The sequence below is a fragment of the Ceratotherium simum genome, chromosome 6 (genome assembly GCF_057802395.1).
Source record: "Ceratotherium simum simum isolate JZ-2026a chromosome 6, ASM5780239v1, whole genome shotgun sequence".
Taxonomy (NCBI): Eukaryota; Metazoa; Chordata; class Mammalia; order Perissodactyla; family Rhinocerotidae; genus Ceratotherium; species Ceratotherium simum.
Genome location: NC_141905.1, coordinates 78,822,437 through 78,966,615, shown reverse-complemented (window position 1 = coordinate 78,966,615; position 144,179 = coordinate 78,822,437). Strand labels below are relative to the sequence as shown.

General features: G+C 44.2%; 1 protein-coding gene and 1 non-coding gene across 3 annotated transcripts; both read right to left on the bottom strand.

The window, feature by feature from the left end:
- Nucleotides 1-77,140: 77,140 nt before the first annotated feature.
- WDR11 (WD repeat domain 11) lies at nt 77,141-135,660 on the bottom strand. 2 transcript variants are annotated; one of them, XM_087432713.1, is made up of 29 exons: nt 135,534-135,660; nt 134,536-134,647; nt 129,177-129,330; nt 127,759-127,932; nt 125,380-125,566; nt 122,784-122,949; nt 122,270-122,384; nt 121,235-121,430; nt 120,825-120,928; nt 117,602-117,778; nt 114,765-114,849; nt 109,077-109,183; nt 106,562-106,637; nt 101,566-101,674; nt 99,427-99,551; nt 98,548-98,695; nt 93,851-93,957; nt 93,334-93,448; nt 92,795-92,966; nt 86,878-86,986; nt 85,890-85,952; nt 84,063-84,128; nt 83,101-83,278; nt 82,342-82,437; nt 81,391-81,556; nt 80,778-80,875; nt 80,191-80,336; nt 79,344-79,423; nt 77,141-78,121 (listed from the first exon to the last, which is right to left on the bottom strand). In XM_087432713.1, exons 1-29 carry the CDS (start codon nt 135,617-135,619, stop codon nt 77,964-77,966), a joined length of 3,675 nt encoding a protein of 1,224 aa, XP_087288839.1. In that variant the 5' UTR covers nt 135,620-135,660; the 3' UTR covers nt 77,141-77,963. The 2 variants fall into 2 exon arrangements, 1 of the variants encoding a protein (XP_087288839.1); XR_015552522.1 differs by lacking the exons at nt 77,141-78,121; nt 79,344-79,423; nt 80,191-80,336 and having other exon boundaries at nt 80,782-80,875; nt 81,391-81,552.
- On the bottom strand, nt 88,986-89,092 carry LOC147916912 (U6 spliceosomal RNA). Its single transcript, XR_015552599.1, has one exon. It is a non-coding gene; the product is annotated as a U6 spliceosomal RNA (small nuclear RNA).
- Nucleotides 135,661-144,179: the final 8,519 nt, after the last annotated feature.

Sequence of the window (144,179 nt, the reverse complement as noted above, 5' to 3'; positions counted from 1 at the left end):
TGCACTTCGGGCCCCAGTGGGAGGGGTGACAGGCCAGAGGGTGTGGCCAGCTGGGCGGCAAGTCAGCAGGACTGGGAGAGCCAGCGGCTTGACACTCCACTTGTCAGCTGTGGGAGCCTAGCAAGTGTGTGACCTCTCTGAGCCCCGTTGTCCTCGTCAGTTTACCGGGGATGAGTAGGATTCACCTCACGGGGTTTCAGTGAGGATCCAGGGGGAATGCTTTAAATGTCTTAGCACAGTGCTGGATGCTTAGTAGCTATTACAACTCAGATCTGTCCCCTGCTTCCCTGAGTCACTGAATTAGAAGCTAAAAGCCTCATCTCGGCCACTATGGGCCTGACCCACGTAAGACTTAGCACACTTCTGGCAATTTCTGTAAAGACCTAATTATATAATCTAACATCACAATGGGGAAAGCTTCTGATGTCCAGGGTAATAAAAATGGTGGATAGTGTGCAGCCTCCCTCAGGTTCAGCTCTGCAACAGTGTAATTGAGCCTGGACGGACTGAGTCCTCTCTGGACAGCTCTAGAAACTCCTAAAAGAAGTGAGCTGGGCCTTGAAGCAACCACTGCAGAAGAATGGCCACCTCAGCCTTACCTGATGAAAAGTCTGTAACAAGATGGCGAATGTGGGGGCCCAGGCGTGGGGTCCGGTCACAATCCCAGCACTCCAGACTTCCTGGCCAGCGTCTCCCAGCGTGAGGGACAAAGGCAGCCGTGGAAGGCCTGGTCCAGGGTACTTCAGGTTTGCTCAGGTGCAGCAGCCCTCCTCTCAGGGCCTGATGGGATGGAGCTTCTCCAGAAGGTTTTATTTATATTTCTTTTCTTTTCTTTTTAAATGTTACAAGTGGAGGGGAGGAAAAGCTTACCTTTAAAATGAAAACTCGTTTGTGAATCCATGAAGGGAAAGATGGAAAAGGGATTGAGAATTGTGTGGCAGAGACGTATATCCTTGAGTCAGATAAATGGGTAGAATTCTCCAAATACTGCAGGCTACAGGAAGAAAAAGAAGGGCAAGAGGCAACCCAGCTCTCCAAAAAAAGTATGCACATATGTGTACATCAGTTTATTACCAACTGAACTGATAGAAAGGATTGTAGCACACAATTTACAATTTATAAATAGGAAAATATTCAAAAAGTCTTAATTGTAAATTCCACACACCTATGACTTCAGTGTGACTTCCTATTTCTTGCAAAATCCACTATCTGTTTTTATAATTTGCAACCTAGTAGTGTCACAAAATCAGACTATGAATAAATGCTTGCATACAATTTGAATCAGCAAAGTCAGTCGCCTTATTGACAAATGAGTGCACTTCTAACGAATGTACGACTAACGAGTGTTGGTATTTTCTTAAGACAAAAGTGAAACAATGAAGATGTATGTTGGAACTTCACTCTTTCATCAATGCTGTGAGTGACTTCTGAATCACTATCATCTGAGTCAGATAATAGTTTTCTAATACTGCAAGAATATTTCCTCAATTTGGGGGTACTATATATAATGTAACTGCTATATATAGGACACACTTTATGTTTAACTGTATTATTAACATTTTTATCCATCACTTTCTTAAATTGAGACAATAAACAAAACAAAACAATAACTCACACCGATTCCTGTGGTATAAAAACTCCTATCCTGGCCATTTCAGGCTACCAAGGTGACGTCACTAAACATGGGGTTGGAAGGAGACGCTCAGTACTGCTGTTACGTTGCATTTCCACCACACTGATGCGATAGATGTAAATATCCTGAAGTGCACGAATATTAATTAGTGACATGTAAAATAGCTAGGAAGCAATGAGTTTTCAGTATTCATTACCTTTGACTATAATATAATACAAAGTATTAAATTGTGTGTATAACCTAATTTTTAATATGATTTTCTTTAGCCAGCTCACAAAATCCTTGAAAATTTAGAAACAACTTGCAGGCCAGTATAAGGAGGCTTCAACACATACTGGCTAAAGGGGTGGAGGAAAGGCAGGCAGGAGGACCGAATGAAAGGGCAGGGCTGAGCCATTGCCCCTGGAGGCAAAGTCGAGGGAAAGTTGGGGAGCAGGCGCAGAGAGACCACTAAGCTGGAGTGATGGGCAGTGTCTTATGGAAAGCCATTTTGACTAGGAACAGGAAAACCAAAACAACAAGCACCCATCTGCCCTAGGGTGGTTGTGGCATGAGGGGTTTGCATCCTTTGCATCACGGACTCCTGGTTTGCTCCTTCTCACTTCTAAGGCTCCAGCTTAAAGGCCACGTCTCCAGGGAGGTCTGCTGTGACGACCTGGCTTCGTGCTTCTCCCTTTCCATATCCCTCCTCCCATTTGCAATTACATCTTTAACCTCTAGATTCCCAGTAGATGACAGGCCGTACAAGGGCGGGGACTGTCCGGTTTCCTGCTTCATTCTCAGGGCCTCGTGCAGAGCTTGGCACACAGGAGATGCTCAACAGATATTTGAGACATCAAATTAAGTGGCTAATTTCAGTCTGGTGATGATTCCAAGCATTGCCTTCCTCCGCCTTAGCTCAGCCCCAACTTCCTGTTTGGATTCTGGTTGCAGATAAAAGGTGCAGGTGAGTTGCCTGGCCTTATCAACTGGGCAAACTTAGCCAGGTCACCTTTCAGATTAATGAAACCCTGGGAGGGGAGGTTTGGGCATGAGGTCATAGAGGGAACCTCCTGGGCTGGTTTCCAATCTCAAAGCAGTTTTGTTCTCTCATTTACTCATTCATGCATTCATTCATTCTTTGCTCATTTAACAGGTGTGCTTTGAACGCTGACTCTGTGCCTGGCCCTGCATAAAGGTGTCTGGCAGCTGGTACGTGCTCAGCCATTGGCAGAGCAATATTTGTAAAGAAGTCTTTTGGAATCAGCCAGATATGGCTTCAAATTCTGGGTCCTTCCTGACAGCCTGTGAAATCTTGGGTATGTTTCTTAACCTCCCTGAGCCTCAGTTTCCCTCCTTTGTGAAAATGACTAATCAGGTTTATCTTGCAGGCCTGCTGTGGGGCCCAAAAGTGATAAAATTTAAAACAACCCGCTCCTAGTTGGAGCTCCATATACGTTAGCTCTGACACACCCGCACCCCTGCCCACCTCCACCACATCTGAGTCGTTCGTTCCACCTCCTGTTTCAAATCATTCTCTCTTCTCCAGTGTCAAACCATTTGGAAAGCTTGCACTGGTGTCATTCAGAGCTTCTGGAAGTGCAGTGCCCAGACCACCAGCAGTGGTCACCTGGGGAGCCTTTTAAGATGCAAATTCCTGGGTTCTGATGTAGTTTTATAGAATCAGAACCTCTGGGGGCTCAGCAGATGGCATTGCAAACACGTTCCTGAGGCCAGAACACCTGCACTTGATACTCCCAGTCTCTGAGAAGCCCCTTGGTAGCAACGATTGGTGCCAAAGATCTAGACTCGGTTTGCCGAGAAACCAGAATCGAAAGAGAGTCCAGAAAGTCCTGTGTGCTTAGCAAGGAGCCTGGAGGGGAGGAAGCAGAGATGTGAAATGATGTTGGCATAAATGAGCAGGGTGAGAAGGCGATGAAAGAGATGCCAGATAGCAGTGTCCTGGCCACGCAGAAGCAAAGGGACACCACCCGAGCCTGAGGGTGGAAATCTGCCACTGCCCCTGCCCCCCCCCCCCCGGGGGTGGCAGCATGCCCCAGGGGCTGACTCCTCCAGGAATTACATGGGGGAGGCAGGACCTGCACCAAGCCCTGCAGGTGGTGTTCTGGTTTCAAAGACTTTGTCCCCTTATTAGATTATGTGCCCTAATGACATTAATAGCTGCTACTATTGATGGAGAATTCCCGTGGGGCAGCTCAAATGCTTGGAAAAGAGAAGTGCTAGGGTCAAACTCCCATTATCGTGTGACTTCTTGGAGCCTCTGTTTGCTCATCTGTGAAGTGGGGGTAACACTCTCTCACGACAGTGGTGAGGAATCGTTGAAACAGACAACATGTTAAAAGTTCGCCATGGGCCGGCCCCGTGGCTTAGCGGTTAAGTGCACGCGCTCCGCTACTGGCGGCCCGGGTTCGGATCCCGGGCGCGCACCGACGCATCGCTTCTCTGGCCATGCTGAGGCCGCATCCCACATACAGCAACTAGAAGGATGTGCAACTATGACATACAACTATCTACTGGGGCTTTGGGGAAAAAAAAAAAAAGGAGGAGGATTGGCAATTGATATTAGCTCAGAGCCGGTCTTCCTCAGCAAAAAGAGGAGGATTAGCATGGATGTTAGCTCAGGGCTGATCTTCCTCAAAAAAAAAAAAAAGCTCACCATGAAGCAGGCTCAGAGTAGGTGCTCAACCAATGTTCCTTGCGCCCTACCTGTTGTTCCAGAACAGGAGCCCAGGAGGCAGCCCGCCCCTCACTCAGCAGAAGTCCACAGTCCAGGTCCACTCAGGCAGCTCTGGCAGCCACACAGTCCTGAAGCCACCCACAGAGATGGTTTTTGTCTGCGTGTTACACTTTGACTGACAGGCCTGTGCTAAACACAGAAGGTTTGCGTTTTCAGTGGGACGGGAGGGAGAGTCAGGAGCGGGTGAGGCGCGGGAGCCTGTGATGTAGATCTGGTGGCCAGCAGGCAAGCGCGAGACGTTCAAGCAGAGCTCAAAGTGCCAGTGGCCAGTGAAGGACAGGGAACTTGTTTAAGACCCAGCTCTTCGGCATTTCACTTGGAAAAAGCCAAGATTTTAGTCGTTTCAAGCTCTAAAAATGGCTGTGAAGCACTAAAGATGGGAAGTACCCAGTCAGCTGAGCAAGAATATGTGACTCCCGTGGTTCCAGGCTTAGAGGAGGGGCGGCTGCTGGCAGAGGGAGTCCCAATCCACAAAGGGGCCAGGCGAGGACTGTGGGCTCCTCTCTCAGTGGATTCAGTGGCTCGGGGGCCAATGCCCCCGGCTGTTCCCTCGTCTGTCCTCACTCCCCCTTCTGCTCCTTTCCCTGGATCATTGTCACTCTGGGGACCCTAGCGGGGAGAGCTGGGGCCCACCTTGACATCAGCAGCAGCAGAAAGCAGCGCATGGGGGTGGGAGTGCTCCGCCACGCTGCCGGGCTTTCTAGGAGGTGCTGTTAGAAACTGAGAACGACAGCTCAGCTCTCTGTGGGTCTTGCAGGGACTTGCTGTGGCATCACGGTAGCAGCGACACGTGTGCTCTGCTGGCAGCAAATGCAAAACCACAGAGGGGAGATTAATGGGGAGGCAGTGGTGAGACAGGGTCCTCTCCCACTTCTGCTTTGGGATTTCAGAAAGGCCTGGGAGAAGCCCACGAATTTGGAAGCAAGTTGCAACTCCAGATTCACAGGGTGAAACTCGGTGGTGCAAATCCGTGTCTCTGGTTCTTTTTAGAATTGCACAGCATATAGCACCTGCTGTTCCTTATCCTGACTGCGTCCCCTGTGTGTCAGTCTACCCTCCTGGGTAACGGCACCACCGGGCCAATGAACGGGAACCTGTGCTGTGACTTCCAGCAGCCCCTCCCCATCAACCGACCCCTCATCTCTCCCCCGACACACATAAACACATGCTTCCATGTTGCAATCTGTGATCTAGAAGATTCTCCTGTCTCGTCTCACTGATTGGCCGCGCCCTGCTCTACAAGAATGTCCTAGTTCAGAGGCACAGCTAACCTAAGAGCTTGTCTCCCTGCCTCCAGACCCTCCCCTGCCCTGTGCCAGGTTCAACTTCACAGAACACGACTCTGTCCATGCATCTCCCTGTGTCCTGAATGACAGAACTTTCTTTACCTCCTGTTGTCCTCTGCACCCTCTCGTGGTTCTTCAGGGGATACAACAGAGAGTAACTACCCTTCCCTGCCTTCGCCAGCTTCTGTTCTAGAGAACAAATGATCACGTGAATGTGTCATTACAAATGGTTATTAGTGCCTGGGAAGAAACAGACAGTGCGCGGTGACAGAGAACCTGGGTGGCCAGGAAGGCTTCTCTGAGGAGGAGGCGTTTCAGCAGCGAGTGAGAAGGGCAGTCCAGCATGAGGAGGCAAACACCATCCCGTCTGGAGGCTTCCTAGCTTCATGTGCTTCATCTCTGCCTTCTCTGTCATCAGAACACTTGATTTCTCTCAGAATTGTGTCTGCGGCGGAAGCAAATCGGCAAGGCTCGTGATGTGAGACCTCGGAAGCCCTGGTGGCTGTCACTTCCCCTCCAGCCTGAGTCTAAAGAAGGTTGAGTGGGTGGGCCCCCCGAGGAGTTTGGCCCTAAGACCCTGTGCAGCCCTGAGGACTGAGACTTCCTTTCTTCTGCCTCATGCTGAAGCTACCCTCATTCTTCCCTGGCCTGCAGGATTAAGTCCCGAGAGCCAGGGTCCCTCCCCTCAAACCCCAGGAGAGAGGAAAAGAGCAGCCCCTCGTGGGTGAGCGGTTGTGACTTCTCCTGTGGCTGCACCACCTGACTCCCAGCACAACAGCCCATGGTGCCCCTCCGCCATCTGAGCTTCGTTTCCTGGGGAGGGGAGGGCAGGAGCTCCCCACCCCCCGGGGCTCAGAGGGTGTGGCCCACACTGTCCTCCGGCTCCCACACTGTCCCAGTATTGAAGCACTTGCCCTCGTCTCCCTGCTTAGATGACAAAGGGCCCACCTTTGCCCCGTCTCCTCGATGACAACAGATGCAGGAGCACAGTAGGTCCTTAGAAACGTCCCACTGGATTGCTGCTCGAGCCCACAGGGCATCCAACATGAATCTAAGCTCCCCATGGACCAGCTTTGCCCCACCTTGTCGTTTAGGAACAAAGATGTCTTCTGACCTTGCCCAGCACCCCTCTGCTCTAGACTGTTTCCGGGTTGAACGTCAGGGATCCCCCCAACCGAGGGAGAGCCCAGCCAGGCCCTTTCTCCACGCTGGTGTGTGCGCCTTCTCTCCAGGCCCGCTCACATCTCTTCTGGTCTGCTCCACTTCGCCCGCCTTGCCGGTTCCCCGAGGCAAGGTGAAGGGACAGCCACATGTTCTGATTCAGGAGATGGCCTGTCCTGGCACTTGGATGGTAGCTTTGGTCTAATCACATGGTCCTTTTTAAGAAAACATTCATTGTTCCCTGACATAGGCCAGACACTGGGCCTCAAGTGAGGTCTCACGACTTGGAAGGGCGATGCTGGGATGTGGAGCCAGGCCTGCCTGATTCCAAGAGCATGTACCTGCCACTATGCCACCCTGCCTCCCTGGGTACCACCTGCTGCAGCCTCTCCTGGGGGCTCCTCGCTGTGCAGGTTGGATGAAGCTGCTCAGCAGCAAGGTGGGAGGTAGCCGGGAACTCCCCCCGGAGCAGCGCCGGCCAGCAGCGCGGCCCGGCTCACCCCGCGCCTGCCAGGGGAGAGGCCCAGGGAGGAAACGCAGTGTGTAAACGCGGCAGCCACCTGCCGCCGCGCTGGAGGTGGGCGTGTGGAGGAGGAGGGAGGCTCCTGGCCGGTGAGGAAGCTGCTCCCGGGGGCCCACAGGCCAGCCCCACTCAGCCCAGGGGCCGTGACCCCATAGCAGGGAGCTGACGGGCTCTGAGAGCTGTGCCGGGCGCTGCGGGAGGGGGGCGCTGCGGCAGGGGGCAGCCGTGAGATAGGTCACTGTTCTGGGAAAGCTCCAAGAGCACTGGGGCTGAGCAGCCACTTCACAGAAGACCTGGGTCCTCCCGGCACCAGCCTGAGGTGGCATAGCCGGGGTAGGACTCACCCCCGGGACCTGGCCCTCAAATGGGAGCTTTTCTCACTGTGCCCTGGGGCCTCCAGAATGCCAGCCAGTGCCTTGCCACAGAGGCTCTCGAGACTCTAGAATACCACCAAGATAATAATAGCTACCATTTATTTAGCACTTTCTGTGTGCCAGGCACTTGCTAAACGCTTTGCGTGTATCCCCATTTTGCACAAACTCCCAAGAACCCTGGAGGCTGATGCTGCAATTATCTACATTTACAGTTGAAGAAACACAGCTGGGTGGGGGCAGAGCCTGTGTGGAGCCCAGGCTGAGACAGGCCTGAGGCTTTGAGGGCCGTGCGGCAGACACAGCCATTTATATTTGCTCAACAAGCTTTAATGGAGAGGCACTCTGGGGTGGCACAGAAGATACAGGAGACTGTAGATCTCTCTTATACACATGCGCACACACACACGCACCCAGTCTGGTCATGCCAGATGAATACACTGCTACACAGAGCAGTGGGTAGTAACAGAGGTTTGGGTTGCGCTGGGGGGTAAGAAGATCCAGGGAAGAATGTGACCTCGAGGTGGAGGAGACCATTCCCTCCATCCATCCCCTCTGCCTGCAGTGTCCACAATTCCCTCTGCTTGCCAACCTCCCATTCCGCTCAGAGCTCTCCTCCTTCAGGAAGCCTCCCCTGATTGCCTCCCCCACCAAGCTAGGTTGAGTGCTGCTCTCTCAGAGCACCTGTGCCCTGCCTTCTTGGCCCCTAAGGCATTTTGCTTTATTGGTTTGTGTAAGGCTCTGCCTCCTCCCCTGGACCTCGGGGTCCTGGAGTGCTGACACCACATCTTAGCTCTGGGTCCCCATTGTCCAGGCTGGGACAACAAGACCCGGTGTCTGGGGGAGACTGGTTGAGCTGCATGGAGGGGAAGGGGTGAGAAGAGCTGGGGAGGAGAGAGAAGGCCAGGCTTGTGAGTGGTGACCGTGTCTGGTTTGCTTGGAGCTGAGGCCTCCTACAGGAGGAAGGTGGCAGGTGTCCTGGAGAGCTGGCCTGTCCCCATCCTGGTCCTCGGAGCCATGAATGTTGTGGTTGCAGGAACTTGGGGGAAAGGGCCTGGCTTCTCCCACGCTTCTTCAAATACAATCTGGGCCTAAATGCCGCAGGCGGCTCTTCTCTGCAGAAGCACAGTGTGTTTATTTTGCCACCTCAGGCTGAGCTTGGAATGCAGGCTTGGAATGCAGCCCTGGCAGCCCTGGGCTGTGCAAGGTAAGGGGCGTCTGTGTACAGTCAGGGGACAAGCAATCCGATAGTGTGGTCGGGCTGCGCTGTTGGCTTCAATTCCGCATATCTTACTCCTGAGGCTTTGAAAAATAAAACACGCTCCGAGACCAGACAGAAGCCCCAGTCTCATCCTGAGAAAACAGCCTCTTTAGTTATGATCTTCTGCGTGCTGGCGAATCCTGGAGCTGATGCTGTCTGTGGAGCCTGGGAGGGGCAGAAACCGCGCGGGAATGGAGGAAGGGCTTCCTCTCTGTACTGGCAGGGCCCTGAGCGCCCGTGCTCAGACTGCCGACCACCTGGCCAGGGAGAGGAGATGCTGGTCCGGATGTGTCCACAGAACTTCTCTCCCCTCTTCAGTGAGGGGTGCAGGGAGATGGGTCCCTGCTGGCTGTCCCCAGAGCTCCTCGAAGAAAGTCCCTTCTACATTCCAGGCATCAGAAGGCTAATCCCTGAGAGCAGGGGGCTTATAGCCAGCTGCCAATCTGAGGCGCAGGAAATGTGGCAGGGATAGAGAGGTCTGGAAGAGAGCAGCAGCCCAGGAGAAGGGACTGAGGGAATGTCGAGTTACTTAGGAGGAGGAGGACTTGGGCTGAAGCCTGGAGAAAGGGGACTATCCAGGAAATTCTGCTTCTAATGCTTGGCGAGGACAAAGGGCCCAGCATGGGGGCATCAGCCACACTGGGAGAGGAGTTCCTGCCCGGAGTCGGAGCTCGTGGCTACATGAATGTGGCAGGCAAAATAAAGGTCCCCAAAGATGTTCACATCCTAGTCCCCAGAATCTTTGAATATGTCACCTTGATTGGAAAAAGGATTTTGCAGAGATGTGATTAAATTAAGGACCTTGAGATGGGGAGATTAGCCTGGGTTATCCAGGTGGGCCCAGTCTAATCACATGAGTCATTAAAACATAGAACCTTTGCAGGTGGTGGTCAGAGCACGCTGTGACTACAGAGGGTCAAAAAGATGCTGGCTTTGAAGACGGAGGAAGGGGCCATGGGCCATGAATGTGGGCGACCTCTAGAAGCTGGAAAAAAACAAGGAAATAGATTCTTCCCTAGAGCAGACCTGTGACACCTGATTTTAGCCCAGTAAGACCATGTTGGCCTTCTAACCTACAAAATTATAACATAACAAGTTTGTGTTGTTTTGAAGCCACCACATTTGTGGTCATTAGAAACAACAGCAATAGAAAGCAAATATAATGACACAGGGACCTTTTAAGCTCTAACCTCTTCTCTCCACCCACTCCCACCCTGGCCAACCAGCTCCACCTCCCCAGGGTCTCTGTGCTTCTTTCCTGCTCCATCCCCACTGCCCCCACCAAGACCAGCTCCTCCTTTCCTCTTCTCTGATCCATGGGTATCAGCTCCACCTGGGCCACCTGCCTAAAGTTGCTCCCCTTTTAGTCTATCCTCCTAGATGCTGGAGTTACCGTCCAAAAACTCAACTTAGGTGAGAAACAATCCAATTTAAAAAATGGTTTTGGCTACTTGTTGCCTGAGGAAGTATGTCCAGCTGCCTCAACCTGACATTCAAGGCCACCCACAGCTTCCTTCCTGGTCTTCCTCTCCACCTCTTCCCTTCTTGCCCTGTGCCAGCCAAAGGGTCTCTGTCTAGGTCCCACCCTTCCCCACCTCCCCAACTTTGCCCATGTTGCCTCCACGGCCTTGAATACTCTCCCCAGTCTAGAGATGCTCAAGTAACACCACTTCTTTCAAGTCACCCATGCTTGGGAATAAGGCCTAAAATCACTCTCCTCCAAGATTGATCACTGCCTGACTTGGCTTGTTTGGGGGTGAGAAGACCCTGTTCTATCTTGTCATTTGTATATTGCTCTGCTCATCTTGTCTCCTCTGGTCCATGCTGACTCCTTCAGGACAAGGATGGGTCTCATCCATCTTTACTGAACCTACACTATTTCCTTGAGAAATGCAGGTGGAGAGGATGAACTTGGGTAGCCCGTGGAAAGAGGCAGGAGGAGGAGATATCTGAGACCTTTGGCAAATAATCCCAATGGCTAACTTTCTCCAGCACTTGACCGTCTTCTAATCATGTACAAATCTATGAGCACATTCGTGCCTCCAGAAGCCAATTTTACCAAGAATCTTTAAATCCAACTGCTGACATTTACCAAGCACTTGGACCTTAGTATAAACCCCAGGAGGTAGAGAAAATGCCACGAGCTTCCCTACAGCTCAGCTACAGAGAAGCAAAAATGAATTAGAAAAAAAATAATAGAGGACGTTGTAGTTCTCACACATCTCAGCTGGTGGAACTGCTACACGTGAATCATCCTCCTAACTCCTCTCCCTCAGGCTGTGAGACAGAATTTCCCTTCTGTTACAGACGATGAAAGTGTGGCTTAGCCAAGAGGCGGCCCGTTCAATGTCGTGTGGCCCGGAAACAGCAGAGGTGGGACCAGGGCTGGGGTCTGGTTCTCCAGCCTGTGCTCTTCCTGCGCCTCTAGGGGGAAGATATTCCCAGCATCTTGCCCCAAGGTGATGGATCCCACCCTGAGCCATATGGACTCAAGGAACTTTCTCTACCTTCCCCCATAAAGGCCACATGCTCATTTATGTTCCCATTCTATGTACTTGGGCTGAGATGTATCTACACTGCCTGTTATGGGTTGAATCATGTCCCCCTCAAATTCATATGTTGAAGTCCTAACCCTCAGGATTTTACAAAGTAGCGTATTTGGAGATAAGGTCTTAAAAGAGGCGATTATATTAAAATGAGGTATTTAGGGTGGGCCTTAATCCACTATGATTAGTGTCCTTATAAGAAGAGGAAATGTGGACACATGGAGAGACAGCAGAAATGTGCACAGACAGAGAGACATTTATGTGAAGACACAGCAAGAAGGCAGCCATTTTCAAGGCAAGAAGAGAGGCCTCAGGAGAAACCAACCCTCTTGACACCTTGATTTCAGACCTGCAGCCTCCAGAACTGTGAGGAAATAAATTTCTGTTGTTTAAGGCCCTCAGTCTGTGGTATCTTATTATGGCAGCCCGAGCAAACTAATGCACCACCCCAGTCCTAAGCTACAAGGCCATACACACCTATTAGAGTGGCTATAAAGAAAAAAGAAAAAGAGAGAGGAAGAAAGGAGGGAAGGAGGAAAGGAAGGAAGGGAAGGAGGAAGGAGATAAGATCTTAAAAGAGGGAAGGAAGGAAGGAAGGAAGGAAGGAAGGAGGAAGGAAGGAAGGAAAGAGGAAGGAAGAAAGAAAATTGACAATACCAAGTGTTGGGAAGGATGCAGAGCAGCTGGAACCCTCATGCATTGCTGGGGGAATGCACAATGGTACAGACTCTTTGGAAAACAGTTTGACAGTTTCTTATCAAGTTAAACATACCCGTGTGATGCATCAGTTCTACTCCTAGGTGTTTACCCAAAGTAAATGAAACTTACGCTCCCACAAAACCCTGAACATAAATGTTTACAGCAGCTTTATTCATCATCACCTCAAACTCAAAATACCCTAAATATCCTTCACCTGGTGAGAATCCTGGGTACCAAACTGTGATACAATGGAATGCACCTCAAAAACAAAGAGAAACAGACTGTTGATACCCAACAACTGGGGAGATCTCAGATGCATAATGCTAAGGGAAAGAAGCTCGTCTCAAAAGGCTGCATGTATATGATTCCATTTATATAACCTCCATCTATATCCCATTTATATAACATATAATCATATTATATGATTCCATTCATTTAACATTGAGGAAAAGGCAATATTATAGACTAGGACACAGATCAGCAGTCTCCAGGGATTGGGAGGAGTGGGCAGAGGGGTTGACACAGACAAGTATGAGGAAATATTTTGGGGTGTTGCAACTGTTCTGTATCTTGATCGTGGTGGTTCTTCACGACTGCACACCTAGAAATGTACACCAAAAAGAGTGCATTTAACCGTACGGAAATGCGTATGGTTTTTTCAAGTGAATAAAAATGAGGCTGCAGTTAAAAAAAACAAAAGGAAACCTGCAAGGCCAGTGATGAGCAACTGGAATGTCAGGTCGACACCAGCCCCTCCTCTGTCCAGTGCTTGTCGGCTCACCACAGCCTTTCCTGTGCCTTCTCTTTTTCATCTGTGATCCCATCAGGCAGCGCCCTGAATAGAAGTGCCTCATTTTATAGATGTGGAAACAAAATGGAGCTTCAGTGACCAGCCCCAGGACCAGCAGGTTGGCAGCTCTAACTGCAAACCCAGGCTGCTCTCACTCGGCCCCCTCTGGTACTCAGTCCAGACATGGCAGCCCCCTGGGACCCCAGAGAGACACAGAAGACAGAGAGGGTGAGGCTGCTGCCTGGGGTGGAGTGAAGTGAGGTGGTCCAGTTGGTAGTCCCACGAGGGAGGGACTGTGCCAGGCCTGCGGGCCCTATGGCAGTGCTTGGTGCTCATCGGTGGGTGCAGAGATGAACAGTGGAGGTTGGTTTAGGCCTTTATGGACTTGAGCAGGAAAGCAGCTCACAGCTCCCCTGGAGTGCTTTGTTTTGCATGGAGGGGTACTTCCCAGCAGCCCCCAGCCTCAGCCCAGCCTGGCTCAGCCCAGCATTGTCAGGAGCGTGCTGCTCCAGCTGCCCTGGCCACAGAGTAGGGTCCCTCTAGAACTAGCCTCGTGCTCTCTCCTTGGATGTCATCAGCTGTGATCAACATGACCAGAGCTGCCCTCTGTCCCTTGGACACAAGTGTTCCAAAACCTAGGTTTTATTATTATTCAGGTATGGTGAGCCAACAGATCAGGAGACGACTACCATTGAAAAGATCGTTTGTGATCCCAAGAGAAAGGGGCAGGCCATGCCATGCAGGACCACGTGGAGAAGCACCAGCGTCAGTCAGGAGGCAGAAGGAAGGAGGGGAAGTCTGGGCAAGAGCCTTTATTGTGGTTTCCATGGGAAAGAAAGACAAGGCAGGGTAAGCAGTTTAGAATTGGATAGTCTGAACAATCTCAGGGGCTCTGGGACGTAGGGGCTGTCCCAGTGGTCTGGTACCTGGGCCTGGGTGATGAGGGCAGGAGAAGGTGGCCTGGAGTGTCAGAGCTCATAAAAGAAGTGGTTGGGGTACGGGCTTCGGAGCGGTCTGCATATGAAAGGTGCACTCACAGGCCGGTTATTTGCTTCTTTAGGAATTGTCTAGCCCTGGGAGGGGCAGTCCCTCCAGAGTCAGCAAGGCCCCAGTGTGTCAAAGCATCAAAAATACATGAATAAGAAGACGTGATTAATATCAACAGCCCCCAGATGCTCAGCCAGGTGCTAGCGCTCTCTCAGCCTCTCTTAGGTGACATCTCACAGATCAGTTTTCCCATCGCCCCCTACTTCACACATGGGTTGACCATACAGGAGTTTGAGAAAGCCCCACCTGGAGGGACCAGAATTTCCTCTAAGGAGCTTGTGAGTGTAGACAAGTTGGAAGGTCGTCCCATCCTTGTCGGGTTTTGCTGTAAGAGAGAAACCTCATCAAAATGGCTCATCAAGTTGAAAGTGTTTTCACAGATATCACCTGGAGAGTCTCACAATCGATTTGTGAAGTGATGTTATTATCTCTGTCGTACAGATGAGGAAACCGAGGCTCAGAGAGCTGAAGGGCCTGGCCAAGGGTCATAGCTAACCAAACGCAGAGCCACTCTTGGAGGTGCTGGGGTGTGGACGAGGCAAAGGGGTCAGAGGCAAGAGGCCTCTAGAAGCCGACAGCCTTCTTGGGAAGATCAGTCGCGAGTATTTGAAAAGGAAAAGAAGGCCAAGTTAAATGCAGAGCAAAGAAGGGATGCATGGAAGCTGGGAAATGGAAGGCTCCGGGTGGCTGAAGTGGTCAGGGGGACTGCAGTCAGGCCACTGAAAGGCAGGCGGGTGTTGCAGGTGGGAGGATGCTGGGACAGGAGAAGGGCTAGGACACAGCTTGGTGCAAGTGGACGGGGGTGAAGGTGAACGGAGGGAGAGGGAGATGTTGCACAGCTGAGGACAGCTGAGGTGGGCTTTGGACACGAGAGCTATACTCTGGGGTATTAGGGGGCCACTGGGGATATGTGAGCAGGCTTTCAAGTCCGTTGGACTGAGGTTTTAATGCTCTGCTCTATTGCTTACTAGCTGTTCTACCTTCAGCAAGTTGGTCCTCAGTAGCCTCATCTGCAAAGTAGGGATTAACACGTGGAATTAATATTCCAAGAATTATCATCACAATCAAATGAAATAACCATGTCAGGTTTTCAGGACCATATCCAGCACATAGTACGTCCTCAAAAATAGTAAATGCTAGTCACTCATTGGAAAAGAGACTTAATCTCTTGGAGCTTCAGATGCCTGACCTCTAAAATTGGAGAAATAACGCCGGCTGTCAACTTCTCACAAAGAATATCAGGCAAGTTTATTAGACTCACCACAAAGCGGGAGCACACGCCACCTTGAGAATCCTCACAGTGTCTCAGGGGGGAAGTCGAGAGAGAAGAGTGATAGAGTTTGGTATCCTGAGCTGGGTGATTCTAAAGCAGCTCTGGAGAGACTGGTTGGGACCAGGCAGGATTGATGACATGATACTTTATTTTATTTTTGAGAGGAAGATTAGCCCTGAGCTAACATCTGTTGCCAATCCTCCTCTTTTTTGCTAAGGAAGATTGGCCCTGAACTAACATCCATGCCCCTCTTTCTCTACTTTATGTGGGACACCACCACAGCATGGCCTGATGAGCGGTGTGTAGGTCCATACCTGGGATCCGTACCCGCGAACCCCAGGCCGCTGAAGTGGAACGCGCACAATTAACCACTACACCATCAGGCCAGCCCTGACATGATACTTTCTTTTTTTTTTTTTGTGAGGAAGATCAGCCCTGAGCTAACATCCATGCTAATCCTCCTCTTTTTTTTTTTTGCTGAGGAAGACCAGCTCTGAGCTAACATCTATTGCCAATCCTCCTCCTTTTTTTTCCCCAAAGCCCCAGTAGATAGTTGTATGTCATAGTTGCACATCCTTCTAGTTGCTGTATGTGGGACGCAGCCTCAGCATGGCCGGAGAAGCGGTGCATTGGTGTGCACCCGGGATCCGAACCCGGGCCACCAGTAGCGGAGCGTGCGCACTGAACCGCTAAGCCACGGGGCCGGCCCGACATGATACTTTTTGATTGATGAGCACAGTGAGGCAAGGATCTTGAAGTATCCATGAGCAAGCTTTTGGTCTGGATAAGAAAATAGGTCCGCAGCCTACCGCCAGCAGCAAGTATCCTGGAGCAAGCAGCTAAATTATTTTGTATAGTCACAGTTTTATTTTAGCACAAAAATCAGAAAGCATGCTTTGTCCCAGTATTGTTTAGCACAGGAACAGTAAAGTATGTTGGCTTTAGTAATAATAGTAATACTTACCTCATCGGGTTGTTGGGGAAATTAAGGGAAATCGTGTAGAAAATGTGCTCAGCACAGCTTCTGCTCAATAAACATAGTCATTAATTTGGGTGAGGTGGAAGATAACCAGAGCAGAAGGTGATGAACCAGTTTCAGCAGGGTGATCAATCATCCCCGTTTGTCCGAGACTGAGGGGGTTTCCAGGATAAAGAATTTTAAAACTGAAACAACTTCCCCTGAGTTGTTCCTAAGGAAGCCCCTGGCAGTCATTGTTCTACTTTCTGTCTCTATGAATTTCATTAGTCTTGGTACTCATGTAATTGCAATTATACAATATTTGTCTCTTTGTGACTTAGCATAATGTCCTGAAGTTTCATCCATGTGTCATCTGTGTGTGTCAGAACTTCATTCCTTTTTAAGGCTGAATAATATTCCATTGTATAGATATACCACATGTCGCTTGTCCACTCATCCATAGATGGACACTTGGGTTGCTTCCACCTCTTGGCTCTTATGAATAATGCTGCCATCAACATGGGTGCCTTTTTTTTTTTTGTAATTGTCTAAAGTGTTGAACAATGTTTACAAGTTGTGGAGTCGAATGGGGGCCGTTAACGAGTAGGGAGTCGGGTTTCCTGAGTGGCACAGGCACTATCCATCAGCGAGGCTCTGCGAGGATCCTGCTTCCGGGCCTCTGCTAAGGATGCTGGGATCGCCCTTTGGAAGCAGCCCAGCTCCTCTTGGAGACACTGCATTGGAAACAAGCCACCAGAGGATCAAGCTGGGGGGAGCCTGAGATCCTAACCAACCAGAGGCACCCTTGGTGTGACAGACAGAACTCTGCCTCTTGCTCTCGTCTGTTCAAAGAGAAAACTGAACCTGAATGAAGAAATGCCCAGAATTCGGGTTAAAAACCAAGCAACTGGGTTCAAAGTTAGACTTTTCCCCCCATTCCTCCCCGCCCCGCCCCCCGCCACCTGCCACGGAGACCAACACCGCTTACCAAGCTTAGACGCTAAATGCTTGCCGGGCACTGGCCCATGTAATGCTCCCCACTGCCCTGAGAGGAATGTGTTCCTACCTCCACATTACAGACCAGGAAACGATGGCTGAGAGGGGTTAAAGGGTTTGCAGAAGGGACGGGAGATGGGAATTCAATTTGGGTTTATCAGGAGGGAACAGAGGCCTTTCTTCTCAGCCTCCTAAGTGTGAGCCATCAACTGCTGGGTGATCAGATCTCCAAGATTAATGAGTCAACAGGACTCTCAAAGCCCTATCTGAAAGTAAACAAGTCAGTATCACCTCCTGCTTAGGGGTTGTGAATGACTTTTCCTCTCTTGGGAGAGAAAGGTGGAAATCTACACCTAATTGAGCCCAGGGCAGGGGCTCAGGTTTCTCTGGGGCAGCCTTTGCTTCCAGCCCTTTGGGGATCCTGGCTGGGTGCTATTTCCAGGAGGGTGTCCCCTCAGCAAGGAAGCTGGAGGAGGATGTGCAGAAATTCCAGATGGAGAGAGAACCCAAGGGGGCACCTGGATTAATCGAGACCTGAACTGTTTCCCTCAATCCTGCTCCCAGGCATGAGGCCCCCTGCAAAGCCCTATCTACACTGATCTTATCTCCACCTGGGGAGTTTTCCCACAGAGGGGTGGGAAAGGTCAGGGGTGGGTCCTGGGGGCTTGGGGCAGGCTCACCCCCTTCTGCTGCAGAGGGGCTATGGCAGAGGTCCTAGAGCCCCCATATGTGTGCTCCCTGGGACCCTGTGTCCTTCTAAGACATACTAGGGAGCTCTGAGGGGGTGCGCCACCATGGAGCCTGGCCTGCAAGACAGCTGACAAACAGGTACACTGGGAGATTTTATTAAGTTCCCAATTGACAAGATTTACAAGTGGCCCAACCTGGGCGTGGGCACAGGATCAGAAAGTCCATCACTCTCAATTACTAGGTCTGAAATGCCACATCTTCATGATTCATGCACATCTTTACTATTTTTGCCACATCTCTGTTCCACCGGTGCTATTTAATTTTTTAATTGTCTGTCATTTTATTCTTTAACAATTCTCAAAAGTATTGACAGTGGTAAATGGAAAACCAGTCTCCATGTATTATACATAGAAAGTCACCATAAAATAAATGCAATGAATACCCTTCGGCAATGGGAATGAACAGTCCACAACTACACACACAATGCTGAGCAGGAGAAGCTGGCCCCGGCTGACTCCACCTGTGTGATGATGTGAAAACCAGTCAAATCTGCCCTAAGCTGTGAGCAGTCAGGAGAGTGGTCACCCTTTGGGGAGGGGTATAGTGATGGGAAAGGGACAGGGGGAAGGGGCTTCTGAGAGCCCAGGAAATTCTATTTCTGATTCAGAATTATCAAATTCTGTTTCTTGATCTAAGTGCTGGTTTCACAGGTTGTTCAGTTGGTGATAATTCACCCAGTTTAACACCACTTACGGTACTAAACTTCAATATAAAAAAAAGCTAAAAATGAGTAGAAACACAGTGAACACATGATGATGCTTATGAAATTCTGGGGAGAAACTGCGGTTGGCTAAGGTCTCTGGGCCAGGGGCCTTCTCCGATTGTTAAGAGGAGGCTGTAACAGTGCCCAGGAGGGGTCCAGGCCTGCTCCTCCTCCTCCTCAGGTCTGGAGGAGAACTGGAAAGGAAATGACTTCTCTCTGTGTGATTTCAAGGCTTTGTCCGAGCACTTGGGAACACACTGAAGGAGGCAACTTATTCCCAGCTGCAGGTAAATGATTAAAATGAGATGACTGGAGAGCTGGGGGACACTGAGTGTGTGCGTGGGAGGATGGGGGGATGGGGACCAGCAGGTGCCACAGCTGAACGCCTCGGTGCTGGGATGAGCAGAGTCGGGGCTGGGAAGGGCCTGGGGATGCCCCGGGCACCGCAGAGCTGCTGGCTTTTGGGGCCTCCCTCTGTGCCCTGGACTCGCAGGGCCGCCCGGCAAGGTGTGCCTGGCTTGAGGCTCCTTACTCCCCGGGACCTCGGGTCCGACCTAGATCAGGAGCTAATGCTCCACCTTCCCAGGGCAAGGTGAGTCTGTGGCAAGGACTCAGTTCCCCAGTTCTATGTCACCTGGGTGCCCCTCGTCGTCCCTCGATTCTCAGGCTCTTGGAACTGAAAGACTGCATCAGCGCACTCAGCTTCAGCAGAAAGCCAGGTTTGCAAGGCTGGGCCTAGGGCCCTAGCGCCACAGCCACCCATAGGAGCCCTGACACTGTCAGACCCCCATAGGGCCGCCACCCCCAAGAGCTGAGCCGGAGCTTCCCGGGGCCCTCCGCCCCCACTGAGGCGGCCCTCCTCGGGGCTGCTTTAGTATTAAGCGTTAATGATTAAATCCGGGGTTCTCCATTAACCCCGCCGCCGGCCTTTGTCTCCGGCCGCCTAGGAGCCTCCCCCTTTGAAATGCCACATAAAAATGATCGATGCCCTTTGCCTCCCTCCCGGGGTTGGCGGGTCCTGTTTCCCTTTAAAGTTCCAGTAGGCAACCCAGGGCGCGCCCTGCTTAAACACAGGAGCGCGAGGCCGGCGACGCTGCGCGGGCGGCGGGCCGGGCGGCCGGGAGGTGAGCGCGCGGCGGGCGCGGGACTGGCCCGCGAGGGGCGGACCCGGGGGGACCCGGGCGGCCACCGCGACCCGCGGGACGGCGCCGCGCACCTAGGGCGGGAGAGATTTGGAGACTGGTCTCTTTGCCAAGGATCACCTTGATGGCGATAATAATAACATCAACTACAAGAAGAACGCTTGAACACTTGGCCGAGTGCTGAAATGAGCAAGGATGTGGGCACAGTTGGTAAATTTCGAATTCTGCACCTACGTTACTCAGAGCGGGATCCAGGGACCAGCAGCATCCGCATCCCCGGCTGGTTTGTTAGAAATGCGGCATCTCAGGCGCTGGACCAGAATCTGTACTTTAGTTAGATTCCCAGATGTGTGCGTACATTACAGTTTGAGAAGTCTGGTCTACATAACCAGTGGCTCTGGTAATAATAGTAACAATACTGGCTTACATATACTGAGTGCTTGTCATGAGCCAGCACTGTTATAAGCACCTCACATAATTGTCCTGTTCAATTCTTACAACATGCCAGATGCACCATTTTGCAGATGGGAAGGTTGAGGTCCAGGGAGGTTTGGTGGCTTGCCAGAGGTCACACTTGTATGGATTAAAAGCCCAGGCGGGAACAGGCTCACATACACGCACCCGCACAGAAACCCCTTCTAGGTTAGCTCCTGAGAGCGTGCCACATCAAGTTGGGGACTATCCTTTGGAATAACCAGGGGCCAGCTCCTGGTGGCTCAGTGTGCACCCAGCTGAGACGGATTAGCAGCAAGCACACTTGGCCACAGAAAGATGTGCTCCTCATGCCGCCCACCTCCCTCTGCTGGAGATAGACGTGCTGCAGGTCTCGTCTCCACACTCCAGCTTTTTAGAAGAAACCCCAGCACTGGATGTAAGCAAACCCCACTGCATACGTGCCCCCAGGTCCTCTGTGGCACGGTGAAAGGGTTAAGCTCGGGCTCAGCCACTACATAAATCTGTGTTTATCTGCTGCAAAGTAAGCTATTTAGGTTTCTGATTTACAATCCTCGGTTTTCATAAAAGTCAGTCATTCCCAGTAAAAGAATGTGGGTTAGATTTATAGGATCTGCGTTAGTCTTTAAAGCCCAGAGCTGGTCTATGACTCACCCTCCATGTTTTTGCTCTAGTCCGGAGATATTCATGTGCAAAGAGAAAGAATCAGATCTCCGCCCTGAAAAATAAGACTTTTGGGGGGAACTAATTATAATGGCGTCAATTGTACTATGCTTGTAAACTTGCCGTCAGCGGGCCCCCCTGGAGCCTGTTTTCCTGGGGTTTTATTCCGCAATAAAATGTGCTCTGCTTTGCAGCTTGGCATAGAAGACTTCCATTGGTATGAGCGAATGTTTTTTCCTACCAAATTATTAGAAATAAACAGCCCACCAGTGGAAAGGCAGAAAAATTATAAATGAGGAAAATAAATCTTGGAATGTTTGCGTTTGGTGACTTTAATAAAATCGGTCACTTAGCCCAGCAGCCTAACTGGCTAAATGGAGCCAGCCTGGTATTTTTATTTTAATTTGAGTTCGTGTTTTGCCAGTGTGAAATGGGGTCAAGGCAAGACACTGTGGAAAAAGGCTTTGATGTCTCCTTGAAAAATATTTTGCACTGTGACTTTATGGTATTTCGTATCCTTCTCCCCCACCCTGCCCCAACCCCCAGCTTGACGAACTGCATGTCTAACCCACGACCATCACACATAGTAAAATATAGCCATCATCAACAATCCTCTTTCCAACGCTCTCCCCTCCCCCAACGAAGTCGGAATTCAAGGCAGAATGTCTTAACAATGCAAAATAAAAATGCTGATCAAGATAACCAAATATGATTAAAGGGGGTGGAGGAAAGCAGCCTTTTAAACTTTCTCCAAAGCAAAGCCAAAATGAGGGACCCGAGTGCAAGAGGAGGGGAGAGAAGGAAGGTCGTATGGACTGGGCTGACGGCCAGTTCAAATAGAAGGGGGTTAGGAGGGGAGGATTTGCCAGCAGGTTGAGAAGCAGAGAAGGATGGATTGAAAAGGATGGCAGAGAGCAATGAGCCCAGAATAAAAGCCAGTTCTCCTTCACCAATGGGTGAGAGAGGAAGGTGTGATTATATTTGTAAGCGCTTTAATTCCATCTCAACATGGGCATATTAGAGATTGTGTATGGCGAAGAGAAAGAGTTAGAAGTATTTGCTCTTGGTCAGGTCAGGAAAGGTTTCCCGTGGACCTACGTGGTGTGGGCTGAGGCCCCAGGGACACACGGATGATTTGCCCTTGACTTTTCCCAGACTAGTGCTGGAGCCAATGAGTTGACAGAGGGTTTCAGTACAAGGAAGCAGCGCACACAGAACAGTCCAGATCTACTCCCTGTGGCCCATTTGGGTGTCAGTGCAGCTGGGACAAAAAATCCTGTTGAGCTTCTTCCTTAATTCATCTTCACCTTCACCTCAGTGCAGGGCATTATGGTCGGTAGGTCCTTAGGCTCTCAAAAATGAACAAAATATGGTCCCTGCCCCCTGAGTTGAATGAGACAAAGAAGACATAGACAGACCACTCCAGTGTACCACATACAAAGGGATAAGGGCACTAAAGAGATTATGTGTGAATCCTGAAACCAAGGAAGGCTTCAGGGAGGAGGTGTTTCGATGGCTCTTGAAGGAAGACTCAGTAGTAATTTGACATATAGATGTGAGGAACAAGGATTATCAGGGAGAAAGAAGAATGAAAAAAATGTTTAGAAGTAGGAGGATGTTGGCCTGTTTTGAAAGAGGCAGGAGTCCTTTGTGGGTGCTTTGTGGAACATGTGAGGAGTTGAGAGGCCAGGAAAGGGACAGGAGCCGAGAATGGACAATCTGGTGTCCTTGCTGAGGAATCTAGACGTGTCCCTTCAAGTCCTGGGGGCCTTCCCTGAGCCACTGAGTCTGGAGTTGGTGTCCTACCTGTGGCCCCAGAGTGCACTCTCCCCCACCCCCGTTACAGCACTTTTCACCCTGCGTTCAACTTCATGTGTATCTCCCTAATTGGATCAGGAGCCCCAGGAGACTTGTTCGCTGTATAATCCCAGCCCATGACACAAGGCCCAGCACATAATAGATAGTCGAGAAATACGGGATGCAGAGTGAATGAAATGGAGTTTTCACGATAATAAATTGAAAGCTTATAGCAGGGACGGAGAGCTTGGAGCGGGGCTTCAGAGAATTTGGACTTTGGGTCTGAGAGGAGACTGAAGCAGGGAGAGCCGGGAAGCAGAGATCCGTTGGCGCTGGCAGGCAGCTTGGGGTTGTGGTCCGCTGAGGGTGGGAAAGGGAAAGGGTGGGGAAGTCAGAATGCAGAGAAGTGTGGCGACGACGGTGATGAGACAGAGCACAGTGAACGAATGGATGAGTTCAATTAGGAATATGCCGCATTTGGAGTGTGCTGTGACTCCGAATATAGGCTCTGTAGAGTCAGGTAGAAAATTAGCCCAGAAACGTCTGCACGGTGAGTTCCAAAGGAGACAGTTCAGAGAGAAAGCCAAGATCCGAACCCGGGAGGTTGCCTATTTTTAGGAGATGGGACATCAGACACTAAATCTGAAATTCCCTTTTCTGTGATCTCCATCTTCTCTGCCCGTTTTATTTTTTATTTTTTATTTTTTTTTAATTTTTTGTTTATTGCAGTAACATTGGTTTATAACATTGTAAAAATTTCAGGTGTACATCATTGTACTTCTATTTCTGCATGGACCACATCATGTTCACCACCAAAATACTAATTACAACCCATCACCACACACATGCACCGAATTATCCCTTTCACCCTCCTCCCTCCCCCACTCCCCTCTGGCAACCACCAATCCAATCTCTGTCCCTATGTATCCGTCCATTGTTGTCACTATCTACTACTTAATGAAGGAAATCATACGGTATTTGACCTTCTCCCTCTGACTTATTTCACCTTGCATTATACCCTCAATGTCCATCCATGTTGTCACAAATGGCTGGATTTCGTCGTTTCTTATGGCTGAGTAGTATTCCATTGTGTATATATACCACAGCTTCTTTATCCATTCGTCCCTTGATGGGCACTTAGGTTGCTTCCAAGTCTTGGCTATTGTGAATAACGCTGCAATGAACACAGGGGTGCATGTACCTTTGCAAATTGGTGTTTTCAAGTTCTTTGGATAAATACCCAACAGTGGAATAGCTGGATCATATGGTAGTTCTATCGTTGATTTTTTGAGGAATCTCCATACTGTTTTCCATAGTGGCTGCACCAGTTTGCACTCCCACCAGCAGTGTATGAGAGTTCCCTTCTCTCCACATCCTCTCCAACACATGTTGTTTCCTGTCTTGTTAATTATAGCCATTCTGACGGGCGTGAGGTGATATCTCATTGTAGTTTTGATTTGCATTTCCCTGATAATTAGTGATTTTGAACATCTTTTCATGTGTCTGTTGGCCATCTGTATATCTTCTTTGGGGAAATGTCTGTTCAGGTCTTTTGCCCATTTTTTAATTGGGTTGGTAGTTTTTTTGTTGTTGAGATGCATGAGTTCTTTATATATTTTGCGATGCGAAAATCCTCAACAAAATACTAGCAAATCGCATACAACAATACGTTAAAAAGATTATACACCATGATCAAGTGGGATTTATTCCAGGGATGCAGGGATGGTTTAACATTCGCAAATCAATCAACGTAATACACCACATTAATAAAATGAAGAACAAAAATCACATGATCATCTCAATAGATGCAGAGAAAGCATTTGACAAGATCCAGCATCCATTTATGATAAAAACTCTGAATAAAATGGGTATAGAAGGAAAGTACCTCAACATAATAAAGACCATATATGAGAAACCCACAGCTAATATCATCCTCAATGGTGAAAAACTGAAAGCTATCCCTCTAAGAACAGGAACCAGACAAGGATGCCCACTGTCACCACTCCTATTTAACATAGTATTGGAAGTCCTAGCCAGAGCAATCAGGCAAGAGAGAGAAATAAAAGGGATCCAAATTGGAAAGGAAGAAGTGAAACTGTCACTATTTGCAGATGACATGATTTTATATATAGAAAACCCTAAAGAATCCACCAGAAAACTTTTAGAAGTAATAAACGAATATGGTAAAGTTGCAGGATACAAAATCAACATACAAAAATCAGTTGCATTTCTGTACACTAACAACGAAGTAGCAGAAAGAGAAATTAAGAATACCATCCCATTTACAATTGCAACAAAAAGAATTAAATACCTAGGAATAAACTTAACCAAAGAGGTGAAAGATCTGTACACCGAAAACTATAAAACATTTCTGCCCGTTTTAGTTGAAATCACTTTGTACTCACAGTGGGTCAGCCAATTTTCCTTCTGACCTTGTTTTGATCTTAAAGCCCCATAAATTGGAGGCCTCTCTAGGCATGTGACGTGTACCCCCCTCCAGCACATTAGGAAATAGCCCGGCTGGCAGAAACCTTGAACTTTGTGCCACATTGTGATAAACGGTCCTGGACAATGAACAGCCCTCCCCTCCACTCCGTAGGCTCTGTGCGTCGGCTCTTTGGCAGTACACAGCGTTATCTGCTCTGAGAGCATCTAAAAGCAAGTGTTTTCTGCTCACATGTTGGAGCTGGTTGGGAGGATTCATGGGTAATGAACAGAGGGTTGGCCCTCATAGCCAGGGAGCAAGGAAATAAAATGCACTGACTAAGATGAGGAATGACAGTGAGGGAGAAAAGCAGGGGCCAGGATGGAGGGAAAGGCAGGAGGTGAATGTTATAAACTGGGCAAGACTGACCTAAACTTGAGCCTGGGAGAAGAGAATATTTCTGGAGATTCTGGATGTGGAAATCAGGAAGGAGGGGTGACTGAGAAGGCACTGCCTGGGCACCCATGTTGGGCTGTAGCCAGGGCCTCCACCAGAATAACCAGCCAGGAAGGGCCTGGTGTCCTTGAGGGGTAGAGAGAGAGGGAGGGAAGCTGGGCTGGCTAAGGAGTCCTACATAACTTAGAAGATGAGACGGGTTTCCCTTAAGCGGGACTCTGGGCCAGTGGCTGCCTCCTAACCTCCTGCCCAGCCACATCTCTAGCAGAATTGTCTTTCCTCTGGGCAGATTCTCTGGGGTAGTGTGAGACCACTTGGTTACTTGCCCCCAACCCCAAAGAAAAATACAGAACAGACTGTCCTCAGCTCCCCAGTAGAGGTGTCACAAGTGCCTGGGGTGGCCTCAGGTATGTCCCCAATATTGCCCAAGAAGCTTCTGGAATCTGTGCCTCAAACTACCCCCTCTGGTCTCCATGCCATGCTCTGGTCAGCAGAGGCTGCTGAGATGAACTGACCCTCCTTTGCAGAGGATTTATTTGCATTTCCAGAAGACAACTTGTTTTTATAGGAAGGATCCTCCCAGAAGTAAACAGTAGTTGCTCCCATAGTGGGCAGGATCAGCTGAGGTTTAGGGTCCAGCCATAGAAGTGATGGCGCCCTGGTGGAATCGCCAGTCTGGGGGCTTAGTCCTGGCAGGAGTCATATGGCACATTTAAGTATTTTAGAAAGGAATTTTTGTACACATACCATAAAACTTACCATCTAAACAGTTTTCAAATGTACAATTCAGTGGCATTTAGTACATTCACAGTGTTGTGCAACTGTCACCACTATCTAGTTCCAGAACGTTTCATCACCCCAAAAGGAAAGCATGTACCCATTAAGCAGTCACTGCCTGTTCTCACCTCCCCCGCCCCGGGCAACCACTAATCTGCTTTCTGTCTCTGTGGATTTGCCTATTCTGGACATTTCATTAAGTGGAATCATGCAACATAAGGCCATTTCTGTCTGGCTTCGTTCACTTAGCATAGGTTTTCAAGGTTCATCCATGTTGCAGCGTGTCAGGACTTATTCCTTTTTATCGCCAAGCAATATTCACTGTATGGATAGATCACATTTTGTTTATCCATCGATGTACATTTGAGTTGTTTCCACCTTTTGGCTATTGTGAATAATCTTACTTATGAACATTCACGTACAAGTGTTTATTTGAACACCTATTTTCAATTCTTTTGGTATATACCTAGGAGTAGAATTGCTGGATCATATGGTAATTCTATGTTTAACTTATTGAGAAACTGCTGAACTGTTCTACACAATGGCTATACCACTTTACCTTCCCACCAGCAATGTATGAGGATTGTACTTTCTCTGCATCCTCACCAATACTTGTTATTTTCCTTTTGTTTTGATTATAGCCCTCCTAGTGTGTGTGAAGTGGTATCTCCTTGTGTTTTGATTTACATCTCCCTATTGACTGAGGATGTCGAGCCTTTTTTCCTGGGCTTGTTGGCCATTTGTATATCTTCTTTGGAGAAATGCCTATTCAAGTCCTTTGCCCAGTTTTAAATTGGGTTGTTTTTCTTTTTATTATTGAGTTGTAAGAGTTCTTTACACAACATAGATATTAGACTCTTCTTAGATATGTAATTTGCAAACATTTTCTCCCACTCTGTAGGTTTTTTTCACTTTCTTGCTACTTACTATTCTTTGACAGACAAAAGTTTTTAATTTTGATGAAATCCAATTTATCTGTTTGCTCCTTTGTTGGTTGTGCTTTTCTTTGGTCATGTCTAAGAATCCATTGATACATCCAAGGTCATGGAGACTTACCCATATGTGATGCTCTAAGAGTTTTATAGTTTGGGCAGTTATATTTATGTCAGACAGGAACTTGAATTTCAAGAGGTGTGTGCAGGGTGAAAGGAAACCAACAAAGAATGGTGCGGGAGCTTGGGGCTAGGCAGGCAGAGGCGCTGTTACCATCCCCAAGCCCGAGGACAGAAGAGAGAGTGGAACAAGTGGAGCCGGAGGGAGGGAACCAGGGATCCCCTCTGTTTTCTGATCTTTGCTGGTGCTTCCTATTGGTTGAATCCTACCAAAAGCGAGAGGGCAAGGGAGCCAGGAGACCCATTTTGGACTTATGACCTCCAGAACTGTAAGATAATAAATTTGTTTTGATTTAAGCCAATAAGTTTGTAGTAATGTGTTACAGCAATAATAGGAAACTAACACAGGAGGGGCAGGTGGAGGCTTCCTCTGCCTCCCGCTGCTTCCCTCTGCCTCCCCCTGCTTCCCTCTGCCTGGGGGGACCTGGGGTTGCTGGTCTGGGAAGAAGTCTAGATGACCATGTTTGCTTTCTCTGGGAAGACTACATTTCATGAGTCCCGGCCCCTGGTCTCTCTAAAGGGGGAGGCACCATAACTGCCCTCGGTGATTATATTGCACAGGATTCACTCAGAGAAGTAGAATCACTCTGAGGGATAGAGAATTGGGGGTTTATTATAGGAATTGGGCTTTACACAATACTGGAAGCTGGTCGAAAATTCTATGCAAGGCTGTTGCCTCTGGTGTTGAGTCTGAAGTCAATTAGGTCAGCCAGACCAGCAGTGAGGAAAGAAAGCTGGATGTGAAGTAGAGGAGAGCGAGGATCAGCTGGAATCTGCCAGAGGAACTGGGACTCAAACCTGTCTCCCATGCAACTTTGATGACGTGGGTGACCCGCTGGAGACACTGTGCTCTGTGCCACAGAAGTCACAGGCACCTGCCTCAGGCCGGGGAGAAGTTGAAGGAGATCCAGGGGAGCTGACGGAGCTGCTCGTGTATGTGCTGCCCCATGCCAACAAAGTGGACGAGCATAAAATGGCTACTGTACCACTCCTGCCCTCCAAATTTCCCACAGGTATCTCCTGTGGTCAACCTTAACCCAGAACCATACAGGACAGAGGACTGTGGAAATCACAGTTCCAGCCTAGCTAGGTTAACATGTTTCAAATCAATGGTGTGGAAGGGTAAACCTTTGTTAAGTGCTTGCTATGTATCAGGGACTCCGGCTTCATTACCTCATAATCACCTTCCGATTACCTCCATTTTACAGGCAAGGGAACTGAAGCTCAGGATTACATACCTTTCCACATCATGAAGCTGCTCCAAAGACGGTACACAAATGGCCAGTAAGTGCATGAGAAGATGCTCAGCATCTCATCCATTAGAGAAATGCAAATCAAAACCACAATGAGAGACATCCTCAAGCCCACTGGGATGGTTATAATAAAAGAGATGGACAAAACCAGTGTTGGCAAGCGTGTGGAGAAATTGCAACCTTCGTCCCACTGCTAGTGGGAATGTAAAATGGTGCCACCATGCTGGAAAACAATCTGACAGTTCCTCAAAGTGGTATGCATTGAGTTACCATGTGACCCAGCAATTCCACTCACTCTGAGGTATATATCCAAGAGAAATGTAAGCATGCGTCCATGCAAAAACTTGTAGATAAATGTTCATAGCATCCTCATTCATAATAACTAAGAAATGGAAACAATGCAAACGCCCATCAACTGATGCGTGGATGAATAAAAGACGATATAGAACCATACCATGGAATATTACTCAGCCATAAAAAAGAATAAAGTACTGACATGCTTTGACATGGATGAACCTTGAAAACATTATGCTGAGTGAAAGAACTCAGACACAAACAGTTATCTATTGTGTGATTTCACCAGTATGAGATATCTAGAATAGGCAAATCCATAGAGACAGAAAGCAGATTAGTGGTTGCTTAGGGCTGAGGGTTAAGGGTAAATGGAGAGTGACCGCTGATGGATACAGGGTTTCTTTTTGGGGTAATAAAAATGTTCTAAAATTGATTGTAGTGATGATTGCACCACTCGGTGAATATACTAGAAACCATTGAAATATATGTACACAGTACATGGGCGAATTGCCTGGTACGTATACTGTATCTCAATAAAGCTGTTAAAAAAACCATGCTACTAGTAAAAAGTAAAGCACAGAATCCAGCCAGGGTTTTTCTGACTCCAAAGCCATGTTCCCCTTCAGTAACAGTGGATCCCCCTCTTCACTGGGTGGATCACCTGGTGAGCTCGTTAAACACGCCAATTCCCTGGCCCACTTCCCAGAGTCCAAGTCAGTAGAGGTGGTGAGGTTTGGGGTGTCTTCATGCTTAACAAGATCCACGTGAGTCAAGTGCAGGTGGTCTGAGGCCACCCCTGGGAAACCACTGTCCCCTGCTCTACATAGTAGGACTTCTGCAACTCAGAGCCAAACGTGGGCATTAGTCAATGAGATTAGAGAAAGTGGAGATTTCGGAGGCCAATTTTTCTATAGAGGATGATTTTTTTTCAGAGGATGGCTAGAGGGAAAGGAAGGAGGGAGAAAGAGAGAGACATGGCAGCTCATGGACTGGGATGTATTGGAGGGAGGTACGGTGGAGGGCGGGGTCAGAGACCCATTCCAAGGGAGGGAGCATCAAAGAGAAGAGGAATGTCTAAGGTTTGTGGAAATTACTCCAAAGAGGAGAGAGAGCAAATACACACGAGCTGAGTTTACCACCTGCCTGGGGCTTCCGGGAAGACTTGATTCATGCTCAAGTGTAATCCTTGAGAGAAAAAGAATTCCAGTGAACTCGAGGTAACGCCAGTTCTCTGGGGCTTCTTTTTGAAGAACTAATCTGAACAAGCTTGGAAAGCGCCCAACGGTGGAGGTTAAATTTCAGTCTCTTTGTGCTGTTACGTCTTTGTTCCCTTTACCTTCTCCTTGAAGTGGAAATGATTGATGCTTAAGTAACTTTGGCTATTGAGTAATGTTTATTTAGACTGCAGGGGAACAAGATAGGGCTTAAAAATGAGGTGGACATTTTTCCTTTGAATGGCACAAACTGAGCTTTTGAAAGTCGAGTGTATTTATTCCCAATTGCGCAGTATAATAGAGAGAGAGAGAGGCCAGGGGGCAAAAGGTGGCCGCAAATGATCAGTGTACGGTAGTTAAGTGGAGCTCAAATAGTCTCATGAAACCACCTGAGCTGAAGCCCCAAGTTATAAATATTGACTGGGGCCTGGATGGTGTTGAGGATATCTTAGGTCTTTTGGGGAGCCCTTTCAACCTAGGAACTGGAGGGCTTTGTAAATAAGCTTCTAAAGCCCTGAGGAAAGAGACAAGTCATGTTCCCGTATTCCACACTCTCTCTAGATAATGCCAGCAGCCCCTCAGAGGTAAGCGGTGACTGGCAAGGAAAAGAAACCTCCCCCAAGACCAGTGATGGTGGCGACTGCCCTGGAGGAGCCCACTCTCTCCTGCGTGTGGGCTTCTTGCTGTCCATCGGCTCAGGTTGGCCTGTAGCAGTGGCCAAGCTCAGACCAATCCAAAATGCACCCAGAGATTTGGCTTGGCACGCTGTTATTTGATCTTAAAATCTAAAAATACGCAAGCAAAAGCAGGGAAGAGTAATTACTTATTTGCCTTCACTTTGCTAGGATACTCTAACAATTGAATTGATCACTTTTGAACCTATAGATTGAAGATGGGGCGAGGGACCTACATTCTCCTGGGAAGCGAAAGGAAGTTAGAATTTTCTGGGCCGTGGGTGATAGGTCCATCAACAATGTTTGTGGAGCACTGTGAGGAAACAGCCCTCTCCTTCTGGGGGGTTGGGGTGGAAGGAAGAGCTGAGGGTCTCTATGCATGCTCTCTCCCACCCACTCACCGATGCCTTGGTCCCTGGGTCTGGAGGGGAGGAAGGTAGCATTCTATACTGAGAGGACCAGCAACCCAGTTGCCAGCCCTTCCCATCAGACTGTGACCAGCTAGGGCTCATGCCCAATGTGAAAGGGAAGGGGAGATGGAGGAAATTGTCTAGAGCTTCCAAAGGGGAGTTAGTTTTCCTAGATGGGCTGAGTGGGTGGGAAGGACTCAAGACCCATGAGTTGGCCTGTACTTAGAGTAAGAATCTGAACTCCAGAACACTTCCATCTTTAATTTCTTCATATTTTGAGCATTTGCATTTTATTTCCGACTCCACCCCTTTTAAAATTTTTTTTTTTTTTGCTTGAGGAAGATTAGCCCTGAGCTAACATCTGTGCCAATCTACCTCTATTTTGTATGTGGGTCGCTGCCACAGCATGGCCGATGAGTGGTGTAGGTCTGCACCTGGGATCTGAACCCACGAACCCAAGCCACTGAAGCAGAGTGCACAGAACTTTAACCACTTGGCCATAGCAGTTAAAGGCCCAGCCTCCTAAATTTTTAATAATGTGATCCTTGAAAAATCTCAACCATTTCCTTTGAGCTAGGCAACAAGAGACTTTTGCCTTGCGTGGGCATGTGGCATCAGCAAAAAGAAGAGAGACTTAGGTGACCAAAGCAAGACAGCACTGAGAGGGCTGAGAAGAGGGACAGATGTGGCAATGCTCCTCCACCTGAGCCATCAACTCCTGACTACTCATCCCTTTGCATCCCTCTGGAGGCTCTTTTTAAAAAAAATATTGAGATACAATTCACACACCATATAATCCACTCTTTTAAAGTATGCAGTTCAGTGTTCTTTAGTATGTTTATGACCATCTATCTCACTTCAAAACGTTTTTGTCACTCCAAAAAGAAACCTCGTACCCATTAGCTATCACCACCACCCAACCCCACCCCCCAACCCTCTCCAGCCTCCCAGTAGATTAGACAATCACTAATCTACTTTCTGTCTCTGTGGACTTGCCTATTCCGGGCATTTAATATAAATAGAATCATACAATAGGTGGCCATTTGTGACTGTCTTCTTTCATTTAGCATAACGTTTTCAGGGTTCATCCATGTTGTGGTATGAATCAGTAGTTCATTCCTTCTTATGGCTCAGTAATGCTTCGTTGTATGGATAGGCCACATTTTGTTTATGTGTTCATCAGTTGATGGACACTTGGTCGTTTCCACTTTTGGACTGCTATGGATAATGCTGCTATGAACATCTGCATACACCTCTGCAGGCTTTTATCCAGGGATTTTGTTACCTCCTCCCTGTGGAAGCACCCAGGTTCGGGCCACATGAGATGCAAAGAAGTGCACCTCAAAGGACTCAATCTGATCAAGAAGGTAAGAGAAAGGCAGGACACTTAGATTTATTGAGTACCTTCTGTGACCTAGATGACATACCCCAATGCTGTGTGACACATTTTCCTTTTACAGAGAAGAAAAATTTTACAAATAAGAGAGAGAAAACAATTTGCTCAAGAATACATACCTGTTGGACTCAAAATTTGGGGTGACTTCCCTGGTACATTACTACCATGTGCAAAGATAACTCATAAAGGACAGGGGTCAAGTGTCAAATGATAGGCTAGTTCTTCAGAATTGCTGGTAAAGCTGGGAGAAAGCTTTATCTGTTGACGTAGAAATTTGAGGCCAAGATGTTATGTGATTTTTCTCAAGATCACACAACTTGTAGGTGGCAGAATTGTGGTCTCCATTTGGGAATAATGAAAGCTGGGTGTGCCCTGAGATGTCCAGTAAAGACTTCTGTATTTGTCAGAGTTTGTTCAGTTATGCTGCAGTAACAAAAATCCCCAAATCATATTGGCTTACAGCCACATCGCCTTCAATCTTGCTCGTGTTGAGAGCTGCATGGTGGTCACTGTGGCTCTGCTCCATGCTCCTCCTCCTTCTGGGACATGTGCTGAAGGAGCAGCCCACAGGCAGGATGTTGTGTTCTCTTGGCAAAGGGAAAAGTGCAAGAGGCAGAGCCAAGCCATGTAACTGCTCTTAAAGCTGCTCCGACGTGGCTTCTGACATATCCATTCATATGCTGCCGGCCAAGGAAAGTCATGGCCAAGCCTGGAAGTGGCAGGGAGGGATCCCGTGTCGTCACATGTCGATGAATGGGGATGTGTAGTCTTCCCACACAGAAGGCAGTAGATGGGAACATTAATGTAATCAATCACAACTTCTAGAAGGCAAAGAAGTAGTTACAATCTGTAAGCCTTAGATGGCTGGCAAACATTCCTTCATTTAACAAATTTTTGTTAAACATCCCCCAAATGCCGTACACCCTGCAAGGTGCTGGTGAGCAACAAGAAATATGTTTTCTGTCCTCATGGAGTTTACAGTTGAGAAAGACCGAGATTAATTATAGAAATACACAAACAATGGTGGAATTCTGACAAATGCCACAGGGAGAGGTCTGTGGCATTATCTGTGTGTATGATGACCTAGTGAAGGGGTTCGGAGAAGCCCAGAACCATAGGCACCAACCCAGAGAGAGACTCTGGCTTCCCGTGGCCCCGTTGTGGTGCATGCCTGACCTGGTGGTAGCCATGGGTTTGGCTGTGACACCATTTTGTATCAGTTGCTGAATGCCCATGAAGCTGTCCAACATGAGGGGGTGGGAATAACCAAGCCCACAGGAGGGGAGGGGAGGGGGAAGTGATCTATGGCTGGAGGATCAAGATAGGTGATGAGCCCAAGAGGTGGCTGCCAGATGCAGTGGTGATGAGGCAAGGGGTTACAAGAATGTAGTCTCACCTTTACCATCCAGGAGCTGCCTGTCTCTAGCTAGGTGTCAGTTTTCTTGTCTGCAGAACAGGTATAATAATGCACATCTGGTTCACATGCTGTTTGGCAGGAGGAGGAATAATGCCCTCCCCGCAAAGATGTCCACATCCTAATCCCCAGAACCTAAGAACATGACCTTCCGTAGCAAAAGGGACTCTGCAGATACAACTAAGTTAAGGATCTTCACATGGGAATATTATCCTGGAGGTCCCAATGTAATCACGAGGGTCCTTAGGTGGGGGAGACAGGAGGGTCAGAGTCAGAGAAGGAGAGGTGAGACAAGCAGAGATCAGCGAGTTCAGGAAGGGCCCAGGAGCCAGGAGATGTGGGCGGCCTCCAGAAGCTGGAAAAGGCAGGGAAACAGAGTGCCCCCTGGAGCCTCCAGAAGGAACACAGCCCTGTGACACCTGGGTTTTAGCCCACGAAGACTGTGTTGGACTTCCAACCTGCAGAACTGTAAGATAATAAGTTTGTGTTGCTTCAAGTTGCGACATTTGTGGTAATTTGTTATATCATCAATAGAAAACTAATACACAGGTTAAAATAAGATCGTGGATGTACAAGTTCTTTGAACAGTCTGCATAGATGGAAATCGGAAGTGTTCATACCGCTCAGAGGCAAGGAGTGGTGGTTGAATTGACTGCTGAATTGACATCACATCCCTGCAGATGAATTTGCCAGATTCCCCCTCCCTTTTCACCCTCCCCTCCCAGCAGAGGGGAAGACCCTGGGGCAGAAACAAGGAGCCCCGCCCCTCTCCTCCAGCTCTGGAGTTTTAGGTGGTTCTCAGCCCTGGACTTAAATCACCCAGAGAGCTTTAGAAATCTTTCAGTGAATGGCCCCTCCTTCAGAGATCCAGATTGGCTTGGTCCATAGTGTGGCCCAGGCATCAGCATGTTTTAAACGCTCCCCCAGGAGCGCCCAGTGTGCAGCCAGAGCCGGGAGCCGCTGGCCAAGAGGGGCCAGCGCGCTGGTCTCCAGGAGAGCCGTCCCCCCTCACTTCAGGGACGCTGGTGTCCAATTTCTCCCAGCCTCTGCAGCCTGGCTGGCGTCAGCTTTGCCCACTAAGCCAGCTCCTCCCAGACAGGCAGGCTCAACCATAAATTTTAATTCAAAACTTTTCCTTTTTATTATTTTCAAATGCTCAAGGCCCTAAACGTGATGAGAAGTTTTTCTCACGTTGTGACTTGCAGAAAAGCAGAGAGCTTCTGGCAGGTTCCCCTTCAACAAGGTGCGTCGCATTTTCGGCAGCCCCGCCCCCCTGTAGACACACACATTAAACTAGTTATTCTTTGCATCTGTGGATACTGTTCTATCCAAGTACGAGGCCAGTGGCTCTGCTCTGCTCAACTCTTTGTGTGGCGGCTCCTTCTCTGGGGCCAAATGGAAAGAAAATCCGGATAATCGTGGATAATGTAAGCGCTGACAGGTACGGGCGCATGACTCCACCTGTACAGGCGGCCTCCTCGGGGAGACACATGTAGCTTGTTGCGGCATGAGTTACTGCTGCTCCACGTCGGCCTGAACTCACCTGCATTCCTGGGTTGTTTTGTTTCTTGATTGTGCGCCCGACAACGTGTGCCTGAGAGTGACTGAGCCCCTTCTGCTGGCCTTCTGCCTGGAATATTGAAAAACCTCAGCTAAAGCCTTGCTTAGCACCCAGAGAGAATTCCTGGTTTTGCTCTCGCCCTCCGTGGCCTGAGCCTGGGAGTGGAAATGGCCATCCTTGAGGTGGCGTTGCCCCAGGCAGTGGCCACTCCCGGTCTAGAAACCCTTGGGAAGTCACATTGCTCTGGTGAGCTAGAGAAATCTGATCCAGTGGGTCTGGGGCAGGGCCTGAGTTTCTGCATTTCTAACAAGCTCCCGTCCCTGGACCACACGTTGAGTAGCAAGGCCTAGGGATTTCCGGCTGGCTCTGGGTCTAGGTCCAAACCCAGCTGGAGTGTTAACGGAAAAGATCGCTAGTTTCTAGGCAGAAAAGCTACAAAGGGAGCCACGGGGTGCAGTGGAAGGACAGCACAGTGGTGTGAGCCGTGCGTGGCTGTGGCTGATGAGTAAGGATGATGTTCCTAAAAAGCAGGCAGTTGAAGAGGCCTCCTTTTTCTCTTCCCTCCCTTCCAGCCTCTACTCTGCAGCACAGAAACCAAAAAAAAATGTTCCCTTGTTGGATTCCTTCTGTAGCTCTCCCAGGCTGGGCCATCCCCTCCCAATTGCCCGGGGCGCCAGGCAGGGTCCCCCCCTCAGTCGCAATCCGCCTGGCCAGACTGAGCCCCTTGCCCCACATCCCAGTCCCTGACCCTTAATTCCCACCCTGTCTCAGGCCTGGACCCACGGACACCGCCGTCATCTTCGGAGGCCCGGCCAACAGTCACCTCCTCTGTGTGGTCTCCCACCTTCAGCTGGAATGACTTGTGTTCCCTAGGCCTTGCAACGCTTGTACATCCCCGTCTCTGCAGCCTTCCTTGTGCTATAATTGTCTCCCCTGCCGGGGCCTCTGAGCACCTCAAGTTAGCCCCTGCCAGGCACGTGGGGGGCGCCTGGTCAACACCTGTTTAAAATATAAAGACAGCGAGCGTCTAGTCACTCCGACTTCCTCCTGAGCACAGAAGCGACCTTTCCCTAACAATGTAACAAAAATGCAGCCTGGTTCAGAGGCACCGGAGGAGGCACAAGGGCGGCTCAGTGCAGGAGAGCGGCAGGGCAGAGAACTACAGTGCTGCTCTGAGATAAGAGGAGATAGATAGAAAGTTCTCTCTCACTCACTCCAACGCTCCCCCCTTAGTCTCCTTTCCTGGAGAGGAAAGGCTCCTGTCTGCAGTGCAGGCCTCCCCATGAACCTGGCAGGTGTATGGAAGCTGCAAGGCATGAGCACTGAGCATCCTTTGACAACGAAGTTCATCCCCAGAGGAAGGGTCAGGCCCTGGTCCAGGGCGTCCCTCTAGGGCCTCGGGGCCTGTGGTCCCTGTGAGGCCTCAGCACTTTCGTTGTGAAATAGGTTCATGTTTCTTCTTTCTCTTGGTTTCTTCTGTCTCTTGGTTTCTCTGGGGGGTAAAGCAGGTCTATGTTAAGAGTTTTGTGGGCCCTGGGCACTCCATTTTGGGGAAGCCGTTTTCTATTATATTAAAGATTGAAATACATCCCTGGCTAACATTCAAACACATTTTTATATAAGTGTGGAAGTAGTGATGGTTGACTTTTAGATGTAATATTATTATTATTAAATATTCAATATTTTTATTAAATATTAATACTAACTATTAAATACTATTATTAAATTCAACAAGTATTCATTTCAGTTTTGATTTTTTACTCCCTCTCTTTGAGGGAGGGGATGTGGCTTAAACCCTTCTGTAGGGTCTGGGTCCTAAGTCAGCCCAGAGCCTCTAGAGCCCACGCAGGCCCACCTGGCTGGGGAGTGGGGGGTGTATGGGGGTCAGGAGCAGGGAGGCGTCACTTTTCTCCTCTTCCATTATCCTCTTGGACAGGCATCAGTGCCCAGCTAAAGGCTTCTCTCTTCTGTCTCCAAGCTGGATTCTTCCTCCAAGCTCCCTGGTCTCCAGGAGAGAGGGGAGTGAGTTCCCTTTAGGGTAGAGAAACTTACCTCAAGCCAGGAACTCAGCAACAGCCCAACCCTTAAGCCAGCAGGAAGTCATGAGGACGAAGAAACCTACTTAGGGGTTTGCACTTTTCTTTGAGAGGGGCCCTCCAGGTGTGGTTGCCCAGTTGCTTCTTGTTGATGTTGCACAAGCCCAAAAGCCCTTTCTAGGGGCCCTGGCTTGAGCTAAGAGGGAGTTCTGCTGCCCAGGGTGGCTCATGCCCAGGGGCCATCACAGCCCTTATCTCTGCCCATCTTTCCTCGCCCCCACCTCCTACCCCTAGTGTATGAGCCCCTTTAACCTCAGGTATCTTCAATGCCCCGCCCCTGCCAGACGCCCCCGGAAACACACCTGCAGCCCGCAGCAGCCTCCTGACCTGGGCTGGGCCAGGCAGGTGCACGCTCCTGCAGCCGCCGCCACTCCACATTCCACGCTGCGCCTCACCTCCGGGCTGGCTCAGACAAGCAGCCGCCCCCCCCCCCCACCCCGCCAGCTCCGGATCCACAAACAGAGGCCTTGCCCTCTCCTCGGCTGGGCCTAATTGCAGCCTGGATGTGAGCGTCAGGAGGGACCAGGGAGAGCGCGTTAACAAGCCAGGAGGCTCCGGCTCTGCATTCCTTGGCAGTCAGGACTCCTGCGCCAAGCGTGAGGCCGAGAAACGGAGACAGTGCAGGGACGGGAGCTAATTAAGCTGTAAGCCATCCCCAGAGCCCCAGTTCATTTGTAATTATGCTCTCTGATCTCAGAAGCGCCTTGGGCACTCTGGGAGAGCTGGGAGGAGAAGGGGAGGCAGATGACTGAGAAGTTGATCGGGGCTTTTAGAATGGATTTTCATGAAACTGACATTTACACCATTCTTGGAAAATCCAGCTCCCTGAAAAGAACCATAAACCGTGCCTAATTCTGCCACGTGATCTGAGGAGCTCCAATCGGCTGGCCCCAGGGGGTACTGACGTGTTTTATATAGGTCAAGGGACCCCTGTGTGCTGTGATTTTGGAAGGCCCCCTCCTTGCCCCTACCCACAGAAATACCCCAGCTAAGCTCATTGACGCTGAAAATCGCTCGTGCTTTAATGCTAGCATTTTGGCATGGCAAAAATCCAAACACTGTGCTTGCCTGAGCAAACGCTACACCTCAGTGGGAAGGCTCTATGATGGGACCTAATGGCTATATCCCAACCTATATTCTTTTAAACAGTCAACAAATCAAAACATGACCTAATATTTAGACCTAATTTTTCAAATAGGTAAACTCAGAGCCAGAAAGAGTTAGCGACTTAATTCAAGGTCACGCAGGCAGAATGTGGCAGAGCGGAACTTGCATCCAAGTCCTCTGACCTGAAATCTAGCAGACTCTGTCGTTTATAAGAAGTGGAATAAAAAGAAACGGCTGGAGGGCCGCCCCGTGGCTTAGCGGTTAAGTGCGCGCGCTCCGCTGCTGGCGGTCCGGGTTCGGATCCAGGGCGCGCACCGACGCACCGCTTCTCCGGCCTGAGGCCGCGACCCACATACAGCAACTAGAGGGATCTGCAGCTATGACATACAACTATCGACTGGGGCTTTGGGGGAAAAATAAATGAATAAAATTATTAGAAAAAAAAACGGCTGGAAAGCTGAGGATTGGTCAAGCATTGTACTGCAGAGGCTGGCACTGGGGAAGGGTGGCTTGCAGAAAGGGCTGGAATCTGAACTGGGTTCCCTTTATCACGTTGGGTCATTTTTTGATTTGTTGACTGTTGGAAAAATCCAACAGTCCAGCAGGTTGGGGGTATAGCCGTGCTCCAAAGGAAAAATTACAAGCAGAAGCTCTCACGCTGGTGCGCTTACATCTGTTAAGCTCATCCCGGCGCTGTAATGGGATGCTGACAGTTCACTCCGATCTGGGCCGAGCACACGCTCTCCCAGAAACTTCGTTCCTCACCCAGTCCCGCATAACTAAATACAGCAGCTCATCTTTGCACAGCCTTTGAAGAAAACCAGATAATACTGGGCTCAACCCAATGTAGGCAGTGGCTATTTCTTTTGAAAACAAAGAAGGAGACAGACAAAATTCCTGCCTGAATCCGTTCACTCCGTCCCTGCGGCCAAGCCCCAGGAATTCTGTGCTGGCCGCGAAGACTCAGGCCTCAGCACTTTTCTGAGCAATGGGGACGTGGGCCAGAGTCTCCGCCCCTGATTCTGGTTCCCAGAGTGGCAGCAAGGCGTGTTGGAGGGAGCTGGCCATCGAGAGCCTTCCAAATGTGTGGAACGAAGCTAGGGGATCTTGAGACTTTTTCTATTTTTATTACAAATTATAAAATATAAACAGCTATTGCTTCATAGGATTTTCATACAAATTTAAGAGTTAAGGAACTTAGCCCAGTGCCTGACGTGGAGTAAGCACCCCAAAAATAGTCATTAAAAAAATACATTTCTAAAGTTAGCTTTCTAATTGTAAACAAATTTAGAAAAAACTGAGAAGTACAAAGAAGAAAATTAATCTATAATCCAAACTCCCAGATATGGTACCTTATGGATATATATCCTTCCAGAATTGTTTCTACCCACAAACTCAATACAGTCATGTGTCGCTTAACGATGGGGATATGTTCAGAGAAGTGCATCAAGAGGTGATTTTGTTGTTATACAAACATCATAGAGTGTACTTACAGAAACCTAGATGGTACAGCCTACTACACACGGCTCTATGGTATTAATCTCGTGGGACCACCATCATATACGTGGTCTGTTATTGACTGAAATGTCATTATGCAGCACATGACTGTATATCTGTATCATAAACTGGATATGTCTATATCACATATCATAAATGGAATATATCTATTCATAAAAATGGCCTGTTGTATGTGTGTTGTTTGACTGTATTTTCACTTTATAGCATTTTGTGAACAAATAATAATGAGAAATATTCATCTAATTCATTATTTTTCACAATTGCATAGTATTCCATTATATTATAAACAACTCTTCAGGGCCAGCTCCGTGGCTTAGCGGTTAAGTGCGCGCGCTCTGATGCTGGCGGCCCGGGTTCGGATCCCGGGCGCGCCCCGAGGCACCACTTCTCCGTCCAACGCGAGGCCGAGTCCCATGTACAGCAACTAGAAGGATGTGAACCTATGACATGCAACTATCTACTGGGGCTTTGGGGGGAAAAAAATGAATAAATAAAATCTTAAAAAAAAAAAAATAAATAAACAACTCTTCAAAGAACATCCTTGCACATAAATATTCACTCATTTGCCTGATGATTTTCTCTGGATAATTCTCAGAAGTTGAACTCTCAGAGTTAAATATTTTAGGGACACATGGCCCAACTCCCCTCCAAAATGAGCATACCGGCTTTCATTCATCATGAGTTCTTTTTAGGTACTAACAATACATTGACATGAGTTGATCCTCATTATTTATGGATTCTGTGTTTGGGAATTCACATAAAGCATTTCAAAAAGAACTCCAGAAAGTCTCTATGGAAAACATGATTCAAATTTTTAATCTTTTAACTTTAATGCCCCCATTACATAGTAAGCACTCAATAAATACAGCGTGCATTAAATGAGTGGGAAAATAGTCAGAGGTTGTTAAAAAATTTGGACCCCAGTTCAGCAAAATGAATTTGTCTGTTTCCTCTTTTTTTAACCAGTATCTTTCCCTGCCCTGCCTTTGGCTGGTTCCTTATAGGCACTTCTCTGAGTCACAATCACCCAGCTTCTGTGTCTGCTCACAGAAAAGCAAACTCCAGATGACACCCTTATTTCTTTCACCACCCACTTAATTTGAAGGCCATTGACAGCATTGAGAAGAGTGGTGATGTAGTGTGAATAATCATATTTCCCAAACTAAAAAGTAGGAAACGAGGATGTTGTCTATTTATAAATCTATTTATGTGGAAGAAGAATAATGTTTGCAGATGAATAATATTTTTGATACATGAAGATTATACAAAGTTCAAATTTCAGGGTCCATAAATGATTTTATGGGAACATAGCCATGCCCATTTGTTATCAATTGTCTATGGCTGATTTTGCGATACTACGGATGAGTTGAGTAGTCGCTGCAGAGACCTTACAGCCCACAAAGCCTGAAATATTTACTCTCTGACCTCTTACAGAAAAGTTTGCCAAGTTCTGGCCTGGAGGTAGGAAAGGATATTTGGTCACAGTGTACTTTTAAGTGTACATGTCTGTGCCCACAGACACTAGTGGTGCAAAAATTCTTTGTTGAGAGTAGTGGTTCTCAAACTACTTGGCCTCAGAATCCTTAATCTTGAAAATCACTCAAGACACAAAAGAGCTTTTGTTTCATGTGAGTTACATCTATTGATATTTGCCATATTTGAAATTAAAACTATGAAACATTTAAAATATTTATTTATTAATTCATTTAAAATAACATAATACATGTTAACCTATATAACACATTTTTATTAAAAAAACTATATTTTACAAAACAAAGATTTCAGCTGAGAAGAGTGATATCGTTTTACATTTTTGTGAATCTCTTTAAAATCTGCATTAATAGAAGACAAATAGATTCTCATTATTGCTTCTGTATTTACTCCATTGCAACATTACGCATCACTCAGCCTCTGGAAAATTCCAACATACACTTATGAGGGAATGAGGGTGAAAAGGCAAATAACATCTTAATATTAGTATGAAAACAGTTTTGACCTAGTGGATTCTCTGAAAGTTTCTTAGGGAACCCCAGGGATCCCTGGCCCACACTTTGAGAACTGCTGGTTTAGAAACACAAGGACACAGTACGACAACATTTGCAGGATGAAGCCTCTGTGAGAGAGCTGCCTGAGCTGGAACAAAGAGAACCTCTATTGCCTCCCCTTCCAGCAAGGTAACCAGAGTGTCAGAGATGAAAAAGGTTAGGGCAACACAGGCCATCTCCTCACTTGTCATGCAAACCTGGGCGTGGGGCCAGCCACTCACTTGCAGTCCAGGCAACCAAAGGTTTGGGAGTAACAGGCGTAGCTTCAAGAGCAGCAGTTCTCCCTCCCCAAGTCCCAGCCTTTCCACAAGCCTGTCTGTCTTCCTTCCTATTTCCTCTCCTTCCCCTGCTCTCACCCAGGAGCTGGGGGAAGAGAAGCCAGGTGACACGCCGCCTTGTATGTCCTCAGGAAGGACCAGAGCAGGTCTCATTTGCATTTCACTCCGACTCATCTGTCTGAAATCCTTCCTTTAGCTGGAGGAGCCATTTCCCCTGAGCCTGCACCTCTAACCACTTCCCAGGGGTCCCCTTGTAGGCACGCTGCACCAATGCCTTTGGCATCATTTGGGTGCAACTATTCTCTCTCCCAGGGAACATAAGATTCAGTCCAATCCCACACCTGCTTTTACTCTTTTGATTTTTAAGTTGTTGTTGCTACTCTGTTAAAACAGAAGAACAGTCTGTACATTGAATCTGAGCACAAAAGCAAACTGTTCTGAGAGTGAAGGGGAGGTCTGTGATGTGCTGGAAGCATGGCTAGCTCCATGACTATGGCGGACCTCTGATAAGAGTATCGGTCTACATCTATTGTCTGCTCACTCAGTCCCAGGTACTGCTTCAAGCACTTGAGACACAGACTGCAAACTGTACACCTTGATATCTGCTATTTCCCTTTTCTTTAATTCTAGAAGCCATGGTTTTAAGCTAGGCACATGGCTTCCCAGCATAGAGACAATGTCTTCAGGCCTCCCTTACACCCAGATGTGGCCACAAGACTAAGTTTTGGCCAATGAGATGTACAGAATGAGCCCTTTGCTTCTAGTTTCTTCTTCCTTCCTGCTGGCTGCAGTGAGGATCTGATGGCCGGAGCACCAGCGAACATCTTGGGTCATGGAGTGGAAGCTACTTGTTGAAGAAGAGGGAGCAACAAGTTAGAAGGAGCCTGGGTCCCTGACACTCAGCACTATACCAGCCTGGACTGCCTAGTTCTAGTCTTTTGAAGGAAATGACTATCTTTCTTTTGTTTTAAGCTACTGTTTTCTATTATAAACAGCTAAACATAATCCTAATCCAGAACTTTAAGAGTTATTCCTTATTTTTTTTTTTTTGTGAGGAAGATTGGCCCTGAGCTAATATCTGCCAATCCTCCTCTTTTTTTGCTGAGGAAGACTGGCCCTGGGCTCACATCCATGCCCATCTTCTTCCACTTTATATGGGACGCCGCCACAGCATGGCTTGACAAGTGGTGCGTTGATGCACGCCCGGGATCCGAACCGGTGAACCCAGGCCACCACAGTGGAACGTGCACACTTAACCACTTGTGCCCCTGGGCCGGCCCCAAGAGTTATTTCTCTTAATCCTTAAAAAACAATATGACATCAACACTTTCCAAGTGAGGAAACCGAGGCACTTAGAGATTATATAACCAACCCAAGGCCATATACCTGAAGAGGGATGAAACCAAGGTTCTAGCCCAGCCAGTCAGAGTTCAATTCCTATACTTTTAACAACCATACTTTCTCTGCCTAATGTTTCAATAAATGACTGGCCTTCTTCTTTTTGGGGTTGATTATCTGGCTTCCTTCATTTACTGTTTGATACTGGCTTCTGGAATAGAGCCACTGGGTGGCCAACTACAAAATGGGGCAATAATACCCCTATTTATTGTATCCTCAACTCTTGTGAATTGAGACACACACACGTACATGCACATACACACATGTGTACACACACTGATGGTTATATAACCATCTCAGAGTTAAATGACAGGTGTCCGCCTAGCTTATCAGACATTGGCTTTTAGACTTTCTACACACTAATCATGATCCTGAACCCACAAACAGATCCCACAATAAACAATCATGTCAAACCACTCAACTAGCCTTTGGGGAGAACACGGCCAGCTCACGGGCCTATTCTTTTGTTGTAGACCATTATATTAACTGGGTTATGCTAGGTGATACTATAACAACTAATTAACCTTAAAACTTTAGTGCCTTAACATAACAAAGGTTTATTCCATGCCCAGTGTAAGTTGGCCAGGGACTGAGGGATTATTCAAGGGAGCTAGTACTCCACATAGTCACTTCAAGACCCAGGCTAATGGCAGCCCCTGCATCTTGTAGCTATACCCTTTGGGACATATGGCCTCCATGACAACCATGGAACGGGAAGAGAACACTTGGATATCCCACTCCCACTGTTTTATGCTTCAACCCAGAAGTAACAGGTCACTTCATCTCATAGCCCATTGGTCAGAACTAGTCACATGGCCCCACCTATCTGCCAGGGGGCAGAGAAATATGGCAAGGGGAGCACATGATATATAGTGAGCAGGAAATGCCTCTGCCATCCTGTGTAAGCATCAACATGTCTACAACCATGAGTCCTACTGAAAAATATTCTGAGTTCCTTCCTTAGTCTTTGGTGGGGACAGGTGGAAAATTCTAAGCTCCAATTAATGGGAATGCACAGATGCATAAGTACTTCCTTGGGCATCTATGTCCTAGTGACAGGATAGCTTAAGATCTTGATAAATAATATAAAATAATAAATAATAAAAAAGGAGCAATTAGTCAAGTGGGGCCTGAGAACAAAAGGAGGAGACTTAGTGGCCTGAGGAGAAATAAGCCAATTGGTCCTTCTGGGCCTGCTTTACAGGCCAGCAAAAACCTGGAGCAGTATCTGTGGTGCCCACCTATTCCTCTACCACCTGTGATCCCTGCCAACAAGGATGAGAGGAAATAGATGCACAGATTTATAGACTTTGGAAAGAGACGCACTCAACAGCATGTATCAAGAGAAATGTATATTTTTATTTATCGCCTGAGTTGTCCAGTTTAAACTTAGACCGAAGATTTTATTTAAGAGGCTTTGAAGAGAAAGATCAGCTTCTCTTTTTTATGATTGGCCAGTTCCAAATTTACCAAAAGGCCGAGTTGAACGAGGGGCTGGCTTATTTTTGCTCTGGAGGGTAAATCAATCACTCAGATATTTACTTTGTTCCTATCATGTGCCTGGGACAATGCTAAATACTTTGAAGGTTGCAAAAGAAAAGTGCAATGTGCTACGAGACAGATTTTGTAGTAAAACATACCACTTCTGTAATATTTAGTCCAGAAGAACTCGCCCTTATAAGTAGTCCATTTAGAAGGTTGTATACTGGGCCGGCCCTGTGGCTTGGTGGTTAAGTGCACGCGCTGCGATGCTGGCGGCCCGGGTTCGGATCCCGGGTGCGCATCGAGGCACCACTTCTCTGTCCATCCTGAGGCCGAGTCCCACATACAGCAACTAGAAGGGTGTGCAGCTATGACATACAACTATCTACTGGGGCTTTGGGGGCAAAAAATAAAATAAATAAAATCTTTAAAAAAAAAAAAAAAAAAAAAAAAGAAGGTTGTATACTTATTTCTGAGATGTAGCTGGGAAGGGCTGTGGCATCTTCTTTGGGAAATGTCTTCAAGCCTTGGGTAAGGACTCATAAGCCTGACTCTATTCCATTGTAACACCTCTTTTTCTGGTTATCCAGCAGATTTAGCTGCCTGTTTACTAGAGCTGGCTTTTAATACCTTTTGTGTAGTCTCAGAAATAAAATATATGCTCAACAGAGGAAGAGTAGCCATGCTTGTCGAATATCTACAAAAATGTACAGTAGCCTTTGAAGGTAAATCCTGAAGTATATTTTAAAATGCTATGGCAGATTATATTTTCCAAAAACACTATCTCTCATCATATTGCTCATCCTATATACTTTTCAAGAAACTTGACACTCCCCCACCAAGAGGTGACATCTAATTCCCTTGCCCTTGAAACTAGGTGAGCTTCTGGCTCACTTGTCACCAACAGAATGCATGGAAGTAATGCTGTCTGACTTCAGGGTGAGGTCATAAAAGGCAATTCAGTCCTGCCGTGTGAGTTGAATGCTCTCATCGGAGACCTGAACCACCAGGTGAGCGCTCTGATGGCTCGGAAGCCGCCATGCTGTGAGGAAGCCCCCACTCTCCCACCTGGAGAAAGCACATGACTACGAGGAGTGGGAGAGTCGCAGCCGGCCTCCAGCTGCTGCAGCCCTCTCCTCCCCCAGCTCCAACCATTACCTAACTGCACCTGCCTGAGAGACCCAGAACCGTCCAATCAAGCTCTTCCTCATTTCCTGTCCCACAGAAACTGTGAGAGACAATAAAATGACTGTTGTTCTAAGCACAGCCAATGGTGCGCTGGTAGATTTTTATTTAAGATAAAATAATTCTGGGCTCTCCAGTAGTGTCTGACTCTCTCCATGGTGTACAAACTCCCATGATGGCCAGCCCTAAGCTACCAATGTGGTGAATGTAGAGTTGGGAAGAGACGCGCATGGTGGGCTCTGGCAGCAGCATGAGCCGGCTCCAGAACACCCCGTCTGCAGTGCTGGAGCGGACCCCCATAGAGGACAGCTCTGCAGGGCCACCTGGAGCTTCCGAGAGTGTAGGAAAGTTCCTCCCCAGTTTCTGTGACGGAGCCCAGAGCCAGGGAGCAGTGGGATTTGTGGAGCTTATCTGTGCTTGCCTTTGGCCAAGAGAGAGGAGGCCCTTGTGGCTTCATGGTGGACAGAGAACAGAAACCTCCAACCAACCCTAAAGGACCCCTAATTTGACAGTATCTTCCCACAATACAGGAAGACATAGTGGAGCAAGCCCTTCCCCTTCTAAGGGGTAGATACGCAGGTGGCTGTGGGAAGGTAGGCCCTAGCTCTTTGGGGTTTTGAAGACCTTGCTTCCTTAAGCTGAGAAAACTTGCCCTGAGGGATCTGACAAGTACAGAAAAACACACACAAGAAGCTGTGGGAGTGCTGGGCCTGCCTTGTGAGAACATGGCCCCGTTTCCAGTGAGAGAACGTGCTCACCTCCAACTACCACCTGGGAAAATATTTGCCCCCACCAATCACCACTGGAGTCTGCAGGAAGGGGTCAGACAGAGAAGGTTGTTTCAACAACTTGTTTTCTATCATCAATTAATATATTTTATTGTGGGAAAAAAATAAACACATAAGAGGAAAAAATAAAAATTACATCCAATCCCCACTATCCCCACTTAAAACTGTTGGTATTGTTTTCAGTCTTTTAAAATATGCAATATGTACAGGTTTTACATCCAAAGTCTTTCTCTTAGCATTATGTCATGGTCATTTCCCCACATCCTTAAATCTTAAAAAAAAAAAATAATAATAATGGCTGCATAATATTCTATCATTTGGATGATAGCAACTCTGATTATTGGATATATAGGTTATCTCCCCCAATTTTTTTTCTTTTGAGGAAGATTAGCCCTGAGCTAACATCTGATGCCAATCCTCCTCTTTTTGCTGAGGAAGACTGGCTCTGGGCTAACATCCGTGCCCATCTTCCTCTACTTTATATGGGACGCCACCACAGCATGGCTTGACAAGTGGTGTGTTGGTCTGCGCCCAGGATCCGAACCTGTGAACCCCGGGGCCGCAGAAGCACAGTGTGCAAACTTAACCACTATGCCACCAGGCCAGCCCCATCTCCCAAAATTTTTAAGCGACTCCAAAAATAGAAAACCTTGTAAGTAAGTTTTTGTGTTCTTATCTGACTGTACAGCTTTTGTAGAAATAGGAAAACATAATGAAATGGTATGGCCATTTTTAAGGCTTTTGATTAACATTACTGTTTTACAGAAAGTTTCTGTCAGTGTGAACTCCCACCCAGAATGTGCAAGAGTGCATGTCATACGGCAGCTCACTGGGCAAAACGAATTTTCTCTATTTGTTTAATTTACATTTTTGATGAATAAGTTTGAATATTTTACATGTTTGTTGACTATTTGTATTTTTGTTACCCGTGTTCTTTGTCCATTTTAATACAGTTATGTTAGCACTTTTCTCATTGTTTTGCAATAGGCTTTCACATAAAAATAAGATTAATTCTTGGTGATATTTATCACAAACATCTTCCCATTGTTGCTGATACCGAGAAGTTTTAATGTTTCTGTGGTCAAACCCAATAATCTTTTACTTTCTAACCTATGTCCAAGCTTTTATATCCACAAAGTCCTTCTCTCAAGACCTGAAATTTACCTACGTCTTCCAGTTTTATGTTATTTTTGCATATCACTGTTAAATGCATGTGGAATTTATTTTGGTATATGGGGAGAGCGAGGGATTATCTTTAATTTTTTCCACATGGTTGGTCCTAACATCATTTATTGACTAATCTCCCTTTCTTCATGGATCTTTACCACATACTAATTTTTTATCTATACTATCTCTATTAGGGTCTGTGTTTGAGACATTCTGTTATTCCCATCCATCTGTTGATGGTTTGATTTGGCTACTGAAGTTTTATAATGTCTTTGTTTCTCTTCTTTTCCCTCAAAGATAAAATACTTTTAATATACTTCTTTCTCAAAATATTCTAGGCCAGATCAAGCTACCAGAATTTCCTTAGAAGGACATTCCAGGCTACTACAGGCCTTGTCTGTCTGTAACTCTCCTTGACCTGAGCAGCCACCGTTGTCTTCTCAGGATAATAGTAGGTTTACAACTTTGCCCCAGAAAACTGCTCGCTCTATTTTTTCCTGCTCACCCTGGGCTTTTGCTTTGGAATGAGAAGCAAATGAGGGCAGAATGAAGACAGAGCTTGCCGGGTCACCTTGACAGGAAATTCATTTGTGTGGTCACCTTCTTCTCATTAAGGGTATCATTTGTCTGTTGTTGCTAGAAAGGAACAACTTGCATTTAGCCATGTCTTCATTGCACCCTGGCAGAGACACCCGTAAATGAGACCAGTAGCTGCTCATTAAAGAGCATTCAGCAAGGGGTAGGAGCTATATTTGTAACTTTATCACTAAATTATCCTGGGTATGTTACTGTCACACCCTGGAATTCTGCCACACCATCTGTGAAATGAGGCTTGCAGACTGGACACCCTTCCAGCTCTTACATAGTACAACTGGTTGTGGGCAGTCCCATCCAAATCTTGCAATGAAAACCTCAAACTGCCTTTGCTTTCCTGAAACCAACATTTGCCAGAACTTTTCAAGAGCTCAAAGCTCAGGCATCTTGGCATTTTCCTGAGCCTTCTTGCTTTGTGAACGATCCTTTCAAGATCCCAGGGATAAAAGTGTCCCCAAACGTATGAAGCAGATAAAAAGCAATAGCCGTGCAAAAGAAGAAAAAAGTTGTGTTTTTTTTTCTTCCTCTCATTAGTTTAACTTCTGACTGATTTAAACATTTGTTACACTTTTCCTGGAAACCTAAACGTTTAATTTGGAATACAGTCACGGAGTGAAAATTCTGCTGAGTATATAACGCAAAAATATGGTTGCTAATGAGTGGCACTGATTTAACAGGAAATAAGGAAGAAAAATACAAATTTTGGAAGAAAATAAGCAATTTCACAATGTTTCCATTTGCTCCAAATCCAGCTTCATTGCTGCAAGGGGTAGCTTGGAAATTTTTCTCATGAAGGCACAGTAAATATTCCTGTAGACTGTCTATTTTCTGGCCTGGAAGAAATGCGTAGAAATGACAAATTTCCTAGAACAACTGGGAAATTTGTGTTGATGGTAGCTCTGTTTTTTAAACCCTTCATTCCTTCCTCCAGCAAAAGCATACCAAATCGTGCAACAATGCAGAACAGAGTAGCAAATTCCTGCTTCTTTAATTTCAAAAAATATATCTTTTAAGTCTTTGTGGTGCATGGCATGTGTGTATGTGTATTTCACATTCGTTTTGATATAGTTTAGGGAGATATCACAAAAGAATCTTCTTCCTCCCCATTAGGATTTCTGATTTTACACCGTTAATTGGCATTTTCCAAACACCAAGCGCCCAGTTTGAAGTCTACAAATAAAACACAAGCCCAGATGCTGCGTTTACACTTGCATGCCTTTAACACTTCATAAGCAGTTCATTAAACTGATAACACTGGAAACAGTAACACTGGTTCTTTCAGACTCCCTCAGCCTGTAATTGTCCTGAGGCACCAAATGAATCCTTCCTAGGCTAGGAACCACAGGAATTTACATTCTTGACGTGTGTCTCTTAATTATGGACACCCAGGTCCAAGGCTGACTCCGAGAGGAGTCTGGCTGGGGCCTGCACGCCCCAGTGACCATGCACACAGGGACCAACGGGAGGAGCTGTGCACCCGGGACACCAAGCAGGGACACGCGCCCTAGGACCGATCCAGGACATCAGAGGGAGCAAGACTGAGTCTCACCTTCTTCCTCAAACACCTCCGCTGGGTTTCAGCTCTTGGCTCTCCTCAGCAACGTCTTTCTGATCAGAAACCAGTTTTCCAAGCGTCAATCTCCATGTGCACAAAGGACTCGGGATGAATGTTCACGACTTTCTGCAGTTTCCTTCTAATAGTAGCAATCCCCATGGCCCAAGTTCTCTCTAGAAACCGGGAGAGTTTGGTGCAGTCTGCACCCCATCTCCCAGGCATAAACCTCTAGGACCTGGTGGTGACTTTATTATTAGAGAGGCAGCAGGATGCCGTGATGTCCGCCTACCCGGGCACAGTACGCGCTCAAGAACAGTATAAAGGTTAAGAGTCCTTGGTTATTCTCAATGTGCCAGGCGCGGTGCGAACTCTGCCTACATTTCATTCAAATCGACCACAATCCCATGAAGCAGGTACATGGCGGATATTGTCCCTGTTTTGCGGATGATGACGTCAAGGCTCGCCTGGCCTGAGTCAAAAGGGATGATGATGATCCGTCCTGCAGTGTCCGAGCGCAGGGCGCTGTGCTGTGAGCCTTTCCAGCATCATCTCGTTCAATCCTACCAACTTAATAATGGAACCCGTATTATCCCCATTTTGCAAAAGAGAAAAGGGAAGCAGAAAGGCAGGGACAGAATTAGAATTCAAGTCCATCTGGCTCTCATGACAGGGTGCTTGGCCTCTACGCCATGGCCCCCTCTGAAGACTTGGCATGCCCACAGCGAGTTAGAGGGTCTCAGAGCACGGCTCCTGGGGTCTCACCCCTAGGGCAGCGAGAACCCGGCCCCTCTTGCCCGTTCTGCTGAGCCTGGGAGCAGGAGCCTGGCGTTCCCACGCCTCCCGCCCTGGGGATGATTTCCAGCCCCAAGGAACTGATAGGTAACTGATGGGTAATTGATGCGCAACTGATGGGTAAGTGACTGGCTGCTGATTAACTTCAGCTGGGCTGCGGCGAGGCTGGAGGCGGTCCGCAAGCGCCCTTCCCAGGCCCGGAGCTCCGCGGTCGCTTTAGCTAGGATCCGAACCCCGAATTCCGGGCCTGGAGTCCGGGGGGGAGTCCAGAGTGAGCGCGCGCGGGAGCGGGGCGCGCGGAGGCTCCGCGGTCGGGCGCGCAGTGCCATCGCGTGGCAGGAGCGGGCAGCGCAGGTGGGGTGAGTCCGGGGATTACAAAGGATGGGGAAGGAGCGCTATGGCCTTTTGGGAACATCCTCTGATCTCCAGCTCTGGGCGCCGGCGGCCCGTGTGGCTGCAGCAGCAAAAGGAATGGCCCGGTGGGGTCCTCTTTGGCCGGGACTCTTTGGTCAGCCCTAAACTCTCAGTGGAGGGGTGCAAGGTCCCCAGCCTCTCCTTGGGGCAGCAGGTTTGTCTCCCGAGAAGGGAGCGCAGGGGGCAAAGAGTCCCAGGAACCTTCTGCTGCTTCGGGGATACATCAGTCCCTCAACAGGACAAGGTCATGTTAAGGCACATGCCACCAGGCATTTGTTTTATGGCTCATTCAGTGAGTCGGTCAGCAAAACTGTAATAAGCACCTACTACGTTCCAGGACCAGAAGTGGGTGCTGATATGCAGAAGAGGATCAAAGGGAGCTTAGGACACGGTGGGCCCTTTCCCGGTCAGGTGAAGACCCTGGGTCCCTTTTCAGAATGTTTGAGAACACAAAAAATAAGATACACAGAATTTCAAAGCAACCAATTATACTGAAATACAGTCATCAAAATAGTTAACTGTGAAATAGTCCTGTTTTTTGTTAATATATGATGTAACAAGAGCTACAGACCAGTATGTTAACCACTGTCCTTTCAAATAGTGATGAGCACAGATGACAGTTCCCCATAACTGTACCAACTGTGATGGAAGGTGAAAACAGCCAGGCTTTCTGCTGGTGACAGAGTCACAGTCACTGCTAATGCACGGTGACGTGTTGCCTGTATTCATAACTGAAGAAAACGTTAGATTTCAGGTAGAAGTTAACGGAAATGATGTAAATGCTTCCCCATCCAAGTCACGGAGTGCTGGATTTTATCCACAGACCTCTTGGTTAAGAAGCTGGGAGGTGAGCAGACAATCAATAAGTAAATAGACAGAGTGGGTATGGATGGTGCCAGATGCTTTGCAGGAAATAACCAGGGTGATTCTGACAGTAAATCACAAGGAGGGGCCTGTGTCAGCCGGATGGTCTGGGAAGGCCTGGGTGATATGATGTTGGGTGTTGAGAAGTCTCATACAGAGCTGGGAAATGGCCACCACGGGGCCCAGTTTAGCCCATAAACCTGCACAGCCTGAAAATCTGCATCTAGTCCACAGGACCTGTATTCGCCCTTTGACCTCAGGGCCCACCCCAATTCCTAAGCCTGGTCAGACTCATTTACATCCCTGTCTGGGTCCTGAAGGCGCTTGATTTTGCAAAGTTGCAAGCCAGCTGTGGCACCAGCGCTCTGCCCTGTGGAACTGAACCCCTCAGGGTCTAACCTGAGAGAAAGCTCAACATCTCTGAGTGCTGTTTGGGAACCAGACGCCTTACAGCCAGGAGAGCCCCGGACCCTTCTGTCTCTACCCACCCTTCAGTCAAGCTGGGATTCCCCAGGGCCCCCCAGGCCAGCGGGTATGGGCCGCCTCGGTTCTCATCCACAGGCTCCCCCGTCCAGCAGCAGTACCACAGGCGGCTTCTGGGGGTAGGTGGCGAGCCGGGGGCCGGGCCGGGGCGGCCTTTGGAGTTGGGTCTGAACCAGTGTGTCAAGCTTGTGGGCTGATGTCAGGGCTGGCACCAGCAAAGAACAACTTCGTTGACAAGAAGATTAATTAGACAAATGTAGTACTGTCAGTTATGGCCCCCCTCCCCCCAGGGTCAGCTCCAGTCAAGCTTTTGCTGGAGACTTTTTTCATCTTTTTAAAAGGAAGCTTAATCCCCTAACAAGGCAGCCAGAAAACAATTCACAGCATGCCAGAAGAGCAAGTACCTACAAGCAGGTTCCGAAGGGAGGGTTTCTGCCAACCGCCAGGCCTCGGGCAGCCGGGGAGCCACGGGGCCTCTTCCTTCTACCTGCACAGACCCGGCCCCAGGAAGCGTGTTGAGCCCCGAATCCTTCCTCACGTGGGAGGACGCCCCATTTATGAGCTCTCTTGGTCTCGGTTCCTCTCCGCCTTTCATGGGCGACGTCCCCGGAGAGGGGCTGGCAGCCCGCCACGCTGCTGCGCCTTTGGGGCTCGGAGGCTTCCGCCACCTACACCCTCCCTCATTTCAAATGCCCTCTTTCTCCACCCTGCGCATGCCCCATTGTCCCATAGTGAGAAGTGGCCCCATTCATTATCCAACAAATATTCATTGAGCCTGTTATTTGCCAGCAACACTGGGGATAGAGGGTTGATCTCGATACATCAGGCCCTTGCCTTGGCTGAGGGACCTTATATTCTAGAGGGGGAGACACAGCCATGAGTAAACTAAATACACAGATGAGCTAGTTCGTACCTATGGTAAAGGCCGAAAGGAGCTAAGTGAGGGGATGTGGTGGAGAGGGCCTGGAGGTGGCAACCATTTTGGAAAAGGCGCCCCTGAGGAGGTGAAGTTGCAGTTGAGACCTGAAGAGGGAGGGAGAGAATCTGCCTGGGGAGAGCTGGCTTTTTCTTGCCTGCAGGGGACAGGAGTCCACAGTGTCAAGGGAGGGAACGCACTGAAAATATTTGTTGATTGGGTGAGTCAAAAAATGTTTCCAAGTTGTGCTTCTCACACTTCAGTGTGCTTTAGAATCTTCTGGGGACGTCAAATGTAGATTCCCGGCTCCCCTGATTCAGAAGGGGTGGTGTGGGGCCTAGAAAGCTGCATTTTAGCAGCCCCACCCCAACCCCCACCCCCAGATGGAGATGCTGCTACAGTTGGTCCTGGCCTCCCCCGGAGGCTCTGCCCCCGGCCCAGCGGCAGCCATGGCAGCAGCCCTCACCTTCAGCCTAAGCTGCAGGCCCTTCCGCAGCCCATCTCCCAGCAGCCTGTTCCGTCCTGGATTCTGCCATCTCTGTCCTGGAATCTGCCGTCTCTGTCTGTCAGGGCTCCCTGAGGTTCGAGAAATCCTTGCAGGCAGGCTGTGGTGCCCAAAGCTAGTGTAGCTTCAGCAGGCCCATCCAGGTAGCTTTTTAGGACCCAGGGCCCTCACCTCCCACACTGCCCGCAGCGCCAGGCCTGCAGGGGAGAGGCCCGTGCCCCAGGCTCAGCATGGCCAAGACACCCAAGGCTTTGAGGCCCAGATGTCTCCTTGGAAGTGGCAGGTGGATCTGGCCTTCTTGTTAAGGGGTCTCTGAAAGCCTCCTAGAGCTGGGGGCAGGGATGGATGGCCACTCAATTGCCCTGTCCAGCTGTCGCCTCTCCTAGAGACGCCCTAAAGCCCCACGGGCCCCCTCAGCCTCTGGACCCCACATTTACTTCCTCTAGGAAAGAACTGAGAGTCTCACCTGCAGGAATCAGCTGTAGTTCCGTGTTCTGCTTCCGTCGCAGCTGGGAGCCTGGGGTCTGAGGAGGACACGCCGGCACTGAGGGGCATCCCCGGGGAGCACAGGGGCGCAGCTGGCCCTTTGAGGAGCCGAGCGTGGCGGTGAGCACTGAGCACTGGGTCTTCCGAGGGCAGGAGGAGCCTGCGTTGCTGCCCCCAGGCAGTGCTGGCCCAAACCCAGGCAGGAAGGGGCGGGACTGCTCTGCCTCCTGGGGCTATCTATAGGGCGCGAGGAGTCCCTGGGTCAGGGATGTACCTGCCTGGGTCCTGTATCCTGTCCTCCCAGAGTTTGTCTTGGGTCCCTGGAGCCCTGAGCCAACTCCGGGTCTGTGTGGGCCTCTCTCTGGGTCCATTCTCCTGCGGTGACAGCGCAGCTGGGTGTGTGGGTGGTGGGGATGTGGTTGTGGACGCAACCTGGACACGTGGGGCTGGTGGCTCCCACACGTGTGCACTCAACGCACGTGCAAAAGGCCCCTCGTGGCCCAATAAAGAGCTGGAGGTGGACCTGGAAGGACGTGGGCCACAGCCCTGCTCTCCGTGCTGCCCTGTTCGAGATTTCTAAATTCAAACCTGGCCTTCCAGATGACGAGGAAGACGTGTTTATCAAGGTGGAAAAATGACACCTGTTTTCTCTGACAACTTGTTATTCTGATTAATAAATTTTTAGTAATAGACCCAAAGTATGGAGCCTCCAAAACATTAGGAAGCTCGGAGACAGGGGGAGGAAGTTACCAGAACCAAGGAATCCTCCTCAGGGTGGTGGTGGGGGACGTGATTCTGAGCACTGAGATGGGAACTTCCAGTGTTAGCCATGCCTCTTGTCTTCTCTCCACCCGGACTAAACCTCCACGGAGTAATTTTCCAGGTGTGGTTGGGGGACACCAGCCTGAGTCTCGTGGGAGGGTGTTTAATATGCAGGTCCCAGGGCTGCCCCCCTGGACCTGATGGATGGGGTCCTGGGGGTGGGCCTTGGGAAGCTGGGTCTTTTTCTCCCCCCACCCCATAGATGTTTATGGACCCTGGGGTGAAATATGTGTAGGGCACTCCCTTTGCCAGCTGCACGTGGAGGGGCCTCTAAGCTCCTGGGGCCCAACTCAGAAACCTCTCCTGTCCTTCCCATACCCCTGAGTCCCTGGGCCTCGTCCCAAGCCCCCAGAGCCCCACCCGGCCTGATTCTCCTCTAGGAGGGTATGTAAACTTACAGTGGGATGGGGTGATAGGCCTGTGCGGTATCCTGAGCCTGCCACCAACGTGTGACCGGGGGCCATTTCTTCCCTCTCCAGGCCTCAGTTTCCCCGTGTGCAGAAGGGCCATAAAGGCGATTTAGAAGAAACATCTGACTCTAATAACCTTCCACGTAAGGCATCAGTTCACCTCTCCTAGTGACAAAAGAGAGTGCAAATGGATTAGGAAATTTCTCGTTCTTTTGGCTGATGGTTTTTGGTGCGCCGAGTTGTCAGACAGATGTTGTTCAAACAGAAGACAATTCGGTGAACTTGGAGTTCAGTGGAGTGGTTAAGCGGCTCCACTAAACCCCATTTCCCAATCTCTGCTGCCCTCTGCTGCCCGGCACTGGCTGGGACATGCTGATGCAACGTCTGGTGTTCAGCATCACTGAACCATGTTCTAGGGGTTCTCTTTTTACCTGCAGGGAACCTGAGCTCAGAATGGGCAGTGATTTCCTCGAGGCCACACAGCAAGTCATCAGGGCTACTGCCTCCCCATCAGGCGGGCAGAGTCGTCCAGCTCACCGACCCTCCTGGTGCAGGGACCAGCAGCATCAGCGGCACCTGGGAACTGGCTGGAGAGGCAGCTTCTCGGGCCCCAGCCCAGACCTCCTGCATCAGACACTGTGGGTGGGGCTCAGCGCTCAGCATTTTAGTAACCCCTCCAGTTGACTCTGATGCATACTCCAGGTGAGAGCCTTTGCCGTGTCTTTGGAAATAGAAGTCCGGAGGGGGAGTAGACTTTTTTTTTAATCATATTGTGCATCTTTAAAATTACAATAAGACATGGAAAAAAGCATGTTTTCATTTCGTATTTGAGAAGGTCAGTGCTGTGAGAACGGTGGACTCCCGCAGAGAACAGGACTCCTCAGGGACAGATGGCAAGTTTCTCTGATCTGGGCGAGGCATGTCCCCTCTGGTGAGTGACAGCCTCCACTGTCGAGCAAGATATCTGCATTTCGGCGAGACACATCTGATGGCAGACATCATCAGGGACAGGGACATGAACTTCCTGAGACAGTCCTGATTGGAATTCATTCATTCGTGCATTCATTCATTTAGCAGCTGTTTATCGAGCACCAACTATGGATTCTACAGACTGTGCTAGCTGCTTGGCGTGTGGTTCCCCCCTTGCTGATGCAGTCCACCGGGGAAGACAGATAATAGACCGGAAAGTGCACATAAAATGAATTAGCTAAAATTAGTTAGTCACAACATAATAAACACTATGAAGACAACATTCTGGGTGCTCTGATGGGCAGGAGGGCACGGCTGAGGGAGAGTGAGGATGGTAAACCAGTGTGAAGACACATCCTATGAAGGAGGTGGTCCCAAGCGCTCTGGGAGAGAGGACGCCTCAAACTCCACCTTCCCAGGTGGAGAAAGACGTCACCGAGGTCGGGGATTGGTGGGCTGAGTCCATTTACAATTAAAATTAAACATGGCTTTTGTTATTTTATTATGAGACAATTTTTATTGTTAAAAATTTAGAAAGTATAGATACTACAGATGAGGTGGACATTTTGAACCCCCTGTAATCCCACCATGTAGACATGACCACTGATGAGCATGTGCTGTAGAGCCTTCTGAATTTCCTTATGCCGACATATGTGACAGTATGTTATATAGACTATACTAGCCATCGTACTATATGTTGCTTGGTGATTGAGTTTTTACGTGAACCATGCGGTGCGGGCATTCTTTCTTTCTGCCCTCTCTTCACCTGGGGGTACCACTCTGCCAGTACCTGGTCGTGCCAGGGGCATCCAAGGCTCATTTCATTCCAATACCAGTCAGGTTGTTACCCCACCCCCAAGTGGACCCTGAACTTGTCAGATCACTGGAAGGGACTTTTCTTATTGAAAATACGGTCGCTTTAAGAAGACAGTGGTGGTGTTCTGGGGCTTACTGTGTGGAAAATCATTACATGCTTTCAGGGATAATGATGCCCCAAGGGCCAGGAGAGCATAAAATGGGGATCTGGGAGCTCCAGGCAGGAGGAAGGGAGAGCAGTGGGGACCCTGCGTGGTGGAGACTGGGAGGGGAGGGTCTGGGAGACAGAGGTGTAGAGGGGCTGTCACCTGGGAAAGCCGGAGCTGGCTGGATCCTGGGAGGGGAGCGGAGAGGCGGGGGCTGAGGTGATCACTGGCCACTCACCTCTCTGAGGGCCGTTTGTGGGGCCAACATCAGAAACAAGGACCAAAGTCTCCTTTCCACAGGCTGTGCCACTAAACAGCAGAGCCATGTGCCAGTCCTGTGCCCTGGACCAGACAGGGCCCTGGGACTCAACATCTGGGAGTGATAGAGCCTTCCACCAAGGTTCTGGTGACAAGGCAGGAGCAAGGGAGGGAGGATATTGGGACCCAGTGCAAGGGCCTGCTTGAAGCAGCATGGGGGCGTTTGCTGGGGGAGCAGAGGAAGCGTGAAGAACTAGGACACACAGAGGGAGATCTGGGGACAGGAGGAGATTCAGAAAACCAACATATGGGTGTACACTGCACTTCACAGTTTACTATCTGCTTGCAGAATGTTGCATTTCATCACTATCACATTAAAAGTGGGAAAATTCAGATTGCATAGGAAAGTGCTCTATCCAGCCAGCAAGTGACAGAGGAAGGATGCCACCCTGGGACTTCTCATGCCACATCTCATGCTCTTTCCTTGTCCCTGTGATGGATCTAGAGAGTGGGTCAAGATGTCTGTGAAGAGGCAGACACACCCCTAGGCTGGGAAGACAGTCCTTTGTAAGCCATTGGGGTCTTTGATGAACAGAGCAGCCATCACTGGCACATCAGCTCTTGGTCACCATCACTCTGATAGGATAGGAGAGAGAGAAGAGAAGTGAACCCAGTCCTGACTGCACATTAACATCGCCTGGGGCCCTGTGCAAACCTCAGATGCTCAGGGCTCCACTCTGGAAACTCCAACTGAACAAGGCTGTGTGGTAATATAGTTTTTTAAAATTTGCACATACAATTCAGGTGACCAGGAATGAGGCAGAAACATCCAGGACTCTACTCCAGCAGCCCAGGTGTGTCCAGGAGGGGCCCCAGGTAGTGCAGTGACACCAAGGTGCTCCTAAGTGGTGAACGTCTTTTCGCTTTCTTTGCTTATGAACATAGCGAAGCTAAAAAATGAAGCGAGATGCTGGTACTTTCTTATTTTTATAGTTATGGAAATCACAAACTGTCAGCACAAGAGCTGATTTTGGCCCAGAGATGTGTTTGGTTTGGCTTGTACTGAATTTTTTTTAATCGAGCCAACATTGAAAAATTTGGATATCTCCTGTAGTTATTTGGACTTCCAGCTTCTTTTGAAAGATCAAAAGATCTGACACTCAGGGCTCCAATTTTTCTGTGCCAACAGTCAGCCAGCACTGAGGAGCTGCCGCTGCTTTTCCTTCCTGAGGCCGCAGCCCTGGGACCCCCCACCCAGGGTGGGCTTGAGCACTCACCCTGAATGTCTCACTCACACTGTGACTGCCACCCCTTCCTGGCCCTTGACTTTCTTATTTGTTCTAGAGCCCATGGATCCCAGTCGCCTGTAAAAGAAAAAGCTTTGGTTCATCTGAGCCTAATCTGAATTAAAATCAAGCAAGACAAATCAAGTTGCTTGTGGGTTCTTGGTGCAACACCAGAAATGTGTGTACATTTCATTCTAGCCCTCAAACCAGCCAACTGGTCAAAAATATGGTGAGACTGGATGTTTTCATTTTTTAAATATTGTAACCACAAGCATGTCTCAAAAAAAAATGCTGTGGTCCTCAACATCCTGAGTCAGTTCCAAGTTCCACGTTATACACTCTGTTTGTTCCTCAGCTCACTAGTGGAAGGTAAGCATTACGAAAACCGATGGAAGATTTGACTATGACTTGCTTTCTTTTGCTGAATTGGGAGGAAAGTGCCTTACTTGGCAGTTACATTGGAGCACGTTGCAGCCAACAGACCACACAGGTGAGGCACCAGGGCCACTGGACTCTTACCTCCTTCTTTGAGAAGTGGCCAAAATGTTTTTTCCTGGGTTTAAAAGTGGTGACCGAGAGGCTGAGAACATAAGTGGAGCTTTCAGTATACAAAAGGGGGACACTCTAAAAATAAGGGTAACCCAGACACAGACCAGCCCTCACAAGGGTCAAAGCCCAGTTTTGAATCATCTCAATTCCTAACTGGACTAAGGTAACCTGGGATTGCTAGTGCATCTAGTTTGGCTGCCTGCAGAAAGCAAAGCAGACCTTCTCTGGAAGAAGACAGCCTCATCCAGAGCTTCAAATTATATCAATTTTTTTTAATATAGAATATCTGTCTGACAATCAAAAATTATCAGGCGTATTCAAAGGATTATCAAAAAGACTGACAGCTGACTTCTCCATGGAAATAGTGGAAGCTGGAAGACAATGGAATATCTTCAAAGTGTTGAAAGAAAAAAATTGCCAACTTAGACTATTCAGTGACAATATCCTTAAAACTTGGAAATAAGAGGTGACATTTAAGCTGTGTTATGGGTACGTAGGGGTTTATTACATTATTTTCTCTACTTTTGTATGCTTGAAATTTTCCATAAAAGAAATGAGAGCAAAATAAAGACAGTTAAGACAAGCAAAAGCTGAGAGAATTCACCAGTAGACATGTACTAAAGAAAATACTGGAAAGTGTTCTTCAGTCAGAGGGAAAATGATCCCAGATGGCAGCTTGGAGACGTAGGAAGGACTAAGGAGCAATGGAAATGGATACTAACGTGGGCAAGTCTAAACGGACATTGACTGCATAACATAATAATAGTTATGTCTTGAGGGGGTTTGAGATGTACACAGAATTAAAATACACAATAATAGTAGCACATAAGCCAAGAGAGGGATAAATGGAATTAGAATGTTCTAAGGTCCTTTTCCTCATCTGGAAACAGGGAAAAGTACTAATTTATGTTAGACTTTAATGATAAGCCAAGGATGAATGTTGTAATCCCCTCGATATTAATGAAATGAATAGAAGAGAATATATAGGTAACAAGATAACAGTGGGGAAATGCAAAATTAAAAAATACTAATCCAAAAGAAGAGCAGGGAGGAGGGAAAAAGAACATAAACAGGTGGGAAACATTGAAAGCAAATAATACAATCGTAGATTTAACTGAACCACATAAGGAACGACATTATGTGTAAATTGTCTAAGACGCCAACTGGAAGAGAGAGTGAATAAAGAACAAAACCCAGCGACGTGGTACTCAGAGGGACACCCCTTTATATAAGGACACAGAAGGCTAAACGTCACACAATATGAGCACGAGCGAAGAAAAACAATGTAGTCGTGCGAGGATCAAACACAGCAGACAGTAAGGCAAGCAGCAGAGAGCACAAGAACCAGTGGTGTATGGACCCGATGGCCTTGTCACGGCAGGAACCGCACCCTCTGGTGAAAACGTGGCCGGTGAAGTCCTGGATGCTGGCTCATCAGGAAGAAGCAGGTGCATGGAAACCTGGAGGTGCCCAGCAGTGTAGGAAATGCTGGGGATGCTGCGGTGGGCGAGCCCCGTCCTGCCTTCCCAGGGGTGCGGGGATTCGAGGTGGGGCACCTGATCCAGGTTGGGGGGTAGCGGGAGGCATGAGATGGGGGAGGACACTCAGCCTTAAGGACGTGTAGATGTTCTCCAGGCAGGTGAGATGGGAAAGGTGTTCCAGACCGCAAGGGCAAAGCCATGATGATGTTGCACTGTCAGAAAACACAAGTATGTCGGGCTGATCAATCGAGTCATGGGGTGCAAATAGCAGATGCTAAGTGGGAGAGCTGGCCTGGCCCTGGACTACGGAGGGCCTTTGATGCCATTCAGAGTGAACTTGAGCATGAGGGGATAGAGACCCCGCGAAGAGCTCCGGGCTGGGAAGTGGCATCGTTACACCGATTTATGGGGAAGACTGGAGGGGCAGAGCAGTCTTTTTAAACTTGGAAGAGAAAGTCCTGGCAGGAGAGAAGAAAGGGAGGGACATCTTCATTGCTGAAATTCAAAAAAGAACAATCAGCTAGGAGCAGGCAGAACGCGGAGAGACCCTGTGGCCAAACAGGTTTGGGAATCCCAAATATCATATCCTTTGCTTGGAGGGGCACAACTTGTATCTGGCATATTAAAGGCACTGAGAAGGCCTGTAGTAAAGAAACGTACTTAACTATATTTATTTTGACAGTTCTCAAACTTATTTGACTATGATGTTTTAAAAAATATTTATTAATATTTCACAGGACATTACAGTTCCAAGGAACACAGATTGGGATATATTGGCAAAAGAGATTCTTGGCTCTGGAAGCCTGGAAAGCTAAAAGCACAGAGAATCCTTGCCTCTGGAATCTTCCCCAAGCCACATCATGGGTCTGGAGGGCTTCGACTGCCAAGCCGGACTTTCCCGGGCTACAGATTCCGGAATTGTTGGTGCCCGTGGTTCTCTTTGGTCATCAGCGGGCAGCAGAAGGGAATGCCTGCGAAGCGTCATGTGGGCTGCTGCAAAGAGAAGGCAGAGAGCCTGGTTGTGTAAATCTGGTTAAAAAAGAAATTTCTCGGTCCACAGGTATAACTGAAGACAATTCTTTTCTTTTTAGAAAAGTGGGTCCCTCCCTGAGAAAGCAGACTCCCAGTAAAACACACAAGCTGAAGGCCTCCTGCCAGCTGCCCTCAGCCAGGAGCGGAGGACAGGGGAGGAGAGTCACAATTCTTACTGTTCTGAGTGAAGAAGGGGGCACCAGCCCTACCGCTTGACGTCCCGGAGGAATTCTAGGCCCTCATTTTGGGTCAGTGGAGGTGTATTAGTGTCCTAAGGCTGCTGTAGTAAGTTACCACACACCTGGTGGCTTCAAACAACAGAAATTCATTCTCTCGCAGTTCTGGGGGCCAGAAGTCAAGAATCAAAGCGTTGGCAGGGCCACCCTTTCTGTGACGGTTCTCAGGAAGAATCCTTCCTTGCCTCTTCCTAGCTTCTAGTGGCTTCCCGCATTCCTTGGCTTGCAGCTGCATCTCTCCGATCTCTACACCTGTCTTCACGTGGCCGTCCTCTCTCTTCTTCTAATGGCACCAGTCATTGAATCAATGATTTCATCTCAAGATCTTTACTAATTACATCTGCAAAGACCCTATTTCCAAAGAAGGTCACATTCTGAGGTTCCAGGTGGACATGAATTTGGGGGGACACCATTCAACCCCCTAGAGGAGAGTCAGCGATTCCAGCAGGTTCCAACAGGTGTCCTAGTGTCCTCGCCCTCGACGCAGGCCGACATGCACGTCTGTGGCTCAGGCTGTGGGAGGATGGCTGTGGGGCTCTCCTGGGTTGACTTCAGTGCAATCACAGCCTGTCTGAAGGCCCAGGAGCTTAAGGGCTGGGCTGCCCATGCAGCCCTGAGACGCACTGAGCATCGCGACCACTTCGTGAAAAGCCACTGGCCTTTCACCTCCCAGACACTGCATTTTCATTCACATTCTCACTATTGTGTTAGAATCAAGATGCCTCAGCAGCTTACCGCTTAAGGCCTACACACTCTAAGAGGTCGGTCTGATGATCGAAGGGAGAAAGGGGCATTTGCTTGGACCAGACCCTGGCTCACAAAGGGAGGACTTCCCAGGACTCCCATCCACGCCACTGGTTCTCCGAGGGCAGAAGCGAGCAGCGCCCACACTGGGTCTTCAGATCAGAGCTGGGTCTTTACTGACTCAGATTAGCCTTTGTCCCTTTCTGGGAACCAGGCAGCCAGCTCAGGCCACTCTGTTAGCTGAGACTTGCTTCTCCATTTAATGTTCTAATGGTCTCGAGTGGCTTCCGCAGGGCCCAGTTCACACCTGGGAGGCCAGCTGCCCAGTTGCTGGGGATTGGGGAGGAAAGGGGGCAGGGGGAGAGGAGGAGAGGGGTGGGCCTGGAGGCAAATGCCAGTCAAAGGAGCATCCTCTCTGGAACTTTCTCTGCAGTCTCCCTGCCCTCCCTGTAAGTGCAGGCAGGGTCCCCACTGCCTGTCTGGTTCTAGTCTTTGCTCGTAGTGCCTGGGGCCGCGAGGTTGTTCGCTGAATTTAATTGCGCCAGGCTCCCAAGCAGACCAAAGAGTGGAAACTGGCCCTGAACAGAAGGGTCGCAAGACCAGGATTCCAACGACCAGGGGCCACTGAGGCCCTGTCCAGTGAGGAACGGGCCCGACTGCTGTTGTCGGAACCACGCTGGCCTCTGAGCCACCTCCAACGCAGCAGGAAAAGAAGCCACATCCCAAAGCTCTCGACTGAGGGATGGAGCAGGTGCTGTGGACCGCTGTTGTGATTGACAGGCCCCGTTTCAGTTCCCCTGAGGCAGCTGCTGTTCGTGTGACGGAAGGGAGCGCAGAGGCGTTCTTCAGCAGCTCTCGTATGAAAGAACACCCCAAACCAATATGGTGTAACTCGTTTTGGTTTGGCAAATAAATCTACTTAGAAAGTCCAAACTCCCAAAAAAGTTTAAAAAAATGTTTGGAAAACTGCGTTCTTTCCAACAGAGCGAGGGTAAGAGGACAATCCTTGCATTCTCGCCCCTGCTGATGGGCGGGTCCTCCTCTGTCGAGTGTGGTGACAACCAGCTTCCCCCCAGATGCAGAGAGAGCTCGGGGTCCCGGCGCAGCTGACGGAATCCCTCTGCATTCTCTCTCCTTTAGGGAGCTGGGGAGAGTGGTGGCAGCTGGGACAGAGGGGGCAGGCAGGCCTGCGTCTTGCATCCCAGCTTTGTCACTTAATACTACCGTGACCAGCTGTCCTCGTTTGCCTGGGACTGTCCTGGTTTTAGCATTGAAAGTCTGATGTCCCAGGAAACTCCTCATTTTGGGGCAATCCAGGACAGCGAGTCACCCTAGTTTTTCTCAACATCTCCGAGCCTTAGTTTACTCTTCTGTGAAATGGGCAATAACATCCACCATAAAGTCACCAGGACTGGAAGGTGCAAGGCTCTGCGCATAAATGGAAGCTTCACTCCCCGAGAGGCTGAGATGGGGGGTTCCCGGCAGGACACTCACTCACCAGAGCAGATCCACCAGGGCCTCCCGATGTTTTCCATCTCTGACCCACTTCTACGTGGCCTAATATCCTTTCCATCTGCCTGTCCCTCACCTAGCTGCTCCGGGTGGGGACACGGGCACCTGGGTGCATCCCCAGGAGAGGGAGAGGCAGGGAGCCGCTGAGGCATCTCTGGGGACTGGGAGTGCTTTCAGACGTCTGCAGGCTGTTTCGAGCAAGAGGGACCAAGGGTGCTCTGCCTGGCCCCAGCAGGCCAAAGCATGAATAGCTGAAATCTCGGTGGAAATTGAGTTTGGCTCAAAACTTTGTTGAGGAGTGGACAGGGCCCGGGGCAGATGGGGCTTTGCTGTTGTTTTGTTTGTCTTTTTACTCTTTTAATCTGCTGCCATGTCCTTGAAGTTGTGGCTAGTTCTGCTCCTGGAGGTGGCTGGAGACTCCATAATTCACCTTGGAGATGGACGCTGTTCCTGGACAAAGTGGCTCCAGGGTCCTGGGGAACACTGCTGGGGACATCCTTCACCAGGCCTTGGAAGCAGATGCTGGGTGAAGTTAGGAGATGCTCTCCGTCACAGACAGCTACAAGTTTACATGGAGTCCCCCAGGAGAGGGGAAGGCAGTGAGATCTGTTACCCACGTGGGGTTCGGAGTTACTAGAAGAGCCTTAATGAGAGCAGGAAATGAAGACAGGGCCCCTGACAGGCCACCAGCCAGAAGGGAGGGTTGTTTGGATTGGGGAGCTGGGCTTTGGGCATAAGAACTGACTGTGGGCAGAGCAGTGCCCACAGCCCAGATCTTCCCCTGGCCTGGTCTTCCTGGTGCCATGGCTGTACCTTGGGGAGCAGGCTGTCTGGGTGGGAGTCCGAGCTGGGAGTCTGGGTGCTTGGTGCCCCGGCCGGATTCACAGACCTGGACATGCTGGGTGGAGAATCCCAGGAAAAGACGGGGCTGGTCGGGGGCCCCAGTCCTGGCAATTTAGAGAATAGCATCAAACACTCGTATGGCACCAGGTGCCAAGCGCTGCTGTACGAGCTTTATATCACCTATTTTATCCCCTCAACAGCACTATAGGGTACATGCAATGCGTGACCCCCATTTGGCAGGTGAGTAAACTGAGGCACAGAGAGGCACAGCTTATTGTCCGTAGTACACAGCACGTGAGTGATGGAGCTGGGATTCTAACCCAGGCGGTTTGATTCAGAGTCCAGGTTCTCAACCACCACACTGGACACCTCTGCCGTGGGGGCTCTCCGGAGTCATCTTGCTCTTGCCTAAAGCACGTCCTGGTGGTGGGAGGTCCGAGTGATACACGGAACAGCCTGGGAGGCGGTGAGCACCCCATCACGGGAGGTGTGTGAGCAGAGGCAGGATGGCCACTTGGAAGGGACCGTGGCAAGGCTGCCTTTCCACCCTGGGGAGCCCAGGAAACAAAACAGAAGGAAAGCTCTGGTGGCATGTACTATTCAGAAACCCACGAGGGCTGAGAAATCTCATGAAGTGTGTTCCTCTTCTCAGGGTCACTTTTGTTTTTTGGTTTAAATGTTTTTGTTTTTTTCTTCTCCATGAAGCTTCTAGGCTTGGAAGAAATTTGTCTGATGATCTAAACCTCAGCTTCGTGTATATAAAAGATTTAGTTTCTCTCTGAGAAAAGATATTAAATCCTTTTGCTTCAGCTAAGGTCAGATGGGTTGAGAGAGAACCTGAGGCTGTGTTCTGGAAAGGAGTCATCTCTGTGGCTCAGGTGCTGGCCTCCAGCAAGGCTCAGACCCCTAGGCCACCCCTGGTCCCCTGATACCACATTCCAGAAATTCTGTTGAGTGTAGAGTCATCACTCTGATCCCTGCTTAGAACGACATGACATCGCATACCCAGCATCCCTGTGTGCCTCTCGGATGACTGTGCCCACAACAAGCACTCAGCATGGACTCCCTGGGATGCTCATAAACAGCATGGAAGGGAGGGAGGGAGGGGGAGAGGGAGGAGGGAAGGAGGGGGAAGGAAGGAAGGAAGGGAGGGAGGAAGGACGGAAGGAAGGAAGAGCGAAGAAGGGAGAAGGGCATTCCTCGTTAAATGTGTTTAGCTAGTGTTGGTTGAAACACAGTTAAGCAGGATTCTTCGTTGCAGGACTTCTCAGAGCCTTTAAAGTGTTGATGTGCATGGTGAATCTCCAGTAGGTGGCTGTAGAATGTCATTTTCCCAATTTATTTGATCCCCCCCTTTTTAATAGACTTTATTTTTTAGAATCCTCCCTTTTTTCTGAGGAATATCATATGGGACCAGTGTTCCTTGGCATTTCCTTTGGGAGACAATATTCTAATCTTAAACTGTCACCTCCATATTATGACCTTTCCTCTCCACAACTGTTTATTTTACTTGCACAGTATTTGTGAAGTACCTACAGTAAGTCTGCAAGCACACCAGGCGGAGGCTCTGGGGGAGCTCAGCAAAGGACTGGTCTCCCATCATGTGCTGAGTTTAAGTCAGAAAAGCGCTGGGCTTTTCATGGGTCTGTGCTCAAGGATGGGGCAAGGCAGGGCTCAGGAGCTCCTTCCCTCCTTCGTCAGAGGCAAAATAGGGAGCTCCAGGCCAGATGCAGGGAAGGAGGGCCCTTTCAAGTTCCCCTCTCTCCACTCTCTCCTCCCCTCCTCCCTCCTCTCCTTGTCTCCTCCTTCCCCCCGCTCCCCTCTTCCTGTGTCTCCTCCTTTCCTTCCCCCTCCCTTCCCTCCCCTCCCTTCCTCCCCCTCCCTCCTCTTCCCTTCCATCCTTCCTCCTCCCTCTCTCTCCTCCTCCCCTCTCTCCCTCCTCCCCTCTCTCCCTCCTCCCCTCTCTCCCTCCTCCCCTCTCTCCCTCCTCCCCTCTCTCCCTCCTCCCCTCTCTCCCTCCTCCCCTCTCTCCCTTCTTTCTTGGGCTCCAAGGCTGCCCCCACATCTCCCAGGGGCGGGCCCAGGAGGAGCTGCTTCAGGGCTCGGTGCTGAGGGGCGCTCCGAGCCGATGGAGAGATGGGACTCTCCCAAGGCTGTAGAGGCCCAGTGGCGGCGGCTGCAGGGCGGGGAGGGGGAAGACCCTGAGGGCGGGTCGGCTCCTCCCTTCCGTGCTGTGGGGACCCGAGGCCCGGTCTGAAGGCGGGGAAGATGCGCCCATCACAGGCGGGTCCCGGGGGAGCCCTTGCCCTCCGGCTCCCGTCTCCACAGCGGGGCGGAGTGGAAGGCGCGCTCCCGGTTCCTCTCCCGGCCCCTCCTCACGCCCTGGGAGGCTGGTGAGAACCTGGCTGCTCCTGGGCCGCCCTGGGGGTTACCGCTCGCAGAGGCAGACCATGCACCGTTCTGGCCCGCTCCTCCCTGCGTTCCTGTAGTGGAGGGGTAGGAGGAGGCTCCCCGGGGAACCTGGAGGTCAGTTAATCACAACCTAATCACTCTCTGATCCTCACTCGGCTCTTTGGGTAAGAAGGCAGAGGGGAGGAGGGTGAGCTCTTCTCCAAACCCCGGCTGCGCACACAGCTCCCCTCTGGAGCGGGGAGGCCTCCAGATTCCTGCTGACAACCGTCTCCCCCTAAACAATGCCCACAGTGAGAGCCAACGTTCATCATGCCAGCTCTGTTCCAAGAGCTATACAGAAGCGCTGTCGTTACGCCCATTGTACAGATGAGGAAACTGAGGCACGGGAAGTTAACATCTCAGGGATCACACAAGAGCCAGGATCCAAACCTGGGGCCTGCCCGGGGCCCAGCGCGTCGCTGCCTCCAGGAGGAGCAGCTTGGGCACTTGCAGAGCTGCCAAGAGGGACACGGAGAGGGCACAGCGGGCAGACCAAGGCGGCAGGAGACAGGACCCAGAGTTCACCCCCCACTCACGGTAGGAACTGAAATACTGGCTTTTCAGGGTACAGGTTGCCTCTAGGTATTACAGATTTCGGAAGAGAAAATACAAAGCCATGACACGTGATTTTCCTTTCTCGAAAGTACTTTTTGCTGTGTTCATCAACTACAGTAGAGGACGTTCTTAGACTAACTAAACACTGCAGGTAGTAAGTTTTCAGAGAATTGCATTTAAATAAAATACCATGTGCATTTGCTAAAGGCAGTGAAATATAACAAGAAAGAGGTGTGAGGGGGCTGGTCCTGTCACACGTGACAGGAAACAAATGGAAACTTTTGAATTGTGATGACCCAACACCTGTCGGTAACCTTTCTGGAACACTCTGCGGAGAGTCAGGGGGCCGCCTGTGAGCCTGCCAGGCAGTCAGGTGGGAAGGCCTCTGGTGCCTAAGGATTGAGGCCTCTGGCTGGGGCTGGTCCCAGCCGGCTGCCCTGGGGCTGCCCTGAGCCCTCCTGCGGCCTCACCCCTCAGCAGCCGGGTGGCTGTGCCCTCCTTGGGTCAGACCCTTCCTTGGGGACCAAAATGGCTGGCTGTCCCCCACCACGCGGGCTGAGGCTGTCTCAGGCTTGCACCAGCCTTGACTCAAATCCAGCCCCCTCTCTGGCTTTTCCCCAAAACCCAGTCACAGCAAGCATATGGTGGATTTCATAACTAGATTTGTGGGGTCACGGGAGAGGGCACATCACACAGTCCATGGCACTTCCGAGAAGAACCCCTATCATGCGTGTGTCTTCTCTCAAGGCGGCTCCACGAGAGGTCTGCAAACGGGGTGCACAGGACAAAGGTGGGGCGAGCGGCCCGCCGTCCCCAGCCCGTGCTCCCGAGCCGGGTACTCCACACTCAAGGCCGGGCCAGCTTCCGCCTGCCACCTCTGCCCGCGCCGGGCTCCAGAAGCAGCTCCCCGGAGGAGGCGGGGGTGGTTATGAAGAAGCCCCCAACTCTCTTCCTGCTGCGGCTGCCAAGGCAGAGGCTCCTAGGACCGCCCCCCGGGAGTTCTGACCTTTCTGTCCCCTCGTGTCCCTCTCTGCCTGCCTGCCGTGGCTCTGTCACCTTCTCAGGCTCCTGGGGCCACTCTGGGGAAAACTGAGGCAGCCTTTCCTCTCGGAGATGACGGAGGGCCCCGCACATTTTCATACCGATGAAGGGCTCGTTCACCTGCGAACCGGGTGACTGAAGAACGAGTGAGCGTTGGATAAGGAGCAGGATTCCCCCCCGGGTGGCGGCCAGGCTGCCTTGCTCCTGGGCACAGCCCCTCTGCCTGGTTTTGCCTGAAGCAGGACACGGCAAGCAGGACACGGCAGGCCGTCCTGGCCCTGAGTGCTTCGTGCCCAGGAAGGGGAGTCGGGGCTTCTACTCAGAGACGGCCTTAGGCACCTCGCAGAACTCACGTGGCCCTTCCTGGTCCGAGGCCCTGGGACCTGGGCTTGGGTGCCACTAAGAAGCACAGGCTCCTGGGCAGGGGACACGGCAGGGGGACCCAGGGACCACCCTGGTCAGGAAGGAACCCTCAGGTGATCAGCTTCCGGGGGAGCCTGCTGTGACGATAAGACACTGCCAGCCTAGCTGGGACAACTTCAGCCTCTCCCGTTCCTCTGCCGCCGCCCGCCAGGCCCCTTCACTCTGCATCCATCCATCCAACATTTATTATCGAGGGCTGTCTATGTGCCAGACCCTCTTCTGGGATCTGAGGATTCGGGAAAGAACACCACAGACCCAGCCCTGCCCTGCTGGAGCTGACAATCTAGTGAGCGAGCCAGGCATGAAACACACCAGGCAATGTCAGGGTTCCAGGGAAAAATGAAGTGGGTCAGGGAGTAGAGAGGGATGGGACACTATTTATAAGAGCTGGATGAGGGTTGGCCTGTCTGATGATGAGATGACATTTGAGCAGAGGTCTGAGGAAGGGGGAGAGAGCCACAAGAATGGCTGGGGAAGAGAGCTCCAGGCAAAGGGCACAGTAAGTGCAAAGGCACTGAGGTGGGACCATGATTGGCATGTTCAAGGTGAGACAGAGATAGACCGCCAGGGGCCAGATCGTGCAGGGCCTTCCTTGTAGACAGGCCATGGTAAGGACTGGATTTCACTGCAAGTGTAGTGGAAGCCACTGGACATGTGACAAGGACAGAATACGATGAGCATTACGTGTCTAAAGCATCAGTCTGGCTGCTTTGTGAATGGACAGCAGGGCTGACAGTGGAAGCAGGGAGACAGCTATGGCTGCTGGTTCCCAGCTCCAGACCTGAACCTCCTCCTCAAGTGCAGTCGCTGGGCCGCACCACAGTGGTCTGACAGAGCTGCAGCCTCACTGCAGAGCAGGGGCAGAAGCTCGGCCCTTCCTCCCAGTCTGTCCTTCCCGCCTTGGCCAGCGATGCTGCTCTGGGAACGCAGCTCCCCTGCTACCTGGAGCAGCTGAGGGAAGCCAGTGCCCAGGTCTCTGTGAGCAGACTGCGCAGGACTGGGCCCCAGCTGTGGCCTCCATGGGCGTCCACGCAGCTGGTCCACCCACTCGGCCCACCCAGCGCCAGGGGACGTTTGTTTCAACATTCCTGAAAATAGAGCCGGCTTCTTGTGTTGGTTCTAGGGCCATTTTCACAACCACACCTTTTTGCTGTGCTGTTTTATCTGCTGGACTCCTGGGTTCATCCTGCTGGTCCTAACTCCACCCATCTTTCAGGGCCATGCTAAGATACCTCCTCCCCCAGAGCTTCCAGCGGGTCAACCCACTCCCTCTCCTTTCTGAACGCCACTGCGCCTGCTGTGCAGTATTCCAGGTCTGTCTTCCATTGTTTGCTGAGTGTCCTTTCACAGTCACTCCCAGTGGATTCTGTTCGGTCCTGCCCTGGTGCGGGGAGAGTTTCCCCTTGTGCCCAGGGCTACTCTTCACCTCTCTGGCCCCTCCCAGCCCCAGTCTTACCTAGTTTTAGGGAAGTACCTCCCACCAGCTTGCTGAGTCCCTAGAGGGTGGTGGCTCTATAAATACTTGGAGCCTGGTGGTTCCCTCGGGTGGGGAGGGGGCAGGGGATGGTGAGGCTGCAAAGGGCTGGGACGTAGGAAGGTGATTTGAGTCTCAGGCAAGCGATTCGCTGTGTGTGGGAGACTTTTAGGGAGGAACAGCTGGAAGCAGGCTGAGCAGGTTTCTAGACACCTCTTAAGGAGAGAGGAGGCGATCCACCTGGCTCCAGGTGAAGTTCTTTCTGCTCAAAACAAGTTTTCTACAATGCCAGAGTGGGTGACGTTAGAGACGTTAGGAGTCCTTCTTTCCTTCTTTCTTTTCTCTCTCCCTCCCACTCATGTTCTAACCCCAGCTTCTGTTCGTGCCACGCAAGCCAGACTCCCTGTCGTGAATGAAGGCTGACAGCCTCACCCATCTTCCAATGAGCAGCGAACCTGACAGATTGCACACGTTCCTGAATAACTACTAAGGACTGGAGCATCCTCTAGAATGACAAGCCCTTGCATCTGTCATCTGTCATCTTTCTGTCAACCACCCTGGGAGGCAGGCAATATTATCGCCATTTTACAAATGAGGCTCAGGTGACAACTTGCCCAAGGCCAGACAGCTGGATCGCAGGGACACACCGTCCCCTCCCCTTCCCCTTTGTTCCACGTCTCTGGCACTGGTGTTCGGAACCCCATGGCTGAGCGGATTCCCAGAAGCAAAAAGCAAACCCACAGCGTGGCTGACAGTTCCTCTGTTGGCCAGAGCGTGGCTCCAGCAGGCCCTCTGAGACGTGCAGCGGCATTTGCGAAAGCACAGGCTGAGATCAGCTTCTTCATGTCACTCACATCAGCTCACGCTGGCGTCTCGCTAGAATACCGCCCTCTAGGACTGCTTTCTAGCTACTTACTGGGACCTGGCACACTTTCCTTGGCTTACTCTTAGCAAAGATTAGCAACTTAAGACAAGCAAGGGCCTGTCGTTCAATTAAATTCCCAATTGATAAGCATTCTAGAAGACCACCGGGAAGTAAACTTAATAAGTACAACTAAATTTTGTTGCTGGACAGGCAGTTCTTAAGAAAACGATCTGAGTCATTTCCCCCCAAACTAGCCTTAAGAAAACTTTTGTTTCTTAGGCCTTCCTCCTCCCATCATTCCCTTCCACAATGTATCTGTGCAAACTTACAGTTTGCCAATTTCCTCCTTGAGCTTTTCCATTTGATTATATTGCAGACTCGTCCATTCTTCACTTCTAATTAGGACTCCACTTCCTGCTTCACGCACATGGGAATCTGTGAAGCCCCAGTCATCAGTCACTGTGATTCCCCCGACGCAGGATTCTCCCCAGGTGGGATGTTTGTGAGTATCTGCACCCTGTGAATTCACATCAGCAACAGCAGTGCCTACCGCTGTTGGGACATAACTATTTTTCATCTTTCACCGTGCATAAAGCATTACGGCTTAAAAATGATGGCAAAATGTCAAAAGATTGGAATAAAGTGAGGGTCAATACAGCAGAACATGTTAGGAGGTGTCTGTGGTAGAACTGAGATTTGCTTAACAATGCTGATAATGAAACAGCTCTTGGATTTAAACTTTTCTATCATCTAGTGATGTCTTCTAAGAACTGTCAGGAGTAAGACTAAGGTCAGCCGGGTGATTCATGTTGTACGTAGTTTCCTAGACCCACTGCCACGGGGACTTAAGCCTGTGAAGGAACCGGATGGGATGAAGTCTGTAACATCTTTCTGAAAAGAGATAGGTTCTAGTGCGCCTGGTCGTAGAAAAATCACAAAGGGCCTCATACTGCCCGGTACCAAGTAGGGCAGCTGGACATCTGAAATTTCACAAGGAAGCATTTTGGACCTAGAGTAGGAGCAGGTCAACTTTTTCCTGTAAAGGGCCAGACAGTAAATATTTTAGGCTTTTCAGGCCATATGGTCTCTGTTGCAACTACTCAACTCTGTTGAATGAAAGCAGCCACTGACAGTGAACGATGGGCATGATTGTGTTCCAGTAAAACTTTACAGTCATGAGTCACTTAACAAGGAGAGACATTCTAAAAAATGCCTCATTAGGTGATTTTGTCGTTGTGCAGACAACAGAGTGTACTCGCACACACCTAGATGGTATAGCCCACTACACACCTAGGCTATATGGTACTAATCTTATGGGACCACATAGTATATTCGCGCCATCGTTGACTGAGACATCGTTACGCGGTGCATGACTATTTATAAAACGGGCAGTGAGCGGGGCTAGGTCTGCAGGCTGTAGTGTGCAGACCCTTAACCCAGAACAGTCCCAGCAAAGAGGCCCCTTCTTGTCAGCTCTCCTCCCCCTGCCTCCACATCAGCCTATCTTACTTCACTTTTAAAAATACTGTAACTCCAAGAGAAAAGTGACCGCAGTCACATTTCTAAGGCAGTGACTGAGTAATGTCTTATTATCTGATCTTGAATTCTCAACTACTTGTTCAAGCCCAGTGTTTCTGAGGCAGTACACCACAGGGTCTTGAACAGACTTCTTCCTTACTTGCACTTGGCTCTGTTCAATATAGCTGTGGAAGACAGGAAGGCTAAAAATCGACCCGAATTGCCGATGGAAGCCAGAACGTCTTTCCTTCTCCTGTACTTGGGTCAGTTACTTTTACCATGACTAAGTCGTTTTTCTCAACATCCCTGAAAAAAATAAGGCAGGCTGGTGGTGTTTCTTTGGCTTTTTTAGGCATGAAAGCCAAATGCTGAAGAAAAATGCCTGAAGGGACTCATCTGAGAGCCCCAGAGTTGTTGAAAATCAGAGTGGGAAAGAAGTGGGCCTTTGTTGGTGTCACTTTGAGTGGATCTGAATGGCCGACCAAGCAAACACAGGGAAGGAAAGAGAACGTTCGGGATCCTTTAAGGACAGGAAAGGTATCTGCTTCTCTGAGCAACCTGTGGGCCTGTCGTCTAGTTTGACCCCAGCAGTCCTCAAAACTGCATTCCCAAAGCCCAGCTCCTTGGCTTTTCTTCTTGTAAAACACCAGCACCATAAAGTGTAATCAATTAAAAATGCCTTTACATTCTTTTGAGTCAGTCAAAACAATTAAAAGCAGGCTCTCAGAGGCTGGCCTGGTGGCGTAGTGGTTAAGTTTGGGTTGCTCCGCTTTGGCGGCCCAGGGTTCACAGGTTCGGATCCTGGGTGCGGACCTACACACTGTTCATCAAGCCATGCTGGGGTGGCGTCCCACATAGAAAAGAGAGGAAGACTGGAAACAGATGTTAGCTCAGGGCCAATCTTCCTCACACAAAAAAAACAAAAAACAAAAAAAAGTAACAGCGAGTGACAAAATGGCTCTGTGAGTCCAGTAGGAAGAAGGCTCCAACGTTGGGCCTTCCTCCACAGAAGCCCCCACCCCCAGACGGGTCTTCCACCCTGTACCCAGGCTGTTGTAAAGGGCAGGGCCAGGGCCCTGACAAGCACTCCTGTGGGGCTGGCACAGCCAAGGGCCTGCTGCCCTGAAGCCACTGTCACCCTCCTTCCTGGCTCCAGCTGTTTGTTTCGCCCTGGGAAGCCTCCTCTGCTAATGTATCCACAACACAGTGCTCTGAAAGATCCTTCACCAAAGACAGGCTGAAGTTCAGACAGGCTGGCTGTGAAGGTGATTCAGACTTGGCAGCTCATGATTTCGAATGCTCACCGGCGAGTTAGTTTCAGCTTTGAGCCCACAAGGTCACCAGGGAGAGGGAGATCCTGGGTTCTGTTTGGAACAGGACTGCCACTTGTATCTTGACACAGACCTGGTCTCCATCTTGTTGTGAAGAGTAATGACTGCCATGTCAACCAGCTGGACTGTGACAAAAATCCAGGCTCTCGGCCTCATCTGCTCAGCGGGTTGCTACTGAAGTGCTGTGCCTGGTCCTCTCCTGCATTCCCACATCAGGCAATGCCTCACTACCCATTCGTGGCCTCAATCCAAAGCATATTTAACGTTTAAAATGCTCTCCTCTAGAATAAAACTTCTTTTTCCTCTCTACTTACTAAGGCTGGTGTTCTTTTTTCAACTGGTTGATGGTTGAATAAAAACAGTATCTAGACAATCATTTAAATAATAGACAATACAGAGAGCTGTGTTGGCCTATGGCCTTTAGAAATTCTGATGTAACCTGCCTAGGCAAAGAAAAGGCAAGTAAAATGAGCCAGGTATAGCACCAATGAAAGGATCCTGGACTTCTTCTGGGACGTTTAGCCAAAGCATCAGCCTGGGAACAAGCATTCCTGGGACAGGTCCTTCCTCTTCAGGGATCTCAGTTCCTTGTCCGAGGGGACACAAGCTACGATTCCATCTAAAAGTCAAACCTCCTGGTGGGAGTGAGGATACGTGCACCCGGGACATCCAGGAGGGAAAAGATGGGCATGCCACTTCCTTGCCTCACCTCCAGTTGCATGCTGAGCCCTGATCCCTCGGGAACCCAGAGGCAGACCTGCCCTGGGTGCAAGTGTTCGGTCCTGCTCTATGCTGCACTCCTGGAATCCCCACACCCCAGTCTCTGGATTCAGCGAGGGGCCTGGACTTTGGTAGGTGGGAGTTGGACTGACTCCTGAGGAGCCAGCAGAGCACCTGGCCTCATGCACAGCAACAGACAGAACACAAAGGCCTGGCTGGAATTTCCTTTTTATTTATCATTTCTATAAGTTATAGACATTTAAGTTCTCAGCAATAATTTATAATAGGAACATCTCATATATCTCAATTGTTGGAAGAACACAAAGACAGAAAATTAAAGCACAAAAGAGAGACTTCAAAAAGGAGGTTACTGTAACGCACCACAGGAGTTAAAATTTAAAATATCAAAGACTGCACGTACTGGAACAAAACATAAAACTTACAATTTCCAGATGAGCCTATCAGCCTGAAATTACAAAATTTAGCAACTGCCTAAACGAGGGAACCAACAGTCTGCGTTTTCAAGGTGAGAAAACAGGGAATGCTTTGGTAAGTCATCTTCACTGTTGAAACGTTCCTGCTCTGTTCGTATCTTGAATGACTGTATACGAACAGGCACAGTACATATTTGACAATAGGTCTCATGAACTTCTTTTACTACCGAGTTTTCAAACATCTTTTAATTTAGTCAACGAGAAAAGCAATTCAATCACTTTAAGTTTAAAAAAATTAAAAGTATTTCCAGGGCCTCTTAAAGCTCAATCTCCAAAAGTATAAAAGGTTATACACTTTCAAAATCTGAAGCACTCATTTTTTTCTCTGAGATAAATACAGGACAGAGAACCTGCTCCTAACAATGTAAATGCTGATATACTGTTGTGCATGTGTAGCCTTAGAAACATGTGAAACAGCCCACAGGGATCCTGGAAGGGAGGGCATCCTCATCAGTCTGGACTGTGACCGTGACACAGCCAGGCCCACTCCCCGCCCCGCCCTGCTTTTGAGATCAGATTCCCTGGCACTTATTAACCCGTCACTCTTCAGCCAGTTCTCGCTTGGGGGATTCCAGCTCCTTCAATAAATCTCTGCCAGCTGTTCCAGCTTTTGAAGCAAAAAGAATGGCTGCCTGTTTAAAACCGAGGTTCTTCAAACTTCGGGCATAATCCGCATATATCGCAGAGATGAGTTTCTGTAAACCACAGTTAAGGGAAAGAAGGGCAGAAAGGGCCTTGACTACACCACACAGGCTCCCACAGGCAGGATGCTCAGGAGGACTGTGGAGGCCACGGGAGGGCAGCACTGCAAAGCGCAGGCACGTTTTCTCTGGGGGAGGGCAATTCCTGGCTGGGGGAGGCCCAAAGCTTCTCCTTCTCCTAGAAGACCCAACTAACGTCCTCCCAGGTTCTCCCATGACCTACACACAACTCAAGACTGGAAAAGAGATGACAGAAGAGAAACTTACATGCATACCCTGGTGCCATTTGCAAGTGTGAAGGTTGGCAGTTTGGGGGCAGAGAGAGCTGCAGTGAGGTTCTATTTACAAAGCCTGCTCCGGGCAGCAGCTCCAGATCTCTGGGTGCTGGGTTTTTGGAGGGGCCTGCTCCACTGTGTTCTGATATTCAAAATGGCTCCTTCCATCTATAGTCAACTTCACCAGTGTCTAGATATATGATGTTGAGTAAGTTCAAGTTTAGTTTAATTTTCTGTAAAAAATGTACAGAAAACCGAATATCTGACACACAGAAAAGAGGCCACGACGTAACAATTCAAGAAAAAGTGCAGTGAGAAGAAGTAGGGCTCTGCAAACACAAGGGGCTGGGGGTTATATTCTCAAGCCTGCTCTTTTCGAAGAAAAAAATGTGGATTCAAGTGATGTCTAGAAGACAAAAAAAGTTCCTGCTCACAGGAGGACCATAGTGACTTGCCTGCAAGACACATCTCTTTGAAGTGCTGTGTCTTGGTCCACATTATATTGTCCCCATGGGTAACAGCGAGTCTTTCTTTCTTATTTATTCCAGTATATATTTTTCAGATAAATATAAACAACTTTACTCCACGGAGTACACTGCTCTGAAATAGTAGTATTTTAAAGTAGCAGGTTCCTATACCTTTCTTAGATTATTTCCTTTACCTTCTTTTTAAGTTCAAACAAAACACTACAAAATTTGGGATCCTTCCCCTTTACAGTCCTCCGTGCCTCCCCGTCCAGCTCAGAGCTGATGCCGGCAGTGCAACAACCTTCAATCCGATTCTTCCTTCCCATTTCTCCCTTTTTCCTGGCTTTGGTGAATCAGAATATGGATCTTTCTCCATATAATATAGTTCCTGCCTAGGTAGCACGACAGAGAGGAATTCTAAAACCCACTCATGGCATTGGCTTCCTCTTCAGCATAAACATCCTAGCAAAGGATATCTGTGTCCTCACTGAGGTCAATCGCACCGTACTTGAGACAAGCTTCCACAAATAAGGCAGCTCGATCGAAGTATCTCATGCTGCAAAACAAATAACCAAGAGTTAGGCTTTGTGATTTACAGCATTTGCGGGGGACAACTATCCAAGGGCATATTTCTACATAAAGACTTGTATACATTTTCCCTGGAAACCCAAGCGTTGTGTCAGTTACACTAGCACCTTTCTAAGCCCTGATTTATAGAGGAAAGGAGGGGAGAACACTCATGTCCCCAGTCCTGAGCTCTTTTTAATTAATACTTTAAAAAAACTGTGAAATAGTTGAAATACACAGAAATCTGCAGAGATAGGACAAGTATTCAGGTACCCACTCTCCTGACTTAACAAGTAATCTTTTGCCATATTTGCCTCAACCTCCCTCCCTTAGTTTTAAATAAACAAAATGTCCCATAAGTGATGGGTATTACTCTTCAAGATTTTCAGAGGGGACATCTCCAACTCACCACCTTCTGGCACCTTTTCTACTGTTCTTTGGCCTTCGTCTCAGTTGCTCTACTCAAAGCTGAATTGTCCCCAACTCTTTGAAGACTTCTTTTATATTTTTTTTAAATAAGTACCCGTTAGGTCTGATTAGTATATTGGTAGGAAAATAACATAGCTCCTAGACCAAATGAAGAATGAATAAACACGGACTGTTCCATTCCCTTTAGGTTTTTTAATAAACCTAAAGTATATGCTTCCCCTTTCGCTCCACACATTGAGTACTACCATCCCCCCGGCAGAGCCTCAAGAGAGTGAGAAGTGGTTAGGCACTGCCATCCTGACCAGCCACGGGGCACTCTGCGGGTACCTGTGAAGCGTCTCGGCCACGCTGGAAAAGCAGCCCAGGGAGAGGAGGACCAGGAGGGCCTTCGACTTCTGGTTGACTTGTGGAGAGCAAAGGTGGTCAACCCACCGCTTTAACACATCAGCGCACTCTTCAGAATTTAAACGGACCTGACAGAGATGCGAGGTTAAAAACAAAGACATCCTGCACTATATAAAGAAAAATATAATTCAATCAAAATGGGATCTGTTCCTATGAAACAAATGCTAGGCTTTGCTTTATTAGCACCCTGCCCTGACGCAGCTGCCTACCACGAACAGGAGTGAGAACGGCCGAGCCTGTGAGAGCCAGGGGCCTGGCAACACCTCTGGGCGGTAGTCTGGGCTCACACCCAGCAGGGAGAGGAGCCAGCTGCTTTCATTTCAATGCAATCTCCATTTTTCAATAAGAAGAAATGTAATTTATACTCATAAAGAACAGGAGGATGAGAGTTGTAAGAGAACATTTGCAAAGCAGCTTTATAGCCAAAAGATGCTTCTGAATCATGAGTCAGAAGCTCAGGACTGAACTTTCTGTCCCAAACGCTCACGGCACTGACTGGAATCACCTACTTTTGCAAGCCATGCTGCCCGGTTCCACTCGCCGTACGTCTGCAGGTAGCGGCAGGCATCTGCAGCCTTGTCTATCAGGCAGAGCAACTGAACACCCTCTGGAAGACAGAACAGCAGCCCCAAGTGACACTGCACCTCTCTCTCTGACAAGTCACTAAAAAGGAAAATCACTATTTGACTTCATCTAGTCTCGAGCACTTTATGCCTACTGGAGACATTCCTGACTTGAATTTTAAAACAAAATATTAAAATGCAGTTCTGCAACGTTACTCGTCACGTAACCAGGATAGGAAGCACAAATATAGTCCAGAAAATGAACAGTAAAGCATCTCTCACTTATTGGTTTTCGTTGTTTTAGTTTGCCCGAGTTTGTCCAATTTATGCCTATTGTTTTGGTAATTATTAATAGTGCCCCCTTTCACTCTTATAAAGTGTTCTGGTTTAGGTGATTAAATTATATGGTAATCTTATAATTGGCTAGCAATAATCTATTTTTCTCCAGCATATATATATATATAAAAAAAGAGAAATATCCCTAATAATCAGCCACTTTGCTGGGAACAGGCCTGATTTCCCAGAATACTAACAAATATGCCCACGAAGCGCGCCTCACCTGCCAGCTTGCCATTGGCAATCATATTAGTTGCCACCAGCTTAATGGTGCTCTGGGAGGGGCCCGATGAGGTGACTGTTGTGACCAAACAGGCTTTCAGTGAATCACAGTAATAATGCTGGTTATCTGCACTTGTTTCCAGTAGCAACTGTACAGCTCTGTCTGTCTAACAAGAGAAACAGTTCTTCTAATTATGAGACCATCTTCCTCCAACATAACCTCTTTTAACTCATATTTGGAACACAAGTTTATAGCTGAAAGAAGACTTTCATTTTCAAAAATTGCTTGTGGGGGCTGGCCTGGTGGCGTAGCGGTTAAGTGTGCGCACTCCGCTGCGGGGCCGGGGTTTGCCCATTCGTATCCCGGGCGCGCACCGACGCACTGCTTGGCAGGCCATACTGTGGCGGCGTCCCATATAAAGTAGAGGAAGATGGGCACGGATGTTAGCCCAGGGCCAATCTTCCTCAGCAAAAAAAGAGGAGGATTGGCAGATGTTAGCTCAGGGCTGATCTCCTCACGAATAAAAAAACAAAAAAAACCCCCAAAAAACAAAACAAAAAAAATTGCTTGTGAATGCTTTGTTTACATACACACACACTGAACAGAAGTACCGCACTGCTTCTCGGGACAAACATAAAACCACAGTCTGGTTTATGTCAGTGCTCAAGTGACAGCTTGTTTTAGCTTTGTACCAGTCAGTTCAGAAACACATAAACAAAACAAAACAGACAGGCTTCATTTGACCTCATGGAAGCCAAAACTACAACCTGGTTAACCATGTATTTTTGCTGTCTCACAAGGTTTGTTGGTCTTATTTTGAAAGAAAGCCTAAATTTTCTTATACTTCCACAGACACACTATGATATATATATATTGTCTGTGTGATGCTCTGAAATACGAATCGCCTAGCAACTCCATGAAACATCCAGAGAGTTATAAAAACTGACGTACTTGACCCAGGAGAAGGAGCTGGTCTGTACATTTCCTGGTATGATCATAAGTTGACCGTTTGACTTCCTGTAGATTAACCCTTTCCAGCTGAAATTTCTACAGTAGGAAAAAAGAAAAGGGAAATTGAGCCTGGATTGTAAGACTTGAATTATTTAAATTTTACTGTAGCTAATCAAGTCATTTTAATAAACATTACTTTGACTTCTGAGATATTAGCCAATCAACTTTACAAAAATCCAACTTAATAAGAATTTGAAAAGAAATTTAATAAGAATTTGAAAAGAAAAAATGTTGAAATGTAATCTGTGTGCAGGTCTGCCTGTTTACAGAAACGGTCACTTGAGTAGAAGTGGATGAAAAAAACCCTACATGTATTGAAGTACCCTACTGGAGGTCAAAAACATTAAGAAGCTACCTTTCTATATATAGAATAGCAAATTCAAACCAAATAAAAGAAATATTTATTTGCAGAAAATTAATAAAGAGCTAATATTAAAATGAACCCTCTAAGTTAAAAATGTTAAGACAAAGAAAAAATTAAAAGACTGTTAATAAAATTTTAATGTGTATTAAAAAACTCAGTGAGTGTTTATGAGCTTTTCAAGTCCCGAGTCAGGGCTTTTTTATGTGAAAGTGCCAAGGGACTCATTTCTATTATGCAGAGCTTAACTTAGTTTGAAAGTTTCCCAAGTTTAAGACACAAAGACGTAAGTAATAAAGATGACAGCTTTACAAGTTTTACTCTATGGAATGTACTACCTGAAAGTAGGCATTCTCACAGAGTATATCATAACATATATCTAGCGGGTTGGTCACTTTGTCCCGAGGAGCGGTTTCTGTAGTGGCTGGCACACTCGCGGACTTTTCCTGGGACAAGCTGTGTAGGTAGTGGGCCGCGACGGTCCAGAAGTGCAGCTCCGATTCATCACCATAAAGCCTGAGAAGGGTGAAACCAAAGTTCCCACTCAACTCATACAGCGGACTCAGAACTAGACAGGAGCTTCCCACAGTAGCCTGAAGTGCTGGGAGCACAGTGCTGTTACGTGAGAGACCGTTTGGGACACTGGTGTGTGCCTGGCAGGGTGAAAGAGGCGAAGCAGCAACTTCTGCAGCCTCGTTACTGTGTCTCAAACAATACAGGGACCTGACTGCATAGGGCCGCTTCACACTCAAACCTCTCTCTGTTCTGTGTTAATAGCAACACTGTGGTTCTGAAGCCTGGGCCATTGTTGACCAAGACATCTTTCAAACCGGGCCAGAACTTCATAGTAAGGAAGAAGTTCTTCTTCGTAACTGGTTAAATAAGGTGTGGAAATAATTTGCAATTCATTCTCTGGGGAATGGAGGGAAATGTCTTTTTTGTAAGTGACAACTCTACCGTACAGCGAGGAAGTACAGTTTACTGCTTCTAAATCTAACTTTTCGGTATATTTAAGGACATGCCCTTTGTGGCTGATAGTTTAAAACACAGTTTAAAAAGCTGTCAGTAGGAGGGAGTCTTTTCAATAGAGAAGGCCTAGATCTCACATTTAAAACATAATTTCTTTTCCTATTTCTATTACTACTTTCAAAATTAATTGTAAGTCAGATCTAAAGGATGAACTGATATGTTTTTCTAACATCTAAAAGAGTTGTTTGGTCTTAACTAAAAACTCTTAATAAGAGAAACGAGTTAACCTGAAATTCTCTGTCCCTTACACAGAACACTCACACAGGGTTACCTTGAAACGAGCAGGCATCTCTGCAAGAGCGTGAATTCTGGATCAAGCAAGAGTTTCTTTATGTCACTGCAGACAGGAATCCAGACAAAGGCAAGACAAAATTTTTGAATCAAACAATAAAGCAAGGAAATGAGTCAATATACTCTTGAAATGGTAAATTCCACTCAAAGGGTATGTTTAGAACTTAGGAAAGAAGTTACGTTGCCATGACCTTGAAATTACAAAAGCTTCCTAGGGCTTAGAGGGTACCTAGGCTGGGAAAGTAGAACCATCAACCACCACAGGGGCTGGAGGCTCTGATTCTGGTTTACATTCTTTTTTATCTATCTATCTATCTATCTATCTATCTATCTATCTATCTATCTATCTATCTACCTATCTACCTATCTATCTATCTATCTACCTACCTACCTATCTATCTACTTACCTAGCTACCTATCTATCACCTATCTATCACCTATCTTTCTATCTATCTGTCTATCATCTATCTATCTATCTATCTATCTATCTATCTATCTATCTATCTATCTATCTATCTATCTATCTGTCTGTCTCTCTGTCTGTCTATCTATCTATCTATCTTGTGAGGAAGATCAGCCGTGAGCTAACATCCATGCCAAGCCTCCTCTTTTTGCTGAAGAAGACTGGCCCTGAGCTAACATCTATTACTAATCCTGCTCCTTTTTTTCCCTTTTTCTCCCCAAAGCCCCAGTAGATAGTTGTATGTCACAGCTGCACATCCTTCTAGTTGCTGTATGTGGGATGCCACCTCAGCATGGCCGGACAAGCGGTGCGTCAGTGTGTGCCTGGGATCCGAACCCGGGCCGCCAGTAGCAGAGCGCGCGTACTTAATCACTAAGCCACGGGGCTGGCCCCTGGTTTACATTCTTGCAACAGTTCAACTCATGTTTCTGAAAATATGAACAGCTACCTAACTATAGGAACAAGAATGTCATTGTTGATAAAATGATTTTGCTAATCATCAGGAATAGCATATACTCTAGAGAAGATGCATTTAGAATTTATTTTTGAAACTATTCCAAAAAGAAAATACTTAATGAAGAAAGGCTAGTGTTTTTATAAATTGATATTTCTAAAATAACCAAATATAGAATATTCATAAATTAGGGGAGGGAAGATATTCTTTAAATCTATTCTTTTTCATTTAAACACAAATGTTAACCTTTGGATACAGAAAACAATAAAGTAATTATTTTGAATTTGACATCTATAAAACATTCTATTATGGCTAATTTATTAAATATTATAATTATGTGTGACATTCTAGATTGCAAAAATATATTATGTTTTACCAAGAACTCCTTGTGGACTCATATTTTTCTACTTCCTTTGCAATACTATTCCCAATACATACTTTTAAATGCTCTCAGCTCTAGAGAGCACATTAATTTCTCAGCCAGCATTGTGCACACACAGACACAGAGAACTTATTTCAGAAGAGGGAAGCCGACACACAAGAATCGCCCTGTGCCTGTCCTCTACTCTGAGGCTTCGCAGGGGATCTGTGGTGGAGGCAGGCTGAGTGACAAGGACGCTCACACCATAGCTTCTACTCCTGCCCTGACATGAGCCAGAGCAATCTGATACTTATGAACTTGTGGAAGATAGATGTTCTGTCACCGCAACTATTAAATAACTACTAACAAAGCAAAGATTCTAAAGGGAAATAAACCTTTATGAATAGAATGGTTTCTTCCTGGGCCACTAGTATTTTCTAAAACACAATTTAATTTTAAAAAGCCTAAATTACTATATTTTTCTTTCTCATATTCTTATCTTTTAATAAAACATAGTTGGAGTGCTTACTTAGACAATGAATTCAACTGCTCTTGAAGGAGATTCTTTATTTCTTCATTTTCTGGATAATCACTGTACAGAAAAGATTTTGAATGAGTTATCTCTTCACCTACAACCATTTGTTTCTTCACCAGGAAAAAGCTGTGCTAATCTAGAAATAACCTCTTTGAAGTCCTTGGTTAAAAACCTAGTTATAGACCAAAATAGCAACAGTCTATTCAGGAACCCACCAATCATCTCTAACCTCTGTTTCTGTCTTAGTCAGAACAAAGAAAAGAGTAAAGAGAGTCTCTCTGGCTTTCAAGAAACCAGAAAATTTATCTGTGAGCTCTAAAATCTACCACGTTTAGATTTATGTTAATAAGGAACTTAGCAATGACTAAAGGAATCTGCTAATTCTGCTCTGCAAAATGGACATTCATTTCTCTCATTCATTCATTCCCGGAGAATAGACACCTCATCGCATTACTATTGCTTTGGTTCCCCTAACCCATGTGTACCTGTGCACTCCACGTGGCATAAGTTCAATGACACTTGTGGGTTTAACTAATAACCACTAATAACAGTTTCTGCGAATATTTTTTTGCAGTGAGGCAGGAATTGAGATTTATAAAACCTAAAATACCTCTGAAGTAGGCCCATTCTCGCCGCTTTTAAAAAGGATTTCGAGGCTGGCCCCAAATTCCTCTTGGCCTCAACTGGCCCTCTTCATAGTCACTATGCCACGCACCATCTTCAGACTGGGAGACGACCACACAGTCACTGAGCGCAGCCTGTGTACTCACAGCTGCCACACACTCACACTTCTATGAAGGCCCCAGAGGGGAAACGAGAGGCAGACTGGCGACTCTTTTAGTGTGGCTGCCGTCTCTGCCTCAGCTTGATTTTAAGGTTCCAATCCTTTTAAGCCCTGGAGTACAGGCCACTACTGATTTTCATGGGTGTCCTTCAACTCCAAGGCAATTAAGAAAAGAAAACAAAAATGGAAAAAACTTACACATGAGAAATGTCCAAAGAATACTCTCCATTCCAAGGCTGGTGTAATAAGAAAGCTTTCAAGGCGAGGGAGGCCCTTGGAACAAGGAGATACGGGCACCACACAGGCTCTAGACAAAAAAATATATATATTTTTAAATAAAATTACAGTAAGTCAGTAGAAAACAATGTATAATGGGACGGTGGGGGAGATACTGTGAGATGGAATCTCCTGTTCCCCAACATCCTTTCACTCAGTGATCTGACACCCACTAATGACCCTTGCTTGAATCAAGTACTACAACAGGAGTTGCAAATTGGTGATTTTCTAATTCTATCATTCTGTCTAGATTTATCAATCAACGTACTTCTGTACACATGAGCTTTCCCTTCCTGCCCACATCCCCTTCTCTCTTTCTTTGAATACTACTACGGAATGATGGATCGTTTTTAAAAAATTCAGCACTGGCATCAATACTACCATTATTCCTGTGATGGTCAGACTGCCCCAGATTTGGGGGTGGAAGCCCCTCAAGGCTGGTTTCTGTATCCTTACAACAGGCTGTCACTGGTTTTTCAGTCCTTCCTTAATTTCTGGCACCACAGTCTGTCGCAGGCCCGTCGTGCACCTTCTCTGCCTCTGTCCTGGAACACACTGTCCAAGGAGCCCTGGTTCTTTTTAGGCAGGAAGTGGAATTTATAAACCAAAATCTGCGTACTAGCAGTGCTCATTGCCATTGAAACGTCATTGCTTCCAGGGCTGAAATCAGTGTACTGAGCCAGAAAATACTTTAAAAAAAAAAAAAAAAAAATTCATGAATTTATACTGGTACCTCCAATTCAAACCCAGCCTGGAATGTTCCTCCTCATCACCCCCCACTCCACATTTGTATCTCCCTTTTCCCTCGGTAGGAACCCTAGTTCCCCCAAATTGCAATTTATTTACTAGTTTGTTCCAGCCTGTAACATGCACAAAACAGGGTCAAAATTATTGGAGCCACTGTTAACTACTCAAGTAAAATTAAAATTCCTTTGCAACTCCTTTTGTCCTTAGAATACAAAGCGCTAAGGTGCACAGTGAGAGTTCTGTTTGTGTGGCTATGGAACCAATTGGTTATACAGTAAGGTTCAACTGTTTCTTGTGTTCAGTTTTAGGGTTTGCTTTTTCTTTCATCCTTCTCGTTTTCATTGTTATTTTTTGAACATGTAAAACATTTAAATGATTCAAAAGTTGAAACTATAGAATAAAGGTATATTCGAGAAGTTTCACTCCTATCCCCATTCTCTTCATCTTTCTACCTCCTATCCATGACCATTTTCTTTAGTTTCTGGATTATTATTGGTTTCTTTCTGTAAAATAAGCAAACACCTACACAGACTATCTGCACTCTAACATGCTTGCATTTTTCACTCACACATATCCTAGATATCACTCTGTATCAGTTCACAGAGATAGTCCTGATTCTATTTCACTGCTGCATAGACTGTTCCATTGTGCAGATGTTCCCAAATTTATTCAAACAGTTTCTATGGATAAGTAGTTACTCTTTCCAAAATTTTGCTATGGTCACATATGTGGATGTACATCTGAGGGTACATTCTTAGCAGTGGGACTGCTGAGTAAACAGGTAAATGCACATGTAGCTTTGTCAGATATTGCCGAATTCCTTCCTACAGGACTGCTGCGCAAGCGGAATGTGAGAATGCTCGCTTCCTCACAGCCTTGCAACAGAGTATGTTTTCAAGCTCTTGAATTTTTGTTAATCTAATAGGTGAGAAACAGTTTCTTAGTGTAGTTTTTCCTCACTCAATCATTCAACAACCATTTATTGAGTACCTACTATGTTCCAGGCTCTGAAGATACAGCAGTGAACAAAACAACCCCAAATCTCAGCCCTGTGGAGCTTATATTTCTATTTGGGGAGAAAAACAAGATGGATAAATAAAACGTATAGGATGTCAGACGGTGTGAAGTGCTGTGGAGAAAATGAGGCAGAGAAGGGGGACAGCACACTGCACAAATCTTAAGTGTACTGCTTGGTGAAATTTTAGCAAATCCTTGCAAGCCTCCCACCTGCCCCGGCTTTCCCAGAAGCCTTTTCTGACCTCTTTTGTCTACAATGACTTCTCAAAAATATGGAACACTTCACGAATTTGTGTGTCGTCCTTGCACAGGGGCCATGCTAATCCTCTCTGTATCATTCCAATTTTAGTATATGTGCTGCCGAAGCCAGCATCGTACTGTGGTTTTAATTTGTATTTTTCTTATTATGAATAAAGTTGAGCATCTTCTCATATGTTTAAGGGCCACTTGTGTATCTTTCTTCTTTTTGTGGACAGTCTGTTAATGACTTACAAATACTTTCTCCCAGGTTATCATTTGTGTCTTGCTTTGCTTATAGTTTCTTTTGCTATGAAAGGTTTTTGGTTTTTTTAACTTTTTCCATTTAGTCAAATTTATCTTTTCTTTTATATCCAGGTTATAAAGGAAGGAATGTAGTACCTGTGAAGAATGAGGCTTTTCTACCTACCTACAGAACCATTAAAATCAGCACTGGAAGGGATGAAGGTGGTTAGTTTACTTAAAGTTCTTTCTTTCTCTTCATCCCTAATTGATGGCAAACCATGATTCTCAACTTTTCAAGTCAGCTCCTTGCACTTTCAGACAGTAGTAGCTGATGGCATTAAGCCACAAAATGTTTGGAAATAGTACATGTCAGGGAACAAAAAATTAACAGTACAAGTTAAACTTGCAATGGTTCAAGAAAGTTTCCATGCTATGTGGTAGTTTCTTAATCAATGGACAACGAAAAGACACAAGAGAATCATCTTAGAAAGCAGCATTCCAGAGTTTTTATGCAATGTGAGCAAGACAACAGTTATCAAGTCTGAGCAAACTGAGGGAAATGTCTGATTTTTAAAAACAAATATGTGTTATTTCTCCAAAGCAAAATACTATTGACAGCATCCCAGTGAGCATGAACATACAGAAAGTGGCCTCTACTACATCCTACCCTTCAATGAATTTAAAACTTTCTTCTCAAGGACAAAGATCAGCCATGAAAAAATAACAGGAGAGCTGGAGAAACTCACCAACAAGAGCTCATTCACTCCCGGAAATTACACAATTAGAACGAAAAGGCGGTTGGCATCATTGCTACTTTTTCTTAGACACATTCTGCTTAGTCTGGGTTATTGCCATCTGAGGTGTTAATCAGAAACATGCCCAGGTGTTAGCTGCCTATTTGACAGTCGCAATGCAGAAAATTAGGAACTCAAGAGCCAAGAAGTAAAGCAGTAGAAAAATGACTCCCACACTTGGAGGTGGCAAATGTCAAGGTGAGCAGGCAATCTGGGAGGAGAGGCCTCTGCTTTGGTGATTTTGTTCACTGCGATACAATGAGGGGGGAAGAAGGGAGACAAGGGGCACTACTGACATTTTGGGTGGGACAATTCTTCATTGTCCAGATTGTTCCATGCTCTGCATGTTAGCATCCCTGGACCTCCCCACACCCATAAGTCATGACAACATTTCCAAATGTCCCAAATGAAAACTCTTGGAAATGACCGTGGAAAACTGAGGCAGACAAAGAGGAAAGGTCTTGTACGTATCTGATTTTAGAAAACTTCTTTCCCTATGTGCTCACTTAGGAAAAATGTGTTCAGCAGTGGCCCAAACAGCTGGGGAGGAAGTTAGGTTGAATAGCTCTGACACCCTGTCGATACTATTTCAAGTGTGTGGAAACTGCATCATACTAGACTGTTATTAAACAAGTCTCATACTCTTGGATTCCTTTTAGATACTACTAAAAAAAAAATTAATGTTTTTTTAATGCCGTTTTATGCCCCTGATACATAAGGCAGCAGGCAAGAAGGGTTCTCCAACCCCAAAACAAACATGCCAATCTTCTACATTTGTCTGACCTCCCCTTTTACTGGGGATAGAGGCGGGGGGGTGTGCGTGTGTAATGTAAATAAAGGGGGGTGGAGGAAGAGGACTATCTAAGCTGTTCTAAGAAAACACACTTGAATCAATATTTTATGATATTCTCTACTCGTTATCAAGAAGAACTGAAGAAAATATATTAAATATATCAATGTATATGACCTAAAGTGATTTTATTTTTATCCCATATCACTAAGTGCAAAATATATTTCTAATTCCCCAGAAAAGAAACATATTCTATCAAACATATTTTTCCAAGACCAAATCAGCATGTATCTGGAGGTAAACCCACACACATCTTTTTCCTAATTCCATATTTACACTATCACCAATTTGTATTATTTAACATTTATTGAGTGTTGTCCTGAGTTTAAAGTTCAATTTGTGAAATGTATGCACAATTTTATTGACCTTTCCCCATTACTATTTAAAAATTCTTTCCTTTCTGGCTGAGGCTGCACCACTAGAGACTGGATAGGAATGATTTTTGTTTTTTTTTAATATTAGGGAAGCTTTAAAAGAAAAATGCAATCTAAAATCTGGCTGCAGGTCAGATGTTCAAGTACGGTATTAAACATGGGTTAATGATGAGCTCCAATTCTGCAGTCAGTTTAATTTAAGAACAAGCTACCTTGGCTTTGGAGCATTTTAGATTCAAATTATAAATTAAAGGTAAAGAAAAGCTTTTCAAACATTTAGATTATATTTGCACATCTCTTTACCTAGAACCAGTAACTAAATTAAAAGAAAAATCATCTTTGAAGTTCCCTCAATTTCCTTAATACCTTTAGGTTTAAAATTAATATCAACGTTGTCTTTCTTGGGGAGGATGTCTTGCTACTGCTGCAGAGTTGGCAGATGTCTCAAGGACAGATATGGGAATGCAATGCTCAACTTCTGGCTTCACCAGACGGCAGTTACAGTTACACAGGAAGAGCAAGAAGGGGTAGCACCCAACTACAGCAGCAGGGATGGGGCGGTGACAAAAACAAAAGCACACCTCGCATAAGTTAAAGGTAGCCCAGCCAACATGAGCAGCAACTTGGCTGTGCCCCAAGCATGAATGTAATGTGAAAGGGCAGGTTTTCAAAACGTTACTGTCTCTGAATGTGCCAAAGACCGACTCCACAAAGGTACAGACAATTCCCAGAGCTGACCGTTCTAGCCTGAAATTCAGTAAATGACTAAAACAAGTCTCTTATGAAATTTTTTACAGATCAGACAGCCCGGAGTGTACACCAAAGGCATGCCTGGAGAACACAATGCAGGAAGTTTCCTGCTTTGCTTCAGTTAGGATCAGCATATCTGTCTCTATCCAAAAGTGTCTTCCAAGGATGAACAGTGCATTTCATTAGACAAAAGCTGCCTTTCAAACTGATTGATGGGTGCATTCATAATCTCCTTATTCTTTTTTTAAAGTCACATATGGGGTTATTTTTACTAAAATATTTTTTAGTCTGGTAAAAATCTCAAAACAACCATACAAAAAAGGGTAATATAGCGCAATCATCTAATTTTGTTTTGATTGGCTATTTAACAAGTCATAAGATACACATCAAAATTCATGATATTGGGAACACTTTCCAAGGTGATTTTTCAATGATATACAGTTGCAAAAGATATAAGGTTCATTATTAAAAAGCCAGCAGCACCTTGCCACTAGATTCATATTGTCTGATGAATTCTCCTAACTTCTGAGTAAGCCATTTTTGTAAACGTAAACATCTTTGATCTTTTGACACAGCACTCAGAAAAGGGTCAAAGAGGGGGCACTTGCCAAACCAGAGTGGGGAATGATTGATGCCTGCAGTTACAAGGAGTCTGGTTTCTCAGTGGTAAAAACACTCAAGCTTTAAGTTAATATATTTTCTTAAACTCAGATTCTTAGAAAATAAGATTGAAATGAAACAGAAGCAGCTCTCTCCCCCAGAAGACAGCCGCTTGTGCAAAATAAAGACAGGTTTCAAAGCACGCTTTCATTAGAATTCCATACCGGTTAACTCTTGTTCATCCATTCTGAAACACGTTGACTTCATAGACATCTCCAGGACTCTGATACACCCATCATCTGACGCCAAGATCACTTTATCTGATGTACACCAGTCCACGTCCAATATCCGAAAGGTCACATTTCTTCCACTTCTTAAACTGCTCACCATCTGAACCTTCAAGAGTGAATTTGGTTGTCACTTTCAGAAAGAAAAGGAAGATGTTTATCATTCTGGATTAAATGGTCAAGGAAAGACAGTGCCTAAGGCAAAGGCCCAGCGCAAGTTTACACCTGAACAGTCTTTGGCAATCTACCTTCTACGTGCAGACTGCATTTCAAAGGACCCAAAGACAGCAGTAACATTAAAAAAAATGTGTTGGGCTGTCACCTTTAGAACAGAAATACTGTAAAAGAAAATTGTTTTAAGAAGCTTGACAAACCCATTATATAGTTTTCATTTCTAAATCAGAAGAAGAAAAGACTAGACAGTTTCTGTGACCAGCAGCTTCGTCTGCCACGTACCCTCGTGGGGCTGGGCCTACCTCTTTAGTATCCCACACTTCAGCTCCATCATTGTACATTGCTATCAACTTTTGGTTTCCTTTACCAGGAGCAAAACGAATCTTCCTCACCCAACTTCGGTGCGTAGGTATCCCTCTGAGAACAAACAAACAAAAACCAAGACACCAACATGAAGCAGAGTACCATCTCGTCACCAGAAACCACGTCCAACGTCTCTTTCTGTTTCCATTTTTGACAAGGTCAGGTGATGGGAGAACCACTGTCCTTTCTGGAAAAGGGGCAGACCTGGCAGAAAGGGTCTGCAGCACTTCTGCGTGAGCCACCTGCAGATAAGGTATGCTATGAATGATCCAGGGCTTGGCTCAAGGCCATTCCTCTCAAGTTCAGTGACAAGAGACCCAAAGGTCCAAGCTATACCTGGCCATGTTTAGTGATTCTGCTTATAAATACTAAGTCACATGCCTCCACTGGAATCTCACTCAGAGGTTACTTTTTTTTTTTTTAACCAAATAATAAGATTGCACACTTGACTCATACCTGGATACTCTGCCTTTCAAATCCCAAAAATTTAAATTTCCATCCACATCTCCAAGAACTAACGTATCACCTTTCCAAGCGATGCAGGTAATACTACCCATACTTCCCTAGAAGACAAGAGCAACAAATACACATAAATTTCACTACTTAGAGACTGTCCTAATAGATATTTTTACTTAATAACTGTGATGAAATAATAAAGATATTTTAATAAAATGTAATTATAAATGGTTTGGTTTAGCATAGATGCCATCAAACACTAACAGACAGACATTGCAGACTAAAAGAGCTACCTAGCATAACAATTTCAATCACGAAGAAACAGGAGATTTCAATTTGATATCTATTAAGTTATCTGAACTAGATATATAGAGAAGGGATGTCTTTAAGGAAGAAAAACCTTAAAGAAAAGAAAATTAAAGGAAGAAAAAAGAGAAGGAAAGTAAATCCTTTCCAGAGAGCTTGTCTCCAACTTCTCTCACTGCTAAAGGATAAACAGATCTATTCTGGGGGGGACTCAAAGCCATTTGATAACTAATGGTGCAGTAATTTTTCTATGGACAGAGGATCCATAGCTTCACTGGTACCTTCTGGAATACTGAAGATGAAGAGATATTGTATATTAAAGGCATCTGCACAATTTGAATTCACAGAAAGCTTTGCAAAGAAGTTACATGTGAAAACACAAATATAAGAATGAAACACTACTGTAAAAACTAAGTGGGGAAGAAAGGAGTCTGCAGCTCTAACAAATGCACAGAGGTAGTGTGACAGGGAGCTGAGGAGCCTGGGCTCTGGAGGTGGCTGCCTGGGCTTGAATCTGAGCTTTATCACTTAACTTGTTGTGTGATTTGAGGCACATTTACTTAATCTTTTTGTGTCTTGGATTTATCATCAATAAAGTAGGGTAAGCTCATGAAACTGGAGGAGTTCCTATTAGTGTTAATAAATTCATACAGGTAAAGGCCTTAAAACAATGCCTGCTACACAGTAAATAGTCAATACACGTTAGCTATTAAATATATTATTGCTCAATTACTTCTCTACTTATTAAAATAAATCTTGTTTTTGCATTTACAGAATATAAAACTTCACGTGCTTAGTTCTCATGGTATCCATAGTAGAGAGTAGGAAAGCTCCAAGCGTTTGCCAAACTGACTATTAACAGACCAGCACATACACCAAACACCGTGTAAATTTTAGTGGCAGAAAAAACTGGATTAAAAATGAATATTTTGGGCCATCCCTGGTGGCCTAGTGGTTAAGTTTGGCACACTCCACTTTGACAGCCCAGGTTTGGTTCCCGGGCGTGGACCTACACCACTCATCAGTGGCCATGCTGTGGTGGCGACCACATACAAAATAGAGAAAGACTGCCAACAGATGTTAGCTTAGGGTAATCTTCCTCAGCAAAAGAAAAAAGAATATTTTAATGAATTTGACAATTAAAAACTTAGAAAGTTATGTTAAATAAACAGAATTCTGTAAAATATGAAGCAACACTCCCAATTCTTATTTCTATTCTCCTGACCACATTAACAAAACATTTAATTAAGAATATGCATTTAAATTTACTTTTCAGTGTTTAAAACTTTCACATTCTATAATCTTACTTTCTAACTGCTAAATATTAGAATATTAAAGTTTAAATTAGCCCAGAAATCAGTGTTACCAGCTTAGAATTACATGTGATGCATTAATACCACTGTACAATTAAATAATCCAGACCTTTCTACATAAGACTTTGTTGATGGGATATAAGCCATATGGAGATACCAAGGTGCTTTCAGAGGATGTGGCACAAACTTGCTTTGTGGCTCCAAATAATCCCAAGAGAAATAATGTAAGATTAAAACTTAATCGAGTATTATTAGTAGACACTGGGTGTTGCCTACACGTAAAATATGATGTTCAAACGACCAGAAGTAAGGCTGGCAGCAAAGCAGAGATACTCATTCTGTCCCATTGTTCCAGTCTTCTGAATACAGGCAGTCAAATACAGACACTCCATGCAAACATAATTTAAAATACGCCAAGCTTTTCTCTTCTTTTTATCATTTTTATATACTCTATAGTTCTGGAGCCAAATTCCAGAGGGAAAGTTTCAACTCAAAACAAATGTTTCATACTTTACATTTGGAAAGAGGGTAAAAGAAATACTGGATTAAAATAAGCAAACAAAACCTCTGCCGACATTCTTACATTATAGTACTAGGAAAATATTTTAATTACAGAAAATAAAAATAATGAACCAAAACCAATTCCTTGTGTATTATATAGTAGACGCTCAATTACCTTTCCCTAAGAATAATCTGCTCTAACATATGTAGTAATTTCATTGGAGGCTGGATCCTTATTAGGCTGGTCTTTCCTTGAGGAAGCTGCTTCTAGCTGTGGAGTAAAAGGATCTGGCAGGCAGAATAGAGCCTTGCTATATCCTGACTTCAGGCCCCCATGAGAAAGGATAAAATCTTAAAAGCTGTGTGGTGCAATTATCATCCACTTATGAAAAGGAAAACATGAGTCTAACGTCCAGAAATTTTCAATTTTTTAGGGGGTGGTAGGGAACTGGCATCTCAAAAATTATTGGATTATTTCTACATTCTAATCTCAAATGTGAAGTGATGAGAAAACAAAGAGACTGAGCTCTTCGCGAGTGGCACTAGACGAGCCCCACTGGGCTTCCCTGGGGTTCTGAGGGAGAAATACATGTATTACTAAGAGAGTGAACTGTGATTCTCCAAGGACAGCTACAGTACCCCGCAACTCTTATGTCTGCATTCTCTCACTATAGTTTTTCTCTCTACACACTTAGGTTACTTTTCCTATTGTAACTACCAAATATCAATCTTTCACATTTGCATTATTATTTTCACCCTTCAAACTAGTGAAAATGTTTGGCAATATTAGAGATAGTTCAAAATAAGTCTCAGATATGACTTGTTCTATATGATAATAAAAATGAAATGACAGTGTGAAAAGCACTGTCCTGTTAGTTTCTGTTTTTAGGAGAGAAGGTTGTTTGGATGCCCTCAACTCTTCTAAAGCTGTTAATAAGGAAGATGTGGTACCCGCCTCTAAGAGGCCCCCACTGAATCTGCCTTTTGACATTCATGTCCCTTGGTAGTCACAATGAATAGGGCTAACACGTGAACCAATAACATACTGCGGAAATGACAGAGTGTGACTTCTGAAACCAGGTCCTAAAAGACACTGCAGCTTGCTTTGTGCTCTCTTGGATCACTCGCTCTGGAGCCAGCCAGCTGCCATGTCATGAGGACACTCAGACAGTCCTATGGAGAGGTCCACATGAGGAAGAACTGTGGCCTCTCACCAACAGCCAGCACTCATTTGCAGTGGCCATGTGAGCGAGCCATCGTAGAAGTAGATCCTCCTGCTGCAGCCAACATCCTGACTGCAACCTCATGAGACCCCTGAGCCACGTGTAAAATATGGGGGCTGGCATTCAACTGAAACAGTCCTTTTTTTTTTTCTTTTTGGTGAGAAAGATTGGCCTTGAGCTAAGGTCTATTGCCAATCTTCCTCTTTTTGCTTGAGGAAGATTGGCCCTGAGCCAACATCCATGCCCATCTTCCTCCATTTTGTATGTGGGATGCCACCACAGCATGGCTTGATGAGCGGTGCGATGCACAGGTCCACACCCAGGATCCGAACCCATGAACCCCGGGACGCCAAAGTGGAGCGCATAAACCCAACCACTATGCCAGCGGGCCAGCCCCTGAAACAGTCCATTTTTATTATATTATTTTTTTATTTTTTGCTGAGGAAGATTTGCCTTGAGCTAACATCTGTTGCCAATCCTCCTCTTTTTTTGCTTGTGGAAGATTAGCCCTGAATTAACATAATATCTGTGTCAATCTTCCTCCATTTTGTATATGGGTCACTGCCTCAGCACAGCTGACAAGTGGTATAGGTTGGCGCCCAGAAACCAAACCTGGGCTGCTGAGGCATGCCAAACTTAACCACTATGCCATGGGGCCAGCCCCTACAACAGTCCATTTTTAGATGGCAATTTTAAATAAATACGTATACTTTAAGAAATCATCTCATGCCTCCACTTAATCATTATAGTAGTATTAGTTAACAAAAACATTTTCTTACTCCATCTGTTAAAAACAACCTGTGAGATACATGCTGACACAAATTATTAACCACGAAACCTTAGAGGATTGGACAAGGCCATGAGAAGGATACATATATATAAATTAGTAAATGTTAATAATGCTATTACACTTACAACCTGATTACTATTATCCAAAAATAATACCAGGTTGTAAGTCAAATCCTTCAGGGTAATGCCTGAAATGGAAAGAGACAGTGGAATCAGATAGACAGCCCTGAGTTTAAAACTGCCACTCACTAAGCTGGGTAACTTTGGGAAAGTCACTTATTCTCCCTCACTTTTGTCAGAGATAAAATGGAAATAATTACTCATGGATTATTATGGGCATAAAAATGAGTAGCACATGATAAATATTTAATCAAAGTAGTTATAATACTTCTCCAGCAGTCAGAACAAGTTTAATCAATGATAACATCTCCTTAAAATAGTAAAGTTTATTTACATTAAACTTCTGAAATAGCCTTCCAACTTTACTACAGCTTCACTGGACATGGAACCAACAAAATCTTCAATAAGGACTCTTAATGAAGATTTAATCAAGGGTTGGACTCACATCTGGTGGAATTCGAGCACTATCTTTCACGGAGTTCCCTTCAACAGTGAGATGATAAACTTGGCCGTCATTGTCGGTAAACACAAAATGCTCCCGGGCAGAGATGTTCTGACTGAGTTCAGATTTACTTTCGGCCTCCTGCAACAAGCTTTGGGATAGGGAGAAATAAGATAAACGTATTTCTTTTCTCTAGAGAGACACTCATAATTAACTCTTCCAAAATACACATACATTAACAGGAGATCCAAACCATTAAAAAAAGATGAAAAGCCTGAAACTAATCTTTGCCCCGCTAATAATAGGAAAATACAAATTACTCCCAAATAGTCATAGTATGAGAGAACATGTACCCTGTGCAGAGGAACGCAGAGATTCAGACTTCACACATGAAAAAGAAACCTCTTTGTTGTTTCTGCAGCAGAACACTCCTCAGCAGAAGAGAGGTCTTACCTTGACACATCATTCTCTCTGAGGTTTTTTATTTGTAAAATTGGTGGAGATGGAGACAGTACATAAATTTAGAATTCTCAATATATTTTCTTTGGTGTACATAAATGACAATATGATCTATCTGTATGTTCATGCCATGTTTACTTGAATTTTAGAAGCTGAAGTTTATGGAACAGAAGGGCACTGAGAATGATCATACTCACCAGCAGGTGCCGATGTGTGGATATTACCATATAATTTACTGACTGCACTAAGCAATGCAATGATAAAACTAACTTGTCAGTAAGCTGGGTATGTACTGAAACACCAAAGTATGTTCAAAAGCAAAGTGTAACTTGCTACTAGAGATGCCTTTGGATCACACTTGTCACATTCCCAACCATGACAAGGATATTACAAATGACAGCGGCAGGAAACAGCACACTGCACCTAATCACAGATGACTCGACGATGCTCAGCTCTGTGTCTGAGACCACGGTCTGGCGGGCCATGGCCTCACGGGTGGCCAGCTGCTTCTTTCTCAGGCTCTTCAAGTTGTGAGATGGTGACCACTCCTGTGAAGCAAAGACATACACACTAAAAGTGCTCAGTTTCCTTCTGTCAAAGAATCCTTTCAGAACAGCTGGGCATATTCATCATTGCCAAGTACCACTTATTATTACTACACAGAAATTCACAACTTGTTCTTAGGTTTTACCTATTTCTAGAAAAGCTGAACGAATGCATTTTAATTAAAGCTTAAGGTAGCGGATTTTAATAATCTACCTCTACCTCCCCTACCTCTGATCTTTAATTAGAGCTTAAGGTAGAAGAGTTTAATGGCAAACTTCCAAAAGGTCTAACCTTTTGATGCCTTCTTTTTCCATAAAATGAAAATAATAAATTCAATTATGGTATCTCCTATTCCCTACCTCCACCCACTCTGCCTTAGGTGCACAGGGTAAGATAACCATATTCCTCTAATCATGACCCATTATCACCCATAGGTCCACCTCAAACCTCTTGTTTTATTTCCTTATGATTTTGTATTTTCACCTATTCTAATGCACTTAATGTAATATCCTCTTGTATGTATAAACTCTTAACGTAGTTATTTTACATGCATGTATCTGTAATTTACATAAATTGTAATGTACCGTGTTATATATCTCATTCTGTTTTTAACTCTATTCACTCAGCACAATGTATTTAAGTCCCATCTCTGTTGTTTCTGCACACTATATAATACTCCAAGGGTGCATCCACCAACTTTTAGTCTGTCTGGTCTCTCAGCAAAGGACCCCCAGATTGCCTCCAAACTCTCATCCTGACAAATTTAACACCGCAGTCACTATCCTCAGAAAAGTTCCTTTATGACCAGGAGTTGAACAGCTGGAGCACAGAGGATGTCTGTGTTTACCTAAGTGCCGTCAGCTTGCTCTACAGAATGGCTCCACTGGTCCACATTCCTACCACCTGCGCATAAGGATTCCTACAGCCCATATTACACCCACATCTGACGTCATCTGGCTTTCCACTTTTCCTTAGTCTAAAAGGTGTACCACAGCTATTTTACTTTGCACATCTCTAAAAACTGAGTTTTCCTTCATATGCTTGCTGGACTTTCAGGTTGCTCTGCCATTCATCAACAGCTCACAGGCTTTGTCCCTCTTTCCATTGCGGTTCCTGTTCTTTTCATTGTTTATGTGCAGGAGGTCCCACAATACTAATTCCCTAGAGGGATCAGTTAGTCCCCTGTCAGTTTTAGACATTGGAAAGTTTCCTTTTCCAACTTGTCTTCTATATTTAACGTTGACATTGTTGTCCTTCATCGAACAGAAAGCATCAATCGATGTAATTAAATGCATTATTTTTTTGCCTTTTGGTGTCAGCTTCTAATGTTCTCTCCTGCCCCAGAACACAAAAATATTCTTTTATATTAGATTATATTAATTTTATAGCTTTACTTTTTTACATGTAGGTCTTTAATCCTATGGAGCCCACCTCTGAAGATGGTATTACGACAAGAATCAGTATTTTTCTCCATCAAGTGAGACAGCTTTCCTAATACTGTCTACTGAACAGTCCATCCTTCCTTTGGGTTTGTGTGCTCCTTTCCTGTATAGTAAGTTCCCAAATATTCAGGGGTCTGTTAATGAGCTCTTATGACGCGGGTCCATTTCCTGTTCTTGGGCCAATACGACATTGCTTTTATTTCTCTGGCTTTGTAATAGGAACTACATCAGGGAGGACGGCCCCAGTCCTACCCCCACCCCCCATATTACTCCTCCTTTTTCAAGGCTGACTTAGCTATTATGACCTGTATTCTTTCATAAACTTTTAAGAATATGTTTATCATGTTCCTCAAAATATCTAAATGAAATTTTAATTGGAATTGTACTAAGGTAATATTAGCTTAACCTATCCAAAAAAAAGAGTTATTGCCATTTATTTAGATCATCTTCTCTGAACACACACTTTTCACAAGAAAATACACGGCAGTAATGATTTCAACTCAAGCTATAGAAAAATATTCACCACATATATACATGCCTAAATAAATTGTTTAGTTCTTCAGTCATAACTTACCAAAGCAGTTATTACAGGGAAGTTCTTGGACATTTCTCTAAGAATGGTACAAGTCCTAACATCCCATAATTCCAGGGGTTTATCTTTGAATACAACTGCCAAATACTGCCTAAAAGAAACAAAATTACTAAGTAAGCCCCTTTTTGCAAAATTTTCACCATAAGTAGTACAAATAAAAAGTTCAGTAAATCAGAAAACTCAAATGGCAATTCTAAACATAGACAATTTAAACTAACATTTAGCCCTCATGATTAATAGTCATAAGAAGGTAAAGCCCTAAGATGACCTCTGAGAGCCACAAAGCCGTAACTAGGTAAGAAGCCCCACTCTGAAGAAAGAATGAGAAAAGGCACAAGTTCACATCCTAGTGACACAACTAACAGTAACCCCGCCAAGGCTCAATTTTCTCATACATGACATGAGAGTACCACCACCCACCTCAATGGACTCGTATGCAGGTTATGATAAAAATTAAATGAAAAAGTACATAAAGTTTCTGTCAGGCTGGCACTGAGGAAATGTGACAGAGTAGGAAGATCCCTGTACTCAGTTCTCCTGCTCAGGACCAAGTCTGCCAGTTGAAAATTATGTGGCCTCAGACAAACCGTGTAACCTTTTTGAGTTTTATTCTACTTACCTTTAAAATGGGGTTAATAACACCTGTCTTGCCTACCTCACTAAATGCTATAAGGATAAAAAAAATGGGTGGCACACATAAAAGAATTTTATAAACCATGATGGATTTATACAAAAGCAATATATTACATTTTTTATTATATCTAATAGAAAGGCATATAAAGGCGTGTATGTAAATAACGAATGTAAGACAGAATTTGGTAAATGCTATAAAGATTCACTATGAAAGAAGAGATTAATTTTGATAATAGGGAAACAGCATTCAGGCAGAATTACAAACGGCAAAAGACAGGATAGGACACAGTGTGTTTGGGGGAACATGCTACCTGAAATGCAGAGTACAAGACAGCAATCATCAGGAGAATGATGACGATTTTGAGAATTCTCAAAAAATGAGAATTTTGGATGACATTATAAAAGATCTAAGACACCCTAAAATGCCAGGCTAGGGTATGTAGAGATTTATCCTGCAGAGAACAGTGGATCGCTGAGTTTTGAAGTAGGGGGGATAATGTGATCATTTGTTTTAGATGTATTAGTTTAGCAGGCATGTGTAGAGTCAAGATCGACTGGAAACAAGAAACTGGAGTCCATATAGTTTAACTGAGCCATTATCAAACTTTTTAGTCTTAGGACTCCTTTACCTTTTTAAAAATTATTGAGGACGGCGCTTAAAGAACTTCTGTTTATGTGGGTTATAACAAGTGGTAGTTTGCATATTAGAAATAAAGCGTAATAAATAAAAACCTATCTTTATTAATTTATTTAAATGAAAAAAATAGAAAATAACCAGCAAGATGGTAGATTTAAACATAAGCCATATTGATAATTACATTAAATATGAATAATTTAAATGCTGCAATTGAAGCAGAGATTGTTAGAGCAAACGGAAAAACAAGCCCTCATTATATGCGGTCTACAAGAAATGACCTTTAAAAATAAAGACACAGATAAGTTACAAGTAAAAGGTTGGAAAAAGATACCATGCAAACACTAATCAAAAGAAAGCTGGAGTGGCTATACTAATTAGACAACTCAGACTTACTTCTGAACAAAGAATATTACCAAAGACCTAGAGGATATTTTACAATGATAAAGAAGTCAATCAAAAGGATATAACAATACTAAATATGTAGGTACCTAATAACAGCTTTAAAATACCCAAAGAGAGAACTTGAGTTCTTCAAAAGAGAAATAAATCCACAAAATTAGAAAGTTTAACACTCATCTCTCGGTCATAGAAAAGCAGGCAGAAAATCAGTAAGAATATAAAAGACTTGGATAACTATCAAGCAACTTGAACCAACATTTATGGAATATTCTTATCAATAACAGCAGAATACTCAATCCTTTCAAGTGCACATGGAACATTCACTAAGAGAGACCATATTCTTGGCCACATAACCATCGAATTAAATTTAAAAGAATTGAAATATATAAAATATGCTCTCTGACCCTAACAGAAACTAGAAATTAACAGAAAGATACCTGGAAAAATCCCCTAAAATAACGTATCTATAAATATCCCATGGAAATTTAAAAATATTATAAAGTACATTAAAATGAAACTCATCCTATCAAAAATTGTAGGGTACAGGAGGGGGCCAGCCCAGTGGTGTAGTGGTTAAGTTCACGCACTCTGGGGGCAGGCCTGGTGGCGTAGCGGTTAAGTGCACATGCTCTGCTGCGGCGGCCCGGGGTTTGCAGGTTTGGATCCCGGGAGCACACCGAAGCCTCACTTGTCAAGCCATGTGGTGGTGGCGTCCCACATAAAGTAGAGGAAGATGGTCATGGATGTTAGTGCAGGGCCAATCTTCCTCAGCAAAAAGAGGAGGATTGGTATCAGATGTTAGCTCAGGGCTAATCTTCCTCACTACAAAAAAAAAAAAAAAAAAGTTCACGCGCTCTGCTTCGGCAGCCCGGGGTTCACAGGTTTGGATCCCAGGCGGACCTACGCATTGCTCATCAAGCCATGCTGTGGCGGCCTTCCATTTACCAAAAAATAGAAGGAGATGGGCACAGATGTTAGCTCAGGGCTACTCTTCCTCAGCAAAAAGAGGAAGACTGGCAACGGATGTTAGCTCAGGTCAGTCTTCCTCATACACACACAAAAAATTGTTGGGTACAGGAAAAGTAGTGCTTATACAGCATTAAATGCTTATATTAACTGTTAAAGAAAGACCTTAATTCAATCATCTAAGGTTCTACCTTAGGGAACTAGAAAAAGAAGAACATATTAAACCCAAAGTCAGCAGGGGGGAAAAAAAAAGATCCCCATGGCAGTCAATGAAACAGAAAATAGAAAACCATAGAGAAAAATCAAAGAAACCAAACGAGTTTCTTTGAAAAGATCAATGAAATTGACTGACATAATTTACTGATATCAAGAATAAGAGACAACACTCAGATCACACCAATAATGAAAGAATAAGAATATTATGAACAAGTTTATGTCAATAAATTCAACAACTTCAATGAAATGGACAGATTACTTGCAAAACACCAACTACAAAAGTTCATTGAAAAAAAAAAAACTACCCTAAATAGCTCTACATCTATGAAAGAAATTGAATTTGTATTTAAAAACTTTTCCACAAAGAAAATTCTAGGCCCAGATGGATTCCCTGGTGAATTCTTCCTATCTAAGGAAGAAATAATATCAATTCTACAAAAACTCGTCCAGAAAAAAGAAGAGGAGGGAATATTTCACAACTCATTTTACAAGGTCAACATTACCCTGATTCTAAAACCAGACAAGGATATCACACAAAAACTAGACCAATATCCTTCATGAACATTGATGTTGAATAATCCTGAATAAAATATTAGCAAATCAAACCCAGTAATAAAACAAAATAATATTAGCAAATCAAATGCAGTAATACATCATGACCAAGTGGAATTTATCCCAAGTGGAATTTATCCCAGAAATGACCAAACATTAAAATTGGTTTAATATTTGAAAAATCAATCAATGCAATTCACCATATTAGCCGACTTAAAGAACAAAACAGAAACACACCACATGATGATGTCCATAAATGCAGGAAAAACATCTGACAAAATTCAAAATTCAACACCTAGTGAATGACACAAAGTCTCAGCAAACTAGGAATAGAAAACCTTCTCAACGTGATAAAGGGCATCTACAAAAAGTCTACAGCTAACATATTTAATGTTGAAAGACTGAATGCTCTCTCCATAAGATCCATGAACAGAGCAAAGATGTCAGTTCTCATCATTTCTACCCAACATTGTACTGAAGGTCGTAGTCAGTGTAGCAAAGCAAGGAAATAAAACATCCATAGAACAGAAAAGAAAGACACAGAAGTGTCTTTACTGGCAATCAATATGATTTGTCTATACAGAAAATGCTAAGGAATCAACAAAAATGCTACCAGAACAGATAACTAAGTTTAGCATGGTCTCAAGGTCAATATCAAAAAATTAACTATTTCAGTATACAAAAAATGAATAATTAGAAACAAATTAAAAAAAGAAAAAATATCATTTATAATAGCATCAAAGAAAAAACAAAAAAAAATTAACAAATGATGTGTAGGACGTATACACTGAAAACTATAAAATATTACTGAAAGAAATTAGACAAGACCTACCAAATTAAGTGGAGAGATACACGATGTTCATGAATCACAAAACTTGTTAAGACGTTGATTCTTCCCCACACTGATCTATGGACTTAATGCAATCCCAATCAAAAGCCCAGCACACTTTTTTGGTAAAACTGATAAGCTGATTCTAAAATTTATATGCAAATACAAAGATCGTAGAAAAGCTAAAGCAATTTTGAAAACTATTTTAGAGACCTTTCTCCTTTTTCCTTTGTTCTTTTGATTGATTTTCACTCAGTCTCTATTTTTAATAATTCTGTTTTATATGTATTTTCCCTTGGAACAAAAAACTTAAAAACTTACTGGAATTAAAATGGGTCTAAATTATAACTAAAGAAAATGAGTTCTTTCATGCAATAAACCCATGCTGAGGTAGAAGTGCATAAGAATTTCATTAGATAACAAACATTTTCTTAGTGGGTGACAGGCATTTACGTCAATATAGCTATAGCAGAACAAAACGGGGTTACGTCTTTTACCAATCCAATGACATGTTAAGATTCATACAAAAGTTACCTCATCTTTTTAGAAGGGGAGAGTTAAAAGCAAAAGCAACTTAATATTGTGACCAAAATATTTTCTTTGATATGGCTGCCTACCACCATTTGTTATCACTAAGAAACTCTATATGCGTTCTAGTGTACATTCTCGCTTCCTTACATATATAAAAAAAAATCTTTGAGATTCCACTGTGATAACATCATAGATTTTTTTAGGTTAACACTTACTTCAAATGAGAGACTTTAATCATTTCGATGGGTGGCTCATCATTGCCTCGTTCACCTCGAAAAGCAATGCTCCTACCTTTAATTGCAAATATTAAAGAAAATTTGAAAATAGCACATAAAACACACATGAAACAAGAAGCTACACCAGTGTAATCTGATCTGTGCTACCTTCTGTTCTCCTGTTCATTCTTCCATTTGCTTCTAATCTTTCTAATAATCTAAATTCAAAAAGTATTCTCAAAAGTTATTATAAGTTAAAGACCAATAATTTACTACTTACATTCAAATATTTATTTTATTAAAAAATATTTTCATTTGTTATAGTTTCTTGAATTCCTTCTGTGGTTTCTTTCAAATAATTTAATTTTAGAAATTTAGAAATATCAACTTCAAAGTTTTAATGCATCTATGGTAAAGTAATTATCTACTGTAAAAACTACTGGTATGTTTAAAGTAATACCAACATTCCATGCTTACAAATACTGACTAATGGGGAAAACACTCTTTAAATAGGTATTTAAGATTTCTTGTCCCATATGCAAAATACTCAACTAAAATACTTTGACATGTTCCTATCAAAAGGTCTCTAAAAACTGAAATTGGCGAATGATAAGAATCAGTTAACTGCCAAAGAAGCTAAATGGTTTTCTATAATTTAAAAAATGCAAATTCCACCTTATGTCTGAACAAATATATTTTAATATCTTTCCCTAGATTTTTATTTACATTAAACGAAAGAGAGAACATATTCAATTCAAAGACAACTGAACGCCTACATGCCTCCCTTTTCTCCAATGCCATCAAATAGGATCTCACTATTATTTGCCAAACACCCCACATCCTTTCCAGACTCTGCTAGTCTGTTGCCTTCCTTAGAAGACTAGGCTGTAAAAGTCTATAATCTATGAACTCAAGTGTCCCACTTAAGGAAGTCAGTAACTATCACTTACTTAGAAATTGGTTCTTCAAAAATAAATCTGTGAAAGACAGATTTTTAAGTTATCTAACAGTCCTGAACTTGAGCTGATTGGAAAAAATGAGCAGGTATTTTTTTAGTGAATGATACTAGAGAACAGCCTTCCATCCCTGGGCTACTACATAACTAGAGACCAGTGCCAGTTTGTTGGCAAATCAGGAATCTGGGGATCACTGGGCAGGTCACTTCCAATGAGACTAGAGCAATACTGGACTAAAGGTGGTGCTGATTCCTTGAAATTTAGTAACATACTCTGATAAGAACAACTATATCTTGGAAATGTATATTGAGAATATAAGGAAGCAAGCATATACTTGATTTATTACACATCCATGTACACATACATATACATCTTATTGGTTAAAACCATCTAAAATATTCATATCGCTACACCATTTTAAAGAAACACACAATTTTGTTTAAAAAATCTATTCAAAATCACTGCATGTGCTATAAAAGAATTTGAAACCCTCACCTTATTCTACTTTCAAGTTCTGCATTTTGAAACCCATTGGGTTGTAGGTTTTTAACAATTTTAAATAAGTTACTTCACCAGAATGTTTCCTATTGTAAAGTCTTTAAACTCCCAATTAAGCTTCCCTATTCAGTCAGCCAGAGACTACAAAAAGCTTTAAATTTGCGCATTTGAAAACAATCCTTACCTATGTTTTTTAAGGCTTTCCTACAAATGTCAAAATTTTTAAAAGAGAATCTAATGAAGTCTAACTACAAAGACTTATTTTAAAACTGTACTTGTGGTTATCTCTGTCATCCTACAGAAACAGAAACCAGTTTAAGAGGCAAAGCGTTTATTTGGGATCAAATTGCAATTCAGGGAACACAGATTCAGGTAGAAACCCAAATAGTGACCCAATTACAGGAGAGAGGCTTAGGGTTTTTATAGGAAAAAGGGAGGATGAGGTGAGTCCTATTAAAAAAGAGTTGGTAAGGTAAGGTAAGGCTAGGTTCGTACTTCACAGATCGGCCTAAGGTTTGATCATCAGGCAAAAGGCTAGACTTGTACTTCATTGATTGGTTAGTGATCCAGACATCAGCAAAGTCCAGTGCCATCAGTCCTTACAGACAGGATATTCTTGGCCTTACTGACTCCTTGGAATGCTGGCAGTTTGGTCCAGTTTGGAAGATAAAGAAAACAAGACATGCAAGGCAATTCCTCTGAAATGGCTGCTCTGGCTCTATTTTAATATGGCTCCACTCATGTCATCTTTCATATCTATAACAACATACTTAAAAGCAGAACTGGTATCATATTTATTTATGTATCTGTCTGTTCAGGCTAATGGTACTCCTTTTTACCACACCCTTGAGTTAACACAATTTCCATACAAACAACGATGGATCTTTTCTAGGACAATTATTACAGAACAACAAAAAAATGTATATATAAACAGAAAAAAAAATATAAACACAGATCACCTTGGAGAGAGAAAGTACTTTGGAACATGTTTTATAAATAGCAACATCTTTGATCAATATGACAAACCACTGTAAATCTTTTCATAGTCTCAATACACAAACCTGTTGGGAGATCAACCAGCTGAAGTTCATTTCTCACTAATCCCATATTGTTTGGTGTTGAGGTAGCAAAAGAAAGAAAACCAGTTAAACTCGTCCATTCAATACCCCTATAATGAGAAATTAAAAAGATTAATTTAATATCCTTTTTTGTTTGAAAAATTTATTTGAAAAGTAAGTTTTTCCTAAGACTTAAATTTTTTTACACAAGTTAATTAAGAAATAATATGTATATGACCTTTTATTTGAGACTATATTACTATATATTTCCAACTTATATGAAATTATTTCTAATTAAAACTTTATCTCCAAATGTAAGAACAAGATAGTTTAGTTATCAGGATTCACAGCAGCATTAAAATAACCATTAAAATCCGGCAAAGGAGAGAGTCACATCACTGTAGTTTCCAAGAATTCCACTGCTTAAAAACTAGAGGTATAAAAATATTCTGAGCAGACTGCTAAGTGAGTACACTTAGGAATTTTATCAAAATTCCTAGTTGGTTAGGAAGCAGAAATTCCTGAAGCAAACATACGAACTGAGCTGTTAGATTTGGAAGTGGTGGAAAGTTCTAAATGGTATATCAATTACGGAAAAGCACAAAAGAAAAATTGCAGAAGAAAGACATGTATGACAAGACGGCAACCTATCGACCTAATGCCCTGGGAGTCTCCTTTATGTGGGACTGAGAGTAGGTGAGTCCGTGTTTTTTCCCACTAACATAACTGGAGAGTGTTCACCACCATGGCTTGCAGAGAATGGAAGAGAGGGCGGACACAAGACAATTGGACTCATCAGAGTCATGGGAAGAAGTGAGAAACACTCTCCTATTACCTTACACTGCTTACAAGCTAATAGAGACTGGCTAGGAGGGAAATCTAAATCTTTGTTCTATATGCAATTGCACATCAGTGTTTATGAGACAACCATTTTTAACAACATAGTGTCTATAGCTGCTTTCATGATACAATGGCAGAGTTGAGTAGTTCTAACAGAAACCTTATGGCCTGCAAAGCCTAAAATATTTACTGTCTGGTTCTTTACAGGAAACGTTCGCTGACCCCTGATCTAGTTTATCCACTTCTACTTCAATTTGAATGCTATTGCTAGATTTAGCATTAAATACTGCTCTGAATATATCTCTCATTTGTCCAAGAAGGTACAATGGCTCCCTACATCATATCTAAACTTCTCTATGTGACTTTCAAGGCCACCAGACCATTTGCCTCATCCTACCTGACCAAACTTACCTCTCAATCATCTGAACCTTGCCTGCTATTTTAACTGGAGTACCTTTCCTCATTGACCCCTGTGTAGCCACCTACTTGTCTTTTCTTAGAGGGGCAAAGATAACCCCGAGAGAACCAAAAATAATATTTGCAACAGCAGGGAATTGCTGTAGTTATCAAGGACTATAACTCTTTAAATGTAAAGTTGTATTGAAACACTCAGATTAGGCTGCTTAAAACAGTAATCTTGAGAATTTCCATGCCTCGAATGACCTCTCTCCTTCCCTCTTCAAGTACCATTTGAGTTCAAGTTCTGGCTCCAGCACTTACTGGCTCTGTGCTCTCTACATCTCAGTTTCCTCATCTGTTGGGCAGAAATAACAACACTGAGTGCATGAAGAAGGCCTGGCACATGGCAAGTGCTATACATATTAACAATTATCATCATTATCATTATTACTCTTATTTCAAGATGGAACTCAAGGCCTATTTTCTTCATGAGGCCTCCTCAGTCACTAAATTCAAACCACACCTATAGGGAATACAATATAATTTGGTTAATTATTCACTGGAAAAGTCCCTTTGTCTCTTTTCTCTCTTTCTCTTCCCTAACATGTAACAGTACTCATTAAGTTTTCTATTTAGGGCGAAAAGGAGAGAAGAATCATTCTGGACTCATTCTGCCCTCTACCTAAGTCTGGTAGCTTCAATCAGATGTTTACCCACAGAAACCTTAAAGCACACTCTCCAAATCTTGTTGCTGGCAATCTGAACTACTCATGCTCCAGTATAGTAATGCCACTATCCCTGGACATTAAGAATTCCAGTCCTCCCATTCTTCATTCGTTATTTTAAACAATAAATCTGTTAAGTAGCAGTATATGCTAATGGCTGTGCTATTAAGTACCAAGAATACAGCAGTGACTGTCCTAGGCACTGGGAATACAGCTGTGAATGAGGTGGATATAACTGCTGTCCTTCAGCTTAGGATCTAGTAGAAAAGAGACATTACACAAGTGCATTCTGTATTACTGACTACAAAAGAGAGTGGTGCAGAGTTCAACAGGCGCTTGTAAGAGTCCCATGGAATCTGATCTCAGGAGCCACGCAGGGCTTCCTGGAAAACCATTAGCTCAGACCCAAAGGGCAAATAGGGTTTTGCCTGAAAGCCTGAGCAACTGAGGAAATAGTGTGACTGGCTGAGAAACACTCACTACACTGTACTCTTCTTTGAAGGGAGGTACCATGTCACATCTCTCCAGGACATGACAGGCACTCAGTAAATTCTGTTAGATTAAATGAATGACGTCCAAGAAGAGCCTGGCACTCCTCCTTACGTTTATTAGTGCCACGCATATTCAGAGAAGTGCTTTCCCCACTGTTTACAAGACGTCCCAGTGTTCAGACTATCACAGAACATAGGGTCGCTGCTTATTTGTAACCAAGCACTATGAGCATGCTGCCTTTGAGCAGATTTCAGCAGCACCTTATACATCTGACTCCTACTGATCAATTGAAGAAAATAAAAATTAAGCTGAACTTTAAAGTAGATTAGATAAGGAAAGGATTATTTGTCAGAAGAAAAGAATGAAAACTCTTGTCAAACAAAGCTGAGTACCACACTGTTCCCAGGATTATAAAACTACTGTCTAGGTTTAACTACACACTGAGCTCTATAAAAACCTCATAAGAACAGCAGCTCATTTTCTGACTCAATCTAGGACTGCTGTGCAGGATTCCTAACTACTGAAAAATAGTAGCCTTAGAATCTATCAGCAGGTGTTTGGGGTTCTGACTCCTACAGGTTCCCAAGTTGTGCCTGTTGACCTTTACTGGGGATGCTACAGAGGCTACTTCTCAACACTGGGTGGCTGAGGGGAGCACACACTTTCTGAAAGGCTTTGAAGTTCTATGATTATATGAAACTAACTTCTGCAAATTTACAGACAGACAAAATAGAGATCATTTTACTTTCCACAAATCACTCAATTTACTCAAAGTAATACTGAGTCAATCAATGTTCTGATACCCATATAAACTACTATATTAATTTCTGACACTGAAAATAATAGCGGGTTATATTATTGTAAATTTAGCTTATTGGACAAAGACACAAACTAACAATCTAAGAAAACCTACACATACCACTTGTTTACTTCTTGGTACCTTTCACCAGATTATAAGCCTCAAAGATGCTGTCTGTTTACAGGCATATAGAAGATGCTCAATACATATTTGTAAAGCATAACTGGTTAAACATCATGGTTTTAACAAAACCACACAGATGCAACTACCTGCAGTTAGGCAGTCCCTGGTCATGTGTATGCATCAGATTCAAGTACTTAAGTGATTTTAAAAAACACATTTAGTATAAGGTAGAAAAACAACTTCCTAAAAGTCGGCCTTTAATCTGCATATGAATATCTAGAACATATTGGGTTTACTGCTAATAAGTTCAGCAATTTTTATAACACATCTGTGAAATTTTTATAATGGCTTTTAATTGTAATACTATAATTGCATTAATTGAAACACAAAGACAGCAGGATTTCAGCATCCTCTTGGGCACCATGACTGGATATAAAATGTGAATTATCTTCAAAATGGCAATTAGGAGGGAAAATTTGCATTAAAAAATGGCGCATATTTGTGTGATCATTCACAACACCAGCCTGTCTGTGTAGCACATCCCTTAGAGTTATCTGGTATCTCAAGTAACACTTTATAAATTCCAGTGTTACTCAATAACAAATACTATCATAGCATGTGTAAGTCATGTATTTAGTGACATCTATGACCTGACTGATCCAGGATAACAAATCTTACTTAAAACGAATAGCTTACTGATAAACTAGCTATTGTGCCTTAATTAAAGATTTCAGTGTTCAGAAAAAAATGAAAATGTGCTTGACTTCCCAGAAGCATGTATCAAATGCTTAGCACGAACCTTGGTTCAGCCAACATTTTTATCTTATTGCCAAAATCTTTCCTATTAATCTATGTGCATTTTTTAACTGGAGATCCAGCACATATACCATGCATAGAGTATAAGAGCTCAGCTGTGAAGCCTGAAAGGCCTAGACGGAATTCCATCTCCCTTTTCACAGATTACTCCACAACACTCAGTTCCTTCTTCTGTGAACTGGGAATAATTACAGTGCCTACCACCTAAAGTTGTAGTGGGAATTCAATGAAATACATGCCAAGTATTAATACTTAACATATCTTTAGAACAAGTACTGATTAAATGAAGAGCTCTGATTGGCTGGTGTTAGCCATAAAAGGAAACACTATACACACAAGTCAAGGGTGAACGCAAACGCCAAGAGGACTACAGGCAGGAAAGAGAGAGAGAGCAGACGGCAGCAGCGGCAGCAGGGGCCCCGGGAAGAAGAGACAGACGGCGGATAACCACCTGAAGGTTCCAGACACCCGCATTGCTGCACCCTAAAAGCCTAACGCTTCCGAAGACGTTACTACTCCAGGTAAATGTGTTTAGGGAGGCACTGGAGGGCACAGCATAAGGTGGCGATCAACAGTCACCCCGGCTGCCCCACAAAATAATGCACTTGAACGAATAAGGCACTGTAACCTTTTCAGAAACTTCCATCACAATCTGCTGCTGTGATACTTAAAGGGTTAACCCTTCCCCATTCCAAAAATGCACTTACTCAGAATAACGTGTCCACTAAGGGTTCACTAAGAATTTTAACATATACGTGAGACCTATTCTTATATAACGTAGAGAGGACAAAAAATGGCCTTTCTTATACTTGTTAGAAGATCATCAAAAAATACTGGCAATTTAATAAGTTTATACTATACATGTGTAACTTTACAATCCATCATTGCTAGGGCAACAAAGGGAAAATAGCTATCCAATCAGCAAAATAATGCCACGGAGCACATATGTATGCCTTTTAAAACAGAAAGCAAGAGGCATTCTTCTGTCATTTTAGCCCTCCCTCAGATAGCTCTGCACACACAGCACTCATAAAACAGATCACATCTCAAAATGAAAGAATAAGTGCTATACAGTTTTAGTCCTTTTCTGATGGTGTTTAAACAAAGAAATGAGATTAATTAACAATTAAAAAGACTACTCAAATTTTTCACAAGCAATCTTACTGACGGATCTGTATAGAAATGAAAAACAAAAGAAATAAACCTGGATAAGGGAAAACAGTGATTTCCAGTAAGAAAATAGCCTGGACCTTAAGAGAAATAAATAAGATGCAGCAATAGAAGTGAGAAAAAATTCTCCACTGCATAACATCCTGTACAAAGCAAACTGTTAGTACTCATCTTGATTAGCATAGCCGTTAGTTGCACATGAATATTTATTATTCAAAGTTTTCAGTCAAATAATCACCAGTGCAGAGTATTCAATGTGGAAAAGTCTATGAGAACTTTTTTCAGGTATTCTGTATGTTTGTAATCTCAACGACACGACATACTCACTTGACTTCACAGGAGTGGACACTTAACTCCTTATGTAGCAGCCCACTGGTGAGATGGTACACCAGGACAGAACCGTTACTTGTACCTATCAAGATGATGTAACAGAAGAGTATTCATCCAGTGGGAGTTCCAGATCTTTCCAACAAGACTTTTCTCAAGATTTTAATCATTTTACAACATTTATCTTTTACAAAAGGTATGCAAGCTATGTGTTAAAAAAGAGTGAATTTCTCTGTTTTCTGTTTTATCAAAAATGGGCCTATTCTCATGTGCTCTAAAATCTTATCTAAATCTATCCATAGATTTTCACAGAAAGACTTCAAAACCTGGCTCAATACACATAAAATCTGAGGAAGCACTTTCCTAAGCTTTTTTACACATGGGAGTTTATACTTTTTGAGATTCAGAATGTTTATTACAGCCAGACCTCAAAAGAGCAACTCATTAACCAGATTTTTCTACTTTTCCTTACAAAGATTTTGGTTTTTTTTTTAATTTTTATTTTATTTATTTTTTCCCCCAAAGCCCTAGTAGATAGTTGTATGTCATAGCTGCACGTCCTTCTACTTGCTGTATGTGGGACGCGGCCTCAGCATGGCCGGAGAAGCGGTGCGTTGGTGCGCAGCCGGGATCCGAACCCGGGCCGCCAGCAGCTGAGCACGCGCACTTAACCGCTAAGCCACGGGGCCGGCCCTAGATTTTGTTTTTTATATTAAATAAATCATAAAGAGAGGGGGAAGTGGTGGCTGACTGTGGAGTCTGCAGTTGAAGACTGAGTTGGAGAAGCCCTGGCTTTGCCCACATGCTCCTACATATTACTTGCCCACATTAAATCTGTGTTTTTATCCCTTTAACGTGGGAATAATGGAAAATCTGTTGGAGATTAAATGAGAAGACATATGTAAAACACTTAGTACACTACCTGGCACAAAGTAAGTACATGATTACTATTTCTGTTATCACTGTAATTATGGTTTGTAGTTATTATTATGCCTAAAGCTGTTTATGGTCTCAGGCAGTGTGTCTAAAATTTAATTTGAAGGGACATGGCCACAGCTGAGAAAGTAATGTTTCACTCCTTAAAATGTTTTTATAAGTTAAGAAAAGTGAACAGTGTAATTGGTTGGACAAATACTTTCTCACTGCACATGACTTAAAAGGATTCATACAAAGCAATAGAATGTAGAAATACTAATAAAACAGAATAATAATCATAATAAATGTAAAAATGCTAGACAAGTTCCAATTTTAGCTTACTTGCTGAATAAAGCCAGAAGTTTTTTACAAAACTATTCCAGAAACATACTTGTTTACAATTATCATCTATTCCACAATAATATCTTCTAATACTGAGAAAACATCTAAAGAATTACTAAAACTTTTCAACTAACAGACCTTCATAATAATCAAATGACTTCTACATTATGCAAGTTATGATGATGTTAAACCTATGATCTAATACCCTAGGGGCATCACAAGGAGAAGTAATTCCACAGCTGAACTCTGCTTCTCCTCCCTAGTGACTACGCAAAAGTTCAGGCACTTATTTTATATGTTTTGCTTTTACTATGTTATTACACTAAATTCAATAAATGACTTGATATTCACTATAAACCAGTATAATACAAGTTATTCTACAATGGAAATTTCAAACCCTGATTTAGCTCTTATTATCTAGCTTTCTCAAGAAGTAGGTTTCTTTATGAAATTGACAAAATCCTAATTGATAAATTAGGTATATGACAATGTATATACATGTATATACAATGTACAGTGAGATATCTTAATTAGAATCTGTATAACAGTCTTAATATGAATCAACAGTTTCTAAAGCAAAAATTAAACATTCATCTGCATTTATATAAATCTGAACATATGTACACACAGACTACTAAACCTTAAAATTCAAATCACTTTCAGAAGACAGTAATGGAAAAATAAGAAAATAAGAATATTGTCAAATAGTAATATTCAAATGAGCCTTGAGTACTCAGAAGTCAGCCATTAAGCTGAGACATACTAGCAGCAAAACAAATGTGCTAAGGTTTTCATTTTAGAAAGTAAAAAAAAAAACAACCACAAATCACATGTTTGTAGACCTGGGGAGAAAGCCAGAAGCCAAACAATGGCATCTTAAAAGAAAATGGTGACAATTTCAAACAAATGTAGCATTTTTCGAAATTTTAGAGAAATATATTTTAACCTTATACACTTAACAGCAAATTAAAATTTGGCTTTCTCTATAAAGGAAATTAGGTTACTCACATTACTATGAAATTAATGTGACAAGAAGTTGAAACCTAGACCAATTTTTCTATCTACAACATAAAAATATGCAATTTCAACCCAAAAGGCAAATCTTATAGAGATGACAGCCACTTTAAACAATGTTTAGTATACACTTCTCAGCAAATGAAGAACACTGCTGTTATTAAACTATTAACTATGACTATACTATTAGTTAACAAAGACCCAATACAAAAGGACATGCCCAGAGAGAGCCTGAGGCAGCCCAGGAAATGACCAGGAGCTGGATTCAGCATCACACAGGGACCTTCCTGACATTTCAGAAACGAACCCATAGTGTCAGGGTCTCTATCACCCAGTGTCAGGTGGATGAGTTATCATTGTGATTAAAAATAAATAACTAAAACGATTAAAAGGACAGAAAAAAAAAAATATTCCAAGATGAGTATTTACATGATTTCACTTAGCCTCTTCTCCCTCTTAAAGCATTCTCAAAGAATAAAGGATTTTCTAGTAACTAAGTAACTTAAATATCTTACAAAATATAGAACAAGCAGAAGAATTAAAAAAAGAACAGGTCCAATACTCACCAACAGCAAGCAGCGGCTGATACATCCTGATGTTTTTTGTGGTCAACGGTGGGCACATTCGGACAGCAAACTGTGGTGAGGGCAGTCCTGACAGCAGCCCTGTGAGTAGGAATTTGAGATGCACTTCCTGCAGAATGGAGCCTTTGGGTTGTTCTTCCCCAGCAATTGCACTTTGCCCTGATTTGTAATAAGAAATACAAATATATTAATTATAACATATGCTGATCTTAGAAATCTAAAGAAATTTTTCAGTGGAAACACTCTTCAGGTCTAGGAAAGACTCTCCAGGCATAGAAGCGTATACTCAAGTCTACAAGGTGTAATGTGGCACTCTAAGGGCTGTGGCTACGCAATGGCTTTGAACTTGACTATGGGACTTCAACTGCATCATCTAACATCTCAAGGGATAGATTACTCCAGAGTATTGCTATCTAGAATTCAGGGACCTTTGTTTTCTAAGAAACACAGTTTCAGCCAAAGTTGCTGGTATTAGGACACCAAAGGCAAATCAAGAGGACTTGGGTTAGAGAAGAGTGTCCACGGAGAGGGATACTGGAGCACATTCCTGTCTTATCGTCTTTCTAAATGGTTACTTTTCAATCTGACGCACTTTGTCAAGTGCATATAAAATTGGTAATCACAAACCACAGGTTCAAAGAACTCATTTAGATTTCTAATAAGAAATCTTAATGTGTCAATGTAATTACAAAATTTAACCTTTTAATTACTTTATATATAAATATGTAAAATATAAAAATGTATATATTAATAAATAATATATAACCTATACACTGTCACTGTTGAGAGTTGTCTTAAATGGCGTTATTTTTAGATACAGCATTCATACTTAGGTTATCAAGTCTCAAACTAAAAAGATGACTCGAATAAAAACCATTCTAACAAAGTGAATATGACGAGTTCAACAAAATCAAAACCATTCACTAAACAGGGTATACGAATTTTCTTCTTATAACCCACTACTGAATACTGGGATGAAGCTGTCAAAAGCACATAATAAAAAGAATATGTGTGAGTGTATATAATATATGTACACACATACACATATACTGTGAAAGGGAAAATGTAAATAATTACTAGGAGTGGGTGATGGGATTCTGATGATAACCTTTTGAGGCTGTAAAGTTGATTCAATAATAACGTTATTTTAAAACCTGTAAGACATACAGAAAAAATGGCCACCAATTTAATCCAAATAAAGTGATCCCTTGTGATCAGCCATACAATTAATATCGATCTTTGGTAACAAAAGATGGGGTCTAAAGGAATGGGAAGTTCAACAAGTAGGCACCATGTTTACCAACCCTGGTAGCTTGGAGTTGACTCCAGGGAACTGCCTTATTTTTCTTCAAGCATCTTCCATAAGAGGCAATTCACAAGGTAGGGCAGATTAGGCCTTAATAAGCAGCAGTCTTTATCCAATGAATATAAATCAGGCCTCCATATTTAACTGAATCGCTTTCAGTTATCACTAAGTACACAGTGAATTTCAAATTAAAAGTTTAATTAAAAGTTTTAATTAAAATGTTTTCAAGTAACAAAGCTTTATTTATTTAATACTTTTAAATCAACTACACTGTCAAGAACTGCTATACAATCTGTATCCTTTTGGCTCTTAAAAAATATAATTTATTATCACTTAGTTACCTAAACAGCATAAAATTTCAACCTCCTATGGGCTTCATATTACTGATTAGTTCTGTGAACGTGTCTGTAATTCCTTTCGCTTTAATATTTTATATTAAGTGCAGATAAGGTCAATTAACTCAGAAAATTGTGTTGCTGATAAAATGAATTTTGCAAAACAATTATGTGTCTGAACTTCCTCATATGGATTTACGTCTGGAAGGTGAAGAGAAAACCATTTTAAACATCCAAGTTAGTGTTACTGAGCAAAAGGACTTTACAGCTGGCAGGAATTATGAGAACACCAAGGCCTGGAGAGGTCAGGTCCTGAGGTGACGGGAGCGGGCCCCAGACCGGGGTGACGGGCTCGCACTGTGGCTCTTCTACTTGCCGGCTGTGTGGTCCTGGGCAAGCGTCTTCAGTCTCTGTGGGCCTCAGACCCACACACACGAAACGGAAGTGATAACAATATTACCTACCTTGCAGGGTTGTTAAGGTGACACGTAGAGCATTTAGCACAGTGTTGAGCATAGTATTAAGCACTCAGTAAATGTCCTTTCTGATTAAGAAGAGTAATAAGGTAACACTCTTTCTAGAATATCATCTATCTAGCATTTAAACAGAAAAACCTAGTAAATAATTTCTATTTTCAATGACACCATGGAAGAACAAATAACGATACAGAAAATCCTTTATAAACCACGGCTACAATTTTAAAAGAATTAGATGTCAAAATTCCTTGGCATATTTACAATTTCTAGTTGTATAATATTTGAAATTACAAATCCTCATTCTTCCTTTAATATATACTGACCCTAAGATAATAAAATAACTTTGAAGCATTATCTTATCCGCAAACAAATATTTGTTGAAAGTAAGAATCCCCAACATGAAAATAAGAAAATGTATGTCAAACAGTTAATTTTTCCTAATACTGCTCAGTTACTTTATTCCTTCAATAAATATTTATTGCACATCTACAATGTGCAAGCCCCTGTGCTGAGTGCTGGGGACACAAAGTTGAATCAAACACTGTCCCACCCTTGGGGAGCTTATAACACAGTGGAGGAAACAGACAAATAAAATCACAATTACTATCAGCTGATAACTACTAGGGACCACAAAAGAACAACATTTACATCAGGCTTGGGAGATGAAAAAGAGCAACACTTGAGCTGAATTTTGAATTAAGAGCAGTAGAAAGGGAGAGAGAGGAAGCGTGTATTCAATTCTGAGCTGAGGGACCAGGGAGCATGAAGGCCCAGAGGAGGTATGGTATGGCTCAGCAAGGGCTTATCTACTATCCAAATGCCTAATGTCATCTCCTTCATTTAGATCAGTCTCTCGCAAATGAACACTGTCTAATTCCAACAATATAACGCCAATCTATACTACTTCAGGCACTGTTATGCTCAAATATTTTATACCTCTCTGATTTATTTGGGAAAGAATGATTCTATATTTTAGTTTTCTCAAGTATTAACTTTGACTTTATAATAATTGCAATCAGTGATTCTACTAATTTTTGCCTTCAAAAAGAATACCTAACATAAAAGTTAGAGACGAAAAAGCAGCTTACCAATCATGTTATCTAAGGAGAGGTCTGGGAGTTTATTCTGTAGCACTCCTACAGGAATTCCACAGAAAGACACTGGTGAATACAAAGGTGACACACCAGAACTACTGCAAAGACATAATAATTGGATGGTTTTTACATATTTAAAAGCTGCATCACATGTTAGAAACTCAAATTACTAATTTCAGATCATGGCATTCTGTCTAATTTTAGAGTATTTATTCATCTTACCCATAGGTGAAACATCTCTAACAGGTTTACATAATTCCCTAATAATCGAAAGACTTAATTAGCACTTTAAAAATATTTTTTATAGAAAAAAGTGCCTGCTATTTTAATATAATTCTGGTAATTTAAAAAAAAAGAGGAAACAGAAAACAAAACAAAACAAAAGATCCTACCGATTCATTTACCTGTTCCGTGAATTTCGATTACAAACAGCAGACTTCAGTTCCCATATCATGACCCTGCCATCACTCACTATGAGGGCAGCTGCGTTCTCGTTGACAGGACAACACACCATACAGAAGGGACGCACAGTTTTTGTCACCCTGATTGCATCACACTGGCTTCGTAAATCATAGGTAAGCTCCTGGACAGGATCTGGATCTTAAAATAGTTAAGACAGCAGCCACATCAGTATCATTACTATTTGCTTTAATTTAACCTCAACTAAACAGGATACCATTCCTTCACTAATGCAAAGTTTGTCAAGAATGGCTTTCCTTTTTACAATTACTAATTTCTTCAGAAAATAAAGATAATTCACTTAATGACTGTGTACACTAAGTTTAATTTCCAAAATAACAACTATAATCAAAATAGCTTATTTTAAAATATTTTTAAAATAAAGAAAATGCTTTGAAAAACGATGAACAGTAATATATGATTAGATAACGAACAGTGCCCTAGAGAGCATAATTTACAGTGGTCTACAATAAGCCGGAAAATAATTGTACTTTACAAAAGATGTGAAAGTCACTTTCACCTTTACATAGTACATCATTTCATGAAAACATTATTTTTATTCTCCAGGAACAGAAAACTGACAACAGAATGCCCTGGAGACTTATTAACCTCTGTCACTTTACCACGGAAATTCCTAAAGCAGAGAAGTCAAGGGGGTCTAATAATAAAGGATATACAAGGGTGGACTTGTGTTAAAGAAAAATTCACAAAAGATAACAGCTACTTGGCTCATGGATACAATCAAGAAGGGATCACAAGATATGACTTTCTTTCCTGTTCTATAGAGGTGCAGTATTACGACACCAAGTGATTAATCTTGGGCTCGTGCTTTTTTATGCCCCATATTATGAGCATATTCTACTTTCTCAAGGCAAGGATTATCATTAACTCTATGCTTTGGTTGGTATTTGCCACATGAAGCTTTATAAAATAATTCTGAAGAAAAATATAATTAACATTATTGCGAGATATAAACTCACCTGGTTCCTCATTTGAAGTGGTGAAAATACTGTTATAAGATCTTCGAACACGTAAGGTTATACAACCATTTTCATGTAGGCAAAACAAACCATCACGTTGAAAGCAGGGTATTACCTTTAAATAGATGATGTATTTATTTTTAAAAACACAACAGATAAAAAGTATATACAGTGAAACTCATATGGGCAAAAAACAAAAGAAGAATAAAATACATAATCCCCAAGCTTTAACACTAAATAAACATCTAAAAAATCCATTTATAATCCTGAAACATTTGTCTTTATCCATGTAACTTAAACAGTTCAGTAAATATCACCAGATCAGTCACAAGAATTTCTAGGGTAAATCAAACCAATCAAAAGTGCAGAAAAATAAGGAATGTAAAATAACATTGTTGATCTTTAAATAAATAGAAAAGAGCAAGTAGAACTAAGGACTTTTGCAAGATTATGGTTTTCTCTATATAACATTCATAATCAACTTTTGGCGATGTAATTTATAAACTGTAGATACCTGCAGAAATGGAACTCCTGTTCGCTCTATTGCAATCACACCCACTGTCTGATTCACCTCAAGGTCAAGGATTAAAATCTCTCGAGGATAGAGTAACAACATGTGATTCCTTTTGGAAGGCAGATACGCCAACTGAAGGCAATCATTGAGAGTTATGAATTCAGCACTGAAAAAAGTAAACATTTACTTTAGGCATCGAGAAATGAGTCCAAGACTTTATTCATATCAGAAAAACCTAATAAAAGATGGAATTTCACACTTTCCACATAACTGTCAATGAGAATGCACAATGTTTCCTGAAATGACCAACATGTGCTAGCATCTAACACTTAGACCTCTCCTATGTGTCAAACTCCAATTTATGACAATAATAGTGTATAGGTGGGATAGAGACGTGTTTCTAAATTTTTGAAAAATTTAAAGCAGTAAGAGTAAGTGTATGATATAGATGGTAAGTGACAATACTATATTGGCATTCATAAGATAGAAGTTGTATTTTTATTTTGCAATTAGAAGTACTAGACAGAGTGCTGAAATTGAGACTCAAGATTAAAAAAAAAGCATTTAGGGTAACTGGGGCCAGGCTGCTGGATCAGGAGTCAATGGACTATCTGTATGGCCTTGGGCAAGTCACTTCCTCTACTCTGCCTTCATTCACTTTTAAGCTGTCTTAAACCTTTTTTGAAACAAAGTAGGATATTTATTCCCTTATGACAGCATTTTCTTCGGTGTAAATAAAACAGATGAAATGATATGAAAGACTGTTAAAGAGTCTCAAAAATCATTTTATTAATTTGTGATTATTGTATATATTTAATCACAATCTTTTTTATGTTAAATATATTTCATCACAACCTTTTTTATGTTAAATATATTTCAATAGGAATAGATATACAATTATGTACTATTTTCTTTTTACATAATAATTTTATTAAAAAGTTTTAAGATTTAAAATAAAGTTAGATTCGAGGATGAGAGAGAGGGATGTGGACTGCATTAAAATCCTGGCTCTGCCATTTTCTAGTTAGATGAGCCTGAGTAACATATTTAAAAGAATATGGGACTCAATTTCCTCATTTATAAAATGGGCACACTACTACTACCCAGGATTGTAGTAAGATTATATGTAATAACGTATATGAAAGCACCCAGAGCAGATCTATTTGAAGGGATAATGAATGCATTTCTCCAATACTCAAGATGAACATATGATTCATATGAGAAAATATAACATACATAAATCATAACTTATAAAACTATTTAGACTACAAAATATTTATTTATGACATCAAATCAATAACAAGTAGAAAGTTCTCTTAAGATATTTAAAGAGCAATAAAATTATTTTGGCACAGGGTGGGGGACAAATTAGTGAACTTAACCAGCCTATGGTTTAATATATAAAAATGATACTTACCTATAAATTCAGAATGTATTTGTAGAGCAATTTGTACTTTACCACATATTTTTCAGGTAATTACCCACAAAGTCTAGATAGGACAATCTTAGCATATTAAAAATAAAGGCTTTTTAAAAAATGAATGCCCAAAACAACTGCCAAAGCAATAAAAATATAAGAATAATCATAGCTCTAAGAAAAAGACAGAAACTTATTTCTAAGGCATAAAATTAGTTACTTCAAATAAAATTTTATTCAGTTGCAATTTGTGAAATAAACAGTAATAGCTAGCATTTACCAAATGAATGCTTACTAAGTTATCAGCCACTATGTGAAGTTCTTAAGTTAAGGTTTCTATTAACCCTTACAATAACCCTCTGAAATCTTTTAAAACACTATTTTAGAGATTAGGAGAGTGAAATTTGAGCAAAATTAAAGAATTTTTTAAGTCATATAGCTACAGCTTCCCCTAGAATCCTGGCCCTTAACCGGTATGGGAAACATGTCTACATGTACAAGAGAAACAACCATATTACTGGCAAATGAGACGGTACAGCATTTAAGTCAGGAAAATGTTATTTAAAATGAAAATCCAGCTTTTGTCTCCAATTTTTTTTTTTTTGTGAGGAAGATCAGCACTGAGCTAACATCTGACGCCAATCCTCCTCTTTTTGCTGAGAAAGATTGGCCCTGAGCTAACATCTGGGCCCATCTTCCTCTACTTTATATGGGATGCCTCCACAGCATGGCTCTACAAGCAGTGCGTTGGTGCGCACTGGGATCCAAACCGGCGAACCCGGGCTGCCGCAGCAGAGCACGCGCACTTAACCGCTTGCACCATCGGGCTGGCCCCCCAAATTTTGAATATATTCAATAGCCAGAATTTTGGAATCTTCGCCTCATATTTTCAGAAGTAAAAATCAGAAGCAAAAATTTTAATCTGTAAAAAATCAATGGAGGGAGTTTAGCACAATTAGTGGAAACAAAGGAACCATTTAAACGCTGAATCTCCTCTTAGGGGAGGAGACAAAAAACATTTTTCCTCTTATAAATTCAAAATGAGAAACAAGAAAGGGTGAGATGAAGAAGAAAATCAATCTTAGTACTTCACCAAAAAAAGATGTTTTCATGAAGAGATGATAGATAAATGTTGAATAAATGTATGAACGTTATTATTAGTTTACACTTGTAACTTACCTAGGTTTCTCTTGAGTGATTAAGATTTTTACTTTATTAAGAGCCTTCTTGGCCCCTGTGGCCGTAGCCAGCTTGTTGTGAGCTGGGCTGGAGTGTGGGCTGGAAATATACACTTTTTTCCCAGGGCCTGAGGGAGGCTTGGCTGGAGAGAAGTCTGAGATGAACACAATACCCTCACTGGTGAGCACTATATTGGAGAAGGAAAACTATGATTAAAGTTTAATCAGGTTTAGCACAGAGTTTTATTCCAACACAATTTTGAGAGCAAAGTAATGATAATTTTAATATAGAACTGGCAGTGTTATGCAGTCGTAACATAATGGGAATGTTCTCCAAGCTGAAGTGAAACAGGTGGTCCATTACAATTTATCAGAGGCCTCTGAGCTCAACATCCTAACTTAATGTTTTATATTAAAAAGATACCAGAAGGTTATTGGCAGAAAGAGCAAATGTTTGTTCTTCCAAATAAATTCAGTGCACGGACTTTCATTAAAAACCTTTCGTCATTATATCCTCTAACTTCAAAATCCAAAGACTTCAGAATATAAAATTCACAGAAGAAAAAAAAAATCCCATATTAGACTCACATATTACACTTAGTTAAGTTCAAATATTTGATTTGATGATACTAATTTTTTATGATTATCATGAGCTACTCAGTCTAAATACATTTCCTTTTTCTTCTTGAGCATCATATTGAACCCTAGGATGTGTAAAGAGTGTTCTTTTTCTCTTTATATTTAGAGTAAAAGTAGAGTGCCAACAATGGCTTACTAAGTGTACAGGAAACAGAAATATTCAAGGAGGCGGCACCATATTTAGCAATACAAATTATGCCTTTTCCTGACTGAAAATATAATCTCCCTCAGGACTGGGACTGACTAATACCATCTGAGCAGAAGAATCTTCTCTGGCTCCCCGCAGTTAGGGAGACTGCTTTAGGCACAGGGAACAAAGAAGTATTCAAGAGTTGTGACAACCCTAGCACATTCAATGAGTAAATCAAAGACGTCAGGTCAGCTGACACTGTGAAATATATGGTGTTTTCATCAACCAAATTACAGGGGTGCAGTAATTTAGCCTGAAGCCTTGTCTCCTTTTCAGCCTACAGAAGTCATCCTTCAAGGTCCCACTCGTTTTTCTCCTTTTGTGATTCCCTCCCTCCCTGACTCTGCCAGCTGAGCCACCCTCCTGCGCTTCTACAACATTGCATTTCATAGCAAACTAGTGAGAGAGTGAATGTACGAATGCATCCATTCACAGACACACATCTATATACACCAACCCTAAACACTCTGTATTGCACTCATTTATACACCCATGTTTCCCATTTTAATTTCTACCTGTCTACCCTTCTTTTCCTCCTTCAACGCACACATATAAATGCTGTGGATTTACATCCCTCAATAAATGCTGGTGGATACAAGTTAGAATTCTGAGTCATTCAAATCCAGGGAAAACCTTCTTTACCATAGCTAATTCCTTTACCTCCTCCAAGTTTTTGATCAAATACCAAAATGAAGCCAACTTTGACTACTTTATCTAATATGACAACCTGCCCACTCCCATTCTCCTTATCCTGTTTTACTTTTTATATCACTTATAACCTCTTAATATACTAGAATTTATTAATTCATTATGCTCATAGTTTAGGATCTGACTCCCTCTCACTAGACTACTTACTAACTCTATGAAGGCAGGAATCCTTGTCTCGGTTCACTGATATATTCCCAGTTCCCAGAACATGCCTGACATATAGTAATAGCTCAAGAACTATCTGTTGGATAACTGAATAAAGAATATTTTCTAAATAATTTAGTCACAAAAATATCTGTGTAAAAGCAAATCTAATTTTCAGATCACTAGCTCAGTAAACACCAAAAGCACATTGGCCAAAACAACCTTTGCAAGAAAAAATCCCCTTGGGCTTATTCTGTTCCTTACATGTGTCTGTTTAAGGTACTCAAAACACATGGCATGAATTAGAATAATTTTTTACAAAGGAAGAACTGAATTTGGCCATGGACTAAATGAAACCCTTGACTCTTTAAACGTTCCTAGAAAAATAAATTTAATTAAGTCTGAATTAGAACAGCACAGCAACTCTCCCTGGCTAATCTAATTCTATTCAAATTCAACACAGCGAAGATCTAGCTTGCAGACTTAAATTTCTAACTATCAAAATATTTGCAAATGCTATGGGGTTATCATTTAGTATTTGTATTAGGAGCTGCAGAAATATGGACTAGATGTGCTTCTCCATTTTGCTCAGTTGTTTTAACATTAGATGTATGATGTGTGTTGTGTGCATCTTACGTATACAGCATTAACTATACTATAAATACCTCAACTCATTTTCCACAAGAGACTATTACTCACAAGTTAAATGTGAGGGATCAAAAGGGTCAAAAGAAAAAGAGAGAATGTTATCTGCATAGCTCTTCTTCCACAGTTTGGTGCCAGTATCTGCATTCCAGAGCACAATATAATTTGGCGGGTGGATAGCAAGCAGTAAATCTCGGGAAGCATCTTGATTCCACAGCCACTGAACATCTGTAAAGACCAGATGAATAAAGGCAAAACTGAGAAATCACCCACTTCAAAATATTTGGCAAACAAATTCTTGATATTTAGGGTTTTTTTTCACATAATCCTTAAAATCTTAATTCCTCCTCTCCCCTCAATGGTGCTTATATGTGTATATATGTCAAGATCGCAGAGGAAAAGCTAATTTTATATAAAAATGATCTCTCTGGACATTAAAATCTCAAGATCAAAATTTTCAAGTAATCCGAAACATCATTTCAAAGAAAACACAATCTGAAATATTATTTCAAAGAAAATACAAAAAAATTGCACTAATCATTACTTAAAACTTGATGTCAGACTGTCCTAGCCATGATCTCTAATATCAGACTCTCCTAATGTTTCTGTGGAATTACTTAATGGGACTTTGCAGAGTTTCATGTTTTCTCACAACAATAAACAGGATAAAGATCTAGTTCAGTACCTAGTATATAGTAAGTACTCGATAATTTTTTTGTGTGTGTGAGGAAAAGTGGCCCTGAGCTAACATCTGTTGCCAATCTTCCTCTTTTTGCTTGAGGAAGATTGTCCCTGAGCTAACATCTGTGCCCATCTTTCTCTATTTTGTATGTGGGACGCAGCCACAGCTTGGCTTGATGAGCAGTGTGTAGGTCCTCAAAGGAGATCTGAACCCACGGACCCTGGGCGGCCGAAGTGGAGTGTGCCAACTTAACCACTAAGCCACTGGGCCAGCCCCTCAATAAATATTTTTTAAATAGTCATTTAAAAAATTCAGTCAGTCAAGAGAGCCATTCAGTCAAAGCCTTGGGTCTAAAGAATACGGTATTGGTTTTAGGTCGGTAACATAAACAAACAAACAAATCATCTATTTGAAAATGAGAAAAAAATTTTGATTATCTCAATTAATGGAAAGTAAGCACAGAGTGCTAATTCAAAATAGCAGTTCGGCCAAGTTTACCTATATTATAGCTTAGATTACAAGACTGTTTATAGCAGCTTAATTTTTCTCATCACACGAGGCTGATGTCGAAATTAGCACATTTTACCAAAACACAGATCAGCTGAGATTTGAGGAAATATTGATTGGAAAGTATTGATAAGGAAAAGAAAACTAGATTCAGATCAGTAGAACACGTAAAAACAATTAAGAGTTAACTGGGAAGAGATGAAATTAAATGAACGGGGGGATAAAACCCACTCTAAGAGTAAGTGTATTACTACAAACACTTAGAAGAGCAGACTTTCCTCACCCTGAATAGGTTTGGCATGCTCTTGGATCTCACACTGAGCTACTCCTGCTGCTACATCCCAAACGATGATCTTTCCATTGACATCAGCAGAAGCTAAGCGCAAGGAATACGGTGAGCCAATGTTATGGTGATAATTTTCCCTGGCCCATTTCACCTAGTATCAAGAAGAAATCAAATCATGTACATACCTGCACTGGATGAAACCAAACATTGTTTTCATAAAACATCAACCAGAACCCACACTACATTCTACACTTACATTACAAAAGCATTTAGAAAGAATAAACAGGAAGCTGGTTTCCATCTTGAAAGCCAAAGATTTTTATTATTTATGATATTTTTCAAAAGTTGCAGTTAAAATATTTTTGAAAACATCACTATGTTCCTGCTTTTAAGATATGAAAAATGACACACAGCCTTAATATTTTGGGAAATTCAGGTAAAAACTTGAAAATACCATATCATAAAATGGTAATGATTATTGGTATGACCAAATGGTACAATCTTAAAATCTAATTATGACAGAACATCTAAAATCCTAAATTGTTAAGTAGACTGTTTTTCTGTAACCTATTCTCCTAATTAAAAGGCGACAACTTAGAGCTACAAAAACCTCACGGAAGGAGAGATAGGAAAAACCAAAAGCAAACAAAAACCTCTGCCCGTCCCTCTTTCATAAAATTGGAAAAAATGTTAACAGATTTTTCTCTAAAAAAAAAAAAACTTATACTTCACACTTCTAGCAACATCAAAATAAACACCTCAAGAATTCCAGTGCAAATCAGGTTAGCCCAGAGCATCCAATACTGACAGCTGGAGTCGGATCAAAACACACAGTCCTCACCCTGAACCAAGGCCTTCCCCGGCCACAACCCCACCCCCCAGCTCAGCATCCTGCTTGTTTTCTTCAAAGCGTTTACCACACAATAATTTGTAATTATTTTATTTACTTTGTTTTGACCTATCACCAACCCAGGAACTGTTACGGCAGGATCATGCGGGCCTTGTTCACATTTCAATTCCCAGACCTTAACAAAGTGTCCACAGCTGCTGTTCAACACGTATGTGTTTAATAAAGAACTTAAACACCACAGAATCTTCAAGTATATACACATGTAAACATATGTATACAGATACACACATATGTGTTTACATACTTAAACACATCATGCTAAAGTAGAGAAGTATGCTAACCAATTCCAACAGTATTCATGAAAAGGCTGGCAACAAAGTGTTCTGAACTTCAGTGTTAATAAGCCTTAAGGTTCTACTGTAACACATCTTTTCCTCAGGCAAGAATTTTTTTAAATGAAACGTGTATATGGGTGTGTGTGCATATATGTATGTGTATATGTATATTTATTTTATACATATGTGTAGGTATATACAGTCAATCCTCATTATTTGCAGATTCTGTATTTGTGAATTTGCCTACTCACTGAAATTTGTGATTTTATTTGCAAAAGCAATATCTGAATTGCTTTCGCAATCATTCACAGACACGTGCAGAGTGGTGAAAAATCTGAGTCACCCAACATACCCGTGCATTCTCAGCTGAGGTGCAACTGGTGTCCTTGTTTCAGCTCTCATAATGCAAACAGTGTCCTTTTTTTTTTTTTTTTGGTGAGGAAGATCAGCCCTGAGCTAACATCCGTGCCAATCCTCCTCTTTTTGCTGAGGAAGACTGGGCCTGAGCTAAGATCTACTGCCAATCCTCGTCTTTTTTTTTCCCTTTTTCTCTCCAAAGCCCCAGTAGATAGTTGTAGTCATAGTTGCACATCCTTCTAGTTGCTGTATGTGGGACGTGGCCTCAGCATGGCTGGAGAAGCGGCGTGTCGGTGCACGCCCGGGATCCAAACCCCGGCCGCCAGGAGTGGAGCACGCGCACTTAACCGCTAAGCCACGGGGCCGGCCCCAAACAAGTGTCTTTTTTGTAGTCTCTTTAGTACCATGTTTTTTGCATCTTTGTGCTTTTTGTTGATGATTTCGATCTAAAACGCACAATGCTGAGTGAGTGCTGTCTAGTGTTCCTAAGAGCAAGAAGTTGTGATGTGCCTTATGGGAAAAATATGTGAGATGAGCTTTGTTCAGGCATGAGGTACAGTGCTGATGGCCATGAGTTCAATATTAATGAATCAACAATATATATTAAATAAGATGTCTTTTAACAGAAACACTTATAAAACAAGGTTGTGCATTGATCAGTTGATGAAAATATTGTGACTAGAGGCTCTAACCTTGTTTAACCCCCAGGAGCAATCAATGTTTCAGTATTTGCTACTTCTGTGTTTGCAACAACTTTACAGAATAAAACTACCACAGATAAGAATTGTGTGTGTATGTATATTTATGTATATTTATATGGATGTAGTGCTTGAATTCCACTTATGTAAACCCCAAGCAGTCTATATATTTTTTAAAAAATCACCTACACACATCATAATCAAACTGCTGAAAACCAAGGATAAGGAGAAAATCCTGAAGGCAGCCAGATGAGAAAAGATATACTGCATACAGAGAAACAAAGACAAGAATTTCTCATCAGAAATTACACAAGCTGGAAGATAGTGAAGTGATATCTTTAAAGTACTACAAGAAAAAAAACCTGGTGAAATACTTTCTCAGACAAAACCTGAGAGAACCAGAGACTATTAGATATGAACTTCAAGAACTTAAAAGGAAATTCTTCAGGCAAACGGAATATAATACCAGACTGAAACTTGGCTCTATCTACACAAAGAAATGCAAACCTCAGATATGCCAAAAAGACAGAAGGGGGTCGGGGAGGGAGAGAGAGAGAGAGAAAGATAATACATTTCTCTCAAAAAAATCCTACACCTAACATCAGACTTAATGGTGAAAGGCTGAATGCTTTCCTCCTAGGCTCAGGAACAAGAGTATCCTCTCACCATTCCTATTCATTAGAGTTGAGGTCCTAGCAAATGCAATATGATAAGAAAAATAAATAGAAGACATGCAGAATATCAATGAAAAAACTGTCATCTGCAGATAACATGATTGTCTATGTAAAAAATCCCCCCAAAATTACTAGATCTAATGAGTTTAGCAAGATCACAGGATATAGGCCAACATACAAAAACCAATTCTATTTTTCCCTACTTCATATTATATACAAAAATTAATTCAAAATGGATCAAGAACCTAAATGTAAGAGCTAAAACTATAAAATTTTTAGAAGAAAACAAAGGTATAGATCTTCTTGACATTGGAAAAAGCAATGTTTCTTGGATACAGCAACAACAAAAAATAGATAAAATAGACTACATCAAAATTGAAAACTTTTGTGCTTCATAAGACACCATCAAAAAAGTGAAAGACAACTCAGCATGAGAGAAAATATTTGCCAACCACATACCTGATAAGGGACTTATATCTAGAATACGTAAAGAACACTTACGACTCAGTAATACAAAGACAGTGTAATTTTAAAATGGGCAAAGCACTGAACAGACATTTCTCAAAGAAGATATACAAATGGCCAACAAGCACATGAAAGATGCTCAATATCATTAGCCATCAGGAAAATGCAAACCAAAACCGCAATGAGAACCACTTCATACCCACTAAGACGGCTATAATCAAAAGGACACATAATAACAAGTGTTGGTGAGGATGTGGAGAAGTTGGAATCTTCATACACTGCTAATAGGAATGAAAAATGGTGCAGCCTTTTGGGAAAACAGTCTGGTAGTTCCTCAAAAAGTTAAACATAGAGTTACCATTTAAGTCAGTAATTCTACTCCTAGGCATACACTCAAGAGAAATGAAAACACAGGTTCACACAAAAAATTGTACACAAATGTTCACAGCAGCATTATTCATAATATCCAAATAGTGGGAAATACCCAAATGTCCATCAGTAAATAAATGTTGTATATTCATATAGTGGAATACTATTCAGCAATAAAAAGGAACAGAGTACTGATACATACTACAACATGGATGACCCTTGAAAACATTATGCTAGGTGAAAAGAAGCCAGACACAAAAGGCCACATATTGTATGCTTTCATTTACATGAAATGTCCAGACTAGGCAAATCTACAGGACACAAAGTAGATTAGTGGTTCCCTAGTGATGAAGGGGATAGGTAAAAGGAGGGTGACTGTTAAGGGGTATGAGGTTTCTTTTTGGGGCTATGAAATTGATTGTGGTGACGGCTGCACAACTCTGAATACACTAAAAACCAGGTGAATTTTATGGTACAAATCTCTCAATAAAGCTGTTATATGTATTACAAAAAAAAAAGAGCCCCCAAATCTCTAGCTCCAATCCTAACCTTGCTCCTAAAATTTCAGATCACGATAATTCAATTGCCCCAGATATCTCAGATTTTACATGCTGAAAATTTAAACTTACTGACTTCATACACACTTAGCTTATCATAGCAACACTGTCATTCAGTTACTCAAACAGAAACTTCAGAGTCATTCTATTCTGACTCTCCCTTAAAACTGATAACTATAAAGGCTATCAAGTTTACCTCTTAAGCAGCTCCTAAATATGACTCCTTCATGCCTCAGCTCTATTTTAGGCCCTTAGAATTTCCTGCCAAAATTACCGCAAAAGTCTCCTAAATGATCTCACTGCCTCATCTTGCCTTTCTCCAAGAGATCCTCCACAGCTGCCTGAGTGAGTTTTTCTAAAATGTAAACATGATCATATCAATCTCCTACTTAAAAATCCTAAGTCCTTCCTAATCTTATAAAACTTTCAGGGCAGGTGAATTTCTCTGGCTGCCTCCTCCTCATCACCTCCACATGTGTATCCCATCTTTTAGCCATCCTTATGCACTCTACTTACCTTCGGGTATATTCTTCCTTTTTCCTGTAGTGTTCCTCTCCCAATTTTTCACTTGACTAACTACTGTCTACCAGTCCCCAAGAAGAAAAGACTTCTGTGACTCTCCCCTGATCCCTCCAACTAGGTGATATGTGGCTCCTTTGTCTTCCCACATGTTTTGCAAGTCTCACTTATCACACTGTATTTGTGTGTTTTCTTTTCCTTCTTCCCCATCAGACAATGAACTGCTTGAGGGCTTTCACCTCTATATCCTTAGCACATGCTGAGTTCTCAAAACTAATGAATGAATGAGTGGTCCAGTAAACGGCAGAATTGGTGTTTTCCACCAGCTTTAAAATGACCTAAGAACTAGCATTTAATAGCTCATCCTGGATTGACATTAAGTCATATATACAGAAATACTAGGCTACCCCAAATAGATTATTATATTGAAAAGCTTTTCAACCCTTATACACATAACTTAACGAGATGCTAGTGATATTTAAAACTTTAGAATACACAATATGTTATAGGGTCAAAGTGGAATTTGACTTACCTTGACCACATCAGCTTTATGTTTTTCTAAAACTTGAAGAGTCTGGGCAGTACTGGAATCAATCACTACCACAAGGGAATGACATCCATAAGCAATTAAACCTTGCCAGCCCCTAACAAAACAGCAATGTTAAAATTTAAGCACAAAACAAAGCAAGACTTAACTTCTCTCTTGCCAAAAGGCATCCTAAATAAATGATAAATCTAACTAATATGTACCACCATTAGTAAAATTATTATTTAAGCCCAAAGGCCAGTATTTTACATTATCCCATTTAAACAAAAAGTTTAGGTAAGCCTAAAAATGCTTGTTGAAATTCATTTTCCATTGGGATAAAAAAGGTTCTGAGAGATACGCATATAGAGCTGTGAGGATGTATAAAGCAACTCCTGTCGTGTTATTTGTCTTATCAACCTGGAATCCCGGGCATCCACAAAGTGCCTGGCATCACGTTCCATAGTACCTGCGATGAGTCCCGGCCCTTTCAACCAGATAGAAAGACAAACCCTGGGGAGGAGGCTTCGGTCCTCCTGCCAACATTCCCAGCAGCCACAGCTACAGAATCCTGCTTTCTATTTGTCTAACTGTTGATTTTCAGAGCTGCAGTGTTCTTTTACAGTGAAAAGAGAAAGGAGAAATGAAGGATGGGTGGAGGGCACAGGCGCCCAGCACACTGCTGAATGAATAAAGCGATCAGAGAGAGAGACCGGGGAGGAGCGGTCGGGGAGCAGACGGGCCGGGAGAGGGGAAGGGGTGGGGTGGGGTGGGGTGGGGAAGGGGCAGAGGGAACAGACGGGAGAAAGGCGGCTAATGTCTCTGCCAGGGCGAGTTCCCGCACGGGGCATTCACTTCTTTCACAGCAACCACCCCCAGCATTTCAAAGATCTCCGCGGTGCGAGGGCGGCGCCCGGTGCGGGCGAGGCCACGTCACCCGGGGGCGAAACCCCTCGTTCCGTCCCCTTCCCCGCGCTGACTCCCGGCCGAGCCGGCGCCCTCACCAGTCCACCGCCGCCTTGTTGTGGGCGTGGAGGGCGCCGGTGAGGGTGCGCGCCGACACCTTGAAGTTCACCGTGTAGGGCAACATCGCGGCGGCCGAGCCCGGCCCTCAACCAGGAAGCGGCGGCCGCCCCGCTTCCGTTCCCAACAGAGTCCGGGTGGCTCCGTACGCGCCGCCGTTTCGTTCCGCCGGATCCCAGGGTCCACGGCCTTCAGGTTCCGCCACCCCCGGGTTCCGCCTCCATCAGGGTTCCCTTGCCCTGTGGTTCCGCCGCTCCGCGCAGGCCCGCGCTGTGCCCTGGAGGAAGTGGTGCCGCCTCCAATCGGGTGTGTTTTCTTCATATTGGGACAGCGGAGGCCCCTGTGCCCTGCTGGAGATCGTGAAAACCGAGAGCTAGAAGTCCCAGTTAGCCTTTCTGCCTTTGGTCAGTTAATTTGGGACCACCACCCATGCCAGGCACTGGTGTGGGCGTCGGGGGGTTTGTAGAATAAATGAATGCGTGGCATTAATTGGTTGAGATGGAGACAGTGAATGAGATGAATGGCCCCAATTTAAAAATTTCCAAATATAGAGAACACTCCCTATCTGATCTTGGAAATACTTGAAAAAATAGCGTTCCTCTTGAGGGCGAGTGCCAGTTTGCTTGTGTATTGGAGCTTCTCCTCTGCCACTCTCCTTCAAGTCAGGACCAATCCCTGCCTCCTCTGCGCCCCACACTTGGTTTATACCCTTTACTACAGCACTTGCCACAGTGATTTCTTTCCAGCGAGGATTTTTGCAGATGTGTTTCTCCCCCAATACATTGTTAGTTCCTTGATCAACGAAAGGGACAAAATGTTGGTGATTTTGTCATCTCAGGTCGTTCCGTCCACCTGACTGCTCTTATAAAACAGCTTTCTCAAAGATCACCTCCAATATCCTCTTAGTTGTTAAAGCCAATGAACATGTTTAGGCTCTTAGTTGTTCTTCCGCAGCTACACACTGTGGCTGCTTCCTTCCCTTCTCTTGCTGTCTCACCTTTCCTACCCCACATCCTTCTCTACTGATGCTTTTGGGGCTACCAGAGATGCCCATAACCACAGATCTAAATTTATCATTCCCTTAGTTAAAATCTTTGATGCTTCCTGTGATAGATTGCTAATTGGATCCCCAAATTCATTCTTCCCTTCTTTCGTAGGAACATAACCGCAATTTGTACCCGGGCACATTGTCATTCCATTAAATGAATATATATCCCAGCTTCCCTTAGAGCTAGATCAGGCCATGAGACTAAATTCTGGCCAATGAGATGTAAGTGGGAGCTTTATATAGTGACCTCTGAGAAATTACTCTTCTGTGCTGTTCTTATGTGCTATTTCAATATTTATATCCTTCATTATTGTTGTTTGCAACTGTGTCTTTCTACCAGGGAAAACTAACACATTTCTAGGCAACTGTAATATAGGGGAATAAATACACCCCACCAGACTTAGAATTCCTCTCAGAAAGGAATCAAATCCCAGTCTTCCTTTCTTCTCAATGCCCAGCACCCTTCCTGGTCCTCAATAAATGATTGATGGTGCAGGAGGTTTAAATGGCCATAAGCCTAAGATCAACCAGACACAAGGTGACATTGAGGAGTCAGTGCAGGAGCTCACAGATGGAGAAGGGCAACAGGTAACCCTCTTGGAGGAAGAAGGATTAATTAGTTTAAACCTGTAAGCTACCTCGAGGACATGAATGTTGAATATTTAGGGCAAGGATGGATAACCAGCTGGGGTTGGTACAGCAACATGTCTCCCATAGTACCAGAGTGTGAATTAAGTATGTTAATGGATTTTTATGGCCTTCTCTGAAGCATATGTCTTGGCTAGTGTGGAAGACAGAAGATTGAACACACTGGACAATTGCTCTCTTTAATAGGACAGAATCTATGCTCCTCTTCTATGCCTGAAAAACTACCATTTCACCCCATGCCTGGTGACATCAACTCCAAAGCCTGGTAATGTGGCCTCAGTGCATCCTTTGGCTGCTATATCATTTGCATCCCTAAACTAGGACAACTTTTTTTCCTCTTTTTTAAAGTTGGTGGAGATAAGAGTACAATGGGGATATTTCTGATTCCTACTCTGCTTGGGTGGGGGAAAGCAGATGAAAGGGATAAAGATGGAAATTAGATACTTCTGAATAAATCAGTTACTTCATAAGTAAACTTTCCAAGGTCACATCAGGAAGAACACTTGTAAATAGGTTTGAACATGGATGGAGATGTTGAGGATGAAGATGATGAAGTCCATAACTTACTACTGAGCACCCATCAAGTGCCAGGTACTATGATAAACCCTTTACCTGTATCATCTCATTTAATCTACTCAAAGTCACAAGGCTGTATTATAACAGGTATCCTGTAGATGACAAAATTAAGGCTCACAGAGTTGCCTGAAGCTACATAGCCAATGGAGGGCACAGCCAGTGTTGAACCCAGGTGAGTCTGGTTCCAAAACTCACACTTGTATCTACTGACAACACCACATTTCCCTCCATGTCACAATCCACTCCACAGTCCAGTTGCAATGAATTCTAGCTGCCTGAGAATCATGGGACTAAAAGAAAAAAACCACACAGCTTTATTGAGATATAACTCATATACCATACAATTCATCCATTTAATATGCACAATTTAGTTGGTTTTAGTATATTCACAGAGCTTTGTAACTGCGACCACAATCAATATAAGAATATTTTTTCACTTCACAAAGAAATCCTATACCCATTTGTAGTCACTCACCATTTCCCCCAACCTTCTGCCCCCTCCTCATCCCAAAGCAACCACTAATCTACTGTCTGTCCCCATAGATTTACCTATTCTGGACATTTCATATAAATGGAATAACACAACATGTGGCCTTTTGTTCCTGTCTTCTTCCACTTAGCATAATGCTTTCAAGATTTGTCCAGTTGTAATATATATCAGTACTTTATTCCTTTTTATTCCTAAATAATATTTCATTATATAGGTATACCACCTTTTATTTATCCATTCATCAGTTGATGGGCATTTGTGTTGTTTCCACTTTCCAGCTATTACAAATAATGCTGCTATGAACAATTGTGCATATCTTTGTGTGAACATGTGTTTTCATTTCTCTTGGGTAAATACCTAGGAGTGGAATTGCTGGTTCATATGGTAATTCTATGTTTAACTTTTTGAGGAACTACCAGACTGTTTTCCAAAGAGGCTGCACCATTGTACATTCCCATAAGCAGTGTGTGAGGATTCCAATTTCTCCACATCCTCACCGATACTTGTTATTATCTGCCCTTTTTAATTATAGTCAATGAAGTGGTTCTCATTCTGGTTTCGGTTTGCATTTCCCTGATAGCTAATGATGTCGAGCATCTTTTCATGTGCTCATTGGCTATTTATATATCTTCTTTGGAGAAATGTCTATTCAGATCCTTAGCTCATTTTTAGATTGAGTTATTTGTCTTTTCACTATTGAGTTATGAAAGTTCTTTATATACTTTAGACACAAATCCCCCATCAGATTTACAAAAATTTTCTCCTATTCTGTAGATGGCAGCATGGACTTTGAGCCACTTGACTGAGAAAATATTCCCAATGAGATCAAGGTCTTATTTCTAAAACTAAGAAAGACAGCAGTGGCCTTATTGTGGAAAGGGAAGGGGACATAGTTCTGATGCTGAACATTGTGTGTAAGGACAGAGTACACTCTCAGAAAAAACGAGATTAGTCAAAGGGAAAATTTATGGATTGTTTTTATTTTCTTTTGTTTTATTTTTACATTTTACTCTGTTTTATTTTTACATTTTACTCTGTGTGTAGCTTTTATTTGTGTGTTTGTTTTAATTTGTTTCACTTGAACTGGCAGGACAATGAGCAACCTTCGGAACACTCTTGTCGTCCTGCTTAATTCCTGACCCTCACACTTGTCCAGATGTCATCTAGCACCAAGTGCTTCCATGTGCACGAGTTCATGGAATCCGTGCACTGTCTGTGATCCTTTGAAGGGTTTTAGTGCCCTTCTATTACTAACGCAAAGTATTGTTTGTTGAGGACTTAACCATGTGCTAGGCAGTGAGCTCAAGACTTTCCATGTGAGCCAAGCCTTTTCCATTCTTTAATCCTCACACCAGATTTTCTTCTTCTGGCCCTAGGGAGTCATGGAAGGTTGGCATTGGTAATAGAAGGGCATTTGTTGTGACTTTGAGCAGATTACTTGACCTCGTTAAGCCTCCTTTTCTTCTTCTATTATTTAGAGGGAGGGGAGTAACTATCCTTGGATGATTGAAAGCGTTACATTAGATAATATATTGAAAGATCCTGACACAGCGCTTAGGTGCCTAAGCAACTTGTCTTTTACCGACAGCGTTGGGACATAAAGCTAGACCTCCCATTTTTATTGACAGCACTGGCCCCTCTAAGCTATACCACCTTGAATTTGAAGAAAGAGCTTCCCTTTTTAAGGTGCAGCCTGCGAAAGAAGAAGTAACAATGTAAAAGTGCAATTGAATTGGCTGTGTCAGTCACTGGGATAACAACACCGCAGCAGTTAGCTGTAACACCAAGGCTTAAGGGGTCGCAAGAGTGAACACAACAGTCGGGGTGTGGAAACCACAGTTCTGGACAGACCGTGCTGCCGTTGGCCTGGAGGGGCTAACTCAGCTCTTTCTAGAAGGCCAGACTGTCCTCACACACAGCCAAGGACACTGGCTGCTTGATCTTCCAGGAAAGCCCAACCTGTGCTCTGCTAGGAGTCCTGGGCAGGGACGGCCATCCTGCAAGTCACATCCTGCTGACTTCAGCAGGTGCTGCTCGGGGCTTTCCTCTGGGGGCTGCAGGGGTTAGCTTTTAAAGGCAAGGGGCTGCCGCTTGTGTACCTTTTCATGACATTGCCTCATGTCTCTCCCAGGCTTGGGTCCCCTGAGCTCCCTTCCCAGGCTGTGTCTTCTCTCAAAACCTTCTCCTGACGCTGGGTCACTCGGCCTCCCACCAACTCTAGCATCAATATGCGCCAAGACATTTACTGCATTTGTTAGATTATTTGCCTTGTAACATTGGTATTTTAAATTGGTGAATCCTTTATTATTTAAATGAAAGCATTTGAATTCCAAGCCAACCCTGCTTTGTCGGTGGTGGGTATCACCAACCCCACATTCTAGAAGAAAGAACTCAACCTCAGAAAGGTTAAGTGACTTACCCAAGATCACACTTCCAGCCAGTGACAGAGGTGAACCTTGACCAGGTTTTCTCACCCTAAAGCCAGGACTCTGTCCAGGGTGCTGGGCTGCTCTCCTGTGAGATTTAGGAGTGCTTATGAAGTTCTTGTAGGGGATGAGGTGGGGACCAGGAGTGCACACTTTGTGCAGTCAAAATATTTTAAAGGAAAGGCACCCAGTAACGTGCAAGGCAAAATCAGCAGCGGAGTGGGTGACGGGCTGCATGGGAAGGAGTACTGGATTGACAGCCTGGACTTGGCGTCAGCTTCGCTTTCCTCAGGTTTTTTCTTAAACACCTTCCACCCGCTTCTTTCTTTGTTGGGGATGATCATCAGTCCAATGTATTATTTGGCAACTCTTATTACTGATCTCTTTTTATGTCTCTGCATGTTATAGGTAATGGATTAGTGACTGCACTTTATGACATGGTACCTGAGGTTTATTAGACTAAAGGATGTTTCTGAGAAAAGCAGTCATGATGAAATGGATTTCTTCCGGGTAGGTCGTGTGAGGGGTGTGCTTCTCTTACACCCTCAGCACCAGGAGAGGCAGTTAGGTGTCGCTTGAAACGATGAGGGCTTTGCAGTTAGACAGACAGGCAGGCAGGAGTCCTGCTGTGGCCCTGCCACCTCCTAGCTCTGTGACTTTGGGCAAGTTTGGTGGATAAAAATATTGCACGTAAGATTCTCCCATGTAATAACTGTCCTGAGTATTAAGGATGAGGAGCCAGATCAGCCCCTTCACCTCTCAGTCACCCCTTCTGGGTCTTTCTCTCTTTCCAGCTGGCCCAGGTAATCGACCCGCCAGCCATATTTCGTACCTGGGGCCACTTGGGTTCTGTCAATGCGTGTTCATCCAGTTATTGGCTGTTTTTAAAGGAAGAATAAATTGGAGGACTTTCTTATTTGATTTCTTCACCGGAATTTTATTAGTTCAAATAAACAATGTCTTAACATTGTGCTCATGGAATAGCATTCATAAATTAGATTAAGCTAACCAGGTTGTATCTGGTGCATGATCATGATTTCTTGGAAAAAAATGATTCTATTGATTTCTCATTCTTAAGGAGCTTGGACTTTGGTGGAAATAGATTGTGAGATGCTCCAACAGGTTTAAGGATTTCATAACGTTGTCTGGTCTTTCACAGCATCCTCCAATTGCTGAGATTAAAAATAAATGGCAAGGGGCCGGCCCGGGAATTAGCGGTTAAGTGCACGCGCTCCGCTACTGGTGGCCCGGGTTCGGATCCCAGGCACACACCGACGCACCGCTTCTCTGGCCATGCTGAGGCCGCGTCCCACATACAGCAACTAGAAGGATGCGCTACTATGACATACAACTATCTACTGGGGCTTTGGGGGAAAAAAAGGAGGAGAACTGGCAATAGATGTTAGCTCAGAGCCCGTTTTCCTCAGCAAAAAGAGGAGGATTGGCATGGATGTTAGCTCAGTGCTGATCTTCCTCACACACATAAAAAAAATAATGGCAATTTGCCACTGTGACTTTGAATCTCTGAGTGTCATACTTGTGTTTCTACTCAGGGTAGACAATTGGCTTGTAGTTCAAAGTCTGCCCTATAATAAGACAAGTGTGGACAGACTGAATTAAGAGGCCTGGATGCCAGCATGAGACAAAGCTGGGGGCTCAGAGCCCCTGGTCCTACACTGAAAGTGTTCGTTCAGGATCATCTTGTTTTACTCTTTTGAAATATGAAGAACAATATAACAAATTTTTTTTAAAAAAGAGAAAACTGTGCCCATAATGTTCATTTGCTAATGTTATTTTCTCCAAGTTCTTGTACAAATGAAGATATATTTTACGTAGTTGCGTAACACACTTACATCTTATTAATCTTTTTCTTTGAACATTCTATCATAATCATATTTATAATACTTATATAGTCATCATAATTATCATTTGAATGATTTCACAATATTTGCTAGAGTGGATATACAATAACTTGTTTAGCTATTCCACTATTGCCTGATATTTAAATTAGTCCCAATTTTTTTAATAACAAACATAAAGCTACAGTAAATATCTTCATGCTTATAGTTGGTTTTAATTCTATCATGTTATTTCCCTAAAATAATTCTCAGGAGTGAGTGTAACTATCTTTTTTTACTATTAAAAATTTTCTAAGTTACACAACAAATAAATGCCTATTGTGAAAATATGGAAGTTTCAGAAAAGCATAAATACAAAAACTTTAATTATACAATCACTGGTAAGTTTGGCTTCTTTTAGGTGGCAAATACGTCTTTCTTTTAAAAATGCATATGTTTTATTTTTTATAAAATTGAGGTCATGCTATAAGAACTATTTTTGCTCACCTCTTTTTCACTCAGTAATCAGATGTAATCATTTGCAAATATTTTCCTAATTTAATCTGCCCTTTATTTTGTGACTGTTTTTGAAATACAGAAATTTAACATTTTTTAATGGAATAAAATGCACTGCCTCTTGTATGACCTTTTCATACCATGAGAGCCTGTCTTTCATCGCTTGACCGCCAGACTACCATTTGACAACCCGAAGTTCCGTATTAGTCACAGCACATCTGACTCTAGGCCAGGTGTCAGTCACAGAAGCTAAAGAAAAGGAGAGCTTTCTGAAGTCCCCAGGCGATTCCAAATCTGGAGCTGAGCCAGGTGCCAGACCTGGGAGGTGTCATCCCTCCTTCCCACTCATCCTGCTCCTCCCACTGGCCTGCTCTCGTTCCCACGGGTACATCGGGTGCAGCGGGAGCTGTCTGCCAGAATCTGTACTCACTATCTACATGGACCCTGCAGGGAGCTTGGGCTTCCCGTCCCGCTTTGCGTTTCCTGGTCCATTGCCAGTCATTGAGCTCAACAGCTGGGAGGCTGGTCCAGGAGGCCGGAGACACCCACCAGACCCCCGCATCTGCCTCAAGACAGGCCTAGCCGGGTGGTTGCCAAACAAGTCGATTACTACTGAGAATGTGGCACCTACCTCTAAAAGATGCTGTTTTGAGGGTGAAGTTAATGCCCAGGGGTTTCCAGACAAATTAATTAGGAAAAGTCATACCTGACTTTGCTATCTGCCAAGTTCCTGACATCTGTCTCATTTGCCTGAAGGGTTTCAATAGGAAGTAGAGAAGGAAAACACTCATTAATCTTCCTCGAGACAGAATGTAGTGATTATAAAAGGTAATTCTCTGGAGGAATCAGCTTTAAATTTCACTTAAACTATATATATATTTTTTTTGGTGAGGAAGATTAGCCCTGAGCTAACGTCTGTTGTCAATCCTCCTCTTTTTACTGAGGAAGATTGGCCCTCGGCTAACATCTGTACCCATCTTTCTCTACTTTATATATGGGACGCATGCCACAACATGGCTTGCTAAGCGGTGTGTAGGTCCATGCCTGGGATCCGAACCTGCAAACCCCAGGCTGCTGAAGCAGAG

Bases quoted from the DNA above. Each gene is read 5' to 3' on its own strand.
- WDR11 (XM_087432713.1), bottom strand. From the start codon at position 135,619: ATGTTGCCCTACACGGTGAACTTCAAGGTGTCGGCGCGCACCCTCACC. The intron at 106,638-109,076 runs GTTTGTGTATTG...TTGCAATTAAAG, and splicing joins GCTGGTTGATCTCCCAACAG to GTAGGAGCATTGCTTTTCGA. The intron at 101,675-106,561 runs GTAAGTGTTAAC...TGTTTCTTTTAG, and splicing joins ATTAAAGTCTCTCATTTGAA to GCAGTATTTGGCAGTTGTAT.